Here is a 144,179-nt window from a genome sequence, read left to right as displayed (position 1 = left end):
CCAAACTTTGACTGCATCAATGCCAAATTTCTTTGTTAAATTCAATCTGACTTCCTCAGTCACGATTGAGTCCATGCATTCTCCTAACAAGGACTTAAACTCATTGTCTGTCCATAACGGGCTAGCTAATCCACCTTTCTCTGTCGTGGGTATCAGCCTAGCATTCCTTCTAACCATTTTGTGACTTCCTTTGTTACTTAATCACAAAACACTAAAAAAACTTCTCTCTACTGTCTTGCAAACAGAGGGTACAATCTTATTAGCACATGAAGCTAATCTAATTCTAAAGCTAATTCTCTAGCTTACAGATAGGTCTTCTCTAGCAAGAGCATACACACAATATTAACATGTAACTGTTAATCTTCCCTGTCAACAACAGAGGATCAATTTCATCTCTAAAAGAAAACTTTTTAGAGGCTTATCTTTAGTTAACCAAACTCTACAGCTGTTTGTTAACTTCTTCTCTGAACGGCGCAGAGGAAAACATTTGTACTGGTCTGCATTGGTTCTTTTAATGGAGTGAAACTCACCGAGTCTTTCATTTGTAGAGAAAGATTCCGTCTGGAAAAATTCAGTCTTTGAGATTTTTTTGGAGCTTGAAGTTTCAAGATGCAGTCTGGGACTCAGTCACCTTTGTTAAGATCTTTGAGCTTGAAGTTTTCAAGGTTCCGTCTGGAAAGTTCATTCTTTGTTGAGTTTCAGTTTCTCCATCCGGGTCACGGCACCAAATTGTTGAAAACTTTTTCTTCGTCGAAGCAAGAGACCAGGAGACGTTGGGGATCACGTTCAAACAAAGTTATTCTTTATTGAGGACTTCGCTGTACGCGGCTGCAGTTCTTCCCAAATCATTCTAACTAACATACTTCACATGGTTTCTTTATAGGCCTTTCAGTGGGCTGTCTTTAAAGGTGCTAAACATACACACAGCCTTAGAGGTAACCACTAAATCTAATCATCTAAAGACAATAGAGGTAATTGCCCCCAACTGACTTCCCCAAATGTTATAAACACAAATGGTCCCGAGAACTAAGACTAGGTAACATTCACACACAGTCCAACTCTTAGTTGGAAGATCAAAGGCTAACAAAACCCCTGACTATTACAATGTTTAGACAGCTGACTTAAAGCTGACTTCTGATCAGTAAATTGATGCCATCATGTTCACCTTGAATGCCCAATACAGTGTAATTCACCTTAGTTTTTCATGTGATGTTATGTAAGGAAGTAAGATCAGCAGATCTTAAACATATTCTTAAATTTGGATTCTTCAGGTCCTTCACACAAACTCTGACCCAGGCGTACGCACAAAATTGGTGAAATGAGAAATGGCGACACCGTCGGCAGATGGAAGAAACACTTGAAAGTGTGTGAAACTGTAGACCGTTGTGTAAAAGAAATGGCAATACTGCCTCTCTTAAATAACATGAAGACTTCACAAAGCAAGTCTTACAATTAACAGCCTACACGAACACCCGTTTGATCGATCTGCAGTGTAAAACAAAAAAAACATGTTAATAGGGATTCCCCAATAATTGCCGCCAGTCTCTCATCAAGAGGGGTCGGCTCCCCTTTCCCCCACCCATGGCAGACACACTCTGAGAGTGCTAGATGCTTTTTTGCATCGACTTTGATGTCCAACCATTTCTTTTTTATTTCGGCCACGGTCCGAGGTTGTGAGGCTGCAGCATTAACGGCGTCTGCAACCTTTTGCCACTCAAGTGCCTTTTTGGCATTAGTAACCCAGGTGAAAAAGACGTAGTATTAAATGTATTAAAAATATACTTGAAATACAAATAGTATGTTTATAATACATTTGTATTACCAACATGCTTATTTGAAGTGCATTAAATATATATTGAATTGCATTATAATATATTTCTAAAAAGTATACTAGAAGTACATTGGTAATAAATATATGCTTAATAATACTTTTAAGAAATACGCTAAATACCAGCATAATTTTAATATATTTTTAACAAATGCACTAGAAGTACATTGGTAATAAATATATGCTTAATTATACTTTTAAGAAATATGCTAAACACAAGCATACTTTTAATATATTTCTAACAAATGCACTGGAAGTACATTGGTAATAAATATATGCTTAATTATACTTTTAAGAAATATGCTAACAATATTTGTGTGAAGTTTTAGTGTATTTAACCTGTTAGCGTTCCTGCAAATTCTGCCAAAAAGGCCTAAAAAAGGCCTACCCAAATTAAATTGCAGGCTGTTCTTGAACCATTTGGAGTATATGCATGGTACTCTCTTTTGAAAGGGGACACTTTGAGGTTTGTCCCCAAACAGTCAGAATCACTGTAAGTCTCACTGGTATTGAGTAATAGAACTTTGAACACACTAAAAAAGAGGGAAAAAATTTCCGCCTAACTTTTTTTTTGTAAACAGATGCCTGCAGATAACTATAGCTGGGAGGTATTAGCTGGAAAACACAGTGGGATCATAGCATGAAGCCTTACCAAGCCCAATTTAAATGTTGATAACAATACCTTAAGCTAATGAGTGTTTTACACAGGTTTATCTAAGTTTATGTATAGGCGCTCCCCAAAAAAAGGCCACTTGGAGACTCCAAATGACACTTTGTAACCACAGACACATACAGTAACATGCTGCTATTCTTGAATGCTTTACTGTACAGGCATAATTTTGGGCTCTAATGAAAGGTTACACTTAGAGCTATTCTATTCCTTATTCAGATTCACTGAAAATAATTGTTGACACATAGTAACTGAAGCATAAACACATTATATTGTTTTTTTGCAATTCTTGAAACTGAAATTTGTGCAAATAACAATACAAAACAAGTGTTATGGTATTAAAATATTGTTTAATATTAGTATTTTATACACTACATATATATATATATATATATCAAACTATTTACAAATTTATGATTAGGTTTTTCTTTGGTTATTGAACCTCTCTAGGAAGGTGAAGGATAGGGTTCCTCTCTTGATGTCCATCATATGGCTTTCTGCTGACTCCCATTCTTCATCCAGTTCAATGTCAGATGATTTTCTGTGATATAAAAAAGCAAAAAAACAAATAATTTACATCTTTTATGTATTGTGTACTATTTTATACACACACACACGCACGCGCGCACACACACACACACACACACACACACACACACACACACACACAAACAAACCCGTGGATAAAGACACACAGGGACATAAACAACGATACACGCACACCTCATAACAATAACAAGAGCGCTAAAAGCACCAAACACACATAAACAAACACGGACAAACACAAACCCGTGGTAGACACACATGGACATAAACAATAGAGGTCGACCGATTCATCGGCCGGCCGATTAATCGGCCGATTTTTTGCATTTTTAACATAATCGACATCGGCCAATATCCAAGTGTATCAAGCCGATTATTAGGCAGGCGCATCTGTGGGCAGCCTAGTGTTGTTGTTGTGGAACACGCGTTCGACGCACGCTGCGCCTAGAGTCATTCTCCAGCAGAGTGAGCAGACCTCATCCAGTGCTTAAGGAAGGAGCTAAGTTCCTTGGAGAACACTCTTTTATATTTAATTAAAAACTTTTGATATGTTACTGGCAACTTAGAGAAAAAACATGAATAGGCGACATGACGTTCGGCTACTTTGAAATTGATAGCGTAGTTGAGGTTGCATTAGCACAGCAGAAGGGTTGCTATCATGTCACAATAAGTAAGCAAGAATTTACAGACAGTGAATCTGAGACTTTTATTTGTTCTGTTTGTGTAGGGGTGGGGGAAAAAATCGATTCTTAGATGAATCGCGATTCGGGACGTGGACGATTCTGAATCGATTCACAAATGTCAAAAATCGATTTTCTAAAAAAAAAAAAAAAAAATTCTAATAACGTAACATTGACGGAACGCAAAAGGCGGAACTCTGAAGCGGACGTGCACGTGCGCGGACAGTCTGTGGTCTGCACATAACAGAGACGCGCACATAACGGACGCATGATGGCTGAGCGCCAAATGTGCAATGCCAGTCACAAAAAGTTACATTTTGACTGTAAGTTACTCTCTGCAGATGTTCATTCACTTTCTTTGTATAAGCTGTTTTTGATTGTGGTATACAGCAAACATTTCAAGTCATAACTCTTTATTATTTAGTTGTGTACTATAAGTCAAGAGCGACTTTGTATGTTACTAATTATTCAGAATATGCATAAGTCCACAAGCATTATATGTTATGATAGCTTCTGGTACATAATTCGCTATTTTTGAACGAAAACTGTTTGTGAATTTGCTACAGCAAAATGTTTTTTTTTTTTTTGTATGAAGGATTATATTGCTAATTGGAACTAACAAGAGGATGTTGGTTAGAAGTCTATTATTAAATGCTAACATTTACTATGCTAGAGATTCAGAATATGCTGAAGTTTGTATTAATTTACTACAAGTATGCTGCTAGTACAAGCACACATTTATTTTCCTGTTGGTTCTCAGCAATGTTGGGACATATGCTGGCAAATATAACCTTACAGTTGACTTGCCAAATCACTTCCATTTGTTTTATTAATAAAATTAATATAGGAAGTATTAGAAGTAAGTTCGTTATGGGTCATCATACTTTGCTTTAAACGTACCAAGTAAAAACATTTTTTCAATGTTTTTGATAAAAGGCATTTCCCTGAGAATTGAACTTAATAAATGTGAAAAAGACACTTTAATGTCTGTCATTATGTTTGTCATTCTGTATAGCAAAGCAGATGAGAGTAGATCATGATCAGAAACCTGATTAGAAATCATTATGAATAAAATCGAATTGTTTTGAATCGAAAATCTTTTTGAATCGAAAATCGATTTTGAATCGAATCGTGGCCTCAAGAATCGGAATCGAATCGAATCGTGAGATGGTAAAAGATTCCCACCCCTATGTTTGTGTGTCTTATATTTGAGAGGGTTGTCACTCAATGCAGAGAAATAAGTAATAAAAAAAGAGACCAACTATATGCTAGTGAAGGACTGGCTTTGCTTTGCTAGCGTCGTTGTCGCTAGGGTTGGGTAGCTACAGACAGACCCGGAGCTAATACGGCACTGGTGCCTTAACGACCGTTATTTACCGGACCGAATATCAACGCGCATTTCTGTGCTTCATGTCAGTGCTACTGTTATGTCTGTGCTTCTCTTGGATGCTCTGAAAACGGACGTTAGAATAACAGAAACATCGCTTCGCTGCACTTGACACTAGTCAGCAGTTAACTTTAGCATTCCGTTAGCTAGTAGCTGGATTAAACATGGTTAAAATGCTGGCCAAACAGTAGTGTAATGTGAGCGCGGCTGTATTTCACTGTAGACTAGGGGTGGAACGGTACATGTATTCGTATTGAACCGAAACGGTACAGGCGTCACGGTTCGGTGTATAAATTTCCACGGAGAATACACGCTATAAAAATAAATAAAACTCGCGTGCAAAGTAATGCGGAACTACTGTTAGATACGCGAGTTCTTTAGGGACACCTAATCTGTAGCTCCGCTTTAGCTCCGGCTGCGATGTAAAGATTGCAATGCTGGAATATGTTGTGTGTGTGTGTGAGAGAGGGAGGGAGAGAGAGAGAGAGAGAGAGAGAGAGAGAGAGAGAGAGAGAGAGAGAGAGAGAGAGAGAGAGAGAGAGAGAGAGAGGCGCGGGCGCGATCGAGATCGAAAAGTCGCGTGTGTTAAAAGTCGCAAAGTGTTTACTTATATTTGTGTGCAAACGCGCGCGCGCGCGCGCGTGTGTGTGTGTGTGAGGCGCGGCCGCGATCGAACAGTGGAAACATAAAACATACTCCGTCATTTTGTTTATCAGGACATCATTCAAACTGCAAAGTGTTTAAGTTACTGTCAGTTAAAATGTTAAGCAAAACAAATAAAGTAATCTGAAATTAGTAGCAAATTAATTTTCAATTCATTCAGGTACAATTACCAAACATATCTCAAGTTCTTTTTGTCTTTTGTACAAGTGCAGATTGGTAAAGTGTTCAATAAATGTTTTTGTTGAGAAATTTTGTCTATCTTAAGTAATTATTTGTGTTACATTTTATTTTTCAAATAGAGGTTAAAAACAAGCACATAATCGGCCAAATATCGGCTAAAATAAATCGGCAGCATTTATCGGCCATCGGCCGACCCGGATTTCAAAAGATCGGCATCGGCCTGAAAAAAAACATATCGGTCGACCTCTAATAAACAACGATACACGCACACCTCATAACAATAACAAGAGCGCTAAAAGCACCAAACACACACAAACAAACACGGACAAACACAAACCCGTGGATAAAGACACACAGGGACATAAACAAACTGATAAATGTACAACACAACAGTAACATGAGCGCTCAATGCACACATACGCTTGAGGACGAGCTTTAGCCATCAGCAGTTAGCATTGGCCATCAAAAAACAGTGAAACACAAACACAAGATACTCAGAAAAACACGTCAAATATGTTATATAGTATAATAAAACACTTACTTGTCGAAAGAGACGATTTTCCATCAAAAAAGCCTTTCTCCAAAGTCATATGTCATTTGCTACAGCGTTACCCCTCATTTACACCGCACACGTCTGCGGCGCATTACCCCTCATTTACACCGCACACATCTGCGGCGCATTATGGCTGCGACACGGCTACCGGAGCTGATCGCGCCCATTCTAGGCAATGCTTGTGTTTACACTGGCCGCGAGGCGGCGCGTTTCAGAAGCTTCCCAGAAGCGGCTCTCCGCGCCGCTTCGCTAAATATAGGCGCCTAGTCTATTTTTGACGGACGCGCGTCCAAGTCGCACCGGGAATACAAAATAAAAGTCAAAAAAACATTGTCAAATTCAAAATAAACACCCAGTGCAAACTCCCAAATGTATTACACACCACCAATATCCTTGATAGAAACCATAGACTGTATGGTAGAAACTCAAAAATCAAGAAAAACCTAGTCGGACAGGCAAATCACGTGGTCTCGCGCATCCAGTCGCCCAGCTTCTGAAATGCTCCTGGTGTGAGTTGGCACCGCGTGGAGGACGGAATAAAACCTTGTCGCAGCCGTAATGCGCCGCAGGCGTGTGCAGTGTAAATGAGGGGTTACGGCTGCGACACGGCTACCGGAGCTGATCGCGCCCATTCTAGTCAATGCTGGTGTTTACACCGGCCGCGACGCGGCGCGTTTCAGAAGCTTCCCAGAAGCGGCTCTCCGCGCCGCTTCGCTAAATATAGGCGCCTAGTCTATTTTTGACGGACGTGCGTCCAAGTCGCACCGGAAATACAAAATAAAAGTAAAAGAAAACATTGTCAAATTCAAAATAAACACTCTGTGCAAACTCCCAAACGTATTACCCAGCTAACAAAAAAAGGTCCCCAGAACGTCCCCTAAATGGCCTGTGCGAACGTCCCCCCGAACGTCCCCATGTGGAGTCCGCTTGATGTCCCGCGGACGTTCGCGAAGACGTCCTCCGTACGTTCAAGAGGACATTCACAGGACCACCAGCGTCCATTCGGAACATTTAGGGGACTTTCGCGTTTAGTACCCTGAATATCATTATATTTTATTCTACTTCTGGCTAACCAAAGAAAACACACACGTTGTAAGGAACAAAGTAAATGTATTTTATTTGAACAAAGGTGTTGTGCTCTTTCAGTGTGTGTGTGTGTCTTCAAACGCGCTGGCAGCTGTGTGTGTGTGTTTGTCCGTCAGCTGTGGGGTTAGTCCAGCAATTCTTCCCCTTGGCATCTACCTAAAACAACAAAATAAACACATTCAGTAGTATTATGATTGTATATGTCTATATGATATATCCATATATGTTAAATATAACGTCGTCTCTTCTCATCATAACGTTAACGTTAGCTTCGTAGTGTTAGCATACGGTTTGCAGCGGTAACGTTACACGGCAGACAACTTAAGCAAACGTTTTAAAAGGTAACATTTTCATATAATTTAAAGATGGACAGTGGTTACGGTAACTAATGTATACTAATTTAAAAATTAAAAATACCTTTTAGACAGACGAAAGAGAAAACACAAGGCCGCGTCTGAGGAGGACCGTTATAACTGTCACTACAGCTGAGCGTTGCCATGGATACATGGTGCGTACCATAAGGAATGACGTCACTCGCTTAGGTGCACTTGATCGTCACTTGCTTGTTTCTCCCCGTGTAGCTATATTACACTCTTTTTTTGTTATTTGAGCTGCATGTGCTATCAGTCAGAATAATTGTGCAATAATTAGAATAAAATTTTTCCTAAAATAACTTCTTTTGAATAAAACCAGTCACCTTCGCCTGACCAACAGTTTGATAATTTAGGATAGGATAGGACAGTTAGGATAATTTTATGTCTTACCTGTGTTATTCTCCACTTTCTTCCCAGCAATGTGCTTTTCCATTCTTCACGTTTTCCTTGGCTGCCGTTTTCCTCAAGTCGATGCATTCTTTTAGAGCTCCTGCATTCAACCTTATTTTCTTCATGCATGAATAGTCTATAAATTGTAGCTTATATATGACCCTGGATCACAAAACCAGTCTTATGTTGCACGGGTATATTTGTGGCAATAGCCAACAAAACATTGTATGGGTCAAAATTATAGATTTTTCTTCTATACCAAAAATCATTAGGATATTAAGTAAAGATCATGTTCCATGAAGATATTTTGTACATTTCCCACGAATCCCACCTTAACCCTCTGATGGTCTTCGTTTAGGAGTCACGTTCGTGGCCAGATGTATAAATCTCAATAAAAAAAAATAAAAAAAAACATTACCCATAAGACTGGTTTTGTGGTCCAGGGTCACATATTAAAATATGATATTTGAATCAATTATCATATTTTGATGTTTAAATTATAACGCTGAAAACAGTCTTGTGATTTGATTACATCTTTAACTAGTGATAGAAGTTACTTTATTATCTTAACATAATTAAAACACTAACATTTTTAACAAACTTAATTTTACAATTAATTCAAATATTTTTAGTTTATTTGCATTTAGCCTATATTTTTGTTTAATTATTCTTTTGTCTGAGTTGCAAGCTGTCAGGTCTGATGATAAAAGAAAACGCATGTGCGACTGGATTTTGCAAGTGTTGTCATGGAAATGGCAGGTGAGGGACGAAATAGGGACGTTCGCACACTGGCCCGGACAAATGTCCTCAGAACGTCCGTCACCGAACGTTACAAAGCGGACCAAATGCGAACGTCATCGGAATGTCCGTCAGCGAACGTTACAAAGCGGACCAAATGCGAACGTCATCGGAATGTCCGTCACCGAACGTTACAAAGCGGACCAAATGCGAACGTCATCGGAATGTCCGTCACCGAACATTACAAAGCGGACCAAATGCGAACGTCATCGGAATGTCCGTCACCGAACGTTACAAAGCGGACCAAATGCGGACGTCCTCCGAACGTCCACTCGGGAACGTTACAAAGCGGACCAAATGCGGACCTAAGGGGACGTTCGAAAAGTCCGGGGGACGTCCCCTGTTAGCTGGGTACACACCAATATCCTTGGTAGAAACCATAGACTGTATGGTAGAAATCCAAAAATCAAGAAAAAACACGTCGGACAGGCAAATCACGTGGTCTCGCGCATCCACTCGCTCCGCTTCTGAAATGCTCCCGGTGTGAGTTGGCACCGCGTGGAGGACGGAATAAAACCTTGTCGCAGCCGTAATGCACCGCAGGCGTTTGCAGTGTAAATGAGGGGTTACGCAGTTTTGCGCACGGGCGCGCTGATCCAAAACAAACATTTGCGCACCGTCATTGCTGGCCGTGTTTGGATTCCTCCCACTAAAATATCAATGTCTTCAGGAGATCATTGGCTATCAGAGAAGTCCGTCATTTGCTAACATCTCTCCAATTGGAGTAGCCAAATGTCCGTCAAAGCGAAGGATGGACCGTGTCCCTAATGCGCGGTGACTGGCTCAAGCTGGAGGAAACCCCCCCCTAAAACTCCGTGATTCGCTGAAATCCGCTGTCACTCAAAAGTTCAGGGGTCAGTGGCCATTTTGAAGTCAAAATAGCTGTATTATTTACATGTCATTTGAAGATTTACCATAGTGTGTTCGATAGTTGTGAGAGCTCTGTCGGCTAACTTGGAATGCTACTATTCACAGTAAGTGGATGTTTATTGATATATAAATGTGTTATGGACTAAATACTTCGCTAAATTGATTGTATGGAGCCTTTACAGTGTAACTAAACCATTGTTGTTGCAATGTAATGGATCAGTGGACGAACAGAAGGCTTTTTAGGCAAGTGTCTTCCACTTCCTGTTTGTTTATTTGGCTGTTGGTGGTCTGACAAAGACACATATTGTACCCGCTGTGTTTATTGCATCCTAAAATGGCTTATATCGTTAGAATCACAAGAATCTCAGCTTTCCATAGATATGCGACTTGAATTATTTTTTTTTTTTTGTCTTTCATAAAGTTAACCCTTCAAACACCCAATGTCCCGCGGGCGACCCGTCGGACCTCTAACAGGTAAAGAAAACATACTTATGTTGCTCTTACTTAAAGTACATTTTATGTGTAACTTGTGTAAGAACATAGCAAAATGATTAAGCTTTTAGTGTAGGGTGACCATATTTTAGTTTTCAGAAAACAGGGCGGGGGCGTGGTTGATGGGCGGGGCGTGGTTTGAGGAGGCGTGGCTAAGGGGTGGGGGCGTGGCTGGGGTGAATGCATCAAAAAATACTTGACAAATGCATTCACAACCTTGTTGTGACATAGGCCACAACCTATGTTATTGTACTTTAATACATAAAGGAATACATCCTTTCCATTCAATGTTTGGCCCGCAAAAATAGAATACTATTAAAAAAAAAGGTTTAGCTTTTAACACCTTTTACATGATGACACTATTTCTTTTCATTGCCATAAGCATAGGTTAAAAATCTACTGCTAAAATAAAAAATCTACTACACTATTTAAGTAAAAAAAATAAAATAAATTCAATCCTCCTGTTGTTCTCTCGTAGCCTATACTTTCTTTATGTGGGCTTCTAGGTCGCTAGCACCTGTATTTGACACTGACACGTGCGTGCCAGCTTTGCTGTTCATGCATTCTGCTTTACACGGATCCCGACCGAAATGAAAACGCAGGAATTTTCTCTGTAAATCATCTGTGAATTTACATTTGGGCTTTTTTTTACGCTGTTAGTTACATCTTACCTCGCACTTGACCGCAAACTGAAGCGTCGAGTCACGCTGCTAAAATTCTGTGAACGTAAAGTCCGCCTACTTTGATTTGATTGGTCAATGTCAGAATATTTGAAATGACAAGCTAGGGCTGCACGATTATGACAAAAATCATAATTGTCGATTATTCCCTTGAAATTGTAATTGCGATTATTAATTACGATTATCACAATTTACATTGAATATATATATATATATATATATATATATATATATATATATATATATATATATATATATATATATATATATATATAGGCATATATATATATAGGCATATTATTATATATGTTTACTTAAAAATTGTGAACACACACACTGTCCCCCTTTACTTAACATACACATAAATTGTAAGAATATGACTAATAGTAAAGACTACTAATAAATAAACATTAGGCCTATGCTACAGCTATTAAATAGCAGTCCCAAACTAGCTTTTGTAAATACAATGTTGGTATGAGTCACCACAGTCATTTATATAAAAAATAACTTTTTTTTTTGTGAAAATAAAGTGGCATTTGGGGGTTAATATTAAAACGATAGTTACCATGGTGATACACAATACTAACAAGAACTGTTAATGAAACATGAAAACTGCTCCTGGTGAATAGAATGAAAATCATACCTGCATGCAAATCCTTCTCAGCTAACACACGACGTACCAGTAACGTGATTTATTGGTATTTTACTTTTATTTTGTGACTTACCAATTTACAACGTAACAACGTTGCATGCTCGTAGTTTCCTTTGCACTTTTATACACAGCGCGCGTCGCCGCATTTGCGCGTGCAATTGAAGAGTGTGCGCTTACGAACACAGTAGCCTATAACGGCTGACATGACAGGAACGTTCGTTTTTCTGAGGTGAAAGACTTTTTATTTCAGCGTACACATATGTCGCTGCCTGGTAGTTCCTTCCTATTGTGCTGGGTTTTCTGAAGTAGTTGTGATTTGCCTCTCATTATGCTCTAAATGCACGCAGAGTGGATTTTTTTTTTTTGTAATCGCGGCTTTGGACGATTACGTAATCGTGGCATCCATAATCGTAATCGCGATTAGAAATTCGATTAATTGTGCAGCCCTATGACAAGCAGTGACAGACCAATGAGGCTGAGATGAACACACACACACACACACACACACACCTCTGTTCCCTTTCGAACGGTCACTTCGTATTGCGTAGCTATACGCAGTGGGGAAACTCCTTTTCCTCGATTTACTGAAGCTTTTATTTAAAACGCATTTGCAGCTGCACAGCTAGCACATTGAGCGCGACTCGCTCATAGGCTGTGCTGCAGCAACTGCTTAAACCAATGGCGCGGGCGCCTCAGACAGGCCACCAATGAACGACATTGTACGTCAGAGCCCCCAAAGGGGGCGTGGCCTTAGTCTATATCAGAGCCCCGCATTCGCCATTATAGCAGATTTCACTCCTTCAGCGACAACTGCATGTCTCTGACCGATACTGCAAGCTTCGCCGTAGAACAAGCCCTTCAGCCTGAGCGAGCATTTTCAGCGGACTACGCACTCAAGCCGTTTTCCCCCTGACGCCGTCTCACCTGTGGCTATCCGGCGACGACGACGATCATATCCTTTCTATAATTATGCCTGTTTCATCCTGCGCCACGTGCGGACTCAAGCTGCACGAGGCTGATGGACACGCGAGCTGCATTTCCTGCCTGGGAGCTGCCCACGCGGAAAATGCACTCTCCGCCGGCGGATGTGAGGCCTGCGAAAGCATGCCGATCTCCGTGCTGCGCACCCGGCTAGCTCTCTTACGAGACGGCGATGCCGCGTCACCCGCCCTTCCCTTCCCGGCACTACTTAAGCTGCGGAAGAAGCAGCGCCGCAGCCAAAGGCCCCCCGAGACCATGGAGATAAGCGAAAGCACGCCGGCCGTGTCCCCGCGTGCCTCGCCTTCTCCAGAGACGACGCCCTCACCGGTTTTCTTCGAGGGAGACCTGCGCCCCCCCCCACCACGTGGCGGGCCTTGTCTCCTTCGGAGGATCGGGCGAACACGACGACAGCCTGTCGATTACTGCGTCTGAGGAGGAATGGCCGGGCTCTCTCGACCCCGCCAAAGCTTCTGAGGCATCAGGCAGTTTTTCAGCGACCAGGACTAACTCCGACGCCGAAATGCTTCGGATCCTGACAAAGGCTGTCACGGACCTCGACCTCGAGTGGGCCTCGCCCGAGGAGCCGCCCCGTAGTCGACTGGATGGCTGGTTTCTCTCGGGGCGCCAACAGGCCCCACGTCACAAACCAGCGCCATTTTTTCCCGAGGTCCACGAGGAGCTGACTAAGGCATGGCGAGCACCCTACTCAGCACGGGTGGGTTCATCGGTTTCCGCGACACTCTCTTCAGTGGACGGTGCAGCGGAAAAGGGCTATGAGTCTTTGCCGCCCCTCGAGGAGGCTGTGGCAGCTCATTTGTGCCCGAACACGGCGGCTAGCTGGCGAGCTAGAGCTACCCACCCCAACAAGCCGTGTAGAGCAACATCAGCCCTCGCCGGACGCGCGTATTCCGCCTCTGGCCAGGCTGCATCAGCTCTACACACCATGGCCGTGCTTCAAGTTTACCAGGCCAAGCTCCTCCAGTCCATGGACGAGACTGGCCCGGATCCGGAAGCCTTCAGCGATCTGAGGAGCGCTACGGACCTAGCCTTGCGTGCTACGAAGGCTACAGCACAGGCCATAGGTAAGAGTATGGCTAGCTTGGTAGTGCTAGAGCGCCACCTTTGGCTGAATCTGACGGAGATCAGGGAGACGGACAAGACACGTTTCCTCGACGCCCCCGTGTCCAGCTCCGGCCTCTTCGGCCCGGCGGTCAAAGGGTTTTCGGAGAGATTCACCGAGGCACAGAAGGCGTCCCAGGCAATGCGACACTTCCTGCCGAAACGCTCTAGCTCGGCGTCCAAGACCAAGCCAGCCTCTTCGCCGCACCCGGTCAGACCGGCAAAGCAGGTATCTCAGCCCCGCCCTGCGGCTGATACCTTCCGCCAGCCGAGACCGACAAAGCGCTACCCGATGCCCCGGCGCCAAGGCCCGCGGCCCAGCGGTGTGAGTGAACCGGTTCCGCCGAAGTCATCCTAGCAAGGATGAAGCGAGAGGGCTCGTGTCTCGCACTAGCCGGACCACCCTCAAAAAGACCCGCTATACTTCCCACAGCTCCCTGTTTAGCTCAGGCGGCTGGGGATTTTATTATTGTAAACAGGCCCGCAGCAGTGAGCGCGCCTCTACAAACAAACGCCGTTTTCACGGCGACCCAAATAAAGCACAAAAAGAGCATGTTTCACAAACACAACCCATGGTTTCACGGTCCCCCTACACTAGGTGGCCCCCTCCATGTTGTAAGAATGACTTCCCCACAAGCAAAAGTTGGTACAGTCACTCAAACACTCGATATGTGCACAAATCACAATGTAAAGGCGTAGGCGTGTAGGCGACAGTGTAGGCGACTCATCCCATTCAGTGGTTCAATCCCTAGCCACACGGGTGCAGGCCTGGCAAGCCATCCCCGGTGTGTCGAGTTGGGTCATAAACATTATAAAGCGAGGTTACTCGCTCCAATTCGCTCGCAGACCCCCAAAATTTCAGGCGGTAGTCGAGTCTTCAGTGAGAAGCAGCGTGGGTCACGTGCTTCGCGCCGAAGTACAGAATTTGTTAGCAAAAGGGGCGATAGAATTAATCCCTCCAGCGCAAACATATTCAGGGTTTTACAGCCGTTATTTTCTAATTCCGAAAAAAGACGGCGGTCTCAGACCCATACTAGATTTGAGGCGTTTGAACAAAGCTCTCATGAGACGGCCGTTCAAAATGTTGACTATCAAACACATCCTAGCGCAAATTCGCCCGGGAGACTGGTTTGTAACAATGGATCTGAAAGACGCATACTTTCATATTCAGATAAACCCTCGTCACAGGCCATTTTTGAGATTCGCCTTCGAGGGTCAAGCCTATCAGTACACGGTCCTGCCCTTCGGCCTGTCCCTGGCACCCCGTACATTCACGAAGTGTATGGAGGCAGCGCTCTCTCCCCTGAGACATCAGGGAGTGCGCGTGCTGAATTATCTCGACGACTGGCTGGTGCTAGCACAATCGAGAACAGAGCTGATAGCTCACAGAGATTTGATTCTCGGCCATTTGAAATGCCTGGGTCTCACAATCAATGTTGCCAAAAGCAAACTGACACCCAGCCAGACTGTAGTTTTTCTGGGCACAGTTTTAGACTCAGTGGAGATGACAGCGCGGCTCACACGAGAGCGCGCGCTCGCAGTGCAGACGCTAGCAGCCTCGTTCAGAGCGCGAGAGCGCGCGCCCCTGAAAAAATTTCAGAAACTTCTCGGCCTCATGGCAGCAGCATCGCCAGTACTCTGTATGGGATTACTGTGCATGCGCCCGCTGCAACACTGGCTGAAACGCCGTGTGCCAACCTATGCATGGCAGTCCGGCAGCCTGCGCATCATGGTGAATCACGGTTGTATAAGAGCCCTGATTCCCTGGCGAGCTCAGGACTGGTACATCAAGGGTGTGACCATGGGAGTAGTTTCCAGAAGGAAAGTAGTGTTTACAGATGCATCCAACCTAGGTTGGGGTGCTCTGCACGAGGGCAAGCCTGTCTCCGGCCTCTGGTCGAGCACGGAGCAGAGCTTACACATCAACTGTCTGGAAATGAAAGCGGTTGGTTTGGCCCTGAAAGCATTACTAACAAACCTAAAAGGCCACCATGTCCTGGTCCGCACGGACAACATGTCAGTGGTGGCCTATATAAATCGCCAGGGCGGCATCAGGTCAGGCAGCCTGTATGCCCTAGCGAGAGAACTCCTTATATGGGCACAGAGCAATCTGCGCTCTTTGAGAGCAATGCATATCCCGGGCGTTCAGAATCTGGGCGCGGATATGCTCTCACGGGGCAACACTCCCCCAGGCGAGTGGTCCCTAAACCCTCAGACGGTTCGTCTGATATGGAGTGTGTTCGGAGAGGCCGAAATAGACCTTTTTGCCTCGAGATCCAACACTCATTGCAAGATGTTCTTCTCGAAGAGCAGGGATGCGTTGACCCATCGTTGGCCCAATCGCCCCCTATATGCTTTTCCCCCTGTCTCGATGATTCCACAAGTCATAAAGAGGGTCAGGGAGAGCGGGTGCCCAGTCCTGCTGGTGGCCCCTCTCTGGAGATCCAGACCGTGGTTTCCGGAGCTGATTCAGTTATCAGACACAGTCCCTTGGCCTGTTCCGACGAGGAAAGACCTCCTCTCCCAGGCGAAAGGAACGATATGGCATCCGCGTCCCGATTTATGGGCCCTCCATGTGTGGCCCCTAAACGGGTACCCGGGGACCTTCCAAGGAAGGTCCTAAACACTATCTCCGAAGCTAGGGCCCCGTCTACTAGACGCCTATATGCTTCGAAATGGTCAGTGTTTTCCAGCTGGTGCTCGAAAAACTGTCTGGACCCAGAGTCATGTGAGGTAGATACAATATTATCCTTCCTACAGGAGCTGTTGGATGCGGGCCGCTCCCCGTCCACGCTCAAAGTGTATGTGGCAGCTATTGCAGCGCATCATGCCCCGATAGCTGGCCAGTCGATAGGAAGGGATGATTTGGTGGTGCGGTTTTTGAGGGGTGCTAGGAGGATTAACCCCTCCAGGCCCCCTTCTGTGCCCCTATGGGACCTCTCCAGGGTCTTAGGGGCCTTAAAGGGCCCACCATTTGAACCGCTACAGTCGGTTGATTTGAAACCTCTCTCGCTAAAGACTGCTCTCCTGCTGGCACTGGCATCTATCAAGCGAGTAGGGGATCTGCAGGCGCTCTCTGTGAGCCCTTCATGTTTGGAGTTTGGCCCAGGTGACTCTAAGGTCGTCCTCAAACCCAGACATGGTTATGTGCCTAAAGTGCTTTCAACTCCGTTTAAAGCACAGGTCATTACGTTGTTAGCCCTTCCCCCCTCTGCCGAAGATGGGGAGGTGAATCTTCTGTGTCCTGTCAGGGCACTGAGAATTTATCTGGAGCGTTCTGCGTCTTTCAGGCAGTCAGAACAGCTATTTGTCTGCTTTGGTGGCCGATCCAAAGGCGATCCAGTCACCAAGCAAAGGCTGTCTAGATGGATTGTGGATGCTATATCTATGGCTTATACTTCAATGGGTCAGGTCTGCCCCATAGGTATTAAAGCCCATTCGACTAGAGGCATGGCTTCATCGTGGGCTTGGTCATCTGGTTTTCCTATTCAGGATATTTGTGATGCGGCCGGCTGGTCCTCGCCTTCCACATTTATGAAATTCTATAATATGGAAGTTCCTTCTCTGCATGCGAAGGTGCTTTCAGTATGATGAAGACCCGGCAGTGCCCGGTTTTCTCTACAGTGTACTGTGCATAATCATTCACATATATATATAAAACCCGCTTGCTGGTTAATTTCTAATTTACTAAATAGCCCCGACGGTGTCCGGGTTCATTAGTATATTGGGTTGGTATTGATACTGACATATATATTTTATAAGGCCCGACGGTGTCTGGTCTATATATAAAAATATATTTTATAATGGTTCGGACTTGTTGAGCTCAGGGGTCCTGAGTTCAGTGGCAACAAGTTACTGTTGGTGCAGCGTTTTGCATGGCGTCCCCACTGCGTATAGCTACGCAATACGAAGTGACCGTTCGAAAGGGAACTACTCGGTTACTATCGTAACCTCAGTTCCCTGAGATAGGGAACGAGTATTGCGTAGCCGGCCGCACTACAGTAACCTGGTGAGTTGTCGCTTCAGTCGTGGAACCTGCTATAATGGCGAATGCGGGGCTCTGATATAGACTAAGGCCACGCCCCCTTTGGGGGCTCTGACGTACAATGTCGTTCATTGGTGGCCTGTCTGAGGCGCCCGCGCCATTGGTTTAAGCAGTTGCTGCAGCACAGCCTATGAGCGAGCCGCGCTCAATGTGCTAGCTGTGCAGCTGCAAATGCGTTTTAAATAAAAGCTTCAGTAAATCGAGGAAAAGGAGTTTCCCCACTGCGTATAGCTACGCAATACTCGTTCCCTATCTCAGGGAACTGAGGTTACGATAGTAACCGAGTAGTTTTCTGACGTGCTCTCTGCTTGCCGCTGCGGAATCGGATTGAGGAACGGATTTAAAGCACTTTAAACACTTAGGCCTAGTGCAATATATTTGTAATATTTATGTATTTGTCATTTTAATATTTTAGATTTTTTTTTATTTTTTTTTATAAAGTACCAACTTATAATGTATTATACACATTTGTCAAGTTTATTAAGCATTGCAATATAAGCACTTAAAATGAATGTTGTTCATTTTTACTTGTTTGTAGGCTATACTTGTAAAGGGCTAGGCTGTTGTCCATTACATGATATGTTTTTACTACTGAAATTCCCACAAGGATATGAACATCATATTATTTTAATTGCATATAGATACATTTTCCAAAGATGTTTAAATGTTGTCCAAAAATATGTTGTAGGCTACTTGTTTAAATTTGAAAAATACGAATAACACACGTGACTAATCCTGATTGGTTCCAGAGCCGTTGAACGGCTGTGATTGGTTCTTGCTGTGCCTTGAATGTGATTAGATTTAGAAGTCTACATTTAAACTGGAGCGATCGTGTTTCTTTAGAGGACTTGGAGGAAACCACGCGATTCATATGGATTAGGTGATGTTTTTTTGCGATTAACTTTCTTAAATGTTTTGCAACTGCTTAAGGTTGAGTGATCATGACAGCATTTCGATTTTTTTTTATCTAACCTTAATAGAAAACGTACTGTTAGTGTTACTTAAATACTGTAGATTTATTATAACGATAGAATAATGATAGATGATACTCTATTATTAATAGAGATAAAGATGTTTAATTTGTATCATCTTTTCTCTTAATCTGGTGTCCTGCTTCAGACCTAATTTAAATTTATGCAGGAAACAGAAATCCGATCAGTTATCCAGATACAGAGGCTACTTAATGTGAACAAATGTAAACGCGCCATGCCTGACTGATATATAAATATGTATATATGTATGTAAATATCTCTTTTTTTAAATATTAATATTTGTTGTTTTTCAGACCAGCTGCTATAGAAGAAAAACTGAAATCTGAGTGCAGTGACAAGCAAAGAGCAGAGTAGTAAGTATGGTTTAATCTCATATCACCTCTGTTATAGAGATTTTTGAATCAGGCTTATTGAAAGGCGATTCGGTCAGTCTTGGTAGGAAAATGTTGGCAAAATGTCCATTTCAGGTGTCTAATTTGTGCTCATTCATGTAAAAACCTGGGCTGCGTTCTCCGATAGCGTTGTCTCTTAGCGCACTACGAAGACTCAAAAGGTACACCTTAACTACAGGTATACATTTCCTACGTGTGTTCTCCGAACTATACCTTAGGACAGGGGTGCCCACACTTTTTTGCTTGATGATCTACTTTTAAAATGATCAACACAATGAGATCTACCAACTACCAACTAAAAAACACATTTTAATAAAAAAAAAAAAACCCACTTCAAATGCTTGTTGCTACTACAGTAGTAGTACTGCATGTAATCTTGTAATTAAGGAGAAAAAATAATAATAAATGTTCATTGTTGATATTCAATTTTAACACTAAACTCAAAATACTTACAACATTTTGCCTTATTCTGATGACTTGCACTGACTGGAATCAGACAGTTTTATATAATCCGGGCAGAAGCTGCTGATAGCTAGTCTCAAACAGGCCTCCACATTGTCATCAGTCATGGTGGACCGGCGTTTTGATCATTTTCAAACAGTTTATTTTCAAATGGATGGAATTTATGAATGAATGAATGGCATTTGTGTACGCTACCGATTCCGAATACTGTTAGCTTCACAATTTCACGCTCTGTTCTCCGAAGCTCTTGAGCTAGAAAGCAGAAGCAGGCTAGTTGTCATGACAACCGAATAAACAAAAATCGCGCCTGGTAAAAATTCATTCGTCAAGTGCAAGTTATACAGAAACTAAAAGAAGGAAGGACAATGCTATATTTATTTTTATTCAAATTTAACAAAAGCATATTTTAAAATTATGTGCGATCTACCAGCATTGTCTTTGCGATCGACTGGTAGATCGCGATCGACCTATTGGGCACCACTGCCTTAGGATGTTGCTTAAGGTAAACCTTCTTAAGTTCGACCTTAGCAGGTGCTGTCCATGGTGGAGGTGCTGAATAGGTTGATATCGATGCCTCGATGATCGATTGTGCGCTCTTTCCTTCACAGCGGTATAGGTAAAGTATTGAGAAAACAGTGTTCTTTATAAAGAAGCGTTTTAGAAATAGTACAAACTGCATTTATCGGGGCTCATTGAAATATGTACATGCAGAAATAAATATGAGTATGTGTTTATAATTTAGCAAGTGTGCAATCCCAAACCCTCACGGCCATAATTGTGTTAATGTTCTCCACAACGCATGCTGATTATCCACCAGCCATGTAGTTGACATACACTAACTGGCTCCGCGGACGGCGCCGTCTTTGATTTAAAACAAGTACTCGCTGTCTCGCTGCCATAGCTATAAAGTTTGTGTAAACTCATCTTTCTTTATATAGACTCCTAAGCCTTTTCTGTCAAATGGTTCGCCAGCTGATGTGCCTTAGGATAGTAATTAAAAAAGCTAACAACCATTAGTGTATGGAAACTTTATTAATGAAAACACTTCCATACACTGGGTGTAGGCTATAACAACTTAAGTATTTTATGTGTAAAATTTTAAAGTAAAGTAAAAATGTAATTTTAATACTAAATCAGATTTTATATTAAATGTTCATATAAAATTTTCTATGTGTAATTAAACTGCGATGTAAAAAAGCTTTTTGCGTAGTGGTGGCCACTAGCGGTATGAACCGTCAGCAGCGATAAGGTATAGCTAAGAGCGCTCCAGACCAACCTTACGAACGTATGACTTACAGAAGGTATACTTAACTAAGAAGGTTTCGGAAAACACGTATTAACGATAAGGTACTTCTTAAGGTACAACTTAAGAACGACGTAGCGTTAAGGTAGTTTCGGAGAACGCAGCCCTGTTTATTTAATTGATTTTTGGGAAAGCTGCAAGTCATTTGTCCTGGCTTACAATATTTTACACAACTTCTAATTTCCTTAAATCTTTTTAACAGAGGTGAAGTGTATGTGTTTCTGTACATCACTTTTTTTTGCTCTCAAAGTCAAAGGGGGCTGATTAAAACATTAAAGGTCCCATGACATGCTACTTTTTGTAGGCTTTAATATAGGCCTTAGTGGTCCCTAGTACTGTTTCTGAAATCTCTTTCCAAAAATTCAGCCTCGGTGCAGAATTATAGCCACTATAAGTCAATCCCAGAATGAGCTTCCTTCAGACGGGCCGTTTCGGTGTCTGTAGCTTTAAATGATAATGAGGAGGAGAAAGGCGGCGCAAGGTGGAGGGTGGGTGTGGCCTTGACCATCTTGCGCAACGGTACCGTGGCGTGCATGTTTATGTTGGATATAGCAATGGCACGAAGACACGCAGTCTTTCAAGCATTTCAGTTTGACCCAGAATCTGATCCGGATGGAGAAGCAACGGATGAAGAAGTTGCAACTCAGCGGCTCAAGCAGGACGTTTCCGAATGGTTAGTTTAAAATATTATGTCTGGATACGGTACTTTATTCGGATGGTTTACAGTTATTATCATGTAGCTAACGCTAACCTACTGTTGCCTTTTCATGAGAGATCTGTAACGTCTGTATTTATCTTATTACAATTACATCAAGCTCTGCGATCTTGAAATGCGGATATCGCGCGCGCCATATAACCAACAGGAAAACGGTTATCCAAATAACAAAGAAGTGTACAACACTCGCGTTACAGTGTGTGTATTCACACACATAAACTGCATAGCTGCATAGCTAATGTTACAGCCACATTCTACGTGCAACAATCTAGGTAACCATAAACAGTAAAGCAACACACTTATATATCATTAGTTGACTTACTTGTCCGAGGTGTGTAGCTGAGCCAAAGAGAGTGATCCAGACTTTAGTTTCAGACGAGAAACCTTCTGAACAGAAAGGAAGATATTTAGAAGAATATCAGTAACCACAGTTTCTGGTCTCATTGACTTCCATAGTATATTTTTTCCTACTATGGAAGCCAATGAGACCAGAAACTGTCTGGTTACTGACATTCTTCTAAATATCTTCCTTTCTGTTCAGAAGAAGGAAGAAATTCATAAAGGATTGAAACAACATGAGGGTGAGTATATGATGACAGAATTTTCATTTTAAAGTGGAGTATCCTTTTACTGTACAGTGCAGAAGCCGGTTCGAGGATTACTAGCTGTCAGAATATCACTGATCTTTATGAAGACTGTTAGCCTAATTTTCCTACAGGATTTGAAAGAGCAGAATAAAGCAATGACATTGTAAGACTGTGTATTTACATTAATTGTGAACTGTCTGGGCCTGTTGTTTGTGAACAAATCATAACATATTATTGCAAATGAACAAAGTTGAGTCAAATATGTTTCTAGAACAGTGATTAAAATGTTGAAAATTGGCTGGAATATGTTTTTCTATATGAACTCTGGTGGTGATGCACTCTAAAAAGTTTTAATATGATTTGTGTTTGGTGAAACCTTTTTACACTTTATTATTAATATTAATTAGATTTTTAAGCAGTGAAATAAATTACATACACTGTATTAACTGAGTAAATGTAAGTAAAACTAAGATCTGAGAAACTGCATTTGGTACATTAACAAATAAAATTTAGTAGAAATAATTGGGGGGGGAAACATTTAAAAACACATATTTATGAGTAATATTAACTGTGTTTATATGCCAGTAATATTAACTTTTTTATTTCCTCTAAACCTTTGTAAAAATATTCCATACAACCACCAGTATAACTACATGACATTGGCCTTTATTGTCGATGAGTAGCCTACAGCAATACAGCATATTTTATACTATTTTTAACACATATACAATATTGCCTACATTTAAACTCATGTAAGAAACATTTTCGAAGTAAAACTTAAACATTTAGGCCTAAACATTCAAGTAATTCAAGTGTAATCAACCGGTCTGTTATCCAGTATCCACCGGATCAGCGCTGGTTCTCCAGCCGGAGACGGACTCGCCTCTGCGGGGGAACTTCTAACTTTACACCGCCGTCCTGCGTCACTCACAGCCGAAAGATGCTGCGACGCGACTGACTCTATAACCTGCCAATAAACAAACAGTGCACAGTTCTGAGGACATTTTATCATCCAAATTAGTTATATTCATTATCTTTAGGAATATAGTCGTGTGTTTTTTATGCAAGGCGTTAATCATGCGAAAAGACAGGCGCGAGTCGACACTCGTTTAGCTCGTATGTTCTTTCGCATTAAATAAAATGATTTGAAGCACATTAATGATTATATAGATAAAAATAAAACATGCACACACACCTGAATTTCACAGAGGAAATACACCAATTCTGCGCCGCTGAGGAGAGAAGAGGAGAACTGTTCTGAAGACTGAAGAGAGTAAACAGCGCGCGCCGCGCTCGCTCACTCAACCGCTGAGCTGTCGTCACGTCAGAGTGGAGGGGGGAGGTGCGCATTGTTGAGTAAACTTCTTCTTCTTCTTCTTCTTCTTCTTTTTGATTTTTAACGGCGGCTTGCAACCAACTTAAATAGGTGCATTACCGCCACCTTCTGCTCCGGAGTGTGGAACAGAGTTTTACAATCTATTCACCAAACCCGTTTCTTTAATAAAATCGAAGAAAACTTTACTATTTATTTCACTTGCCCATTTTATTAAAACCTTAAAATTTATTTCCTGCTTTACCTTCTTTCTTAATTCTTCTATCATTATTCCTCTTTCTTGCTCATATCTTCTACAATCAAGAAATACATGAGTTACTGTTTCTTCAACCTTACAGATTTCACATAACCCGTTTGGGTGTTTCCCTATTATTTTAAGTGTGCTATTTAAATTTGAGTGCCCTAATAATATTCTGCTGAAAATAATCTCTTCTTTCCTTGACTTACCTATACTCTTTATACTTTGATTTACCTTGTTTAATAAACTGAAAAGGAATCTACCCTTTGTCCCATTGTTCCACTCTACTTGCCATTCTTCTATCAGTTTACTCCAGATTAAAACCTTCATCTCTGATTTACTTAATGGAACTTGTAACTCTATTATATCTTTCTGTAAAGCTTGTTTTGCTAATATATCCACTTCTTCATTTCCCCTTATTCCTATGTGTGCTGGAATCCACATAAAACTGATTGATATACCATTTTGGACAATTCTTGAATGCATATGTAGTATATTAAAAAGAATATCTTGATGATTAGATTTGTAAGATCTCAAGCTCTTCAAAACTGAAACTGAATCTGTACAAATTAAAACATTGTCAGGTTTTATTTCCTCTACCCACTGTAATGCCAAAAGGATTCCTATCAATTCAACAGTATAAACTGCCAAATGATTTGATGTTCGCTTTACTCCACTAATCCACTGATTACTAGTAACTTTGACTAAAAAAGCAGCCCCAGTTGTTTGATGTTCTGGATCTTTTGATCCATCTGTATATACTTGTATATGTCGAGGATATTGGGCTCTGATATATTCATATCTAAAGTCAACTTCTCTTTCTGTTCTTTTAACCTCCAGCAGATGCAGATCTATATGAGGTGTTATATAAACCCATGGTTCATAATCCTGGATTTCAACTGTTGGACTCATCTTGATATTATTTACCTGTAATTCTTCTGCATAAATTTTACTACACCACCCAAAGCTTGTTAAACATCTTACATTTTGTTCCCAACAATTCTTTAAAACCACTTTTTGTAGGGTGTTCATCTTTATGCCCCTGGAGGTTAGCCCAGTAATTAATCATTAATTGTTTCCTTCTAATCTCTAGTGGCATCTCTCCTACCAGGACTTGTAAAGCTGATATGGGTGTAGTCTTTACTGCTCCACAACATTGTCTCATTGCTTGAGCTTGGATTTTACAAAGTTTTCCTAACAGGTTTTTTGAGGCAGAACCATATACCACACAGCCATAATCAAAAACAGACCGAATCATTGCTACATATATAGTTTTTAAAGAAGAAAAACTTGCCCCCCATTCCACTCCACTTATACATCTCATGATATTTAAAACCTTCTGACATTTCTCAACTATTTTATTAATATGTTCAGTCCATATAAGTTTTACATCAAAATAAATACCTAAAAACTTAAACACCTTTACCCTTTCCAATGTTTCCTCATACATCTTCAAACTCATTTCTGGAACAACCCTCTTCTTAGAAAAAATAATTGTTTTAGTTTTCTCCACTGAGAATTTAAAACCCCAGTCAAATGCCCATTCTTCAACTTTCCTAATTGCCTCTTGTATTTTCCTATTAATAAATAATAAATTTCTACCCTTTTTCCAGAGAGCCCCGTCATCTGCAAACAAAGACCTACCAATATCTGGTTCTACTTGGTTAAAAACATCATTAATCATTATAGAAAACAATAATGGACTTATTACACTCCCTTGTGGAGTTCCATTTTCTATCTGGAACGTACTTGACACTTCATTCCCTATTTTTACCTGGAAACTCCTATTCTCCAGAAAATCTTTTATCCAGTTATATATTCTTCCACCAATATTCATCTTTCTTAATTTTATCAAAAGTCCCTCCCTCCACATCATATCATACGCCTTCTCGACATCTAAAAATACTGCTATCACAGATTCTTTATTTACCTGCGCCTTTCTAATTTCATTTTCTAAACATACTATAGGATCCATTGTTCCTCTACCTTTTCTAAAACCACTCTGATATTTTGATATAAATCCTCTATTTTCCAATAAATATGACAACCTTTCCGTAATCATCCTTTCCATAATTTTACAAACATTTGATGTAAGAGCTATAGGTCTATAATTAGAGGGATTCGAAGGATCTTTGCCTGGCTTTCTTATAGGTATTATTATCGCTTCTTTCCAAGCTTTTGGAAGCTTTCCTTCGTCCCATACTCTATTATATAATTCTAAAATTTTCCCCACAGCCCTATCCTTCAGATGTCTTAGCATTATATATCCAATCTGATCCTTCCCTGGAGATGAAAGTTTTCTGTTTGCATTACAAATAGCTCTCATCAATTCATCTCTATTGAACTGGAAATTAATTGGCTGGCCTTCCATTCCCCCACATCTTACCATCACATCCATATTTTGCCCCTTTGTTATTTCTCTTCTCATTTTCCCTTCTTCACTTAAGTTCCCTGATCCATGAATTTGTGCTAATGTTTTTCCTAGCATTTCTGCCTTATCCTTATCAATTACAGCTATTTCTCCTCCTGACTCTAATACCGGATATTCCCATTCTTTCTTATTACCTCCCATTCTCTTAATCATATTCCACACCTCACCTACTGGAGTTGTTCTTCCAATTCCACTACAAAAAACATTCCAGCTTTCTCTTTTGGCTAGCCTTATAGTTCTTCTCACTAGTGCTTGTGCTTTCTTGAATAAAATTAGATGATTATAGTTATGTGTTCTCTTAAGCATTTTAAACGCCTTGTTCCTATCCTTTACAACTTTACTACACTTTTCTGTCCACCAAGGAACAGCTTTTCTTGTCATTTTCCCCTTACTTTTTGGAATTGATTCTAATGCTGCTTCTAGTATTACTGCACACACTTTTTCATTAAAGATGTCAATATCTTCCTTTGAATCAATTGCAACCATTTTTTCCTCACACAATTCTTCAAATTTATCCCAATTTGCCTTTTCAAAAACCCATTTTCCTCCTCTTTGATTAACTGTTCTATCTGTCTCAATATCCAATGTTATAATTATTGGGTAGTGATCACTCCCAATGCTAGATTCCCCCCAAACTTCCCAATTACACTTACTAGCCAAGTTATTTGAAACTAATGTCAAATCCAACACAGACTCTATTCCTGTATGAACGTCTATCCTCGTTCCCTTCCCATCATTTAAACACACCAGCTCCCTCTCCTCTATTAATTCCTCAACTACTTGACCATTGGCATTTATGTATCTTCCTCCCCGTAGTGTATTATGAGCGTTTAAGTCCCCACACCATATTACTCTATGATTATCTTGACCATGTACTTCCTTTAACTTCTCTAATATCAATTTTTTACACGGGTTATAATAATTTATAATAACTATCTCCTGACCTCTTCCCCATATCCCCACCGCAATATATTCTTGAACCCTTCCTTTTCCTAGTATTCTATATGGAATTCCTTGTTTAATGAATGTTGCACACCCACCACCACTCCCTTGTTCTCTATCATGCCGTACTATACTATACCCTAATAAAACAAAATCTAAACAACTTTTCATCCAAGTTTCCTGTACACATATTACATCCGGTTTTATACTTAAATCTTCAATGAAATGTTTGAACTCCTGACCATTTGCTATCAGAGACCTTGCATTCCACTGAATTATTGTTATCATTTATGTTTTATCCACATGTCTCTTGGCTTGATCTTATCTGAAGTTCATCTCTAACTTCTTCCCAAGACAAGCCTATCATTCCAAGGTGGCGTATTGCTGCTATAACAACTAACTGAGTCTTTTGTGTTTTTGATTCAATCCCAGCTGTACTATTTATAACTCCTGCAATAAATGCCACTAATTTTTTCTTTTCTATCATATGTTCTTTTGGAGCTTCATTGCTTCCTTCAACTGAAATCCTTGCCTGATCTCTTTGATCTTTAGTTTGTCCTTTAACCTGTTTTGCTGCCTCTGCATATGTTATCTTCTTCTCCACCCTCCTTTTCTGAATCTCCATTTCCATTTTCTGTACTTCACACCCTCTGAACGCTGCACTATGTGCCCCTCCACAATTGCAACACTTTGGTTGTACTCCATCCTCACACTTTCCATATTCATGATTTCCTCCACAACGAGCACATCTACATTGCTCCCTACATCTTGTAGCAACGTGCCCAAATCTTTGACATTTAAAACATCTCACTGGTCCTGGTATATATTCTCTTACAATGTAGCTCATCACACCCAACATTACTCTTTTTGGAATTTCATCCCCTTGAAATTCTATTACTATTGTTTCAGTGTCTTTTCTGGTTCCATCTGCAACTGCTTTTAGCCTTTGTGCATTTACTATCTTCCCTCCCTTTAAGTTACCTTTGAACTCTTCCATACCTATATTAAGAGGCACACCAAAAATGATCCCTTTACAGCCACCACTTTGACGTTTTTCTCCAACTTTATTTGTGCTGACAACTTTAATTCCTCCAATTTCCTTCAGTTTGAGAGCTTTATTTGCTTGATCTTCATTATTACATCCAATAAGCAAATTTCCATCAGAGAGAACTTTAGCAAAATCAATATTTCCAATATCTCTATTTATGATCTTTGTCAGTTTAATTGGATTAATTTTGCTTACCCCAAACTGATCTCCAAACCTTACAATGCATTTAATACTATCACTACTCTTATCATCAGACTCTTCTACGTCGCTCCTTTTCTTCCGTTTTTCTCCCCGATTTTTCCGACTTCTTGCTTCATTCCAGCAATTTTCTGACGATCTTTCACTTTCCTCTTCACTTACTACATCCATACTCCCTTCACTATCTCCCAACTCACGCCTCTCTGATCCATTCACGGAGCAGTTGTGCCTCACCGCCGTTCCTTTCCGACTTCTCGCTGCTGCTTCCGCCATCACCAGCCGGTGATGGTCTGAATCGCAGTTTCTCCGAAAAATACGTCTGTTGTGTTCAAATCACGAAGGTAGGGTAACTGTCAGTCTGCCAAAACCTCGACCCGCCGAAATCTCAATCATACTGTCTCTTGAGTAAACTTAATTTCTTATGCGTGTTAAATATTAATAATATTGATTTTATTTAAGTAATATTTGTGGTTCTTGAAACAGATCAGTTTAATTATCCATTCTCAAATATGGTGATGGAAATTTCACAAATATATTAGCTCAGTGTATTTTAAATAAATAATTGGTTAGTCAAATACTAAATTATTTTAATGAAAAACTTCAAACTTAAATATAACTGTAAATTTCAGACAAAATTAATTGTTGGAGTTTTAGTCAATTATTTCGGTATCTCAAACTATCAAGTAAATGATATTCAGAGATTTTATTAAGTGAATAAAGTTAATTATTGCTGTGATATTTACTAAGCCACTGAATTATTTTTTAGATTTTTTAGAATTTATTTTTTATTTTACCCATAAGAATCACTTCGACATTTAGTAAAGTTTTATGCTTGTAGGTTAAGAATAGAGTTGAACTGAGTTAACTGTTGAACTGTTGTATACCATAGTTGTACTGTGATAAAGTTTAGAGAAATTGTCACAAATGAAAATGAAATCTGGTGATGCAGGATTTAAAATGAAAATTATTTATATGTGAAATATGCAACTGTATCTTGTAGAACACACTCTAATAAATAATTTTGTAATTAAAATGTGTGCTTGTGTGTGTAGTTTAAATGTTGTGTTTCATCTAAGGCTGATTATACAGTATATACAGTAACCATGATTGATGGCATAGGGCTCGACTTCGAACAAGATAAGAACAAGCATGAGTGAAGTACAGCCTTATACTGATTGGTAAACTGCACTATGTTTTATACACATCCATGCGGGACATTCATATTAAATTAGCATTATTTTCCTATGTTTTTACATCATGAAAATCTATATGGCTTCAGTTGTATGTAGGACATATATGACATAATATGATTAAAAATTCATGAATATTATGCAATATATATATGTGGTTTTTGCAGCATATATGTCCCTTACAATATTCTGTTGGAACATATAAGAATCACAGGTGTTTTTAGCAAACTTTTTCCATATGGGCAGAGAAAGATAGCAAAAGCTCGATTTACACCGATTGAAATTTCTAGAAACTTGGGGACCATATACAGACTAGGGGAACTCATATTAATGTTAAAAAACCTCAGAAAGTGAAAATTTTATGTCATGGGACCTTTAATGCTAAAAATAAAGATTAGCATTTGTTGTACATTATAATTATTATTCTTGTTGGCTGGGTATACTTTTTCAGTTAAACAGTTAAATTGCCCTTTTTTGCTGTGATACAGTGACATACCATGTAGACTTCACAGTTGTTCAAGAGATATTTTATCCTTTTCTGAATTACATTAACATTTCATATTGAATGTCTACTGTTAAAATATGAACTAAGCATTACATGCCATGTTAAAGAATTCCATTTTTACCAGGCGAAAAAGACTTGCAATTAAATGTTTTAAATATGTAATTAAATATGTTTTTAGTACAAAACAAATGTACTTTAATGCATTTATAATACATTTAACAGTACATCTTTTTCACCTTGTATGTACAACAGAGGGAAATGTCAAAACATCATACTGTGTTGTAATAAAAAACGTCTAGGTTACGACCTCTGTTCTCTGAGAACAGGGAATGAGACACTGCATCGATGACGCTATGGGGAACACCCTCCATGTGAACTGGTGTTTGGAAAGCTGTACAATCACGGCAATAGAATTTGACTGCCGACAGCCTATGACACTACTAGTGCGACTCAGAAGTATTAAAGAGGCGCCTAGAGAACATCGTTCCCCAATAGCATCATCGAAGCAGTGCAAGTTCCCTTTTGAAAGGGAACAGTTACTTTTTTAACAGAGGTTAATTTTGCTTTAATATAAAAATAAACTCCTCTTTTTCCCCTTTCACAGACACTGTGATCAAACAATTTCCAACACGTCTGAGGTGCGAGCACTGATTCGAAGGAAATGCAACGAGGCAAACTCAAAGACCAATCACTCCAATTCACTTGAAGGATGAAGATGGTTTGAGTTGTAACAGTACTTTAACTGTTTGTAGCTATTAATGACAGCACTTTATTGACTGTAGTTAGGTTTATTGACTCAAGTTAGTTTTTTTGTTGTTGTTTATAATACCTCTGCAGATCACTGTATTTTATGTTAATGTATTTTTATTTTTTATTTTTTTACAGTTTACATATGCTGCTGTACTGATGTACACTGGGTGTAGTACGTTGAAGTTTACTAGCTTTCAAAGTGTGTGTGTGTGTTTTATACAAAACATTTTTACTGTGTTTTACGGAATGATAATTTTTCACTGTATTTGTAATACACTAAAATATATTATTTTCATACTGAATGGTTTTATAAAAATGTATTTTTATTATACTAATAGTGGCTCTTATAGTGTTCTTCTAATACATTATTAATAAGCTGATATTATATTTAAAATATACTGGGAACACATTAATGTGAAGCTAAAAATATACTTAAGCTGTAGTTCTAAAACATATTAAAGTGTATTAAAAATACAATTTAAAGAAGTGCTATTAAATTACACTAAATGTACTTAAAATAGGTCAATTTTAACACAATTAAGTATATTAAAATATATTACTATTACCTTAAAATTGAACTTAAATACATATTAAAGTATACTAAGTATATTTGAAGTTGTCTCAAAATAACACATTTAATACATACTTAATACTGTACACTTAAAATACATTAAATATATCAAGATAAGCACAATTTAAATATATTTCCTTTTCACCTGGGAATGCCCACACGGTGCCCTCCAAACAACATTTTACTCCTCTTTTCCACCTCGCCAACGATAATTTCTACTTCACATTGAGTGAAGTTACATTTCTTGGTTTTCCTCTCTGTGTTTGCCATGATTTCGCAATCGATGAATATTAACTTGTGGGCGTTTCACGGACTATTTATGGGCGTGACATGAAGCCGCAAAAGCTGTGCTACATTTAGAATTGATTGTGATTTATTAAGGGAAAACTGCGTAGGATGTGCGTGCGCACGGATTTATAAAAACGAATATTTCTGTGCGTACGCATGTCCTATGTTTCATCCGTACGCCACTTCTGACGCAAATCCTACGCAAAGTTTTATAAACGAGGCCCCAGAATTTTGACCTTAATTATTTGTCTCCTCAGGATTGAACGTCGCAACGATAAGAAATCCTCGTCGAGCAACACGTAAAGCAAGCCTTAACTCTGATTTTATCTGTGTTAAACTATGATATCAGTTATTGATGTATTTTAAATGTCTACGTATTATAGGCTTATTATTACTAGGCTTATTATATGTGTGCATTGTTTTAAAATGTACTTGAATTGAAATAAATGTTTTGCCCAGCAAACACAGAACGTTCCCCTAACGTTCCCGTTTGGTTCCCATTTGGTTATTTTTTTGGGAACCAAACAAGAACGTTCTGGGAACGTTCCCTGTAGGTTATTTTTAGGATCTATGTTTATAACATTAAGGGAACGTTCCCAGAACGTTCCCTGTAGGTTATTTTTAGGTCTAAATTTATAACCTAAAGAGAACGTTCTGGGAACGTTCCCTGCAGGTTGTTATTTAATAACCTAAAGAGAACCTTCCCAGAACGTTCCCTGCAGGTTATTTTTAGGTTTAATTTTTATAACCTAAAGAGAACCTTCCCAGAACGTTCCCTGTAGGTTATTTTTAGGTTTATTTTTTATAACCTAAAGAGAACCTTCCCAGAACGTTCCCTGTAGGTTATTTTTAGGTTTAATTTTTATAACCTAAAGAGAACCTTCCCAGAACGTTCCCTGTAGGTTATTTTTAGGTTTAATTTTTATAACCTAAAGAGAACCTTCCCAGAACGTTTCCTTGCAGGTTTTAGATTTTATTTTTATAACCTAAAGAGAACGTTCTGAGAACGTTCTCTGCAGGTTATTATTTTAATATCACTTACTATTAACAGACAGATTCAACTGACAACGTCGTCAGTACGGTCCCCTAAGGTTATAAGATAACCAACAACGTTCAGATCTATTCGCAATAACTTTTTATTAATGATATTTTAAATTATGTTATATATTTTAATTCTATATGTTTATTTAAATGCTGCGTGACTTTGAAGTGTTTTAATGCGCATGCCCGTGATCAAACACTGGAGCACGTGCGCTGCGCGAGAGCAGATGGAAACGTCATCGACAACTGACAAACAACAAAACTCCCGTCTCTCGCTGTTGGTTTCACTGCTTTCAGGTAAGTTTAGACAACAAAATCTCACAAATAATACACACACAAACGCCCCTGACACATTTCTTACGTGTAATTGACACGCTTCTGTTAAATATTTATTTAAAAAAAATGGTTTTATGTCTTTGAAAAAGTCCGTTAGCATCTACGCTAGCTAACGTTACCCGTTTTCAAAAGACAACGTTAGGCCTAAGTTACGTTAAGTTGAGGTCTTATTTATGAAAGTTTGGGTTTTTAAACACATATTTAGTGTAGATAACAGTTTTTGATAGTTTTGCTGGTAATTTGTCAATGGGAAGTAAGCTAATTTATTTAGGCTAACCTAAAATAATGCACTGTATTGTTAACTTAATCAGTGACGTCACTTACCAATATTGCTAAAATGTGATTTCAGAATAGCGAGAGAAAAAATAAAACTCTACAACAAGGGGTGAGTTATTGTTTAATCATGATGATAATTCCATATGCATTTATTTCACAATATATTATCTTAAGATTTGTATATATTTATCTTTTATGCATTTCACCTCTGTTCTAGCTTGGTTCCTTGTAATAAACCTATCACATGTAATATTTTTGGCTCTGTGACAAACAGCATGTTATGTTCCTAGATCATCATGCTGTGATGGCCTGCTGCACTCCCTGTCCAAGAAAATCTCTATGAACCATATGACTAGTAAGCAAAACCACCTCAAACATGCAGTGCACTGCTGTTCAAAGGTTTGGGGTCTGTAAGATTTATGCTTTTGAAATAAGTCTCACATTTTAAAATCATTAACCCCAAGTTTTTTCAGTGAGATTGTCCTTGAGAAGCCTGTAAGCTAAATAATCAGCTAAATAATAGGCGACTAATACAATATTATAATGGTCATAGTTATAATAATTCATTTAACTATTATGATAACATGATATCCTGATGATTACTATATTTTATTTTATTCCTTTAGGTCTGTTTTGAATTATGTTGGCCAATGAGACTGACACCATACTGTCCAACTCAAAGGTATTTATGTATTTTTTTTATTGATCAATACTGAAATTCTTTGTACTTTTAAATGCGGTTCAGGGGGTCGACAACTTTAGGCAGTTATTTTTCACAGATTTATTTATTTAATGTTTATTTGACAGGGACAAATGCATAGAACATTGCTTTATAAAAAATACAAAGTAGATGCCATGCATACAGGTTTATAGCCATGACTAATTTGCAACCCCTTGATATCTTGGGCAGCTGTGGCTCATACTCTTAGCCTTTAAAAATGTTTGAATTGATATCCCCAATGCAATATCAGGGGTAAATATATCAGTAGAGTTCTTAAAGTTATGGCTTTGCTCTTGTTACCAGATGAGATAAAATCCCTATTGTTTGGCCCTGTATTCTTCAGGACAAGACATTGATGCCATCCACAGTCAGTAGATGAAGAAGGTGAGTTTAGCCGAATTCAGTTCTCTTTCACTTTTTTTTTACAGACACGTGCACGCAAAATGAAGTCAAAATGGCGAGTTTCCTCTTGTCTTGTGTTTTAAACAGAAAGAAAACGGATGCGTGTCATTTATATTAGTTCTGCGCATTCGTCTTAAAGGGACAGCAGCCTAACGTACCCGCAGCTGTTTGTGTCGCCAATGGTGATCAAACATCAAAAGAGAAAATGACTTGTAGCTTTAGCAAAGATACATTAATTTTATAGTTATTTTATTTTTACACTGAAGACTTATTTTACATTTTGATAAATCAATTTCTGTACCTGATAAGTTAGATTTAACTGTACTGTTCAGTAACTTTAACTGTTCCGTACACATCTGCAGCGGTAGGTGATCTCTGAGTTTACTGTTAATTTTTGCTTATTACACTAAAATTCTTACTTCTGTTTTAATTAAAATGTCACGAAGGCTAAAATATCAGAAAAGGGAACATCCGAACAGCAGTTTTTGTTGTGTGCCGGTCTGCTCTATGTCGGGGAAAATGAGTAGTACAAATAGGTTCTGTACTCATAAAGTGACGTCAACATCAGCAGTAGCATTCGCCGTCAGGCAAGTGTTATGTAAATAAACTCCTGATGTACTTACAAACTTTCCAATGCCTCGTTTAATGAGTACAGAACCTATTTGTACTACTGTAGTAGTTTGGTACCATTCTGGGCATTATTAGTGGGGTAATTTACCAGATACAAACCTGGAGCCGTTAGCGCATGCACTAAACCATACGGCTGATATCTCTAAATAAACTCTAAATTTTTCAATATCGTGCAGCACTAATATTGAGCATATCTTAAAGTGAACCTGGAATGATAATTTGTGATACCAGATGAGATGTATGTATGATAGATTTTGAACTGTACTATTTTTTTTTATTTCAGGTTCCAGCGGAAGGCATCAAGGCATCAGACGTTGGCCTGGACAGATGCACCTGTAAACTACACCGACCTTTGCTTTTGCATGGATGGCTGATTATTACCATGTTCTGTGAGGGTTTCATTATAGCAAAACTGAGCACCTGTGACAGTGGAATTTGTAGGTGTAAAGTCACAGAGATTAAAAAAAAAATTGATAGCAGTTTCAAACTTTTTTTCACTTTCTTTCTCATAAACAACACAGCAGTTACAGGTTTTCAAATTCTTCATTGGAGGTGAGACTTATACATAAAAGGTAGAGCGAATTCGCAGGTCAGAGTTCACTAGACTTAAATATTATTTTCTCTGTTTTTTATTTGACTTCAGAGAGAGAGGCTTAATGGGTATCCTTACCCCTATATAAAACATTCCTTTTTTGATTTGTAGTCTGAAATAATAAATAGTGCAATATAAATAAATGCAATGTAGTGTTTTGAAATATATAAATTTTTCTATACACATTGATGCTGAAATATCTGAATAAATACATGATACCAGCAGCGCTCGTGCTCTCTTATCTCCTACAGCTTGTGACACACAATCCCACCTCACTCTTTTCATTTGCTCCAGATGAATATTAATGCCATTACAGGGCTTGAATTTTGGCATGGGATTGTGTGTCCATGTAACACGTTGTCTTTTTATTTTCTTGTTAAATTTGCAGATGGTGTTGGGAGTTTAAATGTTTTGAGCGGTGTGAAGATTGGCACATTCATGTATATTGTATATAAATAAAGACTTTTTCAACTTTTTAGCCAAAGTTATAGGCTACAGTTTGCAAAAGATAGTTTTAATTAAAATGTTTGTGCAGTTTTATTTATTGAAATATTTTCATGTTTGGAATATTAAATGTAAATTACTGTTCCTGAATACATTTTGCTAACGCTGTTTTTAATGACTTATTTTAGGTTGATAATTAAACAATGAATCAACAAAAACATGGATTGTGTGCTGATTTATTTATTTAATACAAACTGATTGATTTACTTATTAATGATAGTTTCTGTAAATTCAATTTATTTTAATAATATATTCATAGGATTCTTAAGTGTTTGAACAATAAACAATGTAGAATATGTTTGTAGACCTATAATTTGTGTACAGGCATATCAGGATGTGTAGACGTTAGGAGAACGTTCCGAGAACCTTCCGGGAACGTTCTGGGAACCTTTCGGCAACGTTCCGGGAACGTTCCCCTAACCTTCCGGGAACGTTACGAGAACCTTGCGGGAACCTTTCGGGAACGTTCTGGGAACCTTTCGGCAACGTTCCGGGAACGTTCCCCTAACCTATAGGGAACGTTCTATTAACGTAAAGAAAACTTTCCTGGCTAACCAATAGGGAACGTTCTTGGGAACGTTCTGGGAACCAAAAACTAACGTTCCCAGAACGTTAAATTGTTAGCTGGGTGGATACCAGCATTAAATTATTGTTTTTATTATTATTTTACTGAAGGGTCTGTCTAACGTTACTGGCGCCAGTAAGCTATCATTGCATAACTCTGTCTGTTTTTTTAGACAATAACGAGTGAAAATAGTTAGGTTAGATACATTTGAGTAGGCTTGTTTTGTTAAAAATCGATTGCTGTAATGCTTTGGTGCAGAAGGAAGCCTCCCAGCCAACAAAAAAAGGTCCCCAGAACGTCCCCTAAATGGCCTGTGCGAACGTCCCCCCGAACGTCCCCATGTGGAGTCCGCTTGATGTCCCGCGGACGTTCGCGAAGACGTCCTCCGTACGTTCAAGAGGACATTCACAGGACCACCAGCGGCCATTCGGAACGTTTAGGGGACTTTCGCGTTTAGTACCCTGAATATCATTATATTTTATTCTACTTCTGGCTAACCAAAGAAAACACACACGTTGTAAGGAACAAAGTAAATGTATTTTATTTGAACAAACGTGTTGTGCTCTTTCAGTGTGTGTGTGTCTTCAAACGCGCTGGCAGCTGTGTGTGTGTGTTTGTCCGTCAGCTGTGGGGTTAGTCCAGCAATTCTTCCCCTTGGCATCTACCTAAAACAACAAAATAAACACATTCAGTAGTATTATGATTGTATATGTCTATATAATATATCCATATATGTTAAATATAACGTCGTCTCTTCTCATCATAACATTAACGTTAGCTTCGTAGTGTTAGCATACGGTTTGCAGCGGTACACGGCAGACAACTTAAGCAAACGTTTTAAAAGGTAACATTTTCATATAATTTAAAGATGGACAGTGGTTACGGTAACTAATGTATACTAATTTAAAAATTAAAAATACCTTTTAGACAGACGAAAGAGAAAACACAAGGCCGTGTCTGAGGAGGACCGTTATAACTGTCACTACAGCTGAGCGTTGCCATGGATACATGGTGCGTACCATAAGGAATGACGTCACTCGCTTAGGTGCACTTGATCGTCACTTGCTTGTTTCTCCCCGTGTAGCTATATTACACTCTTTTTTTGTTATTTGAGCTGCATGTGCTATCAGTCAGAATAATTGTGCAATAATTAGAATAACATTTTTCCTAAAATAACTTCTTTTGAATAAAACCAGTCACCTTCGCCTGACCAACAGTTTGATAATTTAGGATAGGATAGGACAGTTAGGATAATTTTATGTCTTACCTGTGTTATTCTCCACTTTCTTCCCAGCAATGTGCTTTTCCATTCTTCACGTTTTACTTGGCTGCCGTTTTCCTCAAGTCGATGCATTCTTTTAGAGCTCCTGCATTCAACCTTATTTTCTTCATGCATGAATAGCCTATAAATTGTAGCTTATATATGACCCTGGATCACAAAACCAGTCTTATGTTGCACGGGTATATTTGTGGCAATAGCCAACAAAACATTGTATGGGTCAAAATTATAGATTTTTCTTCTATACCAAAAATCTTAGGATATTAAGTAAGATCATGTTCCATGAAGATATTTTGTACATTTCCCACGAATCCCACCTTAACCCTCTGATGGTCTTCGTTTAGGAGTCACGTTCGTGGCCAGATGTATAAATCTCAATTAAAAAAAAAAAAAAAAACATTACCCATAAGACTGGTTTTGTGGTCCAGGGTCACATATTAAAATATGATATTTGAATCAATTATCATATTTTGATGTTTAAATTATAACGCTGAAAACAGTCTTGTGATTTGATTACATCTTTAACTAGTGATAGAAGTTACTAAGTTTATTATCTTAACATAATTAAAACACTAACATTTTTAACAAACTTAATTTTACAATTAATTCAAATATTTTTAGTTTATTTGCATTTAGCCTATATTTTTGTTTAATTATTCTTTTGTCTGAGTTGCAAGCTGTCAGGTCTGATGATAAAAGAAAACGCATGTGCGACTGGATTTTGCAAGTGTTGTCATGGAAATGGCAGGTGAGGGACGAAATAGGGACGTTCGCACACTGGCCCGGACAAATGTCCTCAGAACGTCCGTCACCGAACGTTACAAAGCGGACCAAATGCGAACGTCATTGGAATGTCCGTCACCGAACGTTACAAAGCGGACCAAATGCGAACGTCATCGGAATGTCCGTCACCGAACGTTACAAAGCGGACCAAATGCGAACGTCATTGGAATGTCCGTCACCGAACGTTACAAAGCGGACCAAATGCGGACGTCCTCCGAACGTCCACTCGGGAACGTTACAAAGCGGACCAAATGCGGACCTAAGGGGACGTTCGAAAAGTCCGGGGGACGTCCCCTGTTAGCTGGGCTTATTGTGGGTCGGCCTCAAAACCGACCAAACACCTTGAGTGTAACTTTTATCAATCGATAACAAACAATCGATACGGTGGGCCACCGGGTGGAGGCGTTACCCCTTCCAAGGCCGTTCTGACCCTCAATTCGACCTCCCATGTAAGAGTGGAAACCACTAATGTCTCGGGTAAAATACACTTGGGAGTAGACGGGCGTTCAGAAGGATCAAAAATACGCGACAAAGAATCGGGTTTGACGTTTTTGGAACCCGGCCGGTATGAGAGAGAAAAATCAAATCGTCCGAAAAAAAGTGCCCACCGAGCCTGCCTGGAGTTAAGTCTTTTGGCAGACCTGATATATTCCAGGTTCTTATGATCAGTCCAAACGATAAAAGGTACCCCCGACCCTTCTAACCAATGACGCCATTCTTCCAACGCTAACTTGACTGCCAACAATTCTCTGTTACAAATGTCATAATTACGTTCGGCGGGTGATAAACAATGGGACAAAAACGCGCAGGGATGCATCTTGTCATCTGTGGAAGAACGTTGAGATAGAACTGCACCTTCCCCCACCTCTGACGCATCGACCTCCACCACGAACTGACGTGAGGGATAAGGGGCTATAAGAATGGGGGCCGTAACGAAGCGGCTCTTAAGTTTGGCGAATACAGCCTCAGCTGTATCGGACCACCTGAACGTCATTCTGGAGGAGGTCAAGGCGGTCAGAGGCGTGGCTAGTTGGCTGAAATTGCGAATGAAACACCGGTAAAAATTGGCGAACCCCAGAAACTTCTGTAGGGCCTTATGGGAATCTGGCCAATTGGCCACAGCCTTAACCTTGTCAGGGTCCATACATACTCTCTCAGATGAGATGATGTATCCTAGAAAAGAAACAGACTGTGCATGAAAATCGCATTTCTCCGCCTTGACAAAAAGACCATTCTCTAGCAGCCTCTGAAGCACTCGTCTGACTTGCTGAACGTGTTCCTGGAGAGAAGATGAAAAAATCAATATGTCATCCCGGTAGACATATATGAACTGATCTACCACATCTCTCAACACGTCATTAACGAGTGCCTGGAAAACCGCCGGGGAGTTGGACAGCCCGAAAGGCATGACCAAGTATTCAAAGTGTCCCCTGGGGGTGTTAACCAAAAGAAATGTCTTTTCAAAAGAAATTAATTTTGCTCTGTGGACTTTGATATTACAAGCAAGTTTCATACATCAATCGATTCTGTTAAATGTGTATTATTTTTGTGTATACTCACAATAAAAACAAAGTGTTGTGCTTTTTGCCAAATAAAGAAAAATAAACGTGATGCGAGTTCTGCCTTCTCTCTGTCAGTGAAGACCATTCTGAAACGCGTCCGAAACTGTAACTCAGCGAATACTCAGTCAAACAGGCTGTCATGGGCTATGTTCCATTCAGCTTAAACACTCCCAAGAAACTCCAGGACACAGTTGATTCATTGCCATGAAGTTTACTGGGAATTTTGTGAAACTGCAATACAGTACAATGAGATGTCTATATTATTAATCAAACTCAAATACACAATAACAGTGTAAGTAGCACCACTTAGCTAACATAGCAGTGTAGCCTATATGATAAACACAATCAAGCTAGTAGAAACAACCAGCAGCAATAAACAAACTAATTTAACCGTCTCAATAATCTTACTAACTTAAAAGTAAGCAGTAACCAAATATTACACGATGAGAAATACTTACAGACGTTGCCTTAGCAAAAAGGAAGAAGGAAAAGCGATCGACTCAGAACGACTGATAGAGCTCACACATTCCTGTAGCTGATTACCGCATGGCAATTTTACTTCCTATTTCCCAACATGCACTAGTACTAAGTTACTATGGTTACAAGATAAACAAACCACACTGAACTGCTGAAACAAACACATTTTCAAGCGGCATGACACTTCCCGCTTGGGGTCTTTAAAGAGCCCACATTAATTAACAGAATCAGTCTTTGGAGAGAGAAGCAGAACCACTTCTTTAATGGGCCGAGAAAAAGCCTTTCTGGTTCCATCCTTGACGACTTCTGCTTGAACCTTCCGGACCAATCCATCTTCTCCTGGAAAGGTTTTTGTGATGATGCCCGTAGGCCATTGATTTCTCTTTGCCTGATTGTCTTTCAAGAGAACTATGTCTCCTTCCTGGAGGTTCTGCCTTTTTCCTTGCCATTTGTGCCGAAGCTGCAATGTTTTGAGGTATTCATGTTTCCACCTGTTCCAAAACATGTCTGCTAGGCCCTGAACCCGCTTCCATTCCTCTCTGATGAGATGCGCTTCCTCAAAGCTTCCTGACGGAGGAGGAGGAGCAGATCCTGTCTTGAGAGTCAGGAGCATTGCTGGGGTGAGGATGACAGGCGATTCCGGATCCGATGATACTGGGATGAGCGGTCTAGCATTCATGATTGCAGCTACCTCAGCCATAAGTGTGGTCAGAACTTCATGTGTAAGGTGAGACCTCCTCTGCTCAAGCAGCATGCAGTCCAAAATGCGGCGGGCAATGCCAATCATGCGTTCCCAGGCGCCACCCATATGAGACGCGTGGGGCGGGTTGAATACCCAGGTGCAGCTCTGTGTGTCCAGGTACTCTTCCACACTGTTGAAGCCTGGATTAGTCTTGTCCATCTCCAGCTCACGAGAGGCGCCGACGATGTTAGTTCCGCAGTCAGAGCGAATCTGCTTTGCAGGGCCCCTGACTGCAAAGAACCTCCTCAAGGCATTGATAAAGCTGCTGGTACTCATTGCTTCAATTACCTCGATGTGAACTGCCCTTGAACACATGCATGAGAACATCACTGCCCATCATTTAGAGTTGGAGACTCCTCCTCTTGTGCGGCGTGAGACAATGTCCCATGGTCCAAAGACGTCGACACCTACGTAGGTGAAAGGAGGTGCTACTTGTAGCCGTTCTGCCGGCAGAGCTGCCATCTGCTGATGTTCAGTCTTCCCCCCTCAGCCTTCTACAAACTACACATCTGTGAAGCAGACTGCTGATGCAGCGTTTAGCTCCTACCAGCCAGAACCCTGCCGCTCGAATGGCACCTTCGGTCAGATGTCTTCCTTGGTGTTTCACTGCTTCATGATAGTGAGACACAAGCAGGGTTGCGAGATGATGTCGGCCAGGAATGATGATGGGATGAGCCTCGTCCGTGCTCAGATCTGACTTTCCAATCCGACCTCCCACTCTAAGAAGTTGATCGTGGTCCATGATGGGGTGCAATTTCCACAGGCTGCTGGAAGATGGGATGTTGGATCCTGAGTTGATACACTTAAGTTCCTCTGCATAGCACTCATTCTGGACACTCTTCACAATGCACACTTTGGCCCTTAGCAACTCTTCCTCTGTAGAGCGACAGATGTGCCAGCCCTGACATTCATTCTGGGTGGAGTGGGCAAAGGAACGAGCCACGTGGATGAGGTGCGCTATGGCCGTGAGGAGAGTGCTGAACTTGGAGAAGCGTTCAAAGCGTTGTGGGTGCACCACATCTCTGGTAACGTGTGAGACTTGTCACCACCTGAGGACGCACTTCAGAGTCAGTGTCAGGGTCAATAAGGTTATAAGTCTCTTGAAGCTCAGGTGAATACGAAGATGCATCATGGAGAAAGACTGGTCCTTTGAGCCAAGTTGTGCTGCTAAGCAAAGCTGGTTTCACAGTTCTTGACCCAATGTCAGCTGGGTTGAGGTGCGTTGGGACGTACTTCCACTGACCAGAACAAGGTGATTGATGGATTCGTTGGATCCTGTTGTGTACATAGACATAGAATCTCCTTGTCTGGTTCTGGATGTACCCTAATACGACCTTGCTATCGGTGTAGTAGGTGATGTTGTCGAATGTTGTGTCCATCTCTGTGACTACCATCTCGGCGATCTCGATGGCGAGTACAGCCGCACAGAGCTCAGGTCTCGGGATAGTTAAACCAGGCTGGGTAGCCAACTTTGCCTTCCCGAAGACAAAGCCAATCTCAGTCTGTTCTTCCATGAACCGTGATGGGTGCAAGGAACCCTAGAGGATCGTAGAGGCTGTTCACGGTTGAGAGTACCCCTCTGCGAGTGAATGGCTTCTGATCATCTTTGATTTGAAACATGAAGGTGTCTGTGCGCATGTTCCAGAACAATCCAAGGCTACGTTGAATGGGCAGATCATCAACAAAGAGATCTAGGTTGTTGACGTCCTTGGCGCGATCTTCGGTTGGGAATGCTTCGATGACTGCGAGTCGATTTGAAGCAATTTTGTGCAGCCTGAGGTTAGAAGCTGCAAGCATCTTCTGTGCTCACCCGAGGACGCTGATGGCCTCTTCCTCTGTGCCGAAGAACTTTAAAGCGTCATCAACGTAGAACTCGCGGTCAATGAATCTTCTTGCATCACTGCCATAGTCAGCTTCTGCTTCCTTAGGTGCCCGTCGCAGACCATACACTGCAACGGCAGGCGAGGGACTGTTCCCAAAAAGGTGAACTCGCATTCTGTAGTCCACGATGTCGGAGGTAGGGTCGTTGTTTCTATACCACAGGAAGCGGAGAAAATGACGGTGGTCCTCCTTAACGACAAAGCAGTGAAACATGTGCTCGATGTCGGCGGTGATCGCCACCTGTTCCTTCCTGAACCTCATAAGAACACCTAGCAGGCTATTATTAAGGTCAGGGCCAGTGAGCAAGACATCGTTGAGCGACACTCCTTCGCATGATGCGCTGCTGTCGAAGACCACACGGATCTTATCTGGCTTCCTAGGATGGTACACACCGAACAGGGGCAGGTACCAGCACTCTTGTCCAGGCTGCACTGGCGGGGCAACTTCTGCGTGTGCCTTCTTAAGCATCTTCTCCATAAACTCTAAGAAATCGGCTTTCATCTGTGGTCGTTTTTCCAACGAGCGCCGGAGTGAGACAAGACGGTCGAAAGCCTGTTTCCTGTTGTTAGGCAGCTGCTGTCTTGGCGACCGGAAGGGTAAAGGTGCAACCCAACTTTTGGAGCTGTCCTGATAGCACTCAGCTTCCATTATCTTCAGAAACTCTAGATCCTCCATGGATGGAGCGAGTCTGTGGTCGTCGGGAGTACGAGCGAAGACAGTCTGCCCCAGGCAGTCTCCACTGAGCATCATTAAGCCACGGGTGGAGGTTGGTGCTGGATGATGCTGAGTTTTAGGTACTTGACCAAATACCTCTTTCACTCTGATCTGGTTGTTGCATGGCTGAAGATAACTCGTACGACCGTTCTCTAAGATGGCTGTTTTGTAACTCCTCACTTCAAGTGGTCTGTGGGCACCTCCAAGACACACATCACCGATGACAACCCATTCTAGGTCAAGCCTAGCAGCAAACGGTGAATCTCCCGGGCCACTTATCTGCTCTCGGACCTTGTGTGCCTGTAAGATGTCTCTACCCAGTAAGAGGAGTATTTTGGCGTCCGGATCCAGAGGCGGAATCTTGTCGGCGATGCGCTTCAGGTGGGCGTGATGGTAGGCTGCTTCCGGCGTAGGAATCTCGGAGCGAACGTTAGGGATTTGGTTGCACTCGAGGAGTGCAGGCAGAGGAATGCTCAATTTCTTGTCCACCGGCTCCACAGTGTAACCGCTGGCTCTCCTCCCCGCTGTCTCTGAACGCCCCGCACAGGTCTTGAGAGTATATGAGTAGGAGCTTCCGGAGATCTTAAAAACCTCGAAGAACTCCGACCGCGCCAGGGAGCGATTGCTCTGCTCGTCCAGTATGGCGTACATTCTCTTGGACTCCTCCCTGCATCCATTTGGGAACACGCTGACGAGACAGATCTTAGCACATGCTCTGGCACTCAATCCTTCACCACATACTTGAGTGCACGTCGACTTGACCTCCTGGATGTCTGCTCTGTCCTCCTCGCCGCCGTCCTCTGAAGTGGAAGGGGACGACTTAGATTTCCAGGTAGGTGAGTAGGGGTGGAGCGCTGTCACATGAGCAGTGCTCTCACACTCTGTACATTTTAACTCAGCAGTGCAGTTCTTTGCAAGATGCTCTGTGGAGGAGCAACAGCGAAAGCAGATGTAATGCTCTTTCAAAAGCTGTTTGCGATCGTTTATGCTCTTCTCACGGAAGCCTCTGCATTTCCTCAGAGGGTGGGGCTTTTTATGCAAAGGGCAATATTTATTTGGATCAATTCGTTCCATACTTTCTCTGCACTCGGCCTTAGCAGTTCCTGAGACCTGCGTCTTGTGAACATAAACCGATGTCTTAATGGGCCTCTCCCATTTACTCTTTCTCTCTGCTGGAGCTTGCGTGAAGAGGTTAAAGCTTGGATCAGTGCGAGCCCTTGCCTCCATGGCGATGAAGTTTACAAACACGGAGAAGGGTGGGAAGCTAACGAAATGTTCCTGTTTGTATCTGGTACCAAAGTAAAGCCACTTTTCTTGCATGTTGTATGGGAGTTTCTCAATGATAGGCTTAATTCCTCTGGAGGTATCCAAGTATGACAAGCCTGCAAGGTAGCCGTCTTCCTTGGCAGCTTGTAGCTCTGACAACAGGTCGGCTAGATCCCTGAGTCTCTGTGGATCCTTTGTTGTGACTTTTGGAAAGTTTTCTAGTTTGTTGAACAGAGCCTGCTCGACGGCCTCTGGCGAGCCATATATTTCGTCGAGGCGCCCCCATGCCATGTTCAGTCCAGTCGCTGGATCCTTAATGTTGACTGTTTTTATCCTTCTTACTTGTTCTGCTGACTCTTTTCCCAGATACTTGGTGAGGAGGTCGAGTTCTCCTGCAGCAGACAAGTCTAGATCGGCGATAGCGTTCAGGAACGATGTTTTCCAGGCCCAATAGTTCATTGGCTGGTCATCATATGTGGTGATGCCTGAAGTCACCAGGCGGCTGCGAGCCAGGTATTTGATGAGGTCTCCAGTGGACGTAGAATGGTCATAGCTACCTCCATAAGGCGTCCTGTGAGCAGGCGGGTGCACAGGAGATGAGGAATCCTGCTTGATGTTCTGTTGCGGACGATTCCCACCAAGCTGAGGAGCTGGAGAGGAGTTGAGAGGCTGCTTGAAGCTTTGTTGTGGCAGTGCCCCACTGCTCTGAGGAACTTGGTGTGGCATAATGTCAGCGGAAGCAGCAGCTTGGGTTTTACTTGCATTGAGTGGGTGGAGTGTTGAAGGAATAACATTGGTTGGTTGGTGGTGTGGAGGATGAAGCGTTGGCGAAGCATAGTCACTCCCTCTTCTGACAGATAGACCCCTGCTGCATAGGCTGGCTTGTGTCGACACATAGGCGGCGACAAGCTGGTCTTTGACCGATTGGGGGACTGGGCTGTTAGCCTTACTGCATACTTCAAAGCCCATATCTTGCAAACCAGCCACGAGAGCATTTGCCTCTGCAATGGTAGCATCCTTTTCTTTTTCATCATTTAATGCATCAAGATTAGCTTGAACTCGTGCCTGCTCCACTTTAAGTTCAATTTCCTTTAGCGCATGTACCGCTCTAGCTTGCGCTGCTTCAGCCTTTGCCTTTGCCATAGCGACGGCCATGCTAATCTTCGAGCTGGACGATGTACCAGATGAGCGACTGCTTCTTGAGCGCACAGTCTCAGACTGGTTATCTCCATTTCCTTTTTTATTGTTGCTACGTTGTGACATTGTGACTTGCGTTTTCAATATCAGGAGAAGGAGGCTAGTATGTAGCTGACAGGGAGCTGTAGCGTTAGCCGCTTATCTCTTGGTATCGAGTTGCTCTGTAGGATGGCAATCCTTGTGTCCCTCGTTAGCTGTGATGCCGTCTTTTCACTGTCATGGGCTATGTTCCATTCAGCTTAAACACTCCCAAGAAACTCCAGGACACAGTTGATTCATTTCCATGAAGTTTACTGGGAATTTTGTGAAACTGCAATACAGTACAATGAGATGTCTATATTATTAATCAAGATACAAGATAAACAAACCACACTGAACTGCTGAAACAAACACATTTTCAAGCGGCATGACAAAGGCATACAGACACACAGGCATGAAGCTTGAATTATCTTCTTTTAAATGGGGTAATTTATATAAAAAACAAATATTCTCATCTTGTGAAATCTGTATTAAAAGAGAGCGATTCCAGTCGAGCTAATTAGAGCTCATTCAAATGTAATGTGACACGCCCACAGAGAGCGTGTGCTATTCAAACGCAAATTACTGAGGCAATCCAAGCAAACCTGTGAACGCCCCCATATCAGCTCGAGAAAACACAAGTTTAATCATATCATTGTAGCCTGCGTGTTTACACCATCTGGCAGCGCTGGAGAAATAATAATAATGGAAAATCTACCTCAGAGTGCGGGTACTGCAGGAGAGAGGATCCCAATATGTAGTAAGTTTTTTTTCCTTCTCAAGTTAATCGCGTTTCTGTGAATGAATGAACGGCAGCCGCAGAGATGCGCACTGTTTATCACAGCTCGCAAAAAGACAGTTTAAATTTAAATTGCGTCTCTGTGTGAATGAATGATGATGTTTTAGCAAACTGTATTGCTATACTGAGTTGAGTAAAAATCGACAGAAATATGTTGAAATAAAATGTAGGCTATTTGTATAAGCAACGTATTAAACTGAAAATTAACATTTATATGCCCTAATATTTCATAAAAACAACGTTACAGTCAGGCGTTTCTGTTTGTGAATGAATGTTTCGGTTTTAGCAAACTGTATTGCTATACTGAGTAAAAATCGACTGAAATATGTTGAAATAAAATGTATTTGTATAAGCAACGTATTAAACTGCAAATTAACATTTATATTTCTTATAATAAAAATGAAAGACCTATGTTACAGACATATGAAAGACATCATTTTGTTGATTAATTTTGGATAGATTATACATTTTTACTGTAAAATATCTGCCACCTCAAATAAGCTTTTGTTTGCCAATATTTGCTCATGTTAACCCTCTGAGGTCCGCAAATGCGCGGGTGCGTTTTGCTGGATTTTCTCCACATTGTAGCACTATAAACTTAAATTACTCCATCATTTATGGTCATACAGAAAAAAGAAATATAGAAAAAGAATCTGTGATATTTCTACTTTTGTATGTGTCCACTTACAATCAAATCAAAACATTGTGCTTTTGTAAAATAAAGAAAATAAACAGGGTGTGCGTTCTGCCTCTCCGTCACGGTGAACTCCGTCACTTTTTTTCTTGAGCACGTCTATAAACTGAAACAAAACTCAGCGAATACCTGTCACACATTTATGAGCCATACACCTTTATAAACATTTAAGTGTGTACTTTTAAATGATCGGGTTCAAAACGAAAACAAATATTTTCTGTTTAAGTAATTTGTATAAAACCAACAAGATGTCCAGCTTCTCAAACGCTTGCTCATTAAAGTTAATTTGGCCACGCCCACTCGCGCAAAAGATATTCACATGCAAATCTCCACATGGAACGCGAACGCGCTCGTTACCTCAACAACAAAACACCAAAACACTTCACTTCACTTTTCGTCGAGTTTGAAAGACGCGCCTGAGCTTACATTGGATTTAGGCTACCTCAGAAGAAGAAGAACGCGATTTGAAGACAAGAAAGATTTAAGGTAAGAAATTCTTATATGTTTGTTATTGTTGCATAAATGTCACATTGCAGTTGAACTGTTGCTAGATATATGGGGAATATTATAATATTTAGACCCGTGTTTACTGTTAGGCCTACTGTGTTTGTGGATATCTGGTCAAACGTAGATATGTATATGGTAACCATAATGTTTTATATTTGAGCGCGATCGCGTTTGAATGTATCAGATTTTGCAGCGCGATCGAATGTATCATTTGAAAATTTGAAAAGCAAAACACACCAAACGGCTTCATGTTTTTACTATTATCTCATTTCATATCATCATAACGAATGGAAACATTTGAAGTAACATGATAATCAATATATTTTTCTCTAGCTTGGTTGTTACTGAAATATTTTGGAAGATTTATACTGCTATCTATTGTTATTATTATTTTACCCAGCACTGCGCATAGCCTATGCCTACAAGGCACAACAGACCTGGTGTTCATTATATTATATATTGTTGGAAACATTTGTGTGTGTGTGTGTGTGTGTGTATTTTGTGAATTTTAAAAAGCAATTTTAACCAGAAAAATCTAATATTTATTTCCAAAATCGTGCAGGCCTTTCTCTTGATATCAGTATGTTCACTTTTTTTTCAGGGCCCAGGTGCCACTGAGTCCTGCCGACTTCAACATTCACATGAGTCTCTGGAACATGAACATGGTAAAGTGAAAATCAAACACCTTGGAAATGAAAGGTATGTACAATGTTTTTAGGAATGGCACAAAGGTCTCTGTCTTTCAATAAGTGCTTTTTTGCCATTTGTTGTGTCTATTTGGATTATGTTGTGTAAATAAATCCAAACAATCTAAAAGCCATTCTTTTTTAAATCTCCTCATTTACAGTATTGTGCAAGGTTGCTCAGAATGATAGGGGCCTGATAGCTCCTAATAGGGCCGTTAGGGGAGTGTCTTTGTCTTTCTCAGGTGAGAAAAGCCATACATATTAATGAGCTCTCGCATAAGGCTTATTCACACAAAACACGTCGTAAAATTTTTAAATCAATATATTGTCTTCTCTGAATGAGCAGCTAGTCAGGGTGATTTTCACATAATTTTGCAGCAAATATTCTAGGCTACGTCATACAATTTTCAAAAGTCTTGTGAAGAAATAATCAGTAGGGGTTTCATGGCCTTATTTCAGTGAGATTTTTTTTTGTATTTTCACAAACCACGCATAAATGTCATTATCTCAAAACTACAAACTTTTACATACATGCTGTTGATATATTATTGTAGCAGAGTTTGTGCTGAATACAGTGTAATTAGACTTTAGCCATGAAAATGTCACAAGTAACAGAAATAACCAGAAATGTCAGAGCATGTCAGAACACCTCCAGGGCCCAGAAAACAGCTCAGACCCCAGAGGGTTAAATATAGTATGTTTTGTCAAAAATAAAGTTATCAAATAATCAATCAAATCCTTAACTTTGAAATATGTATGATAAAATGTATACTTTAGTTTTTACAAAGAAAGATTACACTTGAATTGTTGTTGTAATTGTAACCTTTTTAATAAAAAAATATATTTACAAGGTAGATGTAAACAAACTATTAAAAGGTAAATATAAGCCTTTTCTTTAAATAATGTTTTATTAGTGACAAATTTGGGTAGAGGCTAAATATTCCAAAACTGAAAATACAGTATGAGAATTAACTGCACAATTACTAGACATGTTTTCCTTGGATATTATAGGCCAAATTGCAAGCACAATATGTGGAAAAATAAAAAAGAATTGAGATGCTTCCAACTGTTGCTCTTGCATTCTTGTGGCTCAGTGACTCACCTGAATGAATGGCTAATTAAGTATGCAGGCCCCATTGTCTCCTCAGGTGTGAACCACTAAATATGCATGATCGTTGACGCCCACTCCGCATATTGCCTTTCCAAACAGAAAGTGCTTTGCAAAATTCAAATCAATGTATTGTTATGTGAATGGCAGGGTGATTTTCACATCATTTTGAAGAAAAAACACTAGGTGATGACATCCATTAGACAAAAGTCTTATTGGCACATATTTAGAATGTGTTTTATGGCCTTATTTCAGAAACTTTAGTTTTTAGTTTTTTCAATAACCATGCATAAACATTATTCTCTCAAAAATGCAGACATGTACATTCTTGTTGCTCACATATTATGGTAGCCCTGTTTGTGCTAAATAGTGTGTAATTTTTTTTGCCATTAATATGTTTATAAGCAACTGAAAAAAGCACAAATGTCAGGGCATGTCAGAACATCTCAAGGACCCCAAAAACAGCCCAGACCCCAGAGGGTTAAAGGCGGTTTTCCATTCATCCCCCTTCCGAATGCGAACCAAATGATGGGCGTCACGTAAATCCAATTTTGTGAAAACAGATGGTCCCTGCAACCTCTCGAAAGCTGAAGACATCAACGGTAAAGGATAGGTATTATTTACCGTGATGTTGTTCAGCCCTCGGTAATCAATACAAGGTCGCAGGGAACCATCCTTCTTCCCCACAAAAAAGAACCCCGCCCCGGCTGGAGAAGAGGAAGGCCGGATGAACCCCGCTGCCAGAGAATCAGAAATATATTTCTCCATGGCCTCCCTCTCAGGAACAGAAAGAGAGTAAAGTTTGCCTTTAGGTTGAGACTTACCTGGCAGTAAATCTATAGCACAGTCATAGGGACGATGCGGAGGAAGAGAAGCAGCATGGGACTTACTGAACACTTCCTTCAGATCAAGGTACTCCATGGGCACGTTTGATAAATCCACTGCCTTCTCCTGAAACACAGACGGACAAGCAGACATAAGACAGGACGCAAAACAACGTTCACTCCATGCAGAAATGGAGTTCAGGACCCAATCCACTCTAGGGTTGTGTTGTACCAGCCAAGGGTGGCGCAAAACTACAGGTGCTAATGGGGAGTCCATGAGAAGGAATGTGATGACTTCTGTGTGGTTGCCAGACGTAATGAGAGTTATGGGACCTGTGGTAAGGGAAATGTCGGGGAGTTCTTGTCCATTTAGCGCATTCACGGAGATCTGACGGGTGAGTGGTGTGATGGGAAGGTGAAGCTTGTTAGCGAAGTGAATGTCCATGAAGTTCCCTTCGGCCCCAGAGTCCAGTAATGCTTGGCAGGTGTGTGTGTGGTTGGCCCATCTCAGTCTTACCGGAAGGAGAGTGGATGGTGAGGACTTCTCGTTGGAGATCCCACCCAATAGTAGCCTCTTCATTACTACCGGGCTTGCTCTTTTACCGGACAAGAATGTATGAAATGGCCCGTTCCTCCAAAGTAAAGGCATAGTCCTCGGGATCTCCGCCTCTCTCTCTCCTCCCGGGAAAGCCGAGCTCTCCCTACCTGCATGGGCTCGTGATCGACGACGGGACCGACCGTGTCTCCCTCGCTGGTCAATCGGCCTTCAGCGCCTCTGAGTCTGCGGATAGGACGAGTATACCGCTCCATGCGGTTAAGGCGAGCATCCACTCGCAGCACCAGGTCGATTAGTCCGTTAAGACTCTGGGGAAGGTCCAAGATGTATATCTCCTTTTGGACACGGTGGGCCAGCCCATGCAGGAACATGTCCCACTGCGCCTCCTTGTTCCATTTGCACTCTGCCGCCAACGTACGGAACTCGATGGAATAGTCAGCGACCAGACGATCACCTTGTCCGAGATCCGCGAGGAGTCTGGCAGCGTCCTTGCCCGCCACCGCATGGTCGAAGACCCTCCTCATTTCGGCGGCGAGTGCCTGGAACGAGGCGCAGCATTGGTCTTGGTTTTCCCACACCGCTGTCCCCCATAGTGCCGCTCGACCCGTGAGAAGGGTGAGTACAAATGCCACCTTGGATTCCTCTCTCTCAAAGGTCCTGGGCTGTAGGGAGAAGTGCATAGAACACCTGGTAAGAAAGGGTCTGTAAAAATTGGGCTCACCAGCATAGCTCTCAGGAACGGGTAGGCGTGGCTCAGGGCGATTATTTGGCTCCGGTGGTGTGGGGGGAACTGGCGGTGTGGGCAGCACAGTGGGATTTCTCAGGAGTTGGAATTGTTGGGAGAGCTCGGACACCTGCGTCACGAGCGCTTGCACAGCGCACCCCGTGCGGGTGATACTCTCCTGCTGCTGATCCATACGAGAGATACTGTGGTTGATGAACTCAGTCAGTGAAGCGGAACTTGCTGCATCCATAACATTGGTCAGATCGTTCTGTTACGTGAAGTATAAAAGGATGCAAGTTGCAAGTAAAAGATCTCTTTATTGGGAATGACAACAATAAGTCCAACACGCTGCAGACAGCAGGAGAGTGGTGACGCAGGGACTTCGATGGGCAACCCGGAATGGTGAGTGATGATCAGAGTGAAGAATTCCCCGGAGTGATGAGTGATGATCAGAGTGTCGAATTCCCCAGAGTGATGAGCGATGATTAAAGTGTAGAGGCCACAACGAGACCGGAAACAGGAATCAGCACAACACGAAGAACTCAAATTGGGAAAAGAGAACACACAAGGAGAACAGGAACAAGAACGACACGTGGAAGCTCCAACAACAATCTGACAAACACAAAGACGAAAGACAAGGCATTAAATAGGCTGGCTGATGAAATGCAGCTGGCGCTGATGTGATAATCAGGTAATCAGCGGTAGCGCCCACATGAAACAATCAGTACGAACACCACACACATACACACACACACACAAGACAAGAGAGAGACAGTGGATCTAACAACTGTGACTATATATATATATACTGAATAGTAATGAGATTGCATGGTATAGCGAAACTAGAGTAAATGAGCTTGGGACAAGAGAAACCTGAAATGTTTTTGTATGCGTACTAATTATTAGCTTTGCTTGGCATCCAACTTTAAGACCCAATTTCAGAGCCAAGTGAGCTCATAAAAATGCAAGTACAGTAACTACCCATTATTAGGGGTGAAATGGTAGTTAGAATCATTAAATAGTTGTTGTTTTTTCAACAAGGGAAATTATGTGTTACAGTCGTTAAATGATCTGCTGCGGTAAAGACAGTATTATGCATATTTCAAAAAAAATGGTGGTCATGTTAATCCCCATGCAATCACAAGATGGTACAATTATACTGAGCTAAACTATCCAACTATAGCAAATTGAAAAACAGCAAACAAATTGGACAGCAAACTTATCCTGTTTCAAGACTGAAAACTAAAGTTTTAGAAGTTTTATTTGATTTACAAAAAATAAGTGTGTCCCAAAGCATAGTATGTTGAAAAAGAGTATGCCTGAAGTCCCCGGATGGTCTACTATTTCCTGTCGATTTTCGAATTGTGGATCCATGCACACTCTTAAGGCTAATATTGCCCACAACCCATTGCGCTTTGGAGGAGGAACTACAAACACGAGTAAAAAGTGTTAAAAAAACTACAAAACATGGCGGATATGCGCGACTGAAAATGAGAGGTTTAGATAAAGGTTTGAGTGACTAATCAAAGTTTAACCTGATAAAAAAAAAAATGTCCATGTTATATTTCATCTGCAAATCTTGCAATGTGGACTTTCATAAACATCCGTTTGACCATTGACTTTTAAATGCATCATTATGCATTAATCTGAGGAGAGTTCTCTGCATGAAAGACCTGCGACTGCAGATCAACGTGCAACTGCATTTCTCTCCGATATGGTAGGAAATGAAATGAAATGAAATGTGGAAGATTTTAACTGTGACAAGATGATTGACAGGCCAGTTTACTGTGACAGGATGCGACAGAAAGCAACCGTTAAAGACACAATTGTATGACGTGATAGTATGTTTCAAAGCTTGTGTACTCATGATACTTTGCTACACACTTAAAAGTATCTACTTTTTCTTCGCAACAAAAAAGTACATACTTTTAGGGTGTAGTATAAGTAGGCGAATTGAGACGCAACTACTGACGTAGATTTGTGGGGGCGTGTTTGAATGAAGCGGTTTAGGAAGGCGTGGCTGAGCCTTAACTTTTATAAAGAATTTCTCTTTAGGTTTGACACTTTGAGTTTTGTAACTCTGCAGATCTTATACTTGCACTAACAGCTACATAACACACTAAAGAAAAAGGAAAACAAGAAATCGCATCATATGACCACTTTAACTCAAAATAAGCCAGAATTTTCTTTGTAAAAACCAATACAGAAAAATAAATAAAAAATAAACAAACTTCTTATTTGTCAGTATTTGGTTTTTATTTTATGCATGTGTGTGGGGGTCAGGTGTTGCCATGGTCGTAAGCAGCCAATGGTCCCCAAGAAGAAAACAGATTAATAAACATACTGAATGTTTTAATTAAAATCAGAAAGCAGAGAGATTTGTGGGAGGGTTCAGTACAGTGTTATAGAAAAAAAAAAAATATTGGCTTTGAAGACAATGGAAGTCAATGGAAAGTCATAATGATAAAACAAACACACACACACAAAAAAAAAAAACAAAAAAAACAATAACATTGTGTGTCAGAACCAAACATCACTACACTTTGAAGAGTGATATGCAGGAGGGAGTGAAGAGGGCACCGCAGGCCTGCAGTTCAAGTTTCAGCCCTCATTGCAACTAGTCACCAGTGAGCCAACAAATCTGTTTTTAATCTGGTGGGTGGCAGCATGAGGTATATTTGACTCATCTGCAAAGAGGCAGTAAAGATAGTGGACAGGACCTACGTGACTAATATGATAAAGTAAAGAGCGGAAAATCCCTATGGTGATGCTTTACAATGGTCAGAAGATTTGTGAGTGGCCACTGCAAAGGCGCACGTGGGAGCAAATACCCCAACGGACTCTGACTCAATGCAGTGTAAAGGCATTGCATGGGGAAAAATAACAGTGTTTCTTTTCACTGGGCCGCTAATATTATGCATTACAGTCTCCCAGGGCTTGTTTGCCTGCCAAAGAAAATGTCAGAGAGGTTGTCTGTTTTTGAGGCCTGTTTTTGTTCCCCATTCAATGCTTTCATCAAAGAAACAGAGACCCTGAGAGAACAAAATACATAACAAATAAATGTTTACATTAATTTATTAATAAAACATTTCTCTTGTGTAGATGCTTATTAAAAAGTATCTGAATACAGGCATCTGAGGTATATTTGTCTGTGGAGTGGTTTAGATGGATTTTGGTGATCAGTTTTTTTTTATCAGTAAGGGGGGAGCAGTGTGCAGATTTAAAATGTCAAACAATACTTAGAGGAAAGACCATCTGGGAACAAATGGACAGAAAATAACCAAAATGTAAAGAATAAAAACATTAGCACACAGCACAGAGGAACTTTCGGACAAAATTCCACCTCTGAGCTTCTTGTTTTTAAACCTTCAGTAAAAAAAAAATAATTTATCTTGTACAGCTGATGTAAAATACAGTTACTATATCTGATCACTAACAATATTACACATATAATCTTCTACATTTCAAAAAATCTGAAAGAAAAAAGACTATTTAACAGTTTGTCTAATTTCTTTTGAGGATGTATTGGATATGTTGGGAACAACATTTCAGAAGCAATTATATTAGATATATTGAATATTTTTAGATTAAAAATCAAAGGCTCGGAGTAAGGGTGTGTGTAAAAAATCTTTGGCATAAATGTACTGTGTGCATGGATTGGTCTCAGTATGACTCATTTAGCTTTCTACATCATATGAAAATATTGATGGATGGTGAAAACAATAGAATTAAACACATTTTAAGGCTTTAATTCAATGATGCTTGACAGACTAGATATTATTTGCCACATGCACACCCATTCATACAAACAAATGTCAAGGTCAGCACAATGATAGAAAAAAAACAACACAAACACACATCAATCACATTCAAACAATGTAAGCAGACACCTTTGCATTGTAATGTTTCTATCCGTCTTGTCATGTTTCGGATTTTCAGATTAAACATTCAGTGTCTGATTTACTGTAAATGTATTTCTATGGAAAATGTATTCATTGACACATATTACAATTTAATCTACATATTTTAATTTACAATGTGCTGTGTACTAATTAGATAATTTGCTGTTCAAATAAAGGAATACAGAGTTTAACAATTTTCTAATTCTCTGAAATATCTAATAAATCTCATTGGACTATACATAATATTCTTGGTATAATTGGGTAGTTTTATACTCAGATACTTATACTTTTACTCAGATTGACCAGTGGCAGTATAAGCAGTGGATGTGTACTAGTATTGCTACAAATATGTATATACATCATGCTACTGTTATCTCCAATTCACAGTTTTACTTGATATTAAAGGCACACTATGTAATTTTTCGCCACTAGGTCGTTTATTCAAAACAAAGGCATAGCTTGAACCATGGGAGTTGTTGTCTTCACCTCTACAGCTGGTGGAGAATATGACAGGACTCGGGCAGAAATCATATTCATGGATGACCGGTAATGTATTAAAGATTTATTAACGTTACAAAAGCTGTTGGAGCGGAACAAGGCCGCTGGAGCGATTGCTAATGAGAGACAAGCACAACACACAGCTAGATAGCAGTGGAGCTTTTATTATGCTGCAGACGCCGGTTCCGCTTCTTCCGGTCATGTGTATATGGGGTAATGCAGCGCTGTTTTATCATATTAGATACATTTGAGAGTGTTGAAAGTTGTTATAATGCTACTCTGTGCGTTCGCTCGGTGGCTACTATATGAGACACTTGTTGCACTCGCGCTAAATCAAGAAAACGAGATTTAAACAAAAAGACTAACTGTGTTGAGGTATAACAATGATTGGTTTCTGTTGATTTAATGTATCCAAACAGTTGCTCACCGGCCTAATAAAACATTGTTCTAGTGGTTTTGGATATTTTGATCCAAAAATCTTACATAGTATGCCCTTAACAATGTGATACTTTTGTACAGTATTTATTTATAATCTTCGCTTTAGATTTGACATAGTATATAAAACAGTATGAGCCATGGATTGAGTAAGGATCTCACAAACTGTAATAAAATATTGGCTGTTGCTTGTAGGAGTGTACTGAGACAGCTCCCTCTCTCCATATAAAGCTAAATTACACTGGTGGAGTTGAGCGTAGTGGCCATAGCTTACAGAATTGAGAACATTTCTCAGCATCTGCCATAGTGGTCTAAGAGTCAGCAGAGAGGTGAGAGGGTCTACGGACCACAGGCCCTCAATATAACCCTCATCTTCTGTTCCTCGGGTAATCACCACACACGGCAAATCTTTTCAGGCACCATGTAGTCGTTTTTCTGGCACTGGAAGGCTTTGGCAAACTCTGGGAAGTTCTGTAATGACCCAAGAACTCTGCACAAAAAGAAAAGACAAAGTAGAGATTACCAGCACAATCTAACATGGCTGTAACAGTCTGAATGTATAAAGGCAGAAATGCATCACTGTCAGTGAAAGAAAGTTAATGTACCTGAACTTCCCTGGACTGTGGACATCAGTTTTGATGGAGTTGACAGCATGCTCGGGTCTATGTGTTCCACACCAAACCTTGAATGAAAATACAAATGTTCAAGAAGCTTCATTGAGGCATTCATCTGTCCTATGCAGAAGTTCAATACATTCAATATTGGCATAATACAATTTTAAACAAAAAGAAACATGTACATTAAAAGCAGATATGTGACCCTGGATCACAAAACAAGTTGCACGAGTATATTTGTGGCAATAGCCAACAATACATTGTATGGGTCAAAATTATCGATTTTTCTTTTATGCAAAAAATCATTAGGATATTAAGTAAAGATCAAGTTCCATGAAGATATTTTGTACATTTCCTACTGTAAATATATAAAACATTTATTTTTGTGAGTGAATGCAGCACAATCGCAAACACAAATGGACAACTTTAAAGGCGATTTTCTCAATGTTTCGATTTTTTTGCATCTTCTGATTCCAGATTTTCAAATAGTTGTATCTCGAGCAAATATTGTCATATCCTAACAAACCATACAAAAATGAAAAGCTTATTTAGTCAGCTTTCAGATTATGTATAAGTCTCAATTAAAAAAAAAAAGACCCATGTGACTGGTTTTGTGGTCCAGGGTCACATATGTAAAGATTAAAACTTTAGAATTCTACTGCTAAAACGGTTATGTATTTGAGATGTCATTTAATTTTTATTTGGCATTATATGTTGTCATGGCAATGCAGTTGTAAAATTTTATTACACTTTGTACAAAAATTACTTACTATTAAAAATTACTAATCATTTCTGTGTAGTCACACATTTTGTTCACATCTTTGTGGTTAACAGAGAAATTTAACGTTTATGAACTAGCCCCATTAACTTGTAAGTCCCTCACTGGCTATGTTTACATGCACAAATTTTGTTTCAATTGGACTGAAATCATTCCATTTGATGAATCTGAATGTAGTGTTTATATGAATGCTAAACAAGTGATCGGGTTGATGTGCACGTTTATATGTCACACAAGCTTCAAATCAGAGTAGATTTTTTGACATGCGCACACTGCACAAATATACAGTTCCCTATCAGTCGCTCATGTTCAACGTTACGTTGACGTGACGACGTAATTGGGATCACTTCAGGGAGCACTATCATCTTCGAGTATCTACAGAACGAGCCAATGAACGTTGGTGTGCGTGAATCGCGTCGAGCGCCGCCCCACTCTTTGTCTTTCACTTCGGAGCTGAGTTTCCTGTTGGTCTTCTGAAATACAGACTCCAATTGCGTTGAAGAATCCCTCTTCTCCTTCTTCTGTTCCAGTGTTGATGTGACGGCGCGAACAGCGAGTGGCCGCGAGCTCAAAGCTCAAACAACTGCTGTTATAACAGCATTAAGAGTATTGTGCTGGTTCGGTGGGCATTTACCTGAAATTGTAGTAGTACACAGCGAATATGACTATGGCAGCATTGAAATCAACACTCGCATACCTCAAGGGAGGTGCCTATGCCCCGATCTAGTGCCTATTCTGGACCTCAGAATAGGCCTACTTTGGTGCTTAGTCAGGGTGAGGATTGGAGGACAGGAGACTGAGGGCTTCGGAAGTGCATGAGGAGCTCACTAGGACGTGGAGGGCGCCGTATAATGCCAGAAGCCGTCCTAGTGGCTCTTCCCTCCTTACCACCCTCGATGGCGGAGCAGCTAAGGGGTATGTGGATGTCCCACCAGTGGAGCGTGCTGTTGCGAAGCAGCTGTGTCCAGCATCCGCTTCCTCTTGGCGGGGTAACCCACGCCTCCCGTCCAAGGCATGTAAGTTTGCGTCCGGTCTTACTGCGAAGACTTACAGAGCCTGTGGACAGGCTGCTTCCACCCTCCATGCCATGGCACTTCTGGACATGCACAAGAGTGGTTCTGACCCTCCTCCTCTGGGAGCTCTGTGCGGCAACTGACCTTGCCCTCCGGGCGACAAAAGAGACTGCATGTTCCGTCGGTCAGGCGATGTCCACCTTGGTGGTCCAGGAGCACCATCTTTGGCTCAACCTGGCAGATATGAGGGACACCGATAAATATCGGTTCCTGGATGCCCCTCTTTCCCAGGTTGGGTTATTTGGCGATGCGGTCGATAGCTTTGCCCAGCAGTTCTCGGCCACCCAGAAGCAGACGGAGGCCATCCGGCACATCCTGTCCCGGCGGACTGCTGCTGCTCCCACCTCCTGTGGCGTCCTCCGCTCCCGCCAAGCCACCACAACAGCCATCACCCAGGCCTCAGCATGGAGCAAGCCACAGGAAGTCGGCCCCGCCTGTCCAGGCCGCTACCAAACCAGGAGGCAAGTGGGGGTGCAAACGACACAAAATTGCATCATCGTCCACCTTAAGTAAGGCAGATCAATAATATTGTTGAATATTAAATGTCCCCAACTAAGCAAGTCAAAAGCCAAGGCAACAGTGGCAAGGAACCAAAATTCCATCAAGTGACAGAATGGAGAAAAAAAACCTTGGGAGAACCCAGGCTCAGTCGGGGGCCAGACCTCCTCTGGCCAACGAGCGAACAGTGTATGATTATGATTCAGGCAACATTACAGGTCAGAAGTCAGATTATTATCCATTTCCATCTGGTTGGAAGTCGGAGTCATCACGCCGGTATGGAGACGAGTTTGTTGAGGATCAGTGCTGATGGCTGTCGTGTCGATGAGGCCTTCACAGGGCTGATGAGGCTGGCACTTCAGGGATGCGTCGTGGATGGGGTCCAGGTGCAGGTCCACCATCTGATCTGGATCCGGCCGGGATCCGGCTGACTTCAGTAAACCTCGGAATAAACAAAGACTAACATTAGCGTAGATGCCATTTTTTCTTATGATGTAATGAGTACATCAGGTGTTATGGAAAGTGTCCCCGGTTCCGGCTGACCTAATCTATGCAGCCTAATAATCATTTAACTGATTTGAATAATAGAAATGTAATGTTCTATGTGAATGCCAGGTAAAATAGATGTGTTTTTAGTCTATATTTAAACTGACAGAGTGTGTCTGCTTCCCAGGACAATGTTAGGAAGACTGATCCAAAATTTAGGTGCTAAATAGGAGAAAATCGACCAGCAGTCGATTTTGATATTCTAGGTATTATCAACTAGCCAGAATTTTGAGATCGCAGTAGACATGAAGGACTATAATGCGTTAAGAGCTCGCTCAAGTACAGGGGAGCTAAACTACTTAGTGCTTTGTAAGTAGTCAGCAAAAATTTAAAATGTATACAATGTTTAATAGGGAGCCAATGCAGTGTTGACAGAACGGGGCTAATATGGTCATACTTCCTGGTTCTAGTAAGAAATCTAGCTGCTGCATTTTGGACCAACTGAACTTTGTTTATTATGCGTGCAGGGCAACCACCCAGTAGAGCATTACAATAATCTTGAAAGCTCGGTATCAAAGAGCACACCCAGGTTCATCCAGGGCAGCCATCAATTGTTAGACAGTATTCTGGGTTAATACGTGCAGAGGTTTTTTGCCCAATAATTAGAAACTCTGTTTTTTTCAGAATTAAGTAGTAGGAAATTACTAGTCATTCAAATTTTTATATCAGCTGTGGAATAACAAATTTAAGAATCTATTTCAGATATGCTTCCTTACATAACATCACGGTGAAGAATATTGTATTTAGCTTTTAAGGTTAAGATGATGATAACACACGAATGATTCTGCTCAGCAAAGTTGCAATTCCTGTTTTCTCTTTGTTGTCTTTAATGGCTCTTGGAGTCCCAGTTTCACTCAGACTGATGGGATTAGTGTCTATGCAATTTGAATGATAGTGTTATGCTGATTGGGCCTGTTTCTCTTGATTGGACAGAATTGTTGAGCAGCCAGATAACCTGCCTAAACGGTTTTCACTTGATAGAATCAAATCACTGAAAGATTCATCCCTACATTTGCATGTTTGGATTTGTCTCCACCCCCAAAAGTCCCTCCTCCTTGTAAATGTATAAAAAAACTATACTGTATAGAACTCAGTTAGACGGTTGGACGAACTGCAGCAACGCACAGCGAAATTCTCAATAAAAGAATAACTTTTGTTTGAACGTGGTCTCTGCTTTGACGAAGGAAAAGTTTCCAACAGTTTTATCAGCTATGCATTCCGTTAATTTTGTGAATTGGTGCGTTTCGTCTTGGCACGAAGAAATATACAGCTGAGTATCATCAGCATAACAGTGAAAGCTAATTTGATATCTCCCAAGGGTAGCATGTACAGAGTGAACAGCAACGGTCCTAGTACTGAGCCTTGTAGTACTCCATATTGAACTTTTGATTCATATGACATCTCTTCATTTACTGCTACAAACTGATAACGATCAGATAAGTATGATTTAAACCATGCTAGTGCAATTCCGAATTCCGAACCCCGCCCACAACATTTTTTGGTCGGGAAGTTCGGTCTGGACTCGATCCGTTGAGGAGTAATTATGCTCGGCTCCCAGAAGGCCGAGCCAATCAAATTGCCAGGGCGGGCTTTAATCGATGATGGACAGATGATCTGCGGTTACGTCATCATGTATAGATTCCGCCATCGCGTCTGTTATAGAAGATATCCACAGCGCATTCATTTTAAAAGAGGAACAGAGAGCCGCGACATTTTGTTGGTTGAAAATATGAATGAAGAACATGCGTCATTTACTCCGTTGCTCTGATTGGTTGTAGGTCTATCCAATTGAGTGCAGAGTCTTTTTTTTTTCCCTGGTTCGGTTGAGACGCCCTATAATCAAAGCCCTATGAAGCAGTATCAGACTCACATTCTGACTAGAATATGAGTATGACGAAGTCAGGCTAGCAATTCCACTAATGCCAACATAATTTTCGAGTCTATTCAAAAGAATGTTGTGGTAGATGGTATCAAATGCAGCACTAAGATCCAGTAACACTAATAGAGAGATAAAACCACGATCGGATGATAAGAGCAAATCATTTGTTACTCTAATGAGAGCAGTCTCAGTACTATGATATGGTCTAAATCCTGACTGGAAATTTCTTTCTAAAAAGGAACATAGTTGTGAGGATACTGCCTTTTCTATTTATTTATACAGAAAAGGTAAATTCGAGATTGGCCTGTAATTGACTAATTCTGTAGTTTCTGACTAGTTTCTGTAGTCTTTTTTTTAACAAGTGGTTTAATCATAGCCAGCTTAAAAGTTTTTGGTACATATCCTAGTGACAAAGATGAATTAATGATATTAAGATGAGGATCTATGACCTCTGGAAGCATCTCTTTCAATAGCTTAGTCGGTATAGGGTCTAACATACATGTTGTCGATTCAGGTGATTTAACGAGTTTAGACAATTCTTCCTCTCCTATAGCAATGAATGAATTAAATTTTTCCTCAGGGAGACTACAATGCACTGTCTGATGCGATACTGTAGTAGACGGTTGCATAGTTATAATTTTCTCTCTAATATTATAAATCTTGCAAGTAAAGAAGTTCATAAAGTGTTCACTGCTGTGCTGTTTAGAAACGTCCTGTGTTCTGCCTCAACCATATAGGGAGCATGTTTTGAAAATTGCTCATGAGCATGTGCTCTCGGGCCATTTGGGTGTCACAAAGACTTTGACGTGTCTCGCTACTTTTACTGGCCTGGGTTAAAATCTGCCATGTCTAACTTCTGCCGCTTGTGCCCTGCTTGCCAGTTAGCTGGTAAGCCGAACCAGAAGCTTCCCATTGCTCCTTTACACCCCATACCTGTTATGCGAGAACCATTTGAATGCTTGTTGATCGACTGTGTAGGTCCGCTACCCAATTCAAAATCGGGACACAAGTACATCCTAACCATTATGTGTACAGCGACACGCTTTCCCAATGCAATCCCCCTGCGCTCTATCAAGGCTCCTGTAATTATCCAAGAACTGATCAAGTTCTGTACCACCTTTGGTTTGCCTAGAGTCTTGCAAACTGATCAGGGCACAAATTTTACATCCAGTTTGTTCACTCAGACATTAGCTCAGCTTGACAGAAAGAGCAGAAAGAGCAGAAAGAGAATTCGGATGAGAATAGAAATAAAATTAAAATAAAGTAAAATAAAAAAAAACATACGCACAGAACACAACACACTTAACAAACACTGGCAGCAAACTCCTATTGACTGTAGAATATTCAAAGAAGCTCTTTAAGGGCAGAGGCTATATTCATCAGGTGTTCACAGTGGTTGTCTTTGCCTTATTGATCGTTGCCGTTGTACACTCAAGGCAAACTATGTAATGAAACGAGACTATCCAAAAGTGCTTCAAGTTTGTATCTGGGGTTATCCACTGCTGTAAAATTGCTTTTTTTGCAGCTGTGAACCCTGCCATCAACACTTTTTTGTCACGTAAAGAAAATTGGTACTTTGAATCATCATTCAATAATAGTAAACAGGGGTCCAAATCCAAATGTAGACCTGTAAGATCATGTTACATAACAATCACATACTTCCAGAATAGTTGAATCACTGGACAGTCCCAAAACATATGTAGAAATGTACCAGTGGCGTCAGCATTACAGAAACTGCAGTATGGATTGGGTATAAGTTTCATGCGGTATCGCTTGTAAGGTGTGTAGCAGAAACGATGGATAGTCTTAAAATGAATAAGTACATGACTAATATTTTTAGAAGTAAGGCCAAGGTTTGACCACACTGTTTCCCAGTCTGGGTGGAATCCTAACCAAGAAAGTTCCAAATCCCATGTTGATAGTATCTTTAAAGGCTTATGAACACTACTGAGTAAAGAATTATAGATTACTGTGACCGCCCCTCTAGGATCTTTGACAGGATCAATCCAGCTAAACATTGGGTGGTCAGTCAAAACAGAATTCCATGGCACGCCATAAGCTTTCATAGCAGATCGCAACCTCAAGTACAAGAAAAAATAAAAGCCAGGTAGGCTGTATTCTGCTTGGATATCCTGGAATGTGCGCAAACCAGTTTAGTACAACAAGAGTTTTTAAATGGAGTTGTGAATGTGATAGAGCTTTTGAAGCAGCAAAAGATCTCTTATGTAATGCTCCTGTGCTGGCTGCACCTAACTTTGAACTATCTTTTTAAATTGCTAGTGGATGCCAGCGCTTCTGGTGCTGGCGCTGTGCTGATCCAGGACAAGTTCTTGAAACATCAGAAATCATATAGCACCACTGAAAAGGAAGCCAACATCAAGGGCACTGATAACATTGTGGCTGATGCCCTTTCCAGAACTGGGGAGATGGAGTTTTAGGGGGTGTGTAGACTCATAGGTCTAAAACTTTGAAAGCATATGTAAGTACATACTACTTTGGTTCCTGGTCTGTATTCTTAATGGTGGGGGTGTTACGTCCAAGGACGTATTCATTTATTTATTTATTTATTTAGTGTTACGTCCAAGGACGTATTCATTATCATTATGATTTTCTCCTGAACTTATTTGATCTTTTTTATTTCTGAAAGTGTGGGCGTGGTTGTTTGCCCCTGTCTGTCTGTTTGTTTGTTTGTTTGCTCTCTCTCTCTCTCTCTCTCGTGTGTGCCTGAGACGGAGAGTATAAGGGTGCAGTCCAGTGTTTGCAGAGGGAGACGCACTTCTCCCCTGCTCCAGATTGAACACTATTCTGATATATGTTTGCTTCTGACATTCAGAGACAGTAATTGTGAGTTAGCAGTGGCTAACTGAGTTTAGCAGTGGCTGGTGTTCAGTGATCTTGTTCTCACTACAACTAAAAAAATAAGCAGAAGGTATTGTGTCTTTGTTAAACTGTTTAGTTACTACCATTGTGAAGGAAGCTGTAGGGGGTGAGTGCCTTTTTCTTTTAAATACTGTTTTTGTCCCTATTTTTGGTATATCAAGGGAGTTGAAGGAAGTTTATGTTGTTTATTTCTTATTGTTTAATCTTTCTTAGGTTAGTTAGGACTCCTCCCAGGGAGTGGGCTGTTTTGTTTGTTATTTTAGGCCTTGCTCTCCCCTGAGCCATTGCTCCCTTGTATTTTCTTTTGGTATCTTTTTTGGTAAGAAGAGGATCTATGACCTCTGGAAGCATCTCTTTCAGTAGCTTAGTTGGTATAAGGTCTAACATACATGTTGTCGATTTAGATAATTTAACGAGTTTAGCAAATTCTTCCTCTTCTATAGCAATGAATGAAGCAAATTTTTCCTTAGGGAGACTACAATGCACTGCCTGATGCGATACTGTAGTAGAGAGTTGCATAGTTATAATTTTCTCCCTGATATCATCAATCTTATAAGTGAAGAAGTTCATTAATTCATTACTGCTGTGCTAATTGGAAACTTCTGGGCTTGAAGCTTTATTTTTCGTTAGTTCAGCCACTGTTTCAAATAAGTACCAAGGGTTTTGTTTATTTTCTTCTAATAGGGTTGAAAAATAAGAAGATCTAGCAGTTTTTAAGGCCTCACTGTATGCAATTGAGCTCTCTTTCCATGAACTGCGAAATACCTCTAGTTTTGTTTTCTTCCAGTTGCGCTCCATTTTTCTGGCTGCTCTCTTAAGGGCCCGGGTGTGCTCGTTGTACCACGGCTATTTTTTTCAATCTTCTTTAAGTGCAACGGAGCAACTGTGTCTAAAGTGCTGGAAAAGAGAGAGTTAAAAGTTTCTGTCGCAATATCGAGTTCTTCTAAGCTATCTGGGATGCTGAGATGATGAAACTGATCAGGAAGATTATTAATAAAGCAATCTTTAGTGGCAGAAGTGATAGGTTTAATATATTTGTAACACGGAGTTGGCTTTGCAGCCTTGGCTAAATTAAGTTTACATGAGACTAGATAATGATCTGAGATGTCTTCACTCTGCTGCAGAATTTCAACAGCATCAACGTTGATTCTGTGTGATAATATTAGATCTAGAGTATGATTACGACAATGAGTAGGTCCTGACACGTGTTGTCTAACTCCAATAGAGTTAAAAATGTCTTTAAATGCCAATCCCAATGCATCTTTTTCATTATCCACATGTACTATATTAAGATCACCAACAATTAGGACTTTATCTGCAGCCAGTACTAACTCTGATAGAAAGTCACCAAATTATTTGCTAAAACCTGCATGGTGCCCTGGTGGCCTGTATACAGTAGCCAGCACAAATCTCAAAGGTGATTTATCATTTACTCTATATATTGCTATATTAAGCACCAACACTTCAAAAGAATTATATTTGAAACTAGACTTCTTAGTAATTCTGAAAACAGACATCCCAAGTCTCCCGGAAGTTCCGGGAGTCTCCCGCATATTGATAGCGGCTCCCTGATGCCCGCAAATCAGTTAAAATCTCCCGGAAGCAAGAGCGCGCAAGCGTAGCGCGCGCACGGCAGAGAGAGGGAGCGAGAGACCTTGCGTGTGTGCGCTAGTTTCTCGAACCGAATTATTCATAACCGAATCGCAACCGAATCGTAATAATAAGTGCTTTTGAAGAAATGGATTGAATATTCAGCAATCCAAGCTTTATCATTTGTTCATCTGCATTATGTTGTTTTTTTATTTGTTGAAAATCAATCAAATTTTTACCCTTAAATGGGTTTGGGAGTTTTTTTGTATTTCCTAGTTCGTATCTAGGTGAAAGAGTCTCTATGTGATGGGATTTATCTGACCTCAGTGACGTGAGACAACTAGCAGACGGTCGTTTAGCCAGTCTGTCTGTTTCCTGACCTGAGCCCCAGATTGTCATGTTTGAGCTCTAAGACTATGTGCCATATTACTAGAGAGAAGAGCAGCTCCATACCAGAAGGGATGAATACCATCTCTTTTCAACAGGTCAGGTCTGCCCCAAAAACTATTCCAATTGTCTATGAACCCTATATTATTTTGCGGACACCACTTAGAAAGCCAGCCATTGAGTGAGCACAGTCTACTAACTATCTCATCACTCCGGTGAATAGGAAGGGGACCAGAGCAAATTACAGTGCCTGACATCGTACTTGTGAGTTCACACACCTCTTTAACGTTTATTTTAGTGATCTCCGACTGGCGGAGTCAAACATCATTAGTGCCGACGTGAATAATAATCTTAGAAAACTTACGATTAGCATTAGCCAGCACTTTTTAATTTGCTTTGATGTCAGGTGCTCTGGCTCCCGGCAAACATGTGACTATGGTGGCTGGTGTCTCTATTTTCACGTTCCGTGTTATAGAATCGCCAATAACTAGGGAACATTCAACAGGATTCTCAGTGGGGAGAACCTGTTTAGTGTTGTCATTTTTAAAAGTGCTATATAAATGAAGGTTATCGGAACGGAAGAGCGGTGTTTTGTCCTGTGACTACAGCATCTCACGGTCACCCAGTTGCCCTGCTGCACGGGCTCTACAGCCGGAACCGAACAATGTACAGAGTTCACTAAGCTAGTCACATCCAAAGTAGTATCTAAAGCCCTTGCATTCTTACTATCGTCAATAAAAGTTTGGATGCGTATCTCTAGTTCTGAAATCTTTTCCGTCAGCCTGACTATCTCCCTGCATTTATCACATGTTAAGTCCTCACCACTGACAGAGAAGGCTATACTATACATGTGACATGACGTGCAAGTGACAATAATAGAAGACATGACTCACCCTGTTTTGTTGACTGATCCTACTCACCACAGTTGTTTGATGGACTCCAAGAGGCGCGAGCGCGTGAGAGAAAAAAAGACGGCAAACATGGATGGCAGATTAACAGGCCAGCGGAAGCCTAGCGCGTTTTGCGAGCGATAGTGATTTAGATTAAATCTAGCAAAGTCAGATCAATGTGACAGACAAAATTAGATAATATCAGATATCTGGTTGATGAGTACAATATGGCCCGAAGGGTCGTCTCCGCCCTGGTCCCCCGAGCTGCATGATCCTCCGTGGCCGCCTGAAAGGCCGTCTCCGTTCTGGCCACCTGAACTGCCGGCTCTGCCCTGGAGGCTTCCTGTCCTGCCAAGCCACGCCCTCATCAGCCTCCAGGGCACCCACCCCCCCTCCCGTGTTCTGTTTTGTACGGCGCTGGTCGTGCCTAGCGGGAGGGGGGAGTTATGTCACATTCACCGTCTGTCTTTTCTGCACTACATTCCCCAGGATCCTCTTTGGCGCACCTGCACTCACTCTCTCCGGAATACTAAATACACACACCTGTTCACCATAAGCAGCCTCATCAACAAGCACTATAAAACACTCACCATAGCCTCAGTTCATTGTCAAGCCTCCAACAGGAACAGACCTTAATCCGTTGTCTCCTGAGCATCTGATGCGTCCAAGTTTCCAAGACGTAACGTATACTCACCTGTGAAACACTAACCTCTGTGTCATTGTTCTGCTGTCTCCAGGAATCCTGTTCGATTCCCTATTGCCTGTGATCCTGTGTTCTCCCGAGCTTCCAGTGTTTCCTCCAAGCTTGCTTGCTATCGACCGCATCTGAAAGAGAAAAGACAAGTATTAAAGAACTGTGACTGCTTGGTATCAACATACCTGAAGTGAACGTGCTTACCTGCTATCAGCCCCGCACCGAGTGATCTTCACCGAATCTGCACTTGAACTCACTGAATACTCACCTTGCACTCTTGTCACCTTGAATAAAGCTGTGTTTGGATTCAACACAGCTGTGTTTGGTCTCCTTGCCTATATCCTGACAATATGGAGCCTACAGACGCAAAACCACATGACAGCAAGACAGAGAGGCGAATCCGTGTATCATTCGTTCAGTCGTTTTTTGATTTAATATCGAAAGTAGAAAAATGAGAAAACAGTTCCTTTTTCGTAACAAAAAAACAAAAAAACAAACAAACTAGAATTCAGCTTGATTTTTTGTCTGAGGTAGAAAAATGAATAAACAGCTTGAATATTTGATTTCTACATGTGGGCAGGAAATCAAATTTCACCTGATTTGTCAGCAAAAGATCAAACTGTTCCGTCATCAGTTCTTCCTTAGTTCCGCACAGCAGAATAAAAGTCCTCTGCTGCTGCAGCTGATGTGCGGATTCTTAACTTGTTTATTGCAACTACATTTCATATTTTTCTCATCAAACAACCAGACTAACGAATGGCTCGACACAACCCTTACAGAGGAAGAGCCAAGACAGGGCTTTCTTCTGTGTAGATCAGCAGTTCTCAAGTGCCAGGGGGTCCGTGAAATAATTTGCTATTTTCCTATATTTTCAGGACAGTAAAGTCACGTTTTTTATCATAAGGCACGCTGATTTATTCCTAAGTGACTTAGGCCTATATAATGCATTACTTCAAATAATCTAAATGCTGACTTTCAAAAGTAGGCGCGCCAAGAAGGCTATTCGCTATATTTTGGTTCATTTTTGGTGTGCGCCAGAAAGATGTTCAAGGAGACTGAGACACACTAAAGCAGCGCATCATGTTGTTTTCTTTATTTTTCGAAGACATGACATTTTGTAGTAATTTTGAATGTACACAAATAAAAATATAGGCTACATTTTACTGTTTCGAATGACAGAGTATTAAACGACAGAGTATTACGTTATTTCTCCAGCTAAGGAACAAATCCAAGTGATGGCGCTGGCGCATCGTGCTTACACATATTATCAGTTCACTTCTGGCATTGCTAACTTGACACCGCAGCCTGTTCATTATTAAAATAAAACAGTCAACCAAACATAGAAAAAGTTATTCTGCTTAATTTAATTCACCTTTTGTACAATATAAAGGCTGTGCCGGTCGGTAAACTTGATGATATTCCACACTCATTTCCCTTGAAGATGCTGATTTAGCCTTCGTGTAGCCTATATTAGGACTCAACTAAAGTACGAAGCCTTCTTTACATTAATATTTAGCATCCAAATGTTACATTGCAAATACAGAAACTTTGAACTGAATGACCGATGTGCGAACCCAACGTCTGTACAGTTTCAGTTTCGATTCAAATAAATTTGTTTAGGCTTGGCATTTAAAATAGGCTAAATGTTGTTTGTAATAAAGGGCACAATAGGCTATTTTTATAGATTCCTATGTATATTTTTATTATACGTGGTTATTTATTTTTCATTCTTGTTTTCTGAATACCATTCATTTAAGGATTTGACATAGGCTACAATAAGGGGAAGTAAAATACACATAGCCTATATATTATTAATAGTGTTTAAAATGTTCATTTTGTATTTTATTTACCAGTCTTTTACACTATTTCTGAATAGGCCAATAATAAAATGCGTTTTTTACAACGATGTGACGTGCACGTGTTTTACTCTCAACATGACTCGGTGCACCGCACACAAGCGCGCATCCTTTAGATATAAATTATAGGCTAATCAATTTTAATAAAACACAAGGCCTAGGCCTACATCATAAAAATCAGAAGAGTATGTATTTTAATATCTCTGTTGTTCTCTGTTCTCCAGTTGTTAGATAGTCAGTCTGAATGACAGTTCATGCGTGAACTTTAGGCCGATTACATAGGCTAGTCAATGCATTATTCTTTCCTTTTTGTATTAGTGTTTAAAATATTTAATTTACAATTAATTATATATATATTTTTAAACTTACTGGGAGAGGGAGACCATACTAACAGCCATCATTTACCCTGGCATACCAAGCTGATGCAAAGCGTAGGTGAATTTGTATCTACACAGAAGACAGCCCTGTCTAGGCTCTTCCCTGGTACAGGTTGTGTCGAGCCATTCGTTAGTCTGGTTGTTTGATGAGAAAAATATGAATGTAGTTGCAATAAATGAGATAAGAATCCGCACATCAGCTGCAGCAGCGGAGGACTTTTAATCTGCTGTGCGGAACTAAGGAAGAACTGTTGACGGAACAGTTCTTTGATCTTTTGCTGACAAATCAGATGAAATTCGATTTCCTGCCCACATGTAGAAATCGAATATTCAAGCTGTTTATTTATTTTTCTACCTCAGAATGAAAAACAAAAAATCAAGCTGAAATCTTGTTTTTCGTTTTTTGGGAAAAAATGAAAAATCGAAAAAGGAACTGTTTTCTCATTTTTCTACTTTCAATATTAAATCAAAAAACGACTGAACGACTGAAACACGGATTGAGGCAGACCAGAGCAATCGATCCCAATCGATTTACAAAATTCACAGATGCTGAGGATCTAAAGGAGAATTTTAGAATAATGGGATACTCATTTATGTGATACTGTATTCAACAGGATGAACAGCTCATTCTGCGCATCATACATCATTACGCTATTTCTACGTCATTACATATGTGCAGTCCTTTCAGTTTCGGTTTTCAATCCGATCAAGTGTTTAGATGTTCTCTCGATCAGATTAGAAGAAAAATAAACCACCCTTCAATCGGATCAAAATTTAATTTGGATCGAGCTCAATCGGATCGATGAAGGTGTTTACATTACAGTCCGATTGAGCCGTCTATCCGATTACTAATGGATTATTTAGTTGCATGTAAACGTAGCCACTGTAAGCCAAATTTTTGTAAGGAGGGAAAAGTAGGGATAAATGTGGTCATCAAAACAATGTCACAAAGTGGTGTCAACTGATCTTAACTTGTGCTGAACATGTAACATTCCTTTATGTTCTTAGTTATAAGAACATAAAGAATTTCACCTGTGCAAAGTTAAGGAAAAAGAGTTGCTCATGATTGAGATCAATTCCAGGCAGAGGAGCTTCTTTTCCATGTTTTTTCACATAGTTCTGGTAAGCCTGAAAAAGTGATAACACAGTGATACTGATGAATCTTGGGATGAAGTTACTGGAAACATACTCGCTTCTCTCTCATATTTCTAAATAATAATTAACATCAGACATGAAGTTTCATCTCACAGCCAAATACTTTCTGAAGATAATGTGAATCACATGTGACCTGTGAATCAGTGACAGATTTGTGATTGTATCTTACATACTGTAGACCATATTTGATGGTTCAGTAAGACCTAGTATTAAATACACTGAACTGTAGTCCATGAGCCATTTTCTCCCCCTTCAGCTTCTATAAGAGTCTAAACCATTAAGCCGATTCCCTATGTCATCACAGTCTGACTGAAATCTATCCACAGCGGAACAAACTGAGAATCTATCATCATGCATATGAGAATCTATCATCATGTTTTTATTAACCTTTTTTAACCTTGAATTTTGCAAGTGAGAAAGTATATTAAACTAAATCTATTCTTCTGGAAGTAAAAAGGGATGTCAAAAGAGCTGCAGTAAAGGCCAAGATGCCCTGTCCTTACTTGATAAGACTGGTGAATGCCCCCGTTGTCAGCAATGTTCTCCCCAAGGGTATTATTCCCATTTAGCTGTTCACACAAAGGATAGAAGAAAAAGAAAAGAAGAAAGGGGATGGAAAATCAAACCATAATTTAGATGTCCTTCTACATCTCTAGAAAATTGCAGCTTATTCTAGTTCCAGGAAAACAATTTGTGTACAATAAGGTCCATATTGCTGTTGTCAGAAATTCACAGAGAGCTATGAATAACCCATGACAGAGGCTTTAAAGTCTTATTTGCCACATATGGTAAACAGCTTAGCACAGTAGGGTAGATAGAACTGTAGTATTTTGGTAATATTTGATAAGCTTTGTTGGACTGGACATTACATTATTTGTCATGTCAGCTTGAATAATTTCCCCTCATCTTGCTACACAACCTCCAATTTATACGTATATAAAAAATAAAGATATTGTAAAAGAAATGTAATTTAAACATGATGATGGTCTGATTAGACAGTTATTGACTATGTGAATTGGTGTGAATCAGTCTGAAGACATTTGATGGAATACATTTTGTCTGTTCGCCAAATCCCAAGAGTAGCTTCCATACTGGTCAACAATGCATTTGGAAAGCTCATGGAATTTCTGAGTCGAAGATGGAGTCCACCAGTCTTTGAGGTCACCATCTTTATCAAAATTACGCCCTGAACAAGAAAGGAAATGCATGGAGATTAAACTTACAACAGTGTTAAATGAAGAATCATTAACAGAGATCTGTTTCTAGTCTGATACCATTGTCATCAAAGCCATGAGTAATCTCATGTCCAATGACCATCCCGATGCCTCCATAGTTCAGAGACCAGGGCTGACCTTTACCAAAGAATGGTGGCTGAAGAATACCTGCAGGAAATACTGAGAGAAAGCAGATAATTCCAATGTATTAATAATTAATTAATTGATCAGACATACCTGATTTGTTTTGTTAAATTACTGCTACATTTTGTAAAAGTGTTACAAGTACCTATTTGGTTTCTGCTAGATGAGTAGAATGCATTGACCACAGCAGCTCCTGTTATCCATCTTGAATTAAAGATGCATATCACTTTAATATTTAATGACAGATCTTTTTTCGTTAGGGTTTTATAGCAGTTACTAAACTCGATAAAAATGACAGCTATTTAGAGCTATTTTGGGGGGACATTATGGAAAGAGGTCATACTCTTCTTTGTTTACTTTGACTCTCAGTTTCTTCAGGCGTTTCTTCTGACCAAACTCCAAGTTCTTCAGGATGTTCTCGAAGTATTCTTCTGCATTATAGCTTAACTAATAAAAAATAAAGGTTTGCACAACAGATAACATGCAGACAACAGCACAGTCTTAAACCTACTCCTGGAGGCCAACTGCCCAGCAGAGGTTATTTCCAACTTGCCTCAAACCACCTGCCTGGAAGTTTCTAGTATGCCTAGGAAGACCTTACTTAAATTGTTCAGGTGTTTAATTGGGGTTGGAACTAAACTCTCCAAGACAGTGGCCCTGCAGGTGCAGGATTGGACACCCCCCGGGTTTAAATTAAAATAATCTTTTTGAACTCCTGACTCCTTTAGGCAGTCATACACTGTGCGATTTTCGTCCGATTTTGAGCCGAATTCTGATTCGTGCGACTCTTTTTCAGGTCGGGCCAATTTTCAGCTTTGTCGTGCGTCGTTTGTCGTGCAGTGTTTGTGCAGTGTACAGGGGGAAATGAGAGGCAATTAACCTCTCCCGATCGGCAATCGGATGGTCGGATGAATTTCTGGCATGTCAGAAATTTTGGTCTCTTCTTGAAGCAGAGTTACGAACCGATTGCCCTAAACTAAGTGTTTTTTCCCTCACTGCGCCTGCGTGAAAACAGAAATTTAATCATTTCATCTGCAGCAAGAAAGAAAAAGAAAAGAGGGAGATCTTTAAGTTCTGTAGCCAAACTAGCTACAAATTACTGTTGCTTACCTCCAGTTCGTGTTGCAAAATGGATTAACCATATACGGTCTTCCAATCAGGGGTGCCGGCAGAAATTCTGGGCCCTATGGAAACCAAAATTTCTGGGCCCCCTACATTTTTTACAGATAAAATTTAACCCAGTAAACATGCCCTGTATACTTTAAAAAAGATACTTAGCACATTGCGTAGTTAAAATGTCTAAAGATGAGTACAAAGCCTACAAAACAAGAAAAAAAAATTATTTGTTTAAGTCAAACACACACGTAATAACCATATTATTTCTATTGGCCTATTTAGTTTTCATAATATAAAATATTAAAATATCTATTTTGTAAACTCCTTATAGCCAATGGTTACTACAGACACATGTTTTTTTTTTTTTCAGTTTTTTATATTATTTTTTTTCTGGGGCATTTTATTCATATTAAGAACGTCAAGTTTGACATAATCGATCATAGCAGCAGCACTGTCACTTCACAGAACACACGACACACACGGCAAACTGATTTTGTGATTTTTGAAGCGTAGGCTATAGATTACTTTTTGTTTTGTAAAGTTATCATCATGTGGCGAACACAGTAGCCTAGATAAGATGTGTTGAAAGGCTTCAGTCTTCGTGAAGTTTCGCGCTCAGGCTCACTTTGTTCGGATGAAGGTCCTTGCACACTGAATCCGAAATTTTCGCATGCGTTTTTTCGTATCCGTCATTCTGTGGCTCTGTCAAAACACCATTCAAACCCTTGTTACGGATGCGAAAAACGCAGAAAATCGAACCCGATTTTTTTGACGGACGAAAGTTTCGGAGGCAGTGTGCAAGTGTGATTGACATAACGTGAGGTTGTATTTATTTTTTAACGTGCTAAAATATCGGACGCGAATTTCGCACGGGGGGAGAAGGAGGACGTGGGTGTGCAGCAGCCGTTCAATCTGTGTAGAGCTATTTTTTTACAGTCTATGGTGTAGAGACATGATGACCCAGAGATGTTATTATTGTTGGATAACTATTTTTGTTGCTACATGACCTGCTTTTATCTAGCTAGCATAGTAAAATAATTACTGAATTATGATTTACATCCAAGTTGGATGTAAATCATAATTCAGTAATTATTTTACTATGCTAGCTAGATAAAAGCAGGTCATGTAGCAACAAAAATAGTTAGGCTAACTATACAGGAATAGGGCAAGCTACCTTTCTTTTTGAAAAACTGTGTGACATACTGTCGACTTCGGCGTTCTCTGTCTTCTCTTTCCTTTCCTTTTTTGATGCCCTAACTTTTGATGTGACATGCCTGCGTGTGTCACTGTCTGCGCTGCATCATAACAAGTGCAATAAGCAAGAGACGCTACACTAGCGATCGTAGCTCGGACAGCGCAGGTGGAATGAACCATTGTAAGGGGGAGGGGTGTGACTGAAACAGTAAATATATTATTTATTTTTTAAATATTAAATCTATGGTCAAAACGGACGAAATACACATTTAGTGCATGAGGGGCCCTAGCACATTTAATGTATGTATAAAAAAGAGAAAAGAAATAAGAAAAGAAAAAGGGGGTCTGCTCTTCTGGGCCCTAAATCAGCCTGGGCCCTTAGAATCGTCCTAACCTTCCACCCCTTTACGGCGCCCTTGCTTCCAATCCACCTGCGATTTATCTACACCGTGCCTCTTTTATTAATTTGTAAAAACAATGTTTTTGAAATAAAGCTGTTTTTAAGTTTCATTGATGACTAATTGTTGCAGTGTTTGGACATATTATAGACTGTTAATAATTTTAATTATATGCCTATAATTCATTGTAATCGACCTAAATGTTTTAGACAATTTTCAATGAGATCCTATGTAATCTTTTATTATCCTCACAGCGCGTTGGTTATGCGGTGATGCACTATGAAATTATTGTGTGGCAAATTAATTATAATAGCCTATCAATTTAATAATAAAAGTAGCCTAGGCCTTCCCTAATAATAATAATAATACAATAACACTAATAATTTAATACATAAATTGGAAATGCTAAATCAACTTGATATTGATAGCTGATGCTTGTTTTGACAATATCTATGGATACATGATATCGTCTATTGGTGCAACCCGGCACTGGGTGTAAGCACACAAATCCTGAGCTTTGGCTTTACATCGCATGCAATCTACTCGTTCAGTCTGAGTAGGTAACCTTGCTGAAATCACACAGACATCGCACAGATATTAGGCTGCATAGATTAGGTCGGCCGGAACCGGGAACACTTCCTATAACACCTGATATACTCGCTACATTATAAAAAGAATGGCATCTACGCTAATTTTAGTCTTTCTGTTTATTCCAAGGTTAACTGTAATCAGCCGGTCCCGGGCCGTATCCAGATCAGATGGTGGACCTGCACTTAGACACGATCACACGATCAAGGTTGTCAACTAGACTCCCTCCTGTGGAGGCCTCATCGACACGACATGATCCTCAACAAACTCGTCTGCATACGCACGTGATGACTCCGATTTTCAACCAGATGGAACTGTATAGTATTCTGAACGTTCCAATCCAATCTGACTTCTGACCTGTAATGTTGCCTGAATCATAATCATACACTTTTCGCTCCTTCGTTGGCCAGAGGAGAACTGGCCCCCCGACTGAGCCTGGTTTCTGTAATGATGCAGGCTGAATCAAAGGAGGAAGCAGGATCCACATGCAACAGCTTTCTTAAATAAACTCAAAACTAGACAGAGAGAGTTAGACTCGGGAACAGGACAACCAACATTACAAAGTCAAGAACCCACAAACACTGACACAAGACGCAGGGTTAAATACAGAGGCAAACAAGCTAAACAAGATAACAAGGGGGCGTGGCTAATCAGAAACACCTGAGGAAACTAATCAACATAACGGGGAACTGCTAAACAAGGGACAAGACAGGGGAACACAGACATGAATCATGACAGTTTCTCCCAAGGTTTTTTCTCCATTCTGTCACCTGATGGAGTTTTGGTTCCTTGCCACTGTCGCCTTTTTCGCCTTCCTTTTCTTTGGCTTTGGGCTTGCTTAGTTGGGGACATTTAATTTAAAATTCAACAATATTATTGATCTGCCTGCATTGACACCATTATAAAAAACTGAACTGAGCTGGACGATGACATCACAGTTTTCTCCAGAGCTATATATATATATAAATGAAATAAATTAACTTTTCTCTCTTTTTTTTACAACAAAATGAAACATCGCTGAACTTAAGCTGGACTGTGATGCTATTTTCTTCTGGAAACAAACTTTGTTGCATTATTTCCTGTTATCTCTGTAAAGCTGATTTGAAACAATCTGTATTGTAAAAAGCGCTATATAAATAAAGGTGACTTGACAGTGTATGCCCGCCTTTAGTCTACTCTTTTTCTTGTAGCCACTCACATCTTGGTACTCCTGGTCCAGGTATGTGCTGTTCATGATATTTTCTGAGAAACCAATTCTTTCTCTGATTGCTCGTGCCTGCAGTAAGGAAGAGTAAAGAAGCAGTCTTTTTTAAGGTAGCTAATATATTTAATGGATCTGGGGCAATCTTTTTATTTCTTTAAAGACCAAATTTTCTATGGAATGAGCTTTCAAAGTTACCTTTTGCCATGTCTCAGTATAATTTCAAGTCTTTGTTGTTTATTGATCAGCAGTGATTATATAGTATCATTAAGCTTAAACTTTAAACATAGAACTGAAAATAAGCCTTACCTTCTCCTCTGCAGCTTTCTTTGTTTCAGCGTCCATCCAGGCTAGATCATACAGATTGCTCACAAATACCTCTCTGATGTTAGTGATCATCTCATCCATCTGTGCAAATCACAGAGAAGGACATAATGAGATACCATTTCGCCACAGAAATTCCATAAACACTCTGGTTGGGTATTGTTTAGTAGGTTGTGCTCATTCGGTTTTAAGATAGGAGTAATAAATGTGGGCAATTTATACTGCATTGCATTTGTACATCCCAAGGATCAACAGACACTATTTAGTAAGTCTAGTGCAAAGGAGCAACAAGATATGTATGATACAATAATAAATAGCAAACAGGTTAAACCACTTTTTGTAGGCTTTCAGGGAATTCAAAGAAAGTCCAAGCTTTCATGTGGTTCTGACAGGTAGCTAGTATGCAGGCCAAGATCCAGTGAGTGTTGTGGAGTGGAGTTTAGTGGAAGGTCTAATCTATGAGGAGGAAAGTAAATGTATCCTAACATTTCTCAAAAGTATGAACCATTTTCTTTTTCACCTATTTAAAGCCAATGACCTGTGCGTAAACAGCAAAACTGTGCATCTATTTTGTATATGTTTGACAATAATATAAAAAATGGAAAAAGAATCAGCAATCTGTAACCAATTTTCACATTCTGCATGATAGATTTATTTTAACTTGAACTTACAAGACATCTCGTTCTCTCATTTATAAAACTGGCAGACTAGACCACTGATAGGTGGATAGTAACAAAGTACAGTACTTAAGTACACTTTTTGAGTATCTGTACTTTACTTGAGTATTATTTTTTTCTGGAAACATTTTACTTTAACTTGACTACATTTGAAAGACAAATATTGTACTTTTTACTCCACAACATTTGTGTCAAGGTCCTTGAGTAGAAAATGTAATGTCAGCCAGGGGATGATTTTGGTTGCATTTTGGTTGGAAATTAAAGTCAGTATGACGTTAGAACCCGACTGATATTGGATTCTGACATCAATCTGATTTTCATTTTCAACGTTGGGTTTGGTCTTCTAAATGCAAATTTTGTCATTGTTTTGGTGCACTCTAGCTTATAGATAACAGTAAGGCTAACATATTCATACTAAAAGCTAAAAAACTTTAAATAGGTAACTATTTGAGGGAACAGCCATTTGGTTGTCCGACACCATTGTGGACGTTATTGAGGGCACTTATTCAATCTCACATTCAAACCCACTACTAGAACTGTGTTCTAGAAATAAATTTGATATTGATATGAGGGTAGGTAGACAGGCATAGATTCAGAGGCATAAGGTACTGTAAGTATTACATAGAACAATGCAACAATATTAAAACAATGCATTGACATTTTTTTTTTTTTACTTTTGATACTTAAGTACTTAAGTCTTTACAACTTTTACTTGTAACAGAGTAATATTTGACCAGTAGTATCTGTACTTTCACTCAAGTAAGGAAGTTGTGTACTTTGTCCACCTCTAGCTGACTGAATGTTGTTCCCATTACTTCTAGATAGACTCCTGGACAGATAGACACTGCTGTATCAGGCTAATTATTGGCATATACTTCATGTGAGTATCTGTAATGTTATCCTGGTGACCACAAACCCACTGGCACGACATGGATGTAAAGAGTGATTTGTGGGAAGGTAGCGGTCACCTGATCAGGCACACACACCCACAAGTCCACATACTAATGCTTGCTGTTATGCATGTGCTTATGCAGAAGAGTACGGTCATAAAACCAAATGCTGCTGATGTGCCAAAAACGCAAACGTCATCAAGCAAGCTGATATTCATCAAATTACACAGCACATCCTGTACATGAAATGATTGTACACATGAGATTATTGCATTTGGTAATGGTCTCAGTCCACACTAGCGTTTTTAAGCATTTTCCAAAAGTTTCTCATCCACACATGGAAAATGCTAAATTCACCTTACAGCGCATGCGTAAACCCTCATAAAAGCTCACCGGGATGATACAGACAGAACAAAGCATAATCAAGTTATCACGCAATTCTTCTGGCAGGATCATTTTATTTAACAAAATATCTCACCATTCACTGATGCATCCAGGTCGCGTTCACTCACCATTATATGTTTGGTCTAAAACGCAACTGCTCTCATGTTTTGCCGCAGGACAGGAAATGTGAGTGAATTTTTTGTCATCTTTGCAGGACTGTGATATGAAGACTGTGCAAAGTAACATATTTTAGCAACTGTGTGAAAGTAATATGCACATAACATTAAGTGTCTTTAACTGCTATGTGGTTACATAAAAATGTACTTATTGTGTTGATGTTGTATTGTAAAACACTTGCTGTTACTGAGGTGGGGTTACAGGTAAGGTTTGGGACATGTTTAGTGGTATGAGTAAGTTTAAGGCTGAGATATAAGGGAAGGGAAATGTCAACAGTATAATTAAAGCTGTATTTACAGAAATTATTTACAGATGTAATTGCATGGAGGTAATAACTAGATGTACCGCATCGCGGTACAAAATATGACCGCCGCTCAGGCCTGCACTGGCTTTCCACAAAAATAAATGACGTGGAGTAATTTGGCTGTATTTGTTTTCCTGCATGTGTGTGTGTGACAGTATCATCCTAAACCAGTAACCCTTCGCTCAACAGCACCATCTACAGGCCGATGAGTGTACAGTCACTAAATGTGCACATAAATGAATTTATTTTATACCCCCCCATGGATGAAATTCTACGAAACTTAGCAGAGGATACCCCCAGAGGATGTCAAGTTAATCATACACATGAAATATGGTGCAGTTCTGAACATCTCCACTGAAGATAGGGGCGATTAAAGCAGAATAATATTGCATTTTCATTTTTTATGGGAGGGGCGCAAATCACAAATGAGTGATTATGGGCTAGGTTGATGTGGGCCCTTAAGAGCAACATACCATAAAAATTTCTTCATCCTCTGTGCCACGGTTCAGGTAGTTATTTAGGAAAAACTGCATTTTTTTGGGTTTGGGGGGGCCCAGCGCGGGGGGGGGGGAGTGGCCCCCGGGGACCAAACGAAATTTTTCTGTAGAAGTGTACTGGGGCTACATGCCCACCAAATTTCATGTTCCCCGGTGCTTCGGTGTCCCTGGTATCGTTGACGAAAAATTTACGGGGGCCCCAGCGCGGGGGGGGGGGGGGAGTGGCCCCGGGGACCAAACGAAATTTTTCCGTAAAAGTCTAGTAGACCAACATACCATAAAAATTTCTTCATCCTCGGTGTCACGGTTCAGGTAGTTATTTAGGAAAAACTGAATTTTTTTGGTTTTGGGGGGGCCCCAGCGCGGGGGGGGAGTGGCCCCCGGGGACCAAGCGAAATTTTTCCGTAGAAGTCTAGTGGGGCTACATGCCCACCAAATTTCATGTTCCCCGGTGCTTCGGTGTCCCTGGTATCGTTGACGAAAAATTTACGGGGGCCCCAGCGCGGGGGGGGGGGAGTGGCCCCCGGGGACCAAACTAAATTTTTCCATAAAAGTTTAGTAGACCAACATACCATAAAAATTTCTTCATCCTCTGTGCCACGGTTCAGGTAGTTATTTAGGAAAAACTGCATTTTTTGGGGTTTGGGGGGGCCCAGCGCGGGGGGGGAGTGGCCCCCGGGGACCAAACGAAATTTTTCCGTAGAAGTCTAGTGGGGCTACATGCCCACCAAATTTCATGTTCCCCGGTGTTTCGGTGTCCCTGGTATCGTTGACGAAAAATTTACGGGGGCCCCAGCGCGGGGGGGGGGGGGGGATGGGGGGGGAGTGGCCCCCGGGGACCAAACGAAATTTTTCCGTAAAAGTCTAGTAGACCAACATACCATAAAAATTTCTTCATCCTCGGTGCCACGGTTCAGGTAGTTATTTAGGGAAAACTGATTTTTTTTTGGGTTTGGGGGGGCCCAGCGCGGGGGGGGAGTGGCCCCCGGGGACCAAGCGAAATTTTTCTTTAGAAGTCTAGTGGGGCTACATGCCCACCAAATTTCATGTTCCCCGGTGCTTCGGTGTCCCTGGTATCGTTGACGAAAAATTCAGTAAGGTGACTAAAAAAAAAAAAAAAAAAACTTTGACAATCCCTATATGACCGCTTTCGCTAGCTATGCTAGCGGCGGTCATAATAATAATATAAGAACAATGTAAAGCATGTATGTACATAGTGTGCATTGTATCAAATTATTATTTTAAAGGTGACCTATTATGCCCAGTTTCACATGATGCAATATAAATCTCTGATGTCCTCAGAATGTGTCTGTGAAGCTTCAGCTCAAATACCACCCAGATTTTTTTTTTTATTATAGCTTGTCAAAGTTGCCCCTTTTTGGATGTGAGAGAAAAAGCTCTGTTTTTTTTTTTTGTGTCCCTTTAGATTCAAATGAGATGCTGCTCCCGGCCCCCGTTCAGACGACGGCCGATCCTTTGCATGTGCTTCGGATACTATGGGAGCAACATAACAGCCCAATTTCTCCCAGGAAAAATGTCAATAATACCCAGTAGCGGAGTGTAGCCTTACACGTTTGAACCGGAGTCAGTCACAAATGGAGAGACTCAGGAAGAGGCTGCAACTTGTTAGACTTGGACATCTCTGAATGGTTACTGGATACATTTATGTAGTTGTTGTGTAGTTACATTGATTCATCTCATCAACTAACCTGTACCGTGTTAATCTGTTGTATAGGTGCTTGTGTGTGAGCTGTATTAGGATGCACACAGCTAGAAAATATATGCTGCATGGAGATAGAGCAGGTATCGTTTTGTTTACGGTTATAATGTCGGAAGTATTTGATACACTACCAATTTTGCAGGTTTTCCTACTTACAAAGCATGTAGAGGTCTGTAATTTTTTATCATAGGTACACTTAAACTGTGAGAGAATCTAAAACAAAAATCCAGAAAATCACATTGTATGATTTTTAAATAATTAATTTGCATTTTAATGCATGACATAAGTATTTGATCACCTACCAACCAGTAAGAATTCCGGCTCTCACAGACCTGTTAGTTTTTCTTTAAGAAGCCCTCCTGTTCTCCACTCATTACCTGTATTAACTGTACCTGTTTGAACTCGTTACCTGTATAAAAGACACCTGTCCACACACTCAATCAAACAGACTCCAACCTCTCCACAATGGCCAAGACCAGAGAGCTGTGTAAGGACATCAGGGATAAAATTGTAGACCTGCACAAGGCTGGGATGGGCTACAGGACAATAGGCAAGCAGCTTGGTGAGAAGGCAACAACTGTTGGCGCAATTATTAGAAAATGGAAGAAGTTCAAGATGACGGTCAATCTCCCTCGGTCTGTGGCACTATGCAAGATCTCACCTCGTGGGGCATCAATGATCATGAGGAAGGTGAGGGATCAGCCCAGAACTACAAGGCAGGACCTGGTCAATGAACTGAAGAGAGCTGGGACCACAGTCTCAAACAAAACCATTAGTAACACACTATGCCGTCATGTATTAAAATCCTGCAGCGCACGCAAGGTCCCCCTGCTCAAGCCAGCGCATGTCCAGGCCCGTCAGAAGTTTGCCAATGACCATTAGGGATGATCCAGATGAGGAATGGGAGAAGGTCATGTGGTCTGATGAGACAAAAATAGAGCTTTTTGGTCTAAACTCCACTCGCCGTGTTTGGAGGAAGAAGAAGGATGAGTACAACCCCAAGAACACCATCCCAACCATGAAGCATGGAGGTGGAAACATCATTCTTTGGGGATGCTTTTCTGCAAAGGGGACAGGACGACTGCACCGTATTGAGGGGAGGATGGATGGGGCCATGTATCGCGAGATCTTGGCCAACAACCTCCTTCCCTCAGTAAGAGCATTGAAGATGGGTCGTGGCTGGGTCTTCCAGCATGACAACGACCTGAAACACACAGCCAGGGCAACTAAGGAGTGGCTCCGTAAGAAGCATCTCAAGGTCCTGGAGTGGCCTAGCCAGTCTCCAGACCTGAACTAAATAGAAAATCTTTGGAGGGAGCTGAAAGTCCGTATTGCCCAGCGACAGCCCCGGAACCTGAAGGATCTGGAGAAGGTCTGTATGGAGGAGTGGGCCAAAATCCCTGCTGCAGTGTGTGCAAACCTAGTCAAGAACCACAGGAAACGTATGATCTCTGTAACTGCAAACAAAGGTTTCTGTACCAAATATTAAGTTCTGCTTTTCTGATGTATCAAATACTTATGCCATGCAATAAAATGCAAATTAATTACTTAAAAATCATACAATGTGATTTTCTGGATTTTTGTTTTAGATTCCGTCACTCACAGTTGAAGAGTATGGAAGGAATATCCTGCCAAATTTAAATAAATAAATTAAATGATTAAAATGAAAATTAAAACCATATTAACGATTTCATTACAGAAAACAGCACACAAAATATGTGACAAAATTGAGAATGAAATTAAATGATTTCATTTTCACAGCATTATCCCTGTCAAATTGAAAAATAAAATGCAATTGGTGATTTCACATTTCATTTTCACTACAGTCTCGCGGCAAGACTGCCAATATTAAAATGAAAAGCCAAACATGAAAAAGAAACTACAAATACAGTTTTTATAATGCTCTTTAGTAACGCTCACGCAATAATAGTGACACAATTCAAATACAAATGTAAATTTTCGTTTTCATTTTAATTCCTCTTTTATTTCAGTTTTCATTTTCGTTTTCATTTTCAAAGACAACCTGCATGCAAAATTCTATGTTAATGAGTGGGTGTGGCTTATTCTAGTAACGGCGCTGAGACACGCCTTCTAGCTAAGTCATCGATGTCCCGCATGAGTTGAATGTGTGAAACGAAATAATTTAAATGTGATTATATTGTAATCGAGACGACGAGATATGGCGAAATCTGTTAGTGAGCTTTTGCGGGAAGCTGCTGCAGCATTAGAACATGGAAACAACCAGCCTGACCATGTTAGTTATGATGTTAGACTCAGACTAGACCATAATCGACGATGAGGTTCATTCATGTATTAGGCTGTTTTGGAAATTCAACTATTTGGGTGTACAAAGGTCTTAGTAACACAGTTTCTACAATAATTATAGCCAGACATTAATACCCGCTAGCTTTAACCGAGGACCTCGGCCAATGTTTCATATTCGCGTCATGCCTAACAACGCCCTTCAGCCGTGACTTATTCAGATACAGCACTAGCCTGTATATCTGTCCGCTGTTACGTGTCTTTTGGTTATTTTAAGTTTGTGTACTAAAAGAATCACAATGCTGATTTTCATTTCCAGTAACAACTTCTGGATGAGATCGAGAAAGCGAGTGTACCTGCATTTACAGTAGCCTAGGCTAGATATTTCCTTCAGGTCAGTCCTATATATTCATAATAAAAAATCTGTTTGAATGTCCGGTGTGATATCTTGTACTTTTAACAGTTAATAGGGGTTGTCCGTGCTTATAGTCATGTCAGTTGCGTCTTTCTTCTCAAGTTTGAGTCATTTCAAAAGTCTTCTCTTCTACTGACTGACTGACTCACTCATTAAGACAGTCTTTGTCTCCATCTAATGGAGAAATAATGTAACTTCGTCTGTTGCTTTATGGTCACTGTCAGGGACTATTTTTTTCTCCAGCGGAATGAATTGGCTTTTAGTGATACATTTTACTTCATGATAGTTGCATAGATACATATGTTTCGGGATTAATATTTGTATTGCGTGGTAACCGTTTTATAAAAGTAATAAGGTACTCTAGGCTAGTGCTGTATCTGAATAAGTCACGGCTGAAGGGCGTTGTTAGGCACGACGCGAATATGAAACATTGGCCGATGTCCTCGGTTAAAGCTAGCGGGTATTAATGTCTGGCTATAATTGTTGTAGAAACTGTGTTACTAAGACTTCTGTACACCCAAATAGTTGAATTTCCAAAACAGCCTAATACATGAATGAACCTCATCGTCGATTATGGTCTAGTCTGAGTCTAACATCATAACTAACATGGTCAGGCTGGTTGTTTCCATGTTCTAATGCTGCGGCAGCTTCCCGCAAAAGCTCACTAACAGATTTCGCCATATCTCGTCGTCTCGATTACAATATAATCACATTTAAATTATTTCGTTTCACACATTCAACTCATGTGGGACATCGATGACAGCTAGAAGGCTTGTCTCAGCGCCATTACTAGAATAAGCCACACCCACTCATTAACATAGAATTTGCATGCAGGTTGTCTTTGAAAATGAAAACGAAAACGAAAATGAAAACTGAAATAAAAGAGGAATTAAAATGAAAACGAAAATTTACATTTGTATTTGAATTGTGTCACTATTATTGCGTGAGCATTACTAAAGAGCATTATAAAAACTGTATTTGTAGTTTCTTTTTCACGTTTGGCTTTTCATTTTAATATTGGCAGTCTTGCCGCGAGACTGTAGTGAAAATGAAATGTGAAATCACCAATTGCATTTTATTTTTCAATTTGACAGGGATAATGCTGTGAAAATGAAATCATTTTATTTAATTCTCAATTTTGTCACATATTTTGCGTGCTGTTTTCTGTAATGAAATCGTTAATATGGTTTTAATTTTCATTTTAATCATTTAATTTATTTATTTAAATTTGGCAGGATATTCCTTCCATAGAAGAGGACCTATGATAAAAATTACAGACTTCTACATGCTTTGTAAGTGGAAAAACCTGCAAAATCAGCAGTGTATCAAATATTTGTTCTCCCCACTATATATATGTTTGTATTTAGGCTACAAACATGCTAACAAAGGATGATTAAAATGTCATTTCCATGACAGAAACTGTGCTATGAAAAACACATACTGTAGGTTGAGATGTGATGGAAATATTCACAACAGTGTTTTCTCAAAAATTACTTAGTGAGTGTAAAAAAAAATTAAGTTGTTTTCTCATTATTTATTTTTTTCATTTTCCTATTCCCAGTGGCCGTAGTTGAAGAACCCCCCGCCCACCCCTCCCCCCCCCCCACACACACACACACTGTGCAGGGTGGTACCATGTGCATGTGGTGGGCTTGAGGCCAGAAGAGTACAGTGATTAATGGAGTGTTAGAGAGTGTGTTTTATGACAGGTGGCATTGGTGCACTGCTCAGCTGTTCTTATGCATATGAGGAAATGGACCCAACTCAAGTCATCCCACACAGGACTGAGATTATGTACAAACACACAAGCACATCCAGAAACCATTATAGGACCCACACAGACATACACTGCATGCCCACACAGCTCACCATATCTTTGCTATCTCCAGCAAAGGCTTCCTCCACGTACAATCTCCCCACAGCATTCTCCATGTTGTTGTTTACATAGATGGCACACTGTCTCCAAACTGCTGCTTCAGATGTAGTCCCATAGATAGCCTAAGGTGGGATAAAGAGCATAAATGTTTTTTAAAATTATGACAGTTAATTCACAGTTTGAATACATTTTTTTTGGTCTTTACCTTTCTGAAAGCTTTTCTGGTTTCCCTGTATTGCCTGCTTAAACCAACCACCAGATTCATAACAAAACGCCACACCAGGTAGTTCTGCATGTCCCTGCACATACAATCACTTGGTTTATGCTGTATATTTTTAATTTGTCTAGTGAATTCAGGGAGCCAGTTATAGAGATAGTTCCCTTTTGAGAGGAACTCAATGCTGCATTATGACGTTAACACTATGGGAATGCTTCTGTGTGAGCCGGTGTCTGAAGCACGTGTGGAAAACAAGCCAATCACATTGGCCACCGAAAGATCATGTGACGTAACATCAGTGCGCCATGAAGACCATAAATAGACGCCCGAAAAACTTGTCATCAGCTTCTTTGTCTCCAGGAAGCCGTTTGTTTACGTGTGTCACAATGGAAAGTCCATTGTGTGTGTTAGAAGTAAACGAAAAAAGAATCTAAGTTTGTCTACAGTCAATGTTTGTTGTGAAAGATCAAGCCATGGCATCAGACAAGCAATATAAGCAGTGTGTTCTGCCATGCCCCCACTTTCTTATAAGGAGTGACAAACATGATCTGTGTGTGATATGCTTAGGAACGGAGCATGCTAGATCTTCTCTTGGGGGAGGCGATTGCACTCACTGTGAGAAATTCACTTTGAGGAAGCTCCACTCATGTCCAGCTCTCTTCTCGAGGGATGGGATTCAGCCGTCTGTGCCCTGTGGTTAGGGTCCCACATCTGCCAAGGCGGCGTATCGACTTAAATCATGAGGTTCAAAGATGGATCTGGTGGATGAGTTTGAGATGGGCTCTGTCCTTTCCCTTGCTGCTGTTAGAGGTGGTTACTCGAGCGGTAGAGAAACTTAGTATTGAATGGCCAGAAGTGAAAACGTAAAACAAGGTATATAAAAGCTATATGAGTACTTTCTCACTAGTGGTCAGGGACATCAGCCCCATAAACATCTACCATTTTTTCCAGATCTCCACACTGAGAGGTCAAGGTCTTGAAACAACCCATACTCAGCTTGTATCAATACTCCCTCGACGTTACGTCACCTGACCTTTCTCCGGCCAATGTGATGGCTTGTTTTGCACAATGCAACATCTCGTTCCCTCTCAGAGAACCGTTACATGCGTAACCTGAGATGTTCTTCAGCATTTTTAAAGTGTACACATCTTTACATTTTGCTGTCTGAACAAAAAAGTTAGTTAAAAAACAGATGTTAAAGTCAAAATGTACAATTCTTAGTTTTTTTACAGAATGTTTCAGTGTTCATAATAAATTAACCGTGCACATTATATTTTTTTTTATTCAAGTGTACTCATGATCTTTAATCAAAAATATTAATGTCCCCTTAATATTAAGGTTGGACATTAAGGTTTTCCAATGGCCAGATGAGTTTTAAAACCTCTCCTTGAGCAAACTGTCCCTTACATGAAACAAATGCTGCAATTAGCAAATGACATCGATGTCCTGAAGGACAAAATCAGGCCTTGTCCCATATTAAGTCGCTTCACTCAGATACATAATAGGTAAGAAAAGAAGAAAAAAAAAAGTTTTCATTCCATGCTGACTAAAAGGCGTTTCAGATTTCTTCTGATTCATTTGTCAAGGTTAGCACATTGTATTGTAGGATACAGCATTTCATACAGTGTATCCTGCACATTTAGTAAATTTAGTAGCCCATGCTGATATTCCATGTATAAAGAAAATTTGCAAGCACAGTATGCATATTGTATGCTAGAAATATAATATAATATAGTGTGGTTGTGTTCTATAGCAACATTTTAAAAGCATATTCCAGACTAGAGCACTAGATAGAAAACTGTGCATGCAGTGAACTACCTCTTTGTGTACTTGGCAAGAACAGGGTTGAGCCTCTTAAAGTAATTTGGGGCGTACACAATAACCTCCTCACTGTCTGTAATAGGAACACCAACTGTATCCATGATCTTGTTAGTAAAGAGCGTCCAGTTAAACACCTGAATAGGAGCAGTGCAGAACAAAATCAGTTATTTCATTTATATGAGGATAAGAAAAATAATACTGTTCATTAAAGATCAAATTATACATATTATAGGAAAACTCCATAGATGTTTATGATAAGGAATTGTATCTTTTTTTTTTACCCTGGAATCAAAGTCCAGGGTGAAGTTGTTGTTCATGGTCTCCAGAGGCAGCTTGTTGTAAAGCAGAACTGGGTTGTTTCTGTCCTCTGGTGTGTCTGTGGCCTATGACGACAGGGAGAGTATGGATTTCAGTGCATTTCCTGGGATGCAAGGAGATTCAACAGGTTTTTGTCCAGTTTTCTTCTGCCATTCCAGTCCCTCCACTTTATATATACACAGCAGCCCAATCCCCTAATACTATATATATATATATTTTTTTTTTTTTGTTAAGTTTCTTGCCATTGCTTAAATTGAGAATCAAATCTAGGACATGTAACCTTGCTGTGTACACTCCTCTGAACCAAATCCACTGCTGTTGCATAAATCTATATGCCACCATTGTGATTTTTACTGAGCATGAACATTTAACTGTATTTTTATTGTCAAGAATGTCTCAGCAGTGTGGGTCTGACTTAAGCTCCAACACAAATGACTAGGCCTGTAATACATACTGTGTAAACTGAACAGGAATGAGCTCACTATCATAAAAGGTAAAAACCTCACCAGGAACACTGAGGGAAACATGGCAGTGATGTTTACCAAAGTTGTGCTGTACAGCCACTCTAGCAAATTGTTTCAATGTGGAGCACAAACACAACATATGGGTGAAGCAAAGGAACACACTGTTCCTTGGGCAAGTACAATACAGTTTCAAGTAACTCCCTATTATTTTCCAGATTTAGCTTTTTAAAAAAAGCTCAAATGTTTTCAAATGTTCAAAGGGTACAGTAAATACTGTATTTAAAATAAAATCAAACAAATTTTAATGGTCCCTCTCTTTCTAATAGAGTTTTATTCCAATCTTTGTAATATTCAATTGAGACTCAAAACCTTGTTTTTCTAGCCCATGGATTTACATATGTTACCACCACATGGTCAAAAAGTTTGTGGACACGGTGCACCTGAACATCATGTGTCACTGGTTGTTTTGTTTTTTGTGTCATGTTCAGCTTTCATGTTCTTAGGCTTGTTCGACTTGAACCAGCACTTCAAAGACCGATCATGACAGACCGGTTTATGACATCAAAGTACCGTGAGAGCGATTCAAAAGCATACAGCATACGGCTGCTCTCTAATCACTCTCACGGTACTTTGATGTCATACACTGATCGGTCTGTGCAGCGCCGGTTCAAGTTGAACAAGCCTCTTGTCTCATTGTCTCTGTCATGTTGGTGTCATGTGATCCTGCCATGTCTTCTGTGTTGTCATTGGTTCATTGTGCACAGGTGTGTCTTGTTCAGTCATTAGTCTAGTGTATTTAAGCCCTCATGTTTGCCATGTATCCTTGTCAAGTAATGTTACCTGTAACCAGGCTTGGGAGGGATACTTTAAAAATGTATTCCGTTACAGTTACAAATTACTTAATGAAAAAAGTATTCAGTAACGTAATCCAAGTACCACAATATGAAATTAATGTAATCTGATTACTTTTGGATTACTTTAAGGTCACATATATAAATAAAGTCAAGCAAGAAGAAATATTTTTTTTGAAAACCTTTTATTTATTAAGAATTTGGTCCGGTGTAAAATATTTGCAAAATATAAACAATTTACGAAAAATGTCATATAGCTGTAAGTAACTATGTTGTAGCTAAAAACCTATTAAAACTAAGCAATCATGTCTCATTTCCACAACTTGGGAACACACAGCCCTGAATATTTATGTAAAGGGCTATCCAGACATCTAGTGGCTACTGTATGGTATTTCAGATTATTTGTGTTTTATTTTTAACTAACATGTACAAGGAAAAAAACAAAAAACATAACATTTTAAATTTCTACACAATCAAAATATTAGTTTATTTTTGGCCTACATGTTGACTAAAGCCGTGATCTTTCTTAATTTGCCTGACTAAACTTGGGGCGTTGGCAGTGGGAGTGTGTACGTTACCTAGTGTTGGATTACATTTTTATTAAAAGTTTAATTTAGTTTTTCCACTGCAATAGTATATAAACTGATAAAGTTTAGTAGACTGATTTCAGATGATTATTGAGTCTCCAGCAAAGAGTCTCCTTTCCTGCCAGACTTGTTTTCTCTATTGTGTTTTAAATAAGTCAGATCACTTGATTCTCACCTTTCGGAGCCCAGACGTTGAGTCGTTAGGTTGATTGACTTTCACCTATTGTCTTTAATGGCTCTGGGATGGCTTTTGGAATTGGAGTTCCTGGCCAGTATCAGCATGTGAATAGTTATGCTGATTCAATTGGACTCAGAGTAGGGTGTGTTCCCACTTCATTTGCATGCTTTATTCAGAGTTCCCGCCTCTATGTAATCCCTCCCCCTTGGAATGTATATAGCTACAATGTATAATGTTTTAGTTAGACTGATTTGGGAAGAACTGCAGCCGCGTCAACGCAAAGTCCTCAATAAAGAATAACTTTGTTTGAACGTGATCCCCAACGTCTCCTGGTCTCTTGCTTCGACAAAGAAAAAGGTTTTCAACAATTTGGTGCCGTGACCCGGATGGAGAAAAAGGAAACTCAAAGAACTGCATCTTGAAACTTCAAGCTCAAAGATCTCAACGAAGCTGACTGAGTTCCAGACTGAATCTTCTGAATCCAGATTGAAAACTTCAAGCTCCAAAAAGATCTCAAAGACTGATTTTTTTTCCAGACGGAATCTTTCTCTACAAATGAAAGACTCGGTGAGTTTCACTCCATTAAAAGAACCAATGCAGACCAGTACAAATGTTTTCCTCTGCACCGTTCAGAGAAGAAGTTAACAAACAGCTGTAGAGTTTGGTTAACTAAAGATAAGCCTCTAAAAAAAATTTTTCTTTTAGAGATGAAATTTACCCCCTGTTGTTGGCAGGGAAGATTAACAGTTACATGTTAATATTGTGTGTATGCTCTTGCTAGAGAAGACCTATCTGTAAGCTAGAGAATTAGCTTTAGAATTAGATTTAGCCTCTTGTGCTAATAAGATTGTACCCTATGTTTGCAGGACAGTAGAGAGAAGTTTTTTTAGTGTTTGTTTGTGGTAACAAAAAATTCACAAAATGTTTAGGAAAAGTACTAGACAGATTACACCTTTTTGGACAGATAGTGAATTCAAGTCTTTGTTATCAGAGCACATGGACTCCATCGTGACTAAGCCAGTCAGATTGAATTTAACCAAGAAATTTGGCATTGATCCAGAGAAAGTGTGGTCAATTGAAGATTGCAAGAAAGTGTTGAGTGCATGTATCAGGAAGAAAAATCTGAAAGGCATCATCGGTTGTCACCGAGAATTTAGCTTATCCATTGCACAAGAACAAGCGCAGTGTATTGCTAAGTTGAAAGAACAGATCAAACAATTGCAGACTCAGGTGTCCTGTCTCAAGACAAACGTGGGCCATAACAAAGCCTCAACCAAATGTGATTTAGAAGACCAACAGTCAGAGGAAAGCTATCCTGATTTACAGTCTTTTGATAGTATAGAGGACAATGTCAATACAGATGTAAATGCAGCTGAAGTGTGCGTAGCTAGACAAAAGCCTCAGGGAAAAGGTGTTGATACAGTTCCATTTGCAACCCCCATATTGCAGCCACAAGCAATCAAAACATCTTTAGGTCCTAAAGAGATTGAGAGAATTGCTGAAAGTTTGCCATTGGTGCAAAGAAATTTTTCTGAGTTTAGAAGAGCATTGATCAGCAAAATGCGGCTCTATGATATGACTCTAGCTGAAGTCACCCAGCTAATATCACAGATCTTGACTGAGTCAGAATTCAATGATTTTGAAAGTGCTGTAAATAATTCTGAACTGCAACAGGCCAGTAAAGATGAATTGAGAGAGGAAGTTGTTAAAGTGTTAAAAAACATTGTTGGACCGAAGGTGGACTGGTCAAAGCTCACTAATTGTGTACAGAAGGAGGATGAAACTGTTTGTGAGTACACAGAAAGATTTTGCCAGACCGCTGCCGCTTACAGCGGAATTGCCGACACTCCAGAGAAAGTGTTAGGTCATAATGGTCCTCTAGTTTGTGCATGGTCCGATGGTCTTTTGTCAGAACATAGAAATGCATTGCCTTTCTTAGATCTTACATGGTCAAATAGAACCCTGCAAGACAACTTGGACAGTTTAGCTATTTGGGAAAGAGACTTTGATGTCAAGGCAAGAGTAAAAATTGCAGCAGCATCCTTTAAGGTTAACTCAGAGAAGCCAAAGAAACGCAAAAGTCCTAGAGAAGCCAGTTGTTCTTACTGTGGCAAGCACGGACATTTTGGAAAAGAATGTCGAAAAAATAAAAATAACTTAAGACAAGTTAACAATGTTATGCAGCTCTTACTACATTTGTTTGCTACTTTGAAGCAACCCCTCCCCTCGCCACTGGACTCGTGGGTAAGCTTTTTGAGGTGTTAACAATTTGGGCTGTGATTGCTTAATCTCCCCAGTAACTTACAACAAAGATGAAAGACTTATTTTTTTTGTTTAATAGAACAAAAGGAAAGTGACTGTCACAGCCTTTGTTTGGGGGACATTCAGAAAACTCACAGCCATAAATGTTACACTGCAGAACACTACAATCAGACCTCCATGCTCTATATGATGTCTATTAAGACTGATGTTTCACTGGAGAATGAAAATGTGCCAATTTTCTCACACACTGTACAGTGTGTGCACAACACAGGGACAGAATAGGACACGGTTCAGTGAGGGCCCTGGAAAGAACTGACGCAACAGGCGTCGGGGGCCAATCCAGGGTGAAGACACTACCTCATAGGCCTTTCCTCATTTAGTCCATCCTTACCTCACTGGTCCATAGGTGTCAAATCAATTAAGAAATAGGGAAAGAATGAAACGACAACAGTACACTCTGAAAACGATAGAACCATTGTGTTTAAACTGCTACAACCGTAGTGTTTTGAAGAAATACTGCTCTCTGTTTTTCTGTTTTCTGTCTTACAGTGTGCAGATAAAACTTGATGGCTTTTTCAAGATCCATATGCAGCGACCGTCTCATCTGCGTATGAAGCCCCAACCTCAAGAAGACAACCAGACCCACTGCTGAACGAACTATCACAAAAGAAAATGAAAAATACACAACGCAGAAAATTCACGGACCCTAAATTGCATGTTTGTTTCTGTGTCAGCATGCAATTACAGATGAACAACACAGAGCAAGTTATATGTGCCTGTAACTTTTTCAAGTTACAAGAATGAACTTTTAAGTGTACTTTGATAAAAGTTAGACTTAAAACCACTATACGATCAAATGACTTATGGAAGGATGAAGTCTATGCATGAATATTGCTGTTCTGCTGTTTCTTTGTTTTCTTGTGTTACTCGAATGTGTTGATGTCTTCGCAAGCAGAAACCTGGTGTAAAGCATCACCTCAGATTTCCATGAACAAGCCTCATGAGGGACGAGTCATCAGAGCGACTCTACGTGGGAAATGGACGCTACAGGAAACAGACTTCACAGCTATTCAGGCGCCATGGACTTTCAAGAATTCCACTCTTATGCTACATGGTTTTCTGTGTAATCATGTAGTTTATATGACATTTTACACCCTGCGTCGCAGGTGTCAACAGTTATGGTTTTGAGAAGAACTATGACACTCATGTAAATCAAGGACACAACACAGAATAAGTTACACGTGCCTGTAATTTACACAAGTTACAAGAATTAACTTTTAAGTGTATAAATTTGTATTTTTGTGAGAGTTATTAGAACTCTCAAAGGGGGAAGTGTTGGATTACATTTTTATTAAAAGTTTAATTTAGTTTTTCCACTGCAATAGTATATAAACTGATAAAGTTTAGTAGACTGATTTCAGATGATTATTGAGTCTCCAGCAAAGAGTCTCCTTTCCTGCCAGACTTGTTTTCTCTATTGTGTTTTAAATAAGTCAGATCACTTGATTCTCACCTTTCGGAGCCCAGACGTTGAGTCGTTAGGTTGATTGACTTTCACCTATTGTCTTTAATGGCTCTGGGATGGCTTTTGGAATTGGAGTTCCTAGGCCAGTATCAGCATGTGAATAGTTATGCTGATTCAATTGGACTCAGAGTAGGGTGTGTTCCCACTTCATTTGCATGCTTTATTCAGAGTTCCCGCCTCTATGTAATCCCTCCCCCTTGGAATGTATAAAGCTACAATGTATAATGTTTTAGTTAGACTGATTTGGGAAGAACTGCAGCCGCGTCAACGCAAAGTCCTCAATAAAGAATAACTTTGTTTGAACGTGATCCCCAACGTCTCGTGGTCTCTTGCTTCGACAAAGAAAAAGGTTTTCAACAATTGAGTTTGTAAGAACTCTCAAAGAGGGGACTGAAGGGATCCAAATTTAAGAATCTATTTCAGATATGCTTCCTTACATAACATCACAGTGAAGAATACTGATTTTAGCTTTTAAGGTTAAGATCTCAGCAAAGTTGTAATACCTGTTTTCTTTAATGGCTCTTCGAGTCCCAGTTTCACTCAGACTGATGGGATTAGCACACGAATGATTCACTGAGCTACAAATGGCTTTCGGACCCAAATGGCTCTTGGAGCCTTATGCTAATTAAATTAGGATTGGCCAGACCCTCACAGTCTAGGGTGTTACCTTAACCTGTATACTCATTTACATGCTTTGTTTGAATTTGTCTCCACCCCCCCAAAAGTCCCTCCTCCTAAAATGCCTATAAGACACCATGTAAAGTTATGTTAGTTAGATCATGTTGGAAGTTTCTACAGCCACGTACAGAGGAGTTCTCAATAAAGAATAACTTCCGTTGAACGCGATCCCGACTGTCTCCTGGTCTCCTGCTTTGAAGAAAGAAAAACTTTACAACACTAGGCAGCAAACATCCTGTTAAGTGAGAAGAGATTAAGAAAGGACATTTTGGTACAACCATGTTGTTTGCATTTTCTTCTTTGAAAACAAAATGTCAGCGGAATTTCCATGAATTGAAAGCGTTTTTGTCCCGCAGGCAACGTTTCTACTGGCAGCAGTGATTCATTCAGCGTCTGAGGAGATTGTTGTCACGATCCATACTCAAGGAAACAAGGGAAGATCCAATAATGCAGTAAGAATTTATTAAAGGGTAATCCAAATCGTAACCAGTCCAGGCAGGGGTCAAAACCAAAGTAGCAATCCAAACTAAACAAGAACAATACAAACGGGCAAGAAGGCAGTACTCAGAAGTGGGGTGATGAAAAACAAGGACTCCGTAACAAACACTAAACAGGCAGGGTATTTATACACACAGAACTAACAATCATGATGGGGAACAACTGGGTGCAATGAACAGTGATGAGTGCAGACAAGGATTGTGGGGAATGCAGTTCCAATGTGAATGACACCGTGCGGGAAGAGGACCTCTAGTGGACATCAGGGAAAACACAACCCAGACACTGTGACAATTGTAGACAGCTGTTATTTGCACATGCACCAGCGACCGGGTCGCACACGTGAGTCATTACTGGCAACAGAACCAGGAACTACTGTATAATCAAGCAGCGCTTAATATAGTGTTATTATACTGATAATAATACCAAAATACTGATTTATTAAGTTTTAAATTAAACCATTGTAATCCTGAAAGTATTCTCCTTTTTTTCAAAATGTAACTATAATCTGATTACTACGTTTTTTTGACGTAACTGTAACGAATTACAGTTACTGGATTTTTGTATCCTGATTACATAACGCCGTTACATGTATTCCGTTACTCCCCAACCCTGCCTGTAACCACTGTTGGGATGTCCATGTCCATGTCCATGTCCATGTTTATGTTCATGTTTAAGTCTTGAGTTTCATGACATGCCTTTGTTTTATGTTTGATCTTGTTTTGAGTATTAATAAACTGCACTTGGGTTCTACAACTTGCCTCCATGTTAAAGATAACAATAATTGACAAGAACACATGGCAAACATGAGGGCTTAAAAACACAAGACACACCTGTGCACAATGAAACAATGAACCAATGACAACATGACAACACGGCTGCGTTCAGCCCCGACAAAACGTTGCACAACGTTTTTTAAACAGAAACGGTGATGCGTTGAACACACTGTTCTGATGACGCAAGAGTTGCAACAATGGCAGCTGAGAAGGCCATTCTTTGTGTTATTTGTGAAGAATTTTCGGAGCCTGATGAAGTCGGTATAAATATGTGTTTAATACTACAAAATATGCCCGATGTTACAGTAACTGCACTTGCCGCCCAGAACAAAAGAGAACATCCCAATCGAGTGAAGGGATTGCTGAAACTGAAATGGAAGCACACACCTAATTCAGACTAAAACACTATTTAGCCTCACATACTTAATTTATTTGTAGTTCATACTGTTTTAATACCCTGTATTTTCTTTATCATTTTTAGGAAAAACACTTAATTACCATTGTTTATTTCTATACTTGCAATGAAGCTAAAAATATAAACAACTACATGATTATGTTGATATCCTATATTTTTTACAATAAAACTTTCTACAAACATGTCTTCTAATATCCTCAGTTGTTTTGTATACCGAGCTGCACATAGGCAGCGGAGCTGCATCAAACAAATTTGTAAATTACTTTCCTTGAACCCATTGTGCGAGTTCACTTTAATACCACGTGCTTTATATACATGTTGCTGCTGATTGGACTGCAGTTCTGACACACCCACCAAACAAGAGAAAACGTATCTCAAACCCCGTTGCACACCGGTGCACGCCGTTTCCAGGAAACATGACGTTCAACCCGGAAACCGTAGCAAAACTTTGCGCACCGTTTTGAACTTGAACATGCCCCACAGAACACATGGCAGGATCACATGAGGGCCAGGGAATCACATGACACCAGGAAACATGACAGAGACAATGAGACAAGAGGCTTGTTCAACTTGAACCAGACAAGAACATGAAACCTGAACGTGAACACTATTAATCTTCTCAATAGATTGAAAGGTGTTGATTACTACAGTATATCAGGTCTGTTAAGACAGCAGAATTTTAGAAGCTTTCCATGCTTACATTAGCAATTTCCTTTTCCATCATCATTACCCGGGCAACCTCTTGCCTGATATTAGTGTCATTAACTTTCAGACCCCGGTCAGTTCGGATAAGCTTGGCCAAGTCAGTCATGAAGTTCTCATATGTCACACAGGCCTGAGGAAAAAAACAAATTGAAAACACATGAGTGCTAAATTCAATACATCAGCATGCATATGTTCTTCATTTATATGCAGTATGACAACACCCAGATCCTGGCTTCACGGTTGTTTAGGAAGCATTTGTGCACTTTGTGGGAAATTATTCAATCTAATTCCTTCTTTCCTCTCATCCTCTGCTTTCCTGCAAAAGGTTACATAATAATCATTGATAATCTTCTGTCACGGTTCATGAATCGGCTGTCTCATTACTGATGTGTGTGTGTGTGTCTGTGTGTGGGTGTGGTTACTCATTGTGTTGATTATTGTCGCCAGCTGTGTTCAATCCCCGTTCCCTTTATATGTGCAGTAATTCCCATCTCATGTTGTCAGATCGTTGTGGCTTCCCCGGTGTTGTGTCCTGTTCCCGTGTTTTGCTCTCGTCTCCTCGTGTGGATTCCTGTCTTCGTGGACCCTCTTCGTTGTGTTTCACGCTGTCTGGATTGTTTATTGTTTCCTGGTTCCTGAGCATGCCGATCACCGCACACCATCACCGGGTTGCCCATTGAAGTCCCTGCGTCATCTCGCCATCTGAGTGTTTGTTTCCCCGACCTGTGTTTCTCTGACCATCTACAATAAACATTCTTTTACTTGCAATTGTATCCGTCTCTGTATCACTACAGAACGATCTGACCAATCATGGATACAGCAAGTACGCCAGTTTGAATGACTTCCTCACGCATAGCGTCACAAGAATGGATCAACAAGGAGAGGAGATCGCTAACACAGGTCGCGCGGTTCAAGCACTCGTGACGCAGGTGTCCGAGCTCACCCAACAGCTACAACTTCTTCGAGTTCCCACTGCGCCGCCCACACCGCCCGTTCAGCCCCCCACCGCCTCTGCAAGAGAATCAGCCGGAGCCTCGTCTGCCCACGCCCGAGAAATATTCAGGTGAGCCTGAGTATTGTAGGGCTTTTCTCACAGCATGTTCCATGCACTTTGCATTGCAGCCACGGACCTTTTGCACTGAACAGTCTAAAGTGGCGTTCGTGTTGACACTACTGTCGGGGAAGGCGGCTCTCTGGGGAACGGCGGTGTGGGAGAACCAAAACATCTGCTGCGCCTCGTTCCAGGCACTCTCCATGGAGATGAGAGGAGTATTCGATCGAGTGGTAGCGGGTAAGGAGGCGGCCAGATTACTCGCTGATCTACGCCAAGGAAATGGCTCGGTGTCGGACTATTCCATCCAGTTCCGCACCCTGGCTGCAGAGTGCCAATGGAACGAGGAGGCGCAGTGGGACATGTTCCAGCATGGGTTGGCTGACCGCGTTCAAAAAGAGATTTACATCCTGGACCTTCCCAAGACCCTGGATGGCCAGATGGAGCTTGCGCTGAGGGTCGATGCTCGTCTGAATCGTGTGACCTCTCATGTACATCAGAGTCGACTCCAGTACCACACTGAGGATCCACGGGCCAGCGGCGGGAGCGCGGTCAGCCCAGTTTCAGATCATGAACCCATGCAGGTGGGGAGAGCTCGGCTTTCCCGGGAGGAGAGGGAGAGGCGGAGATCCCAAGGACTCTGCCTTTACTGTGGCAAGGCTGGCCACTTTCTCTTTTCCTGTCTGGTAAAGGAGCAAAGCCCGGTAGTAAGTATGAGGCTACTATCGGGTGGGATCTCCGCCGAGAGGACCTCATCACCATCATCAACCCTCCTCCCGGTAAGACTGGGCAACCTCCACGCACCGCACTCAAGCACTGCTGGATTCGGGAGCAGAGGTTAACTTTATGGACTTTGGACTCGCACTCAAACTCCAGATTCCCATCACTTCTCTCACTCACAAGATTTCAGTCAACGCACTCAATGGACAAGAACTTCCAAGAATCTCCCACTCTACTGAACCCCTCACACTCATCACTTCTGGCAATCACACCGAAATCATTTCCTTTTTACTCATGGACTCACCACTAGCACCAGTGGTTTTAGGGCACCCGTGGCTCACTCAACACAACCCCCGTAACGACTGGCACAATAATTCTGTTTCCACATGGAGTAACCGTTGTCATGAGTCATGTTTGGTGTCTGCCTGTTCGTCTTTGTCTGGTTCTGTGTTTCAGAGTGAGGCAGCGGATTTGTCTAACGTGCCCGCAGAGTACCTCGACCTGAAGGAGGTGTTCAGTAAGTCTCGTGCTGCTTCTCTTCCTCCGCATCGTTCCTATGACTGTGCGATAGATCTACTGCCAGGTAAATCTCCGCCTAAGGGCAAACTTTACTCTCTTTCTGTTCCCGAGAGGGAGGCCATGGAGAAATATATTTCTGATTCTCTAGCCTCTGGGTTCATCTAGCCTTCCTCTTCTCCTGTGGGGGCGGGGTTCTTTTTCGTTGGGAAGAAGGATGGCTCTCTGCGACCTTGTATTGATTACCGAGAGCTGAACAACATCACGGTAAAGAATTCTTATCCTTTGCCGTTGATGTCTTCAGCTTTCGAGAGGTTGCAGGGAGCATCCATTTTCACGAAACTGGACTTACGTAATGCATATCATTTGGTTCGCATCAGGAAGGGGGATGAATGGAAAACCGCTTTTAATACCCCTAGGGGGCACTTTGAATATTTGGTTATGCCTTTCGGGCTTTCCAACTCCCCAGCGGTTTTCCAAGCACTCGTCAATGACGTGTTGAGAGACATGGTAGATCAGTTCATATATGTTTACCTGGATGACATATTGATTTTTTCTTCGTCTCTCCAGGAACACGTTCAACACGTCAGACGAGTGCTCCAGAGACTGTTAGAGAATGGGCTTTTTGTCAAGGCGGAGAAATGTGTGTTTCATGCACAGTCTGTTCCTTTTTTAGGGTACATCATCTCTTCTGAGGGAGTGCGCATGGATCCTGACAAGGTTAAGGCTGTGGTAGATTGGCCAAGTCCAGATTCCCGTAAGGCCCTACAGCGGTTTCTGGGGTTCGCCAATTTTTATCGCCGTTTCATTCGCAATTTCAGCCAACTAGTCGCACCTCTGACTGCCTTGACCTCCCCCCGAACGACCTCAAAAGTCGCTTCGTTTCGGCTCCCATTCTTATCACCCCTGATCCCACACGTCAGTTCGTGGTGGAGGTCGACGCGTCAGAGGTGGGAGTAGGAGCAGTGCTTTCACAACGCGCTTCCTCAGACGACAAGATGCACCCCTGCGCGTTTTTTTTCTCATCGACTATCGCCTGTTGAACGTAATTATGACATTGGTAACAGAGAGTTGTTGGCAGACAAGTTAGCGTTGGAGGAGTGGCGTCATTGGTTAGAGGGTTCAGGGGTTCCCTTTATCGTTTGGACCGATCACAAGAACCTTGAATATATTAGATCTGCTAAAAGACTCAACTCCAGGCAGGCTCGGTGGGCACTTTTTTTCGGACGTTTTGACTTTGTTCTCTCGTACCGCCCGGGTTCCAAAGACATCAAACCCGACTCCTTATCTCTTATTTTTGATCCATCCGAATGCCCGGTGACTCCCGAGTGCATTTTACCTGAGAAAGTAGTTATCTCCACACTTGTATGGGAGGTCGAGTCGAAGGTCAAGACGGCCTTAGAAGGGGTAACGCCTCTGCCCGGTTGCCCACCGAATCGTTTGTTTGTTCCGGAGGGGTTACGGTCCGACGTTATTCGGTGGGGTCATTGCTCCAACGTGGCTTGTCATCCTGGAGTGACTCGCACCAGTTTTCTAGTTAAGCAACGATTCTGGTGGCCATTAATGGGTCGCGACATTCACGATTTTGTTTTGGCTTGTTCTGTCTGTGCCACTGGTAAGACATCCAACCGACCTCCGGATGGGTTACTTCGACCGCTGTCTGTCCCTTCGAGACCCTGGTCCCACATCGCGCTAGATTTTGTCACCACCCTCCTGCCCTCCAAGGGCATGACGGTTGTTTTAACCGTAGTGGACCGGTTTTCGAAGGCGGCACATTTCATCCCCTTGCCCAAATTACCTTCAGCCAAGGAGACAGCGGTCACGGTCATTGATCATGTCTTTCGGTTACATGGCCTCCCGACGGACGTGGTCTCTGACAGGGGTTCCCAATTTGTGTCCAAATTTTGGAAGGAGTTCTGTAAATTATTGGGGGCTACGGTCAGTCTGTCTTCGGGTTATCATCCCCAGACCAATGGTCAGTCTGAGCGGGCCAACCAGGATCTTGAGAGAATGTTGCGATGTTTGGTAGCCAAGAATCCTTCGTCCTGGAGCCAACAACTTTCTATGGTGGAGTACGCCCATAGCTCGTTACCAGTGTCATCTACGGGCCTCTCTCCGTTTAAGTGTAGTTTAGGTTACCAGCCACCAATTTTTCCGAGTCTGGAATCCGAAGTCGCGGTCCCCTCTGCTCACGCTTTCGTCCAGAGGTGTCGCCGCACTTGGACTAGAGCCCGTGAGACTCTACTCCAAGCGGGGGGGGGCGCATGAAGGCCAAGGCCGATCGCCACCTTGGCCTCGCATGAAGGCCAAGGCCAAAGCCTCCCGTATACGCCGTGGGTCAAAAAGTGTGGCTTTCTACCAGAAATATTCCGCTCCGTTCCGTTTCTAACAAGTTAGCTCCCAAATTTATCGGCCCGTTTCCTGTCACCAAGATTATTAGTCCGGTGACAGTCCGACTCAAACTTCCTCCAGCGTACAGGAGAATTCACCCCGCCTTTCATGTGTCTAAAGTCAAGCCCGTGTTTTATTCTCACATTAATCCGCCCGCCCCGGTTCCCCCCCCCGCTGCGACTCGTAGATGGGGAACTTACTTATTCGGTACGTCGTATTCTGGACTCGAGACGGAGGGGACGCGGATTTCAGTACTTGGTGGACTGGGAGGGTTACGGTCCGGAGGAGAGAAGTTGGGTACCTGCTAGAGACATCCTGGATCACTCCCTTATCGATGATTTCAATCGACAGGTAGGGTTGTCTGGGAATGCCAGGAGGCGTTCCTAGGGGAGGGGGTACTGTCACGGTTCATGAATCGGCTGTCTCATTACTGATGTGTGTGTGTGTGTCTGTGTGTGGGTGTGGTTACTCATTGTGTTGATTATTGTCGCCAACTGTGTTCAATCCCTGTTCCCTTTATATGTGCAGTAATTCCCATCTCATGTTGTCAGATCGTTGTGGCTTCCCCGGTGTCGTGTCCTGTTCCCGTGTTTTGCTCTCGTCTCCTCGTGTGGATTCCTGTCTTCGTGGACCCCCTTCGTTGTGTTTCACGCTGTCTGGATTGTTTATTGTTTCCTGGTTCCTGAGCACGCCGATCACCGCACACCATCACCGGGTTGCCCATTAAAGTCCCTGCGTCATCTCGCCATCTGAGTGTTTGTTTCCCCGACCTGTGTTTCTCTGACCATCTACAATAAACATTCTTTTACTTGCAATTGTATCCGTCTCTGTATCACTACATCTTCAAAATGGAAACAAAAGACCAGATCTTGGTCCAAGTGTTTCCATCTGTTTGTCCCATTGAGGCTTCCCCACTTTCTTTATTGCCTTTTTTTTTTTTTCAAATGAACCAGGTCTGAAATATATTAAAGGGACATAGCATTTATAAGTCTGAACTGAATAACAATCAGTTGATGATAACTAACAGTTTGTATCTGAACACTCCAGTCCAAGAGTGACTGTTTCTCCAAGAGAAATGAAATGCAAATTGATTATCTTATTTTAAATTAGAAGACTGTTGGATCTTTTAGGAGATGTGCAGGCTTATCTTGCACTTCTAACTTGTGTGGTCTGGGCAAATCCAAGGTAAAGCTGGAGGCAAAATTTGATATTCCTTTCTGAGAGTAAATTGAGGTTGATTTACACTTTCAGATTGATGACACAATAATTTCAATCTACTGTACACAGGAAGAACTCAAGGTATGAAAAAGGCCATAGGTTGCTTCATCTGTAACTCCTACATTTGGTAAATGTCATAAGCTTTTGTATTGGATCAATAAAGAGTGAAAGAAAATGTCAGAGAGAGAGAAAGACACCTAGAGGCCCTAATAATCCACCGGTTAGACTGGCTTGAACCAGCATGAAAGTTAATTCTGGTCTAAGCTGGTCTTTTCTGTAGGGAGGGGTTCAGGAGAAAAAAAAAAAAAAAGAGGAAGAAAGAACCAAAAATTAAGTTTCACAAAATCCACCTGTTCCTGTTTAACAGGCAATTCTTACCTCCTCGTATGGCCCAGTGCACACATAGTAGTCTCTTGAGGAGAGGCCAAGACTTGGCTGGTCGAACTGGCACAGAGAATAAAACCAGGAGACAATCAGGCTTTCATTATTAATTGAAAATCCAATGCATCCACATGTAGTGCCACCCTAATAAACCTGTATCAGTTACTCCAATTAAAAACCTCACAGACCCATGAACAATAATACTGTTTGTTTAAATCAATTATGTGATTTTAAGTCTTTGGATTGACTTCTCTGAGATGGTGTGTAGAGGGATTTATTTATTTTCTGCCATGGAGAAGTGTTTTAAACAAAAGTAAACATGGATTTGTGTTTGTATATAAAATAAGTAGTCTGTTGTTGCGCACACCTACATGAAGGATGTGTGCATTGGAGTCTCGGTCATCTGTACCAATAAAAAAGCTAATTAGGACTTGCTTTCCATATTTCTCATTAAGTTTGGCTATGGCATCTTCTGCTGTCCAATTCATTCCTGTAGAGGAGGAGAGAGGAAACATTTTATACAATGTACATATGAGGTAATTAGGGTTATGCGACTGAGAAATCTTCTCCTACCATAAGTGGTGTCCCAATCATCTGTTGCTATAGGCCACTCAAAGACATCTGGCATCATTGTGAGGAGAGGTGTCCCACCTCTCTGTTCAATGAGGCCTGTCAGGAAAATATTAAAGTAATACAGGCTTATTTAAGCAGCCAATGCATATGGAAATTGTTGTTAGTTTTTGTTTGTTTGTTGAGAATATCTGCATGTTTTGCAGCTCATTTAAACAACTACATAATGATTTAATAATGACAATCTCCATGGACAATGTCATGACAGCATCTTTCTGACAATTTTAGAAAATGTAATATTAAGAGCCTATATAATTATACAGCCAATTGTTTTATACTCACTTTCATTGGTGCAAGACCTATAGAGAATTTTGGCTTTGGACAGTGAACTACTGCTTCCACTGTCTTCTCTCTCTAGCACTCCTATAGAAAAATAATATAAAGTATCATTGCATTGGTTGGACAGTATAACAGACTTTAAAAATGTCAGTTTTTAATCATCATCATAGAAAGCAGCTAAACATGGTCCCAAATGAAAACCTCGTGCATCATGCTTCCGTGTCTATTTTGCTTCTGTCTACCTCTCATTCAATAAGTGGGCCAGCTGTTTCTCTAAATCTCTCATATCCTATTTGCAGTACTTGAGTTCAGATTTTGTTTTAATTAGTGCTTGGGTCTCAGCATTTCCTGTGAAAGGGCACAGATCATGTGTGTGTGATTGGATTATAAAGACCGCCTGGTGGCCATGTGGCACGAACCCCTACAGTTTTGAAACTCCGTCACTTCATCTCAGTCACTCTTTTTCTCCATCCACCTGACATGTGCAATTATATGCTTTTTTTCTCTCTTCCCATGTTATATGTAGACCTACTTTACAGACAAATACTTGTTTCAGAAAGTCTTGAAAAACTTAAAGCCTGTCATTCATCTAAAGCAAAATACAAAAATCTGAGAAAAGAATTCACTAATAATAAATTGTGCCCACTGATAGCACTGTCTATTTGCATGTACTGTACTGTACGTTGTTTTAGCAGCTGATCCACTTATATGTATAGATCACTAAAAAAAAGAAAATTCTGTCATCATTTACTCAGTTTCATGTTCTAAAAACGGTATACATGTAATTGTTCTGTGGAACACAAAAGAACGTATTTTGAAAAATGTCTCCTTCAAAATATCTTTTGTGTTCCAGTGAAGATAGAAAGTCATAGAGGTTTGAAGTTACATAAGTAAGTACAAAATTGGTAACACTTGGTTCATCAGTTAACATTAGTTAATGTATGAACTAACAATGAGCAATACATTTGTTACAGTATTTATTCATCTTTGTTAATGTTAGTTAATAAAAATACAGCTGTTCATTGTTTGTTCATGTTAGTTCACAGTGCATTAACTAACATAAACAAATACAACCTTTGATTTTAATATTACTAAATGTATTAGTAAATGTTGAAATTAAGATTAACTAAGATTAATAAATACTGAAGTATTGTTCATTCTTAGATTATGTTAACTAAGGTAGTTAAAGCTACAATATGTAATTTGTTTTTGCTGCTAGGAGTCACTAACCTCTTACAATAACAAAGGCGTAGTTTTATGACCCAGTGATAAGCGGAATGATGGGACTTGCTGTCATGCTGATGGATCTAATAATGTTTATGGATGAGTGAAAACATTCATGTTTTTTTAACATGACTGTGGTATGAAGCAGGTCATGATAGTTAACCTGTTAACCGTTGCCAGTGCGCGGGCGCACTGAAGCGTTTTTTTTTTATATATAGTTCAAAGTTACTATCAGATTTAATGTTATACCTTGACAAACTATACATCATTAAAAAGATATAAGACTTCAGTATTTGACCACTATTGTATTCTGAGAAACTTATAGCGACAGTTATTTCTTAACCCTCTGATGGTCCTCGGTCATTTCTGACCGAATAATTTTCTGTTTTGAAATTTTAAAAATCACAGCTTCATCGGAAGGCTATGAAACTTGGTGACTTTTCTGGGATTAGGTATGTGAATACAAAAAAAAATTGAGGTCATGATCCGAGCATGCTAAGTGGTCGTAAAAAAAATAGTCACACTCGTGGTCTTCGGTCAAAAATGACCGACCCATAGGAAATGAATGGGAAATTTACAAAAACACAAAAATTCTCTGAATTTTTGTCTGTACAATCTACAAATCGGACACGATTCTAAAAAAAAGTACACCGCAGTAAAGGGGTGACACTCTACAACATCAAGAGTGCAAAAAATTCACACCCACCCACACACACACACATACAAACACACGTTTATACACATACACACCAATAAATTCAGATTACAAAAATCTGTTTTGAATTTTTAAAAATCACAGCTTCATCAGAATGTTACGAAACTTGGTGACTTTTCTGGCATTAGGTATGTGAACACACAAAAAAATTGAGTTCATGATCCGAGCATGCTAAGTGGTCGTAAAAAAATTAGTTATGATTTTGGTCTTCGGTCAAAATTACCCCCATAGGAAATGAATGGGAAATTGACAAAAACACAAAAATTCTCTAAAAATCAGCCACGATGCAGAAAAAAAATGCTCAGCAATGAAGGGGTGAAGCTCTAAAACATCAAGAGTGAAAAACATAACATAATTAATAATTATAATTAATATATGTATATATAATTAATATAATAATTATTAAAATTATTAAAATAATAATTAATAAAATGTTATAAACCTTGGCAAAAAGTATTATTTGAGAATTTCTAAAAAAATACATTCAATCCACATCTTAAAAGTAAGTAATTTGGTCCAAAAACAACTAGAATTCACAAACATCTCCATTTAGAGCTATACAGGCATCTAGTGGTAAACCCATGCAATAACATGTTTTATTTAATTTTATGATTAATAAATTGATGAATTTTTTTTTATTTTATTTTTTTTTCTGAAAGCCTAGTCTCTATTTTACCCGAAAATACTGCATAGAATTTAAAAAAAAAAAAAATAAAAAAAATAAAAAAAACATTATTTTCAATGGCAAAAAATGGACTATAAATATTGCATAAATATTAATAAGTTCAATCAAATTGTCTCAACATTCTAAATTAAAAAGAATAAATATTATAGAACAAAAATAAATTGCATTGGTTTTTACTGGGATGGAGGAAGTTTCATTTTTAGGTGTCCGGTCATTTATGACCGGGAAGGCCCCCAGTGTGACTGCTAAACGAAGACCATCAGAGGGTTATTTAGTGTCAGGAGTTATGAAATGAAAAAATGAGCCGATACCTTTAATATGAATTATGCGCGTCAGCCGCTTTCATTCATAAAAAAACTCTGTGCTGTCGTCATGACAGCGCTTGACAAAACAACGTCCCTCAGGGCTTTAGCTCAAAAATTTGCAGATCTGGAGAAATATTGATATATTCTCATAGGTTTACATCAGATTTCTATAAACAGGAATAATATTTATTGAATTTATACCCAAATGCGTCGATATAATCATTATGAGCGCTTGGATACTCTGATACTGCGTTTTCAATTCATACCAATAGCCTGAGGGCGCTATATGCACAATAATAGTCCATATATGGAACATGAAGAAGAGCCATAATCATGTGACATTCCAGGACGTTACTGATACACACAAAGCTACAGAGATCGCGCTGTAACATGCAGATAAAGATGTTTTGAAGACAATAAACATGATTGCAATGATATTTGAGTTACCTGTGTTTTTCAAGCCATGCCAGGTATTTTCATAATAATAGATTATATTTATAATGTAATGCTAATCTATATAGACTATCATTGTGCAGAATACTATACCATAGTATATTTTCTGTCTGATTTTTTTATCTGAAGCCAAATTAATTCACAGAAGATTATTTAAAATACTTGACTTGCGTTATAAAGTAAGTTTGGAGCACAAACATGGTTTTAATCTCATAAATTGTCGTGTATTGATGGTGTGCTAAGCTAACATGCTATCTAGCCCTAGGTGCACCTGCCACTAGCAGTTATACTTTTATGATTTTATTAATGCCTACTGAAATGTTTCTTTATTCAAGAAATGCATTTGATACAGTTTAAAATGTGAGGTGAACTTTGAGAAAAGAAATTAGGGACTGAAAACCTATGAATAGCCTGTGAATAGCCAGTCGTTAGTAACTATAATGCAGACAAAAGAAATGCATATTTAGAGCCATAACCAGGCTGGAGAGGTGTGAATGTGTGCAGGGGGAGACTGAGACTGAATGGGGATCGTTTGCACCACAAAACAATAGAGACAATATACTGGATAGATGGTTAGAAGATGACAATAAACATCAGTTGCATTTTAGAGTCAAATCAAAATAAAGTCATTTGACATGGTCTTGAAAAACATTTAACTAAATACAGAGTTTTGGACTTATTATCTTCAGATTTTAAACAAAATGTTTAGACATGTGGCTTTAGCTGTAGTGCATTTATAGATTGCTACAGTGCCAACTTCAATTTTATTTTCATGAGGATGTTTCATAAAAATTAATTTCTAATAACTTTACAAAACTTTGAAGCTATTTATAAAAAGCTATTTTTCATTATGACAATAATTAATTCTACATTTACAATAAACTGTCAGGTGTCAGTTTTCAAATGAGATCATACTTGTGCTTTTAGTACAAAGGGTTCATGAACTGTATCTGTTTCAGTTTGGGTATGTCATTTCTGTGGATTTTTCAAAAGTGGGGTTGCAGCTTAACAGGTTAATAAGAGACAGATATCAGCGCCACACGCGAGTCCCGTGGATATAAAGGAATGAGGACATTTAATTCTACCGAACTACCCGCAAGTGCTGAATTACTACTCACACAGGTCAGTTTATTTGATGAATTAAACTTGTGAGGTAATGCAGCGCTGTTTCATTTGGTCTAACATTACACTATCATACTAAACAGCATTGGAGTGTGTTGAAAGTTATAATGTTATTCTATGTGTTAGTTTGTTTGCTATATGAGACTAGCAGAAAGCTAGATCGACATTAGAATAACATACTGATCATATTCTAACATTTCATCATGTTGAGCTATATAACATTGACTTGTTTTATGTACATTTGCATTATGTATTACATTATGTATGTAACCCTCGTTCCCTGAGTAGGGGGGGATGTGCAACCCCAGGGGTGGCAAGGTGGCTTGCTGAGGGATAGACACATGCTCAGAGAGGCTTACAGTGGAAATACACATGTGGGGGTCGCCCAGAGGGGGAACCATGCACATGGAGGCACCTAGCCAAGCGTGAAAGCTGCCGGAGGCATAACTCTGGCGTTGACGTCAACAGTGCTGGAGGAGACTCAGGGCTTATTAGGCTCACCTGAGGAAAATATTGCATGTATCCTGTCCGTGGAGAGGAATGGCGAGCAAGCGAAGACACCTGAGCAGAATATAGTACCGGCTAGTTGAAGCGAGTACATGAGAAGAAACTGGCTCCACTCAGAGATTATATAATCTCGCGAATGTGTTAGGTGTCGCCCAGCCTGCAGCTCTACAATGTCTGTTAGCGAGGCGCCATGCGCTTGAGCCCAAGAGGATGCCACACTCCGAGTGGAGTGGGCCGTCACACCAAGGGGGCATGGTCGACCTTGCTGCTGGTATGCCAAAGCAATGGCGTCCACTATCCAGTGAGACAACTTTTGCTTGGAGAGAGCCCTTCCCTTCAGCTTCCCACCATAACAGACAAAGAGCTGGTCTGACGTCCTGAAACACTGCATTCTGTCTACGTAAGCACAGAGGGCGCGTACTGGACAGAGCAGTGCCAAGGCTGGGTCTGCCTCCTCCAAGGGCAGCGCTTGCAGGTTCACCACCTGGTCTCGAAAGGGTGTGGTGGGAACCTTGGGCACATATCCAGGCCGGGGTCTCAGGATCACGTGAGAGTTAGCCGGCCCGAATTCCAGGCACGATGCGTCAACCGAAAAAGCCTGCATCCCCTACCCTCTTGATGGAGGCCAATGCAACCAGGAGCGCTGTCTTAATTGATAGGAACCTAAGCTCCACTGATTGCAGAGGCTCAAAGGGTGCAGGGCAGTTAAAACCACTGAAAAGGTCCCAAGAGGGTACGAGGGGAGGACGAGGAGGACAGTCTCCTCGCTCCCCTCAGGAACCTGACGATCAGGTCATGCTTTCCCAGAGACTCACCATCAACTGCATCGTGATGTGCGGCAATGGCGGCAACATACACTTTTAGGGTGGAGGGAGACAGCCTTCGCTTGCAGGAAGGAAAGCACGACACTGATCAGGCATTTCGTGGGTTCTTGATGTTTAGAAGAACACCAGTTGACGAAGAGGTTCCACTTCATCGCGTAGGCATGTCTAGTGGACGATGCTCTAGAGGAAGTGATGGTAACCACCACCGCTGGTGGTAGGGTACTCAAACCTGCCTCTTCCCGTCCAGGAGCCACACGTGGAGGTTCCAAAGATCGGGACGAGGGTGCCATAAGGTGCCCCATCCCTGAGAAAGCAGGTCCTTCCTCAGAGGGATTGGCCAGGGAGGTGCTGTCACAAGGAGTACTAGTTCTGGGAACCAGGTCCGGTTGTGCCAATACGGGGCAACCAAAATGACCTGTTCCTCGTCCTCCCTGATCTTGCGCAAGAAGGCTCACTGGGGGAAACGCATACTTGCGTAGGCCCCGCAGCCAGCTGTGCGCCAGTGCATCTGTGCCGAGCGTGCCCTCGGTCAGGGAATAAAACAGGTTGCAATGGGACGAGTCGTGGGAGGCAAACAGATCTACCTGTGCATCCCCGAACTGATCCCAAATCAGCTGAACCGACTGGGGATGGAGTCTCCATTCTCCAGGTAGAGGCCGAAGCCGAGACAGCTCGTTGGCCGCAAGGTTCAGGTCTCCCAGAATATAAATGGCTCGAAGCGACCTCAGATGCTTCTGACTCCATATGAGGAGGTGGCGAGAAAGTTGTGACATACGACGGGAGTGCAGACCACCTTGATGGTTGATGTACACTACTGTCGCAGTATTGTCTGATCGGACTAGTACGTGCTGACCCCTGAGCAACGCACGGAAGCGGTGCAGGGCGAGACGTACAGCCAGCAACTCGAGGCAATTGACATGCCAAAGGCGCTGAGGTCCTGTCCAGGAGCCCGCGGCAGCATGTCCATTGCACATGGCGCCCCAGCCCGTGGTGGAGGCATCTGTTGATACAACAACATGCCGGGAAACTCGTTCTAAGGGCACTCCGGCCTGTAGAAAACTGAGGTTCGTCCACAGGGTGAAGGTCTGACGGCAGGCCGGAGTCACTGGGACTCGGAGTGTGCCGTGTTGCCATGCCCACCTTGGGACTCGATCGCGAAGCCAAAGCTGAAGCGGTCTCATATCAAGCAATCCGAGCAGCGTTACTGCGGCTGCGGATGCCATATGCCCCAGAAATAGTTTCTGTGGAACTGCACTCTTGCCCTCGAATTGACGAAGGCAAGTCAGCTCTGACTGCGCGGCCGAGTCGATCTCCATACCGAGAAAAGAGATCCTCTGCACGGGGCAGAGTTTGCTCTTCTCCCAGTTGACCCGAAGGCCCAGACGAGCTAGGTGCTGGAGCACTAGGTCCCTGTGTTCGCAAACCTGGTCTCGAGAGTGAGCTAGGATCAGCCAGTCGTCGAGATAGTTCAGGATGCGAACCCCGTGTTCCCGGAGGGGAACAAGGGCTGCCTCGATGACTTTCGTGAAGACGTGAGGAGACAGGGCTAGCCCGAATGGGAGAACCGCGTACTGATATGCCCGCCCCTCGAAAGCAAACTGAAGAAACGGTCTGTGTCGAGGTAAAATGGAGACATGGAAGTAGACGTCCTTCAGGTCGATTGCTGCAAACCAATCCTGCGGCCGCACACACTGAAGGATGCATTTGGCCGTTAGCATCTTGAACAGCAGCCTGTGAAGGGAGCGGTTCAAGACACGTAGCGCGTCTGTGTTTCACGTCACCACGTAGGCTCACTATTGGGCGACGCTGGTCATGTGTGTGATACGTGGTGACGTGAAACACAGACGCGCTACGCAAAAACACTATGTGAAAAGACTTGAGGCCCAGAGAGAAGGAAATGAAAAGTGGAATAAAGTCGTTATTTTTGTTTGTTTCTGCGCACAAAAAGTATTCTCGTCTCTTTATAAACTTAAGATTGAGCCACTGGAATCACTTGGACTATATTAACAATGTCTTTAATACATTTTCTGGGCCAGCAAGTTATAGTGTCCATAAGCCTGTGGAGGAGTGAGACACAGCACTCAGATTTCATCAAAAATATCTTAATTTGTGTTCCGAAGATGAACAAAAGTCTTACGGGGTTGGAACAACATGAGGGTGAGTAATTACTGTCAGAATTTTCATTTTTGGGTGAACTAACCCTTTAACCCTTATGTGCTGTTGGGGATGTTTTCATCCACTATGGGGTATTTTTGAGTCTAAATTTGGCTATAACTTTTTCTGTGTTTCAGCAAATGGAATGATTTTTGGTGACAAATCTTATTTTGACACATATTTTGGGAAAATGCTTTGAAATTTTTCAAAAACTCAACAGTTCACTGTGGGCAAATTTACTACCCTTTCGTTATGTTTGTGGCTGAAAACAGCCACTACTTTAAACTGCTGTAAAAATTTATCAGATAAATATTTTTTTCAAATTTTTTTGCATAAATCTATTAATCAACCTCAGTCCTGCTCAAAAATACTAAATGTTTTAAAAAAAATCAGGATTTTAACTCTTTAATTGCCAAATTTGTAAATGATGTCACTGATTTGGGAAAAAAACACACACAAAATGACTCATTTTCAATATAAAATGTGATTGTGGACTGGATTTTTTTTTACCTTTTATCACAGTCTTGGACATGTCAAAGATTAGAAACAACATTGGTTTTGATGCATTGTTAGTTTTTGTGCAGCATCAGATTTTAACTTTTTCTCCCTCATTTACTGTTCGTGGCTGTTTTTGCCCCATTGACTTCCATTATAACCACATTTTTTGATTGCAAAGCCATGACACCATATAATCATGCATTTTTGATTGTTGGTGGTTTTCCCTGTTGGGAAGAGGTAAAATTTGTAATTTTTACTGTTGATAACCGGGTGGCACCATTAACCCTTTAGATAGGCCTGTGCCAAAAAAAGCTTAGTTTCTGGCTTTTACATGGAGTTATATGGAGTATAACAGCATAATAAAGTGTGTGTGTGTGTGTGTGTGTGTGTGTGTGTGTGTGTGTGTGTATGTGTGTGTGTGTGTGTGTGTGAACTCACCTTGATGCGTCTGAGAAAATCAAAATATGCACCTCAGCTCTCAGAACTGCATGGAGTAAACAAAAACAAAGTAAGTGTATTTATGCATCTGCTGCCGTTTGATGGTGAGAAATGCAGACTAAACAAAAACAAAGCAAGTGGATTTAAACGCGTGCATGCAAGCCTGCTGGTCATTTGATGGTGAGAAGAGCAGCAAGCAACATGAGAAAGGGCTTGACTTGTAGTGAAGTTTTAGAGATGATTATGCAGCCTGACCCTTCCAGCGAGCTGCAGGATGTTTCGTCTTCTCCCTCTGACACCACAGACTCAGGAGAGTCAGATCCTGATTTGGATGTGGCACCCTCATCATCCTCTCTAGCTTCCACTGAAGGCGAGGAGGATTCGGAGGATCCTGGATCTGGGTGGATTGGGAGAAACGGCGAAGTGTGGTTTTCCACCAACGCGGAGACAACTCCCTTTCTTCAGCCTGCCAGAGGCGTGACTCCAGGGCCGACGCGCTATGCCTTCGCAAGGGTCCAGAACATGGATTCCGTGTTCAATCTGTTTTTTACGGAGGAGATGATTGACCTCATTGTCAGCATGACTTGCGTCAACACATACATGTTTGTACAGTCATACAAACATGTATGACTATGCCTTGTGATGGCATAGCGCGTCGGCCCTGGAGTCACGCCACTGGCAGGCTGAAGAAAGAGAGTTGTCTCCGCGTTAGTGGAAAACAACACTTCGCCGTTTCTCCCAATCCACCCAGATCCAGGATCCTCCGAATCCTCCTCGCCTTCAGTGGAAGCTAGAGTGGATGATGAGGGTGCCACATCCAAATCAGGATCTGACTCTCCTGAGTCTGTGGTGTCAGAGGGAGAAGACGAAACATCCTGCAGCTCGCTGGAAGGGTCAGGCTGCATAATCATCTCTAAAACTTCACTACAAGTCAAGCCCTTTCTCATGTTGCTTGCTGCTCTTCTCACCATCAAATGACCAGCAGGCTTGCATGCACGCGTTTAAATCCACTTGCTTTGTTTTTGTTTAGTCTGCATTTCTCACCATCAAAAGGCAGCAGGTGCATAAATACACTTACTTTGTTTTTGTTTACTCCATGCAGTTCTGAGAGCTGAGGTGCATATTTTGATTTTCTCAGACGCATCAAGGTGAGTTCACACACACACACACACACACACACACACACACACACACACACACACACACACACACACACACACACACACACACACACACACACACACACACACTTTATTATGCTGTTATACTCCATATAACTCCATGTAAAAGCCAGAAACTAAGCTTTTTTTGGCACAGGCCTATCTAAAGGGTTAATGGTGCCACCCGGTTATCAACAGTAAAAATTACAAATTTTACCTCTTCCCAACAGGGAAAACCACCAACAATCAAAAATGCATGATTATATGGTGTCATGGCTTTGCAATCAAAAAATGTGGTTATAATGGAAGTCAATGGGGCAAAAACAGCCACGAACAGTAAATGAGGGAGAAAAAGTTAAAATCTGATGCTGCACAAAAACTAACAATGCATCAAAACCAATGTTGTTTCTAATCTTTGACATGTCCAAGACTGTGATAAAAGGTAAAAAAAAATCCAGTCCACAATCACATTTTATATTGAAAATGAGTAATTTTGTGGTTTTTTTCCCCCCAAATCAGTGACATCATTTACGAATTTGGCAATTAAAGAGTTAAAATCCTGAATTTTTTTTAAACATTTAATATTTTTGAGCAGGACTGAGGTTGATTAATAGATTAATGCAAAAAAAATTGAAAAAAATATTTATCTGATACATTTTTACAGCAGTTTAAAGTAGTGGCTGTTTTCAGCCATAAACATAACGAAAGGATGTAAATTCTAACAATGCACAAGGGTTAACATTGTTCTGCATACGTTCTCCACTTACACTCAGAGGTGTAAAGAGTACCTACAAATCATATTTGAGTAAAAGTAGAGATACCCTACACAGAAAAGATGACTCCATTACAAGTTACAAGTCACCAATTCCAATACTACTTGAATAAAAGTCTTAGAGTATCTAATTTTAACAGTACTTGAGTATTTTACTTGTACTGAATGTAGGCTCAAAGAAGCAGTAGTCTATAAATAGACTTGAAACAGGTGCGCCTTCAGGTTATCACTTTGTCTGAAGAGACATCTGGACACACCCTCAGAGTGGGCCTGCCGCATAACATACTTGCTGCAAGGGATGTCTCTTGATAAAGCCCTGGAGGATGCAACCCCCCTTGTGGAATGAGCCCTAACACCTAAAGCAGGGGTTGGCAACAGGTAGCCGCAATGAATAACTGCAATGAACCAGCTCCCTCCTACTTTCACTCGCTCCTACGAGTCTACATCCCTACCAGAAGCGTATGATCGGTCAATGTGCGGCGGCTCGTGGTACTATCAGAGAGAGCCACAAAATCACTCTCCAGAACATTCTCATACACGGTTCCATGCTGGTGGAATGATCTCCCCACCCTCATCCGGAATGCAGAATCTTACAACATTCAAAAGACAACTGAAAATTCATCTCTTCCGTGAACACTTAAACTCATTAAAAAAAATATATTTTCCTTTAATGCTCCCTTGTCTGGCATATGCTACTCTGAGCAATGCCTGAACTTTGTATTTTGCTCTGACTCACACCACTGACTTGTGCGGTGGATGTAGTGTGATTTCCCCACTGAAACCCCATCAATCAGAGTGTGGCATGCCAAAATGGCGGCCACAAATGTCCACTATTCTGCTAAGCTACCTGCTATAACTCAATAAACTCCCCACTGGAAGGGTTTCAGGACAAGTACGGCGGATACAACTCGAATCACTTTATGAGCTTTTATTGCGCACACATACACAATAATCATCCACAAACTAGGTAGCCTGAATGCTACCACTATGCTAGCCTGTCAACTGGATATTAGTGACATTACTTAGCATGTTAGTTAGCTAGATAGGTTAGGTTGTAAACCTGCAATGAAAACACAAACACAAAACACCAGAATTGACTAATGAAATTACACAATCATGTGATATTAATTCTTGAACTGAATTACTAACAATGCTCGTTTATAGTCACTCACCGGCAAGGTGTACCAGTCCTGACCATCAACTGAATGAAACTGAAACCTAGAGGCAAGACGCCTGCGCACTGTGGCTAATTAAGCATACACAGACACGCAGTCTGGAGACCAGTTATGATAATAAAATAAACCTGTAACTTAGTAAGTTTATAACATATATGAAATATAACATAAATATGCCTGTATTTGGAATAAGGCGGTAAATGTACACACTTATTTTCTCAAATACTCCAGAACATAATAACATCCATCACTTGTAATATACATATATATGTAAAACAATTGTTACACCTGCTGGAAAGTTCTACAACAAATACTCTGAGAGTAGCAAGACACGTACCTGCTGACAACTTTTCCTGCAGAAACTCCAGCACTGAAACAATCTGGCAGTGAACTGGGTCTGCATGACGTGTAGTACACCATCTTTCAAAAACGTTTAGGGAGTAAATTCTTCTAGTGGAGGGAACCCTGGCACTCTAGTGGAGGGAACCCCTCAGGGGCAAAACATGAAGGTTCCAAAGCTTGGGCCGAGGATGGAATATCGTCCCATACGCCTGAGACAGAAGGTCCCTCCTGATTGGAACCATCAAGGAGTGATATTAGATGTGAGAACCAAACTCTGGTCGGCCAACAAGGCACTATCAGCAAGAGGCAAGGCCCTTGCTGACGGGACCTTGGCCAGGACTACCAGGAACAGAGCAATCGGTGAAAACGCATAAAGACGCATTCTGGGAAATGCATGGGCCATGGCGTCCAGACCCAGGGGGGCTGGAGTAGTCAGCGAGAATTAGAGGGGACATTGTGCGGTTTCTTGTGAAGCAAAGAGGTCAAACTCTGCTTCGTAAAATCTTTCCCAGATCTGACTATGTTAGGGTGGAGCTTTCAATCCCTGTGTGTCACAGCCTGTCTGGACAATAAATCTGCTCCTACATTCATGCGTACGGGGATGTAAATCGCCCTGAGGGACATGAACTTGTCCTAAGCCCAAAGCAGAAACTGCTGTGCTAGTTTGTTCAAAAGGCACGAATGCACCAAAGCAGAAACTGCTGTGCTAGTTTCTTCAAAAGGCACGAATGCAGTCCACCTTGACTATTTATGTAAGCTACTACCATAGTGTTGTCCACAGTGTTGTGACATGGTAGCCGCTTAACTGCCGGAGGAAGTACTTCAGGGGCAGAATTACAGCCATTGATTTGAGGCAATTGATGTGCCAATCGAGATGATGGCCTCTACAGAGTCCTTGGGCTGGACGGCCATCTAAGACCACAGCCCAGCCCATATGGGAAGCATTTGTTGTTAGCATCTTGCAACGACAACACGCACCTAGAGTGGGACCCAAGGTGAGGAACCGGGGTCTGAGCCACATAGAAAGGGTACAAAGCCTTCGGTGTGTAACCCTTATTTTCCTTTAGGGATTGGCCCTTGCATGACATCTCCTGGCTCTGAGCCACAACTGAAATGGTCTGAAATGCAGAAGGCCCAGGAGACCTAGAACTCTTTTGAAAATTATGTAAAGTAATTTTCTGGCCTAGTCTGATATTCCTCAGGGTTTTTAAGATGGATTCCACAAATACGTGAGACAACTGTGCCCGCATGGTGACCGAGTCTCATACGACTCATAAATATGTTGTCCTCTGGGCAGGAGAAGCATGCTTTTCTTGGGATTGAGTATCAACCCCAGAGATACTAGATGACCGATGTCGAAGCACAAGCTCTTGAGAAAAGAGAAAAGGCTTCACTCCTGCCAGACAAAACCGACACCTGACACAGAAATAGTTTGAGAGAGAAAGGTAGCACAAACAGCACAATGCGATTTCTGAAGACAAAGAAACCTAAAGGCACATCTGTTTCACGTCCATTTATAGTCTCTAAAAAGCGGCATCGTCAGATGTTATTTAAAGCTAAGATTTCTTGGAGTGTTTGCCACACATTAGAGGGCTGCATTGGGATTGGGCTCCCGCGGGTGCCGCGGTACCAAACGCAAATCTCTCAGGAGCGGGCAGTTTTACCTTTGCAGCGGGTGGGAGTAGGCGGTCAAAAAAATACAGCACAGGTCCCGTAGCCCTGCGATCCCGCGATGTGCCGTGTAAGTTGTAACAAGAAAGGAGTCAACAAATGAAGTCATGCAGTCGATCAATAACTTTCTCCTTAGCATTCTGTAGTAGGCTACACCAAGTGATCTATTCATTATTTCATTCATTCGTTAAGTAAATACAAATGCAACGCCTAGAAATCCCCCAAAAAGTGTCAAAAAAATATCTTCACTGAGTTAAATATCTTCGGACCGGAACTCCATTTGTCAGATGACAGTCAGAATGACAATTGACAGATGTGAGCGCGAAAACTACTTATGTCAAACATAACAGGTATATTCACCTCAGAGAAGAAGATGTTTTGTTCATCTTGACTTCTCGCAAATTGTGTGTTTTTCTGGGCGAGTCAGAGTGACCTGAGACTCATGAACATGCAGTTGAGCACAGACCATCAGGCAAGGTCAGGATTTCCGTTAAAAAAGCTAGTGCTTTTTTTAAAGTTAGAGCTAGTGGAAGTGGCAGAGAGGTTGTTTCGCCCAGGGCGCCATACAAGCTAGACACCTCTGATATTATCAACATTAAAAACAAGAACTCAAACAGGGTTTGAGTCTTTATCGATCTCTATGCACAATCTGTGTCTACATTTGTTCTTCATGCAAGTACGTGCTAAATCCCTGCTTTTACAAGGTACATTGTCGAGAACGGCTGTAATGTAGCGTGATTTGAACTCTGCACGCAATGTTTGCATGCTGCTTGTGTGGATACAATCAGTTTTGACCACAAAAGATGAGGTAATTTGATTGGATATCATGTATTTGACCATTTACGTCATTTTGCCTGTTAGAAATACATTCTCTGTTTTAATGTTATTTTAAGGTGGCGTAGAATTAAATGAACGAAAAAACTCAGTATTTTGTTCATGTACCCCCTCGGTCACCTCATGTAGCCTAGTTTTGAAACCACTAGGTAACTGTACAAACACACTCCAAAAAAATTTGCGTAATTCTCTGTCTGTCAGGGTTATGTCTTTTCTGTGTTTGAATTTTACCCTGTGTTTGTTTTGCTCGGTTTTCCTTTGTTCCTTGTTCACGCTTCTGGTTAGTCTCCTTGGTTACTCATTTTTAATTAGTGTTCACATGGTATTCATTGCATTGATTGGTTTGTGTATTTAAGTTCTGTTTTTTCCTCAGTTTATTGTCTGTCTATGTTAGATATCATTGGGTTGTTCTGTTCAAGTGTTTGCCAGTTCTAGTATCTTGATTGTCTGTTTTTACTAAAGAATTGCTACGCCTAGATCCAGCTTATCCTCTTAACTGCCTGCAACCAATGCTAACATAGATAGACCCAATATGGATGTAGCAGCAGTTCATATTCTCCTCTTCTTGCAGGGGAACCAGTCCCTTGAGACACACACAGGGTTTTTTGGAGTTACAACACCTTGTCCAGTATGACAATGTCCAGCCTGTGTTCCTTTGTGAAGTTCCTTTGTGAAAGACCTCAAGGGACTTTCCAGGAGAACGTGGAATGGGTACTCCACAACAACGGTATTTTTTATTCTTTGTTTTGTATACCCTTCTTTGCGGACACCAAATTATCAATTAATTCATTAAACCACACAGAGTATCCAAAAATGCCCATTGATGTGAAAATAAATGAAAACGGATGTATCTATATCAAAGCTAAAAAACTGTTGGTGTTTTTTTTTTTTCCTCTTGGTCTCGGTCCACAAAAGCTACTATACAGCCCCATTGAAAGTTACTTTTTGATATTGAGATCAGCAGTAGCCTTATCTGACCCACATCTCCCGACAAAGCTCACTCTGTCCCGGCAGGAAACAACTCTTCCCTCGAGCATCTCCTGCATGTATATGCATGAGTATTCTAGTATGCATGAGTAGGCGACCTTGAGTGTCCAGAAAGGCGCCAAATAAATAAAATGTATTATTAGGGGTTCAAGCACGAAGTGCTGAAACCCTATTGTAATTGTGCTGATTTTTATTAGGGGTTCAAGCACGAAGTGCTGAACACCTATTGTAATTGTACTGATTTTTATTAGGGGTTCAAGCACGAAGTGCTGAAACCCTATTGTAACTGTCCTGATTAGGGGTTCAAGCACGAAGTGCTGAAACCCTATTGTAATTGTACTGATTTTTATTATTATTATTTTTCTTCTGCCGTAAAACGCATCGTGCAGCCCAAACCGTAAGTGCTAGAGACTTGAAACTTTGCCAGATGGTAGTACAAAAATCGAGGGGAGGTTATCAAAATATGACCCCGATTGACCCATAGGTGGCGCTACAGTGCAAAAAACAAAAAAAAAAATCATATTTTTGCTTAAATCTCATTAACCGTTTGTCACAGACTCAAGTGTCTTAGATCACTGGAATCCTTGGGTCAAGCCGAACAAAAAAGGCCTCAAGGATTTCATTTCCGGTATGCAAATTTTCCGCCATTTTGAATTATGTCCAAAACCTACTTTTGCGAACTAGTCCCTGGTTTTGTCCGATCGGAACCAAACCAGTGCAGAAATGTTCTCTGGAGTCAGAATATCAATAATTATCGAAAAAAAGTTTCGATTGACGGTCGCTAAAGGGCGCCAAAATGTTTGAAGAAGGCGGAGCCTATTTTACTAAAATGGCTATAACTCCAGAAGTAAATGAGGTATCTTCACCAAACTCAGTACACCTGTGTAAGAGGTCAATCTGAGGTCATAGTAAAAAGATTGCGGCGATTGGCCACATGTTGGCGCTATAACATGAAAAAAACATAAATCAGGCTGTAACCACCTGACCGTTAGTCCGATTGACTTGAAAATTGGTATGCAGTGTCTTGGTCCAAGCTGTCATGTATATCTATGAGGACATTGGTGTATCTCAAAAAACATGGCCGCCATCGGCCAATGAAGTTTGAGCACCTATTAGACAAGGTTAACGGAGGCCGATCGGAACAAAACTCGGTGGGCATGTTCGACTCATGGCCCTAGAGCAGTGATCTCAAACTCAATTCCTGGAGGGCCACAGCTCTGCACAGTTTTGCTCCAACCCTAATCAAACACACCTGATCCAGCTAATGAAGGTCTTCAGAATTACTAGAAACTTCCTTGCAGGTGTGAGTTGGAGCTGGTTGGAGCTAAACTGTGCAGAGCTGTGGCCCTCCAGGAATTGAGTTTGAGACCACTGCCCTAGAGGTCTGTAAGAATTTTGAAAGAAATCGGCCACTAGTTGGCGCTAACGAGCTTTATGGCTCTGTAATCACGTGGTGTTACACTTATCATCACAAAATGCATATCATTTGATAGACCTGCTCATGCAGAACAACTTTGCCTCCAGAATCATTGCTCTCAATCAAAAAGTTTATTAATTATTCACGAATATGTTAAAAACCTACTTTTGCGAACTAGTCCCTGGTTTTTCGCCCGATCGGAACCAGACCAGTCTAGGACAATTCTCTGGACTCTCTAGATCAATAATTATCAAAAAAAAATTTGCTTTTGGTTGGCTATAAGAGGATCATTTATAAAATAGGCGTGTCCAAATACACTCAAACGTCTATAAAGCCTAAAAAAAACCTCAGAACTTCACAAAAATTGGTGAGCATATGTGCCATATCATTCTAAACAAGCATGCAAAATTTCATGTAGATCGGATGATAGGTGGCGCTATAACTGTTAAAACATGAAAAGGGCTCTGACTACCTGACCGTTAGTCCGATTGACTTGAAAATTGGTATGCAGTGTCTTGGTCCAAGGTGCCATGTATGTCTATGAGGACATTGGTGTATCTCGAAAAACATGGCCGCCATCGACCAATGAAATTTAAACACCTATTAGACAAGGTTAACGGAGGCCGATCGGAACAAAACTCTGTAGGCATGTTCGACTCATGGCTCTAGATATCTGTAAGAATTTTGAAAGAAATCAGCCACTAGTTGGCGCTAGCGAGTTTTTTGGCTTGCTAAATAAAACGTAATCATTTTTGATGCTTTTGTGCTTAACCCTCAGAGGTCGGAGATCACGCCGGCGTGATCTGCTCGCTTTTTTCCTTATGAGTTGAATTGAGACCCGAAATACTCTTTTGAATTTGATTTTACAAAACAAGTTTCATACATCAATCGATTCTGTTAAATGTGTATTATTTTTGTGTATACTCACAATAAAAACAAAGTGCTGTGCTTTTTGCCAAATAAAGAAAAATAAACACGAAGCGAGTTCTGCCTTCTCTCTGCCAGTGTAGTCCATTCTGAAACGCGTCCGAAAATGAACAATAACTCAGCGAATACTCAGTCAAACAGGCATACAGTCACACAGGCATGAAGCTTGAATTCTCTTCTTTTTAATGAAGTAATTTATATAAAAAACAAATATTCTCATCTTGTGAAATCTGTATTAAAAGAGAGCGATTCCAGTCGAGCTAATTACATCTAATTCAGATGTAATGTGACTCCGCCCACGGAGAGCGCGCGCTATTCAAACGCAAATGACTGAGGCAATCCGCGCAAACCTGTGAACGCCCCCATATCAGCGCGAGAAAACACAAGTTTATTCAGATCATTACTTGTTTACACCGTCTTGCAGCTGTGAGGAATAATAATGGAAAATGTCCCCCAGAAGTGCGGGTATATCGAGGAGCGAGCTGAGGAATACTAGTAAGTTTTTTTCCTTCTCACGTGAATTTCTTCACGTGGGTTTCTGTTTATGAATGAATGAACGGCAGAGATGCGCGCTGTTTACCACAGCTGGCAAAGACAGTTTAAATTTAAATCGCGTGTGTGAATGAATGATGATGTTTCAGCAAACTGTATTGCTATACTGAGATGAGTAAAAATCGACTGAAATATGTTGAAATAAAATGTAGGCTATTTGTATAAGCAACGTATTAAACTGCAAATTAACAATATGCCCTAATATTTCATGAAAACAACGTTACAGTCAGGCGAAATATGAAAGTAATGAATACATAGATAAAATGTAGGCCTATAATCATTTTTTTTTTTACAAAGAAAGAGTACACTTGAAATATTGTTGAAATTGTAATATTATTGTAATTGTAACCTTTTTAATAAAATGGCAAAACATATTTACAAGATAGATGTAAGCAAAATCTTAAATGATCAATATAAGTCTTCTTCTAAATATCCTTTGTCCTTGCATTGTGGCTCAGTCAGTGTCACACCTGAATGAATGGCTAATTATGCAGAGTCATTATGCAGAGTGGGTGTTCTAAGTTGTAAACCACTCCTCGTTCACGCCTCCTCGCATATTGGCTTTCCAAGCAAAACCTGTTTTACATCAATTTAAATCAATGTATGGTTTTATGTGAACGATAAAGCAAGACTATTTTCACATGATTTTGAAGAAAAAACACTAGGCGAGGACATCCATTATTCAAAAGTCTTATTGACACATATTTACTATGTGTTTTGTGGCCTTATTTCAGAAATTTTAGTTTTTAGTTTTTTCAATAACCATGCATAAACATTATTCTCTCAAAAATGAAAACATGTACATACACGTGGCTCACATATTATGGTAGCCCTGTTTGTGCTTTATAGAGTGAATTTACACCTTTGCCATTAATATGTTTATAAGCAACTGAAAAAAGCACAAATGTCAGGGCATGTCAGAACATCTCAAGGGCCCCAAAAACAGCTCAGACCCCAGAGGGTTAAAGGCCTGAAAGGCCTTAAATGCTTGAACCCCGATAAATGCTGCTTGCAGCTTTAATTAGGGGTTCAAGCATGAAATGCTGAAACCCTATTGTAATTGTAAGGATTTGTAAAACGCACCGCGCAGGACAAACCGTAAGGCCTAGAGACTTGAAACCTGGCCAGATGGTAGGCCTCAATTTTGGGACAACCTATCAGAGTATGACCCCGATTGGCCCATAGGTGGCGCTACAGCAACCAAAAGTTCAAAATCGCTCACAACTCTTAGACCGTTTGCCCCAGGATCAAGTGTCTTATATCGTTGGAATCCTTGACTCGGGGCGGACAAAATGGCTATCTCCGATTTGGATGTAGGTAGGGGACATTTTCTGCTATGTCGAATTTTGTCCAAAACCTACTTTTGCGAACTAGTCCCTGGTTTTTCGCCCGATCGGAACCAAACCAGTCTAGGACAATTCTCTGGACTCTCTAGATCAATAATTATCAAAAAAAAGTTGAACTTTGGCATTCGGGTGGCTGTAACAGGGTCATTTAGAAAAGGGGCGTGGCAAAATACACTCAAAAGCCTATAAATCCCAAAGGAAAACTCAGAACTTCACAAAAATTGATGAGCACATGTGTCAGAACATGGTGAGGAAGCATGCAGAGTTTCATGGAGATCGGACCATAGGTGGCGCTATAACTGGCAAAAAGCCTTCATTCTTATTAGGGGTTCAAGCATGAAATGCTGAAACCCTATTGTAATTGTAAGGATTTGTAAAACGCATCGCGCAGGACAAACCGTAAGGCCTAGAGACTTGAAACCTGGCCAGATGGTAGGCCTCAATTTGGGGACAACCTATCAGAGTATGACCCCGATTGGCCCATAGGTGGCGCTATAGCAACCAAAAGCGCGAAATTGGTCATAACTCCTAGACCGTATGTTGTAGACTCAAGTGTCTTATATCAATGGAAAGCTGGACTCCTGAAGATCAAAAAGTATATCTCCGATTTCATTTCCGGTAGGCAAATTTTTCCGCCATTTTGAATTTTGTCAAAAAACTACTTTTGCGAACTAGTCCGTGGTTTTTCGCCCGATCGGAACCAAACCAGTGCAGAATGCATTTGTATTTGCATTTCTGCATTTGGAGAATGCATTTGCATCAAATGCAAACTTTTGCATTTGAATGGGTGTAATAGGGTCATTTATAAAATGGGCGTGGCAAAATACACAAAGTCTATAAATCCTAAATAAAAACTCAGAACTTCACAAAAATTGGTGAGCATATGTGACATAACATCTTTAACAAGCATGCAACATTTCATGGAGATCGGACAATAGGTGGCGCTAACTGTTAAAACACTTTAAAACCATATATTATATGGTAAATTGCCTTTATTGGCTGTAAATGGTCTTTTCCATCTAGAATCATATAATGTTCATATAATAATATTCAAAACCAGTGCAGTGCAATTCTCTGGACTCTCTAGATCAATAATTATCAGAAAAAGTATAACTTCTTCATTTGGATGGCTATAATAGGGTCAGTTCAATATGTCTTAGTCTTGACCAAGTGTCCCAAAAGCCTATATCTTTTAAAATGAATGCTATATTCTTAAAAACAAGTCAGAACATGAAATTACTCTAAATAAGCATGAAAAAGTTCAGACAGATCAGACAAAATTTGCCTCTATAACAGTTAAAAAGGAGAAAATGATATAACGTCATATTAAGCCAAAGTGGTATTTTACTGCCCCCTGCTGTCATTTCATCATACTGCTGCCTAATATTGTTATATAATTCATATTTAGACTTTATAAAATCATTATTTTAACTTTTACAATGACATTTTGTCAAAACTCATCTATTGGAGTATTGTGTCACAATTGTGATTGACAATTGTGTCACTGAGATATGGAAATGGAAAACGAAAGTAAAACGGGCATTTAAGCCACGCCCCCGAATACAAATTCACTAATAACTCGAAAACGGAAAGTCGTTGCACGTTCAAATTTTGATGGTAAGGTCCTCTCCAGGCTCTTGATCGAAACGTGTCGTCGCGGGCCTCCGTGGGCCTCCGTCGAGGGCTCCTCGAGCACTATCTATGCTCTGAGTTTCAGAATTTTTCGCGTTCTGGTTACAGATATAATTGAAAAACCAAATTCCCATTCATTCACTCATTCATTCAAACACTTCAATTTTAAAATGCAAGCTATAATACCATTTTTGTCCACTTGAGGGAGCAGCAGGATTGCACATTACCTTTTCATTAGCTTTCAGTATTGGGAAACAAACAAATGCTTTAAAAAGCAATCTTTTTTTATTATGATAGGGCTGTAGCTATCGATTATTTTATTAATTGAGTATTCTATTCAAGTAATCGGATAAAAAAAAATGTGGTAAAAAATAGATTCAAGTTAACAACAGCCTTTAAAATGACTTAAAATACAAATATATAATAACAAGCAACAATAATTGGTTCAAGTAAAGTATCAAAGTAAGTAATTATTGGTTTTATTGAAGAACACTGTTAAAATATACCCATGTAAAGTAAATTATATAAACTAATATAAACATAACTTATGTACATAAATAACAAATGCCTGCAGAGGGCGCCAGCTGCCTGGTTGTTGTTGCACTAAGCCTGGCATTATCAAATCCTTGTTTAATATTGTCCAAACAATTAATTCAAATGTCAACTTAACCTTTAATATTTGGCCACTTATGTACGATAGAAATGCTACAGTCACTGTAATTTCTTGAACGAGAACATGTGCACATCAAAACATGCAAACTCAGAGCAAGAGTTTAAACTTATATTTTGAAATCGCAATGTTTAAACTTTTATTTTGAAATCGCGATGAACAGCAGTTTGAGAAACCCAGATGTGCTCCACAAATGGTAACAGTGCAACTATGAAACACAAACTGCGTCCGACTTGCGTTCCCATATTTGCACGTTATTGGAAACCTAAACAAACAGCACTGCAGAGACTGAGTTTGCTTGGAGCAGCGTTTACTGTGGACGGAGCTGAGGTAATTTTAACATGTAGGCTAATCTGCACTCATGTAATTGAAGCGTCTTCTCTGTGAAAAAAACAAACAAACAAAAAACAGAGGATATATTTATTTAACTGAATCACAGCCTTTGTGATTTCACAATGGCACTATGCTATATTATGACTGTAAATGGTTTTAAATATCGCGTTGTCCTAGAAAACTGTAATTCTGCGGTTGTTGGATTCTCGTCTGTGGAATGCACCACTTTCGGTATTTTGCCAATTACTCGAGGGGTAAATTGCAATCAAGGATTTTTTTAAATCGAGTACTATACTATAATTGAGGAATCGTTACAGCCCTATACTGGTAACATAGTTTTATATTATTAGATCACAAAGAAATGCCTATAGACAAATAAATATATTTTCTCAATAACAGATCCAAAAAACATATTTGTGTGTGTGTGTGTGTGTGTGTGTGTGTGTGTGTGTGTGTGTAAGCATGCATTATTGAGTTAACATGGAAAAACTGGTTTGATTTAGTGCAGAAAACTGGTGCAAATCATTAAGTTTAAAGTGAAAGTGAGCCAATAAGTGGTCTTCTACTGGCTTCTGCTGGCCATTCTACTTATTAACTCTTCGGAGTCTTGGGCTATTTTGGCCGCTTTTGAGTACTTTTTACACAGCACAACATCACCTATATGAACAGACAAATAGTTTTTCACTTTGATGTACTTTATCAACATACTGGACCCAAAATCACACAAAAAAACACAAAATCCGAATAGAAAAATTATAGTTTTTTACTACAAAAAAAACACAAACATGCTCAATGAAGCATTTTAAAAGGTTTAAAATGTTAACACAAGTTGTAAATGTCAACATATACAGGTACAATTCAGATATAATCAAGCTATATACAAAAAAAATATGATTTACAAAAAAAAGCAGGTGTAGCCATGGGCTTTTTTTTTTTCTTTTTAGCTTTGCCACTTTTTAAAACAGTTCATGCACACAATTATACAGAGAGCTATATTTAAGGCCTTGCATTCCCAGAGTATGAGGGTTCCCAAATAGTGCAAATACAACATAAAAAAGGTCAAATTGAGATAAAATCAAACTATATACAGCAAAAAGCAGGTGTGGCAATAGGGTTTTTTTCTTTTCTTTTTTGCTTAGAAACTCTACAAAACACAATGTACAATTACACAGACAGCTACATTACAGGGCTTTCATGAGCTTGAGTAAGAGGTGTTCCTAAAAAGTGCAAATATACCATACAAAAGGTAAAATGAATACAAAATCAATATCAGGATCACTCTTGGTTTTCCAGGGCTCAGAGCTGTGGTGTGGCTGTCCTGACTTTGCTGGAGATCTTGATCTGGTTTGACTCTTCCTTCCACCCCATCTCTTTGTAGGCCTCTGTCTGCTTGTTGTCGAAGTGGTAGATGACCCAGGCTGCTCATCATCTCTGTACATGTCAAGACACACACAAAAAGATTAAAGATTGTACATCAAAGTTCAAGATGCTCATTGGCACATATGCACAACAATTACAGTGAAGCAGTCATTGGCAATGAAATTCTTGTTCACACAACCACACACACACACACACACACACACACACACACACACACACACACACAGACACACACAGAAACACACACGCACAGACAGACAGACAGACAGACACACACACACACACACACACACACACACACAGACATACAGACAGACAGAGACACACACACACACACACACACACAGATAATATAATATACAATAAGCTAAAAGTTTGTCTCACCCCTCGTTGTGAACCACAAAAGCCGAGTCGTCAATCTCATCATCGCCACTTTCTGATTCCGTCGATGAACTGTAAACAACATCGTCCAGTTGGTAGAACAAGTCGAGGGCTTGTTCAACCAAAAATTTTCCTTCCACAAAAAATACCTAAACTATCTACACTGCTCCTAAACTACTCTCAAAATCTACTCAAACTCTTCCAAAAACTAGCAATATCATCTCTGTCTTTCTGTCTATTCTGTCAATATCCCGTCGGCGCCTTTCAATTTCGCTTCTTTGCACAGTTCTTCTCCTCCACTCCGTAAAATGTGCAGCACGAAGAGCAGAGTCAGCAGATTCACACATTTTTCTCCGTTTTGTTTTATGACAAAAACCGACGAAGTTATTGGAATAAATGCAACGCCTGTCGCATCCCATCGTGCGTTCTTTTACGAATGCGTCAATATTTTCAATATTTTTTTATATAAAGTTTAAATGATCATATCTCCGTTTTTACTTGGTCTAGCAACACAAAACAAAAAGTAGAATAGAGTTTCAAGCCAGCACTTTCAACAGAAGTGGACGGCAGCGCTCAACGTGACTTTGTTTTTATAATTCAACGTCTTAAACCTGTCATGTGATTTGATCACGCCGGCGTTATGCGACTGAAGTCTTTTCACATGTGCTTTTGGATTCACTTGTATAACAATAACTATTATAACACAATCATATTTTGTCAGTGTTTATCACTTCATTTGCACTGACACTTCACATAATTGCTAGTAATGTGGTAAATCATGGTAAATCACGCTAGAAACATGGTAAGTCATAGTAAATAATAGTAGAATGTGGTGTATCAAGGTAGATCATGTAAGAATCCTGGTAAATAATTCTAGAACGTGGTATATCATGCTAGAACATGGTAAATCATGGTAAACTATGCTAGAACAGGGTAAATCATGGTAAACCATGATAAATCATGATGAACTATGGTAAATCATTTTAGAATGTGGTATATCATGGTAAATCATGCTAGAACATGATCTTTTCCATCTATGATGTCAGTGGTTACATGCTTGCTAAATAAAACTTAATAACTTTTGATGCTTTTGTGCTTTAAGGCCTTAAAGGCCTTAATTGCTTGAACCCCGATAAATGCTGCTTGCAGCTTTAATTAGGGGTTCAAGCACGAAGTGCTGAAACCCTATTGTAATTGCTCTGATTTTTATTAGGGGTTCAAGCACGAAGTGCTGAAACCCTATTGTAATTGTACTGATTTTTATTAGGGGTTCAAGCAAGAAGTGCTGAAACCCTATTGTAATTGTACTGATTTTTATTATTAGGGGTTCAAGCACGAAGTGCTGAAACCCTATTGTAATTGTACTGATTTTTAGGGGTTCAAGCACGAAGTGCTGAAACCCTATTGTAATTGTAAGGATTTTTATTAGGGGTTCAAGCATGAAATGCTGAAACCCTATTGTAATTGTACTGATTTTTTTTATTATTAGGGGTTCAAGCACGAAGTGATGAAACCCTATTGTAATTGTACTGATTTTTATTATTATTATTATTATTATTAGGGGTTCAAGCACGAAGTGCTGAAACCCTATTGTAATTGTCCTGATTTTTATTAGGGGTTCAAGCATGAAATGCTGAAACCCTATTGTAATTGTACTGATTTTTATTAGGGGTTCAAGCACGTAGTGCTGAAACCCTATTGTAATTGTACTGATTTTTAGGGGTTCAAGCACGAAGTGCTGAAACCCTATTGTAATTGTACTGGTTTTTATTATTAGGGGTTCAAGCACGAAGTGCTGAAACCCTATTGTAATTGTACTGATTTTTATTATTAGGGGTTCAAGCATGAAATGCTGAAACCCTATTGTAATTGTAAGGATTTTTATTATTATTATTCTTCCGCCGTAAAACGCATCGTGCAGCCCAAACCGTAAGAGCTGGAACCTTGAAACTTGGCCAAATGGTAGTCCTCAATTTGGGGAGAACCTATCAAAATATGACCCCGATTGGCCCATAGGTGGCGCTATAATGACCAAATTTACTAAATCGCTCATAACTCCTAGACAGTTTGTCCTAGAGTCTCAGGCTATCTCCAAATTGCTCTACGAGCAAAAAAAAAAAATTTCTATGGGCAATTTAGTGAAAAACCTACTTTTGCGAACTAGTCCTAGGTTTTTGGCCCAATCGGAACCAGACCAGTCTAGCACAGTTCTCTGGTGTCTCTAGATCAATAATTATTGAAAAGAAGTTGAACTTTTGCATTGGCCTGGCTGTAACAGGGTCATTTAGGAAAGGGGTGGGACAAAAATACACTCAAAAGCCTATACAACCTAAGGGAAAACCCCAAACTTCACAAAAATCGATGAGCAGATGTGTCAGAACATGGTGAAGAAGCATGCCAAGTTTCGTGAAGATCGGACAATAGGTGGCGCTATAACTGTCCAAAACGTCTCTTCTTATTAGGGGTTCAAGCATGAAATGCTGAAACCCTATTGTAATTGTGCTGATTTTTATTATTATTAGGGGTTCAAGCACGAAGTGCTGAAACCCTATTGTAATTGTGCTGATTTTTATTAGGGGTTCAAGCACGAAGTCCCAGGATCAAGTGTCTTATATCGTTGGATCCCTTGGCTCAAGGCGGACAAAATGGCTATCTCCGATTTGGATGTAGGCAGGGAAAATTTTCTGCTATGTTGAATTTTGTTCAAAACCTACTTTTGCGAACTAGTCCTAGGTTTTTCGCCCGATCGGAACCAGACCAGTCTAGGACAATTCTCTGGACTCTCTAGATCAATAATTATCAAAAAAAAGTTGAACTTTGGCATTTGCGTGGCTGTAACAGGGTCATTTAGAAAAGGGGCGTGGCAAAATACACTCAAAAGCCTATAAATCCCAAAGGAAAACTCAGAACTTCACCAAAATTGATGAGCATATGTGTCAGAACATGGTGAGGAAGCATGCAGAGTTTCATGGAGATCGGACCATAGGTGGCGCTATAACTGGCAAAAAGCCTTCATTCTTATTAGGGGTTCAAGCATGAAATGCTGAAACCCTATTGTAATTGTAAGGATTCGTAAAACGCATCGCGCAGGACAAACCGTAAGGCCTAGAGACTTGAAACCTGGCCAGATGGTAGGCCTCAATTTGGGGACAACCTATCAGAGTATGACCCCGATTGGCCCATAGGTGGCGCTACAGCAACCAAAAGTTCAAAATCGCGCATAACTCTTAGACCGTTTGTCCCAGGATCAAGTGTCTTATATCGTTGGAATCCTTGGCTCAAGGCGGACAAAATGGCTATCTCCGATTTGGATGTAGGCAGGGAAAATTTTCTGCTATGTTGAATTTTGTTCAAAACCTACTTTTGCGAACTAGTCCTAGGTTTTTCGCCCGATCGGAACCAGACCAGTCTAGGACAATTCTCTGGACTCTCTAGATCAATAATTATCAAAAAAAAGTTGAACTTTGGCATTTGCGTGGCTGTAACAGGGTCATTTAGAAAAGGGGCGTGGCAAAATACACTCAAAAGCCTATAAATCCCAAAGGAAAACTCAGAACTTCACCAAAATTGATGAGCATATGTGTCAGAACATGGTGAGGAAGCATGCAGAGTTTCATGGAGATCGGACCATAGGTGGCGCTATAACTGGCAAAAAGCCTTCATTCTTATTAGGGGTTCAAGCATGAAATGCTGAAACCCTATTGTAATTGTAAGGATTCGTAAAACGCATCGCGCAGGACAAACCGTAAGGCCTAGAGACTTGAAACCTGGCCAGATGGTAGGCCTCAATTTGGGGACAAACTATCAGAGTATGACCCCGATTGGCCCATAGGTGGCGCTACAGCAACCAAAAGTTCAAAATCGCTCATAACTCTTAGACCGTTTGTCCCAGGATCAAGTGTCTTATATCGTTGGAATCCTTGGCTCAAGGCGGACAAAATGGCTATCTCCGATTTGGATGTAGGCAGGGAAAATTTTCTGCTATGTTGAATTTTGTTCAAAACCTACTTTTGCGAACTAGTCCTAGGTTTTTCGCCCGATCGGAACCAGACCAGTCTAGGACAATTCTCTGGACTCTCTAGATCAATAATTATCAAAAAAAGTTGAACTTTTGCATTTGGATGGCTGTAATAGGGTCATTTATAAAATGGGCGTGGCAAAATACACTCAAAAGCCTATAAATCATAAATGAAAATGCAGAACTTCACAAAAATTGGTCAGCATATGTGACATAACATCATTAACAAGCATGCAAAATGTTATCGGACGATAGGTGGCGCTATAACTGTTAAAAAGCTTTAAAACCATATATTTCCTATGGTAAACTGCCTGTATTGGCTGTAAATGGTCTTTTCCATCTCTGATCATATAATTTTCATATCATAATGTTCAAAACTAGTGCAATACAATTCTCTGGACTCACTAGATCAATAATTGTCAGAAAAAGTTGAACTACTTCATTTGGATAGCTATAATAGGGTCACTTCAAAATGTAGCCTTTACCAAGTGTCCCCGAAAGCCTATATCTCTTTAATGAATGACTCAGACCTTCTTAAAAACAAGTCAGAAACATGTGAAATATCACTCTGAACATGCATGAAAAATTTCAGACAGATCGGACAAAATTTGCCTCTATAACAGTTAAAAAGGTGAAAATGATATGAATATAATGGCATGTTAAGCCAATAAGTGGTATTTTACTGCCCCCTGATGTTTAAAATAGTAATTTTGTCATATTGTTCTATAATTTATATTTAGACTTTATAAAATTCCTATTTTAACATTTACAATTACATTTAGTCAAAATCTATCTGTTAAAGTATTAGTATTGACAGTTTGATCACATCATATAGTTCAAATGTCTGTATCTACAACATAATGTGTGTGTAGTCTTAGGTTTCTGAATAAATTCTGAATCGTCTGATTAATAGCTTACAAAGACTTTGTGAAATGTTTATTGACCATTCAAATATATTTTCATAATGACATATCCCAATAGCATTGAAAAAACAACAACAACATTTGTCTTTGTGTGTGTGTGTGTGTGTGTGTGTGTGTGTGTGTGTGTGTGTGTGTGTGTGTGTGTGTGTGTGTGTGTAAGCATGCATTAAGTTAAAATGGTAAAACTGGTTTGCTTTTGTCACAGTTGTGTTCTGTCTGAGTATTGTTGTCTCTGATCACATGTCTTCCTTTGTTCTGTTTTCCCGCCACTCCTTGGTTTCCACGGTAACTGTCATTTAGTGCATCTGTCACACCTGTTTCCTCGTTAGTCTTGTCAGCTGTGTCTTGTTTCCCTGATCAGTTCTCCCATGTATTTAAGCCCTGAGTGTTGCCTTGTTCTTTGTCAGTTCTATGCTGTAATTAGAGTGTGTTGCTGCCTGTTCCGATATCCTGAGTTTAATTCCTATTAAACCTGCATCTTGTATGTTCATCCTTGTCTCCGCATGCCTTCCTGCAACCATTCTGTGTTTAGCTTTAGTGGAGAAAACTGGTGAAAATAATGAAATTTAAAGTGAAACTGAGCCAATAAGTGGTCTTCTAGTGCCCTCTGCTGGCCATTCTACTTATTAATGAAGTATTTTCACGGGTGATTTTGCGTCACTCTAGACACTTATAAAATCACTTATATAACAATAACTATTATAACAAAATCATATTTTGTCAGTGTTTATCACTTCATTTGCACTGACACTTCACGTGTTGTAAATCATGGTAAATCACGCTAGAAACATGGTAAATCATAGTAAATAAATCTAAAATGTGGTGTATCAAGGTAAATCATGCTAGAATCATGGTAAATCATTCTAGAACGTGGTATATTATGGTAAATCATGCTAGAACAGGGTAAATAATGGTAAACCATGGTAAATCATGGTAAACTATGGTAAATCATGCTACAATGTGGTATATCATGGTAAATCATGCTAGAACATGGTAAATCAAGGTAAACTAAGATAAATTCATGGTAAACTATGCTAGAACAGGGTAAATCATGGTAAACCATGGTAAATCATGGTAAACTATGGTAAATCATGCTACAATGTGGTATATCATGGTAAATCATGCTAGAACATGGTAAATCAAGGTAAACTAAGATACATTTATGGTCAACTATGCTAGAACAGGGTAAATCATGGTAAATCATGCTAAAACATGGTTTTTTCATCTATGATGTCAGTGGTTACATGCTTGCTAAATAAAACTTGATGTCTTTTGATGTTTTTGTGCTTAAAGGCCTTAAAGGCCTTAACTGCTTGAACCCCGATAAATGCTGCTTGCAGCTTTAATTAGGGGTTCAAGCACGAAGTGCTGAAACCCTATTGTAATTGTGCTGATTTTTATTATTTTTCTTCTGCCGTAAAACGCATCGTGCAGCCTAAACCATAAGTGCTGGAGACTTGAAACTTTGCCAAATGGTAGTACAAAAATCGAGGAGAGGTTCAGAGAGTATGACTCTGATTGGCCCATAGGTGGCGCTATAGCGACCAAAAGCGCGAAACTGCTCATAACTCCTAGACCATATGTCGTAGACTCAAGTGTCTTATATCATTGGAAAGCTGGAACCCTGAAGAACAAAACGTATATCTCCGATTTCATTTCCGGTATGCAAATTTTTCCGCCATTTTGAATTTTGTCAAAAACCTACTTTTGCGAACTAGTCCTAGGTTTTTCGTCCGATCGGAACCAAACCAGTGCAGAAATGTTCTCTGGAGTCTGAATATCAATAATTATCGAAAAAAAGTTGAAATTTCGATTCACAGTCGCTAGGGGGCGCAAAACTAATGTTGTGGGAGGAGCCTATTTTACTAAAAGGGCTATAACTCAAGATGTAAATGAGGTATCTTCACCAAACTCGGTCCACATGTGTAGGAGTTCAATCTTGGGTCACAGTAAAAAAATCGCGACGATTAAACTCTAGGTGGCGCTATAACATGAAAAAAACATGAAAAGGGCTATGACGACCTGACCGTTAGTCCGATTGACTTGAAAATTGGTATGCAGTGTCTTGGTCCAAGGTGCCTTGTATGTCTATGAGGACATTGGCGTATCTCAAAAAACATGGCCGCCATCGGCCAATGAAATTTGAGCACCTATTAGACAAGGTTAACGGAGGCTGATCGGAACAAAACTCGGTAGGCATGTTCGACTCATGGCCCTAGAGGTCTGCAAGAATTTTGAAAGAAATCGGCCACTAGTTGGCGCTAACGAGTTTTACAGCTCCGTAGTCACGTGGTGTTACAAATATCCACACAATATGCATATCATTTGATAGACCTTCTCATGGAGAACAACTTTGCCTCAAGAACCATTGCTGTCAATCAAACCGTTAATTAAATATTCGTAATTATGTTAAAAACCTACTTTTGCGAACTAGTCCCTGGTTTTTCGCCCGATCGGAACCAAACGAGTCTAAGACAATTCTATGGACTCTCTAGATAAATAATTATCAAAAAAAAGTCGAACTTTTGCATTTTTCGCATGGGTATATTGGGTCATAAAGAAAATGGCCGTGGCAAAATGCACTCAAAAGCCTATAAATCCTAAACGAAAACACAGAACTTCACAAAAATTGATGCACATATTTGTCATAACATGCTAAAGAAGCCTGGAAATTTGTATGGAGATCGGACCAAAGGTGGGGCTTTAACTGTTAAAACGCTTTAAAACCATATATTTCCTATGGTAAATTGCCTGTATTGGCTGTGAATGGTCTTTTCCTAGGAAAAATTCCTATTCCTATCTATGTTCATATAATTCTCATATAATAATGTTCATGACTCTTAATAAGCATGAAAAATTTCAGACAGATCAGACAAAATTTGCCTCTATAACAGTTAAAAAGGTAAAAATTATATAACATGTCATTAAGCCAATAAGTGGTATTTTACTGCCCCCTGCTGCCATTTCATCATACTGCTCCCTAATATTGTCATATAATTCATATTTAGACTTTATAAAATCATTATTTTAACATTTTAAATCATATTTTGTATCTATTCTCTATTGGAGTATTACTTGACAATTGTGTCACACTGAGATATGGAAATGAACTAAAGTAAATGAATGAAATGAAACGAAAGTAAAACGGGCATTTAAGCCACGCCCCCAAATACAAATTCACTCATAACTCGAAAACGGGAAGTCGTTTCGCGCTCAAATTTTGATGGTAAGGTCTTCTCCAGGCTCTTGATCGAAACGTGTCGTCGCGGGCCTCGGGAGCGCGCCCCCCGCGCGGATCTAGTCCGCGGGACCCCCGATTTTGAACGGCCGTAACTCCCGATCCAGACCACCCCGAACCTTGTGTGAGAGCTCGTTGGAAAGGGCCCATCCTTGGCTAGCTTCGATTCAAATGTGGTGTAATTTGTCCTGCGCATTCCAGAGATAAAAGCCCCCAAATATTTGCATTTGAACAGTCATAACTTCCAGCATCAATCGCCCAAAAACACATTGATGGTCTCATTTAACAGGGCTCCTCAAGCACTATATATGCTTTTTCGCCTTCTGGTTCCCGAGATATAAATTCCCATTCATTAATTCATTAAATCACTTCAATTGTAAAATGCAAGCTTTAATACCACTTTTGTCCACTCGAGGGAGCAGCAGGATTGCACATTACCTTTTCATTAGCTTTCAGTATTGGGAAACAAACCAATGCTTTAAAAAGCAATCTTTTTTATTATGATAGGGCTGTAGCTATCGATTATTTTAGTATTTTAGTATTTAGTATTTCAGTATTCTATTCAAGTAATCGGATAAAAAAAATTGTGGTAAAAAATAGATTCAAGTTAACAACAGCCTTTAAAATGACTTAAAATAGAAATATATAATAACAAGCAACAATAATTGGTTCAAGTAAAGTATCAAAGTAAGTAATTATATTGGTTTTATTGAAGAACACTGTTAAAATATACCCATGTAAAATAAATTATATAAACTAATATAAACATAACTTATGTACATAAATAACAAATGCCTGCAGAGGGCGCCAGCTGCCTGGTTGTTACACTAAGCCTGGCATTATCAAATCCTTGTTTAATATTGTCCAAACAACTAATTCAAATGTCAACTTAAACTTTAATATTTGACCACTTCTGTACGATAGAAATGCTACAGTCACTGTAATTTCTTGAACGAGAACATGTGCACATCAAAACATGCAAATTCAGAGCAAGAGTTTAAACTTTTATTTTGAAATCGCGATGGACAGCAGTTTGAGAAACCCAGATGTGCTCCACAAATGATAACAGTGCAACTATGAAACAAATTGCGTCCGACTTGCGTTCCCATATTTGCACGTTATTGGAAACCTAAACAAACAGCACTGCAGAGACTGAGTTTGCTTGGAGCAGCGTTTACTGTGGATGGAGCTGAGGTAATTTTAACATGTAGGCTAATCTGCACCCATGTGTCTTCTGTGTGAAAAAAAAAACAAACAAGCAAAAAACAGAAGATATATTTATTTAACTGAATCACAGACTTTGTGATTTCACAATGGCACTATGCTATACTATGACTGTAAATGGTTTTAAATATCGCGTTGTCCTAGAAAACTGTAATTCTGCGGTTGTTTGATTCTCGTCTGTGGGATGCACCACTTTTGGTATTTTGCCAATTACTCTAGGGGTAAATTGCAATCAAGGATTTTTTTAAATCGAGTACTTGACTATAATTGAGGAATCGTTACAGCCCTATACTGGTAACATAGTTTTATATTATTAGATCACAAAGAAATGCCTATAGACAAATAAATATATTTTCTCAATAGCATATCCAAAAAACGTGTGTGTGTGCGTGTGTATGTGTGTGCGTGTGTGTGTGTGTGTGTGTGTGTGTGTGTGTGTGTGTGTGTGTGAGCATGCATTATTGAGTTGACATGGAAAAACTGGTTTGATTTAGTGCAGAAAACTGGTGCAAATCATTAAGTTTAAAGTGAAAGTGAGCCAATAAGTGGTCTTCTTCTGCTGGCCATTCTACTTATTAATGAAGTCTTTTCACATGTGCTTTTGGATTAATTCATATTTAGGGTAGACACTAAAAAAATCACTTGTATAACAATAACTATTATAACACAATCATATTTTGTCAGTGTTTATCACTTCATTTGCACTGACACTTCACATAATTGCTAGTAATGTGGTAAATCATGGTAAATCACGCTAGAAACATGGTAAGTCATAGTAAATAATAGTAGAATGTGGTGTATTAAGGTAAATCAGTAAGAATCCTGTTAAATCTTTCTAGAACGTGGTTTATCATGCTAGAACATGGTAAATCATGGTAAACTATGCTAGAACAGGGTAAATCATGGTAAACCATGATAAATCATGATGAACTATGGTAAATAATTTTAGAATGTGGTATATCATGGTAAATCATGCTAGAACAAGATCTTTTCCATCTATGATGTCAGTGGTTAAATGCTTGCTAAATAAAACTTAATAACTTTTTATGCTTTTGTGCTTTGAGGCCTTAAAGGCCTTAATTGCTTGAACCCCGATAAATGCTGCTTGCAGCTTTAATTATTATTATTATTTTCCCCTAAAACGCATCGTGCAGACCAAACCGTAAGAGCTGGAACCTTGAAAGTTGGCCAAATGGTAGTCCTCAATTTGGGGAGAAAGTATCAAAGTATGACCTCGATTGGCCCATAGGTGGCGCTAAAGCGACCAAAAGCGCGAAACTGCTCATAACTCATAGACCGTATGTCGTAGACTCAAGTGTCTTATATCATTGGAAAGCTGGACGCCTGACGAACAAAACGTATATCTCCGATTTCATTTCCGCCATGATAGATTTTCCGCCATTTTGAATTTTGTCAAAAACCTACTTTTGCGAACTAGTCCTAGGTTTTTAGTCCAATTGGAACCAAACCAGTGCAGAAATATTCTCTAGAGTCTGAATATCAATAATTATCGAAAAAAAGTTGAAAATTCGATTCACGGTTGCTAGGGGGTGCCAAAACGTACATTGTGGGAGGGGCCTATTTTACTAAAATGGTTATAACTCCAGAAGTAAATGAGGTATCTTCACCAAACTCAATACACATGTGTAAGAGGTCAATCTGAGGTCACAGTAAAAAAATCGCGGCGAATGGCCACATGGTGGCGCTATAACATGAAATAAACATAAAACAGTCTATAACCACCTGACCGTTAGTCCGATTGACTTGAAAATTGGTATGCAGTGTCTTGGTCCAAGGTGCCATGTATGTCTATGAGGACATTGGCGTATCTCAAAAAACATGGCCGCCATCAGCCAATGAAGTTTGAGCACCTATTAGACAAGGTTAACGGAGGCCGATCGGAACGAAACTCGATGGGCATGTTCGACTCATGGCCCTAGAGGTCTGTAAGAATTTTGAAAGAAATCGGCCACTAGTTGGCGCTAATGAGTTTTACGGCTCTGTAATCACGTGGTGTTACAAATATCCACACAATATGCATATCATTTGATAGATCTGCTCATGCTGAACAACTTTGCCTCAAGAACCATTGTTGTCAATCAAGTCGTTTATTAATTATTCGCGAATATGTTAAAAACCTACTTTTGCGAACTAGTCCCTGGTTTTTCGCCTCATCGGAACCAGACCAGTCTAGGACAATTCTCTGGACTCTCCTGATCAATAATTATTGAAAAAAAGTTGAACTTTTGAATTTTTCGTATGGCTATAATTGGGTCATAAAGAAAATGGGTATGGCAAAATGCACTCAAAAGCTTATAAATCCTAAACGAAAACTCAGAACTTCACGAAAATTGGTGAGCATATGTGCCATAATATTCTAAACAAGCATGCCAAATTTCATGTTGATCGGACCATAGGTGGCGCTATAACTGTTAAAACGCTTTAAAACCATATATTTCCTATGGTAAATTGCCTGTATTTGCTGTAAATGGTGTCTTCTATCTATTATCATATAATGTTCATATCATAATGTTCAAAACCAGTGCAGCACAATTCTCTGAACTCTCTAGATCAATAATTATCAGAAAAAAAGTTTAACTTCTTCAAAAGGTGATTTTATATGAATATAATGACATATTAAGCCAATAAGTGGTATTTTACTGCCCCCTGCTGTCATTTCATCATACTACTCCCTAATATTGTTATAAAATTCATATTTAGACTTTATAAAATCATTATTTTAACATTTACAATCACATTTTGTCAAAACTCATCTATTGAGTATTACTATTGACAATTGTGTTACACTGAGATATGGATATGGACGAAAGTAAATGAATGAAATGAAACGAAAGTATAACGGCATTTAAGCCACGCCCCCGAATACAAATTCATTCATAACTCGAAAACGGAAAGTCGTTGCGCGCTCAAATTTTGATGGTGAGGACCTCTCCGGGCTCTTGATCGAAACGTGTCGTCGCGGGCCTCGGGAGCGCGCCACCCCGCGCATCGCCAGTCCGCGGGACCCCGATTTTGAACGGCCATTACTCCCGACCCAGACCACCCCGAACATTGTGTGAGAGCTCGTTGGAAAGGGCCCGTTCTTGGCTAGCTTCGATTCAAATGTGGTGTTATTTGCCCTGGGCATTCCAGAGATAATAGCTCGAACAGATATGCCTTATAACAGTCATAACTCCCAGCCCCAATCACCCAAAAACACCTTGATGGTCTCATTCAACAGGGCTCCTCAAGCACTATCTATGCTCTGAGTTTCAGAATTTTTCGCCTTTTGGTTCCTGAGATATAAGTAAAAAAACAAATTCCCATTCATTCATTCAAACACTTCAACTGTAAAATGTAAGCTATAATACCACTGTTGTCCACTAGAGGGAGCAGCAGGATTACGCATGATCTTTTAATTCGTTTTCAGTATTGGGAAATAAACAAATGCTTTAAGAAGCAATCTTTTTTATTATGATGTTTTTTTTTTTATTATGATATTTGTATATATTTTATTTTTTTATTATGATTATGAACGGTT

At 40.4% G+C, this 144,179-nt stretch overlaps 1 protein-coding gene across 1 annotated transcript; it reads right to left on the bottom strand.

Annotated features, from left to right (window-relative positions):
• Window positions 1-58,045: 58,045 nt before the first annotated feature.
• LOC308686262 (neprilysin-like) lies at window positions 58,046-113,882 on the bottom strand (the record flags this gene model as incomplete). Its single annotated transcript, XM_081394633.1, has 20 exons — window positions 58,046-58,145; window positions 58,261-58,337; window positions 72,750-72,845; window positions 73,376-73,441; window positions 73,925-74,058; window positions 74,147-74,266; window positions 74,376-74,434; window positions 74,574-74,677; window positions 78,725-78,802; window positions 79,037-79,135; window positions 88,247-88,375; window positions 88,459-88,552; window positions 90,289-90,425; window positions 90,573-90,674; window positions 99,541-99,675; window positions 105,820-105,885; window positions 106,194-106,312; window positions 106,396-106,491; window positions 106,735-106,815; window positions 113,828-113,882. The coding sequence occupies 20 exons, from the start codon at window positions 113,880-113,882 to the stop codon at window positions 58,046-58,048; spliced, it is 1,947 nt and encodes a 648-aa protein (XP_081250759.1).
• Window positions 113,883-144,179: the final 30,297 nt, after the last annotated feature.

This window comes from Scardinius erythrophthalmus (assembly GCF_964197995.2).
Source record: "Scardinius erythrophthalmus genome assembly, contig: HAP1_SCAFFOLD_66, whole genome shotgun sequence".
Taxonomy (NCBI): domain Eukaryota; kingdom Metazoa; phylum Chordata; class Actinopteri; order Cypriniformes; family Leuciscidae; genus Scardinius; species Scardinius erythrophthalmus.
This window is presented reverse-complemented; position numbering and strand designations above follow the sequence as displayed.